The sequence below is a fragment of the Lithobates pipiens genome, unplaced genomic scaffold (genome assembly GCF_037356315.1).
Source record: "Lithobates pipiens isolate NorthernLeopardFrog02 unplaced genomic scaffold, aLitPip1_a1.2 Scaffold_8, whole genome shotgun sequence".
Taxonomy (NCBI): domain Eukaryota; kingdom Metazoa; phylum Chordata; class Amphibia; order Anura; family Ranidae; genus Lithobates; species Lithobates pipiens.
In genome coordinates this window covers 157,934,599-158,066,817 of record NW_027507903.1, presented here as the reverse complement: position 1 = coordinate 158,066,817, position 132,219 = coordinate 157,934,599, and the positions used below count along the sequence as shown (strand labels likewise).

The window sequence follows — 132,219 nt, the reverse complement described above, 5'->3', positions numbered from 1 at the left end:
CCTTTAACTTAGAGAAGTCATCTCTGATTCTGTCACATTGCTTGGAAATACCTTTAGGCCTTAAAGCGGTGTTCCAGCATGTAAAAAAAAAAAAAAAAAATGTAAAAGTCAGCAGCTACAAATACTGTAGCTGCTGACTTTTAATATAAGGAAACTTACCTGTCTAAGTATCCTGCGATGTCGGCACCCCTAGCCGATTCACCCATCGGCTGTAGGTGCAGGCACCAGCATCTTCACTTAGGGAAACGGAAGTAAAGCCTTGCAGCTTCACATCCTGTTTCCTACTGCAAATGCATGAGTCACGCTTTTCTAAATGGCCCTGCTGTCTTCTGGGTCCTCTGTCTCCCAGAAGGCAGCAGGGGGGAAGGACGAGGGGCTGGAAACTGCTAAATCAGGTTCTGCAACTTCATTCCTGACATTGATCATGCCAGTTCTGGAATTGATGGCATTCACCTTCCAAGCATTTTCATTCACTTAAAGGCCAATTCTGGGCAACATTTATTTATTTATTATGCAGTGGGGCAGGAGTGAGGAGAAAGCTCATACTCACTTGATCTGCTGATCCTCTGGAAAACCACGCTCCATTACAGTCCTGTGGTGGACTGTTCCTGCTTATGGAGTGTGCTGACATCAGGGGCAGTCCATTTTGACTGGGGGGGGGGGGGGGCAGAGCCGAAGTAACCAATCTTGTGCGGGAGGATCAGCAGGTCAGGTAAATATATCTCTGTTGTCCTCTCCCCTAGAACAAAGTGAGTAGGTAAGTGGTCCAGTGCAGGCACAACCCCACTGCACAGCCCAAACAAATTTTGACTGGAGTTCTACTTCAGAGCTTTGCAACAGAACATTCTTATGGTGTTGGTCAGACCTAGTCTTTCCATGGTTACAAAGCGTGACATGTTAGGTATCTATTTACTTGGCATAACATCATCTTTTATATTTTACCAAAAAATTGGGTATTATATTGTTTTTGTGTGCACTAAAATGCATTGCATTTGATAAATTGCTGCACAAATATCAACCAACATAAAAAATTGCAATGACAACCATTTTATTCTCCTGGGCCTGCTTAAAAAAATATATAAAGTTTGGGGGTTCGAAGTAATTTTCTAGCAAAAAAAGTTTTTTACACGTAGGAGAGAAATGTTAGAAGTGGCCCAGGCTGGAGGTGGATAAAGGCTTGTTTACATCACTATCCCCGTGATCAGTGTGTGTGTGTTTACATGCATTTGTAATGTGTTTGTGGTGATTTTATTCCGGTAATATTTACTTATGACTGGAAAACTCCCAGCATGTTGCAAAGAGAAGCCTGTCACTGGTCACCTTCACCATCACAGGAGTGAGCTCTTTCTCGCATTCAATCCCCCTAACATGGATTTTAGGCGCTTTCTCTCTCCTGATGCGGTAGCTCTGAGCTCAGCTTTTGAGCGCTTGATCCTGTGATGGTGAAGAATATCAGCTAGATATTTCTTAGAAACGTCCTAGAAGTTTTCCAGTCAGGCTTCCTGAGGTACATAAATGGCCTACACCTGTAAACAAGCATCTCCCCATTCTGCCTAGTGACAGTGTCACTGATCTCTTCTCGCTGTTGTCAGTTAAAGCGACACAGTGCGGAATCGAAAAAAGTGCTCTGGTCTTTGGCCTGCAAAATAGTCCGGGGCTGAAGTGGTTAACCACTTCAGCCCCGGACCATTTTGCTGGTCAATGACCAGAGGACTTTTTACAATTTGGCACTGCGCTGTTTTAACTAGTAATTGCGCGGTCATGCAATGTTGTACCCAAACAAAATTTGCGTCCTTTTTTCCCACAAATAGAGCTTTCTTTTAAAGGTATTTGATTGACTCTGCGATTTTTATTTTTTGCGATATAAACGTAAATAAAAGCCCGAAAATTTTTAAAAAAAATTATATTCTCAAATTTTTGTTATTAGAAAAATCCAATAAATTCCAATTTAGTCATACATTTAGGCCAAAATGTATTCAGTCACATGTCTTTGGTAAAAAAAAAAGTCAATAAGTGTATATTTATTGGTTTGCGCAAAAGTTGTCACATCTACAAACTAAGGTACATTTTCTGGAATTTACGCAGCTTTTAGTTTATGACTGCCTATCTCATTTCTTGAGGTGCTAAAATGGCAGGGCATTACAAACCCCCCCCCCAAATTACCCCATTTTGGAAAGTAGACACCCCAAGCTATTTTCTGAGAGGCATGTTGAGTCCATGGAATATTTTATATTTTATATTTATGGAAAATGACTTTTTTTTTATTTTTTTGCCCAAAGTTGTCACTAAATGATATATTGCTCACACATTCCATGGGCATATGTGGAATTACACCCCAAAATAAATTCTGCTGCTTCTCCTGAGTACGGGGATACCACATGTGTGGGACTTTTGGGAGCTTAGCTGCGTACGGGGCCCCCGAAATCCCAGCACCACCTTCAGGATTTCTAAGGGTTTAAATTTTTGATTTCACGCCTCACTACCTATCGCAGTTTTGAAGGCCATAAAATGCCAAGATGGCACAAACCCTCCCCCCAAATGACCCCATTTTGGAAAGTAGACACCCCAACCTATTTGCCGAGAGGCATGGTGAGTATTTTGCAGCTCTCATTTGTTTTTGAAAATGAAGAAAAAAATGAAAAATTTATATATTTTTTATTTTTTTAAATTTTTAAAACTTTGTGACAAAAATCAAGGTCTGCAACATACTCACCATACCTCTCGGCAAATAGCTTGGGGTGTCTCCTTTCCGAAATGGGGTCACTTGGGGGGATTTTGTGCTATCTGGGCATTCCATGACCTCTGAAACTGTGATAGGCAGTGAGGAATGAAATCAAAAATTTACACCCTTAGAAAGCCTGAAGGTGGTGCTTGGATTTTGGGGTACCGTACGCGGCTAGGCTCCCAAAAGGTCTCACACTTGTGATATCCCCGTACTCAGGAGAAGCAACAGAATGTATTTTGGGGTGTAATTTTACATATAACCATGGCATGTTTGAGTAATATATCATTTAATGACAACTTTGTAACTCAAAATATAAAATATTCCATGGACTCAACATGCCTCTCAGCAAATAGCTTGGGGTATCTACTTTCTAAAATGGGGTAATTTGAGGGGGTTTTGAACTGTCTTGGCATTTTATGCACAACATTTTGAAGCTTATGTCACATATCACCCACTCTTTAACGACTTGAAGACAAAGCCCTTTCTGACACTTTTTGTTTACATGAAAAAATATTTTTTTTGCAAGAAAATTACTTTGAACCCCCAAACATTAAGTATTTTTTTAAAGCAAAGACCCTACATATTAAAATGGTGGGTGTTTATTTTATTTTTTTCACACAGTATTTGCGCAGCGATTTTTCAAACGCATTTTTTTGGGAAAAAAACACACTTTTTTTAAATTTTAATGCACTAAAAATGACTATATTGCCCAAATGTTTGATGAAATAAAAAATATGATCTTAGGCCGAGTACATGGATACCAAACACAACATGCTTTAAAATTGCGCACAAACTACATACATTTTTAAAAGCCTTTAAATGCCTTTACAGGTGACCACTTTAGATTTATGGAGGAGGTCTACTGCTAAAATTAGTACCCTCAATCTGACCTTCGCGGTGATACCTCACATGCATGGTGCAATTGCTGTTTACATATGACGCCAGACCGACGCTTGCTTTCGACGTTGCGCCTTAGCAGGGGGGGACAGGGGTGTGTTTTCTTTTATTATTATTTATTTTGCTTTTTTATTTTATTTTTAAACTGTTCCTTTCATTTATATATATTATTTTTATTGTTATCTCAGGGAATGTAAATATCCCCTATGATTGCAATAGGTAGTGAGAGGTACTCTTTTTTTTAAATAATTAGGGTCTATCAGACCCTAGATCTCTCCTCTGCCCTCAAAGCATCTAAACCACACCAAGATCGGTGTGATGAAATGCTTTCCCAATTTCCCAATGGCGCTGTTTACATCCCGCGAAATCTAAGTCATGATTTGTGAAATAACCTCCGACAGTGCTGGAGTCACGGCTTTATGTATCGTTGGAGCAAACGCTGTTGCTGTCAAGATAAATAAATCCACGCTGCAGCTGAATGGCGTACCTGAAAACTGAAAAATGGTTAACAATAAAACATTGCAGAATAGAATACAGTACAAAGGAGCAGAACAATAGAGAGAGAATAGAGAGAGAACAATAAAACGACAACTATTTTGGGGTTTTTTATTTTATTTTTTTGTTTTTATTTTTTTTACTTTTTTTATTTTATTATTTTTTTACACTTTTTTATGTAACTGTAAAGCCCCATACACACTATCAGATTTTCTGCTGGTTTTTGTCTTCAGATTTACCCAAACCATGTAGTGCAAGGGCCTGCCTGATTGCATACAAACTGAAACGCCTCAGGTTTGACCTCATATTATATGGATTTGGTAAATCGGAAGGAAAGAATCAGTAGAAAATCTGATAGTGTGTATGGGGCTTTACAGTTCTGTTGTAACGGTTCCAGCGGTTTGGGTCTCTCAAGAGGCGACGGCATCTTGGGAGACCCTGTGAATGTGTGCCTAGTCTGTGCAATGCTGTACCCTACTCTAAAAATCAACTAGCGTTCAAAACATTCACCAATGCAAAGACCAGGATTGTCAGGACAGAGGGGACAATAATGACGGGTGTCACGCCTATATCCGCGCTTTCTGCAGACATGACATTTTCTTTGGGGGGCTCGTTGGGTAGGGGTACGCAGGAGGACATAAGGATAATACCTCTCATGCAGCCGGCTTACTGCATTTGGTTGGGGAAGGTGAGGTGGAGCACCACCTGGATACAGAAGGGCTCTGACGATATCCTCCTGGAATTTAAGGAAGGACCCAGTCCGTCCTGAAGCTCTGTGTAGCACATAAGCATTCAGCATAGCCAATTGGAATAAATAAACAGACACTTATTTGTACCAGCGTCTGGCCTTAAGGACAACGAGGTATAGCGCCAACAACTGGTCATTGAGGTCCACCCCTCCCATATTTTGGTTATATTTGTGGACACAGAGGGGTTTCTCCACAATACCAGTCGCCGTATGAATTTGGACTGTCGTATCTGCATGAAGGGAGGTAAGAACGAAAACATTCTTATTATCCCTCCACTTCATAGCGAGCAAATTATTACACTGCAAGCAGGCTCTCTCCCCCAGCCTAAGACGAGAATCTACAAGTCGCTGGGGAAAGCCCCGGCGATTAGGTCGCACAGTGCCACATGCTCCAATCTGCTGATCAAACAAATAACTAAACATTGGCACGCTTGTGTAATAATTGTCCACATACAAATGGTACCCCTTTCCGAATAAGGGTGACACCAAGTCCCACACAATCTTGCCAGCGCTTCCTATGTTGTCAGGGCAGTTCTCCGGCTCTACGTGACTATCTTTGCCCTCATAAACCATAAAACTACGTGTATAGCCTGTGGCCCTGTCACAGAGCTTATACATCTTGACCCTGTATCTGGAACACTTGTTGGGAATGTACTGTTTGAATGACAAGCGGCCAGAAAACGTAATCAGAGACTCATCAACGCAGACAACTTGATGGGGAGTAAACAAGTCTGCAAAACTTTGGTTTAAGTGGTTTATGAGGGGCCGAATTATGTAGAGCCGATCGTATGCAGGGTCTCCACGAGGATGACAGAGTTCATTGTTGTTGAAGTGCATGAACCGCAAAATCTGCTCGTATCGTGCCCTGGACATGGAAGCAGAAAACATGCGCATATTGTGAATTGGGTCAGTGGACCAATATGACCGCAACTCAATCTTTTTGTTTATGCCCATGTTGAGAAAAAGGCCCAGAAAGATCTTAAATTCGGAAACCGTAATTGGTTTCCATTGTCTGGCAAGGGAGGACTGGGGAATAGTGGCGATGTACAAATTGCTTTGGTCCACAATAGATCTGTAGAGATCTTCGTTGAAAAACAGTGAGTAAAAATCAAGTGGCATAAAATCAACTGTTTCCACGTTAATGCCGGGTTGGCTAGTGAATGGGGGAAGTACAGGTTCTGCAGAAGTGGTGGGCACCCAATCAGGATTGGCGAATTCTGCAGGAAGGGCACTATGGGCACGACGGGCCTGTCTTTGTCTTCTTCTTGGTGGCAGCGAGACACTACTTGTGCTTGCCACCTCGCCAGCTTGAACTGCACTTATGGGACTCGCCACGTCACCACGTGCTACTACAGTGCTGGATGTACAAACAGGGTGTACTAGGCCACTGGTGCTTGCCAGTTCACCAGAAGGAATAGCGGCACTAGTACTTCTCTGCTCCATACGAGGGACCTGCGGATCTTGCACATCAACAACAGAAGAAGTTCGGGATCTGGTACGCCTGACCTTAACAAGGACCACATCTTCGTCGTCAGAGCTATCTGTCATGGAGCCGCTGTCCTCTACAGGATCGTATTCTGAGCCTGAATCTGACAGATGAGTGACTTCCTCTTCACTATCTGTCATGCTCAGAAACGTGTAGGCCTCTTCACTATTGCACCTTCGCTTTGCCATTTTGGTCTCTAAATTTAGTGGTACACTAGTGAGACTCACAGGTAAAAAAGCACCTAGGCTGTCAGTGACTGTATCAAAACGCTACAAAAAAAACTGTTAGCGATCGCAGGGATCAAGCCTGACTCTGCGAACGCTGCAGTTATGTGTGTTGTGTTTTGTAAGTGACAGTGATCGATCGATACTGCACTTGGGTGGGCTGGGCTGGGCTGGGCAGGGCAGAGGGGCTAAACGCAGGTGCTAGCAGGTATCTGGGCTGATCCCGCTAACAATGCGTTTTTGGGAAACCTAAACTGCTGGGGACGCTAGTATAGATCTGATCAGATCAGATATTGATCTGTTCAGATACTATACTACTAAGGGAGGTGTATGCTTTGTGCGTGGGTGTTAGCGGTACTGGCACTAACCTGATGCTGCCTGGGGCGACGCAGACCCTATCTGACCCTAAACCCTAACTTATATCACCTGCCGGGTGATCAAGGGGTTAAACCTTTATTGGGTAATAATTGGCGGGTGCCCTGAAACTATAAAAAAATAACTAACTAACCAGCGTCACCCGTAACAGTTATATGGTGATCACTGGTGAAAGGGTTAACTAGGGGGCAATCTGGGGGTTAAAACCTTTATGCGGTAGTATATGGGGGTCCCTGACGCTATAAAAAAGCTGCGGCAAACCTAAATACCTACCTGCCTAACTAGCGTCACCTGTGACACTAATACAGCGATCAGAAAAACGATCGCTTAGTGACACTGGCGACGGGGGGTGATCACAAGGTTAAACCTTTATTGGGGGGTTAGGGGGTACCCTAGACCTAAAGGGGGCTAACCCTAACTGCCCTAACAGTTATTGCAGTCACAAATGACACCAATGCAGTAATAAAAAATAAACTGCAATTGGTGTCACTGTGATTGGGGGGTGCAGGGGGTGATCGGGGGGTGATGGGGGGTGAAAAGTGTGCCTGGTGTGTTCTACTGTTAGTGTAGTGTGTTTGTGCAACTTACTGATCCTCTCTCCTCGGTGTCGGAACGAAAAAGACCGACACAAGGAGAGATTACATCACTTCCTCTGCCTGTGTTTACATTACAGGAGAGGAAGTGATGTAGGGGAAGCATTTCATTCGTCAGGAGCGATCGCGAGGGGGTGGCCATGATTGAATGGCCGCCCCCCCCTTCCCGGATCGCTCCTGAACTGAATCCGACCGCCACAGGCACCGGGGGGGGGGCGATCGGGAAGGCATGGATGTACCTGTACGCCAATATGCCTGCCCGTGACATTCTGCCCACGTACATCGGCGTGCAGTGGTCGGCAACTGGTTAAGGAACGGGCCTATTTTTCAGACTTGGTGTTTAGAAGTTAAAATATTTTTTTTAAAAATTGCTAGAAAATTACTTAGTACCCCCAAACATTATATATATATATATATATATATATATATATATATATATATATATATATATATTTTTTTTTTTTTTCAGACACCCTAGAGAATAAAATGGCGGTCGTTGCAATACTTTATGTCACACCACATTTGCTCAGCGGTCTTACAAATGCAATTTTTTGGGAAAAAATACACTTTTTTGAATATAAGACAACAGTAATGTTAGCCAATTTTCTTTTAATATTGTGAACCAATTCACCCGCCGCAGTTTTATGCCAGCTGTTTGAAGGAGGATATCGTTGTTATGACAGCAGCTAGCTGCCATAGCTCCAGTAGCCTCTTTTTCAGCAGACGGTCTGCTACAAGATAAAAGTGGTCTCTGCTGCGGATTTCGGCGCAAGATCACTTTTATCAGCGGCGGGAGAGGGCCCCCCTCCCACCAAAATCCAGTGCCCTCTGCCGCTTACCGGATCCGATGCCCTCCGCCCCTTACTGGAGCCATCTGCAGCGGCTGTGGCGATCGCGTCTTGTCCCGTTAGGTATGTAGATGAGTGAGGGGACGATAGCCCCCATCCATCTCTATACAATTGCTGGGCGGAAGCAACGTCAAAACGTTACTTACGTCCACAGCTCTTAAAGGGCCATTTTTTTAAAGGATTTTTTTAACCAGTTGCCGACCGCCGCACGACGATGTACGTCGACAGAATGGCATGGGCAGGCATATGGGCGTACCTGTACGTCCCTGCCTTCCCGCGGGTGGGGGGCCCGACAGGGCCCCCCCCCGGTGCCAGCGGCGGTCGGAATCCGTTCAGGAGAGATCCGGGATGAGGGGGTGGCCATTCGTTCATGGCCACCCCCTCGCGATCGCTCCTGAGGAGTGGAAGTGCAGCGTGACATCACTTCCTCTCCTGTAATGTAAACACAGGCAGAGGAAGTGATGTAATCTCTCCACCGTGTCGGTATTTTTCGTTCCGGCACCGAGGAGAGAGGATCGGTGAGCACCAACACTACACAATACAGTAGAACATGCCAGGCACACTCTCACTCCCCCTTCACCCCCCGATCACCCCCCCAATCACCCCTGCACCCCCAGTCACAGTGACACCAATTGCATTTTTTTTTTTGTGCATTGGTGTCATTTGTGACTGTAATAACTGTTAGGGCAGTTAGGGTTAGCCCCCTTTAGTTCTAGGGTACCCCCCTAACCCCCCCAATAAAGGTTTAACCCCGTGATTACCCCCCGTCGCCAGTGTCACTAAGGCTGGGTTCACATTGCAGCGGTTTATGAGAACGGATGTGATTCGCACCGCACTGCAGTGCAAATCACATCCGATCTCTGTGCGATTCGAGTTCAGCCATACAGATAGTATGGCTGAATTCGCATCGCACCCGCCGCACCCGCCGCAAACTCGCACGGGACCCTTTTTTTGGTCCGCAGCAGAATCGGATCGCATGGGTGTTCACACCATGCGATCCGATTCCTGTCCGAGTTTGCAGATCGCACTGCGATATGCGAACTGATCTGGGGGTGTCATTAACATTTCACTGACACTCCCAGCAGTTCGCATAGGGCAGTGTGATGCGGGAACCCGCCGCGAATTTGTGGCGTTCCCGCATCGCTCCAGTGTGAACCCAGCCTAATAAGCGATCGTTTTCTGATCGCTGTATTAGTGTCACAGGTGACGCTAGTTAGGCAGGTAGGTATTTAGGTTCGCCGCAGCTTTTTATAGCACCAGGGACCCCCATATACTACCGCATAAAGCCCCCTGATTGCCCCCTAGTTAACCCTTTCACCAGTGATCACCATATAACTGTTACAGGTGACGCTGGTTGGTTAGTTATTTTTTTAAAGTTTCAGGGCACCCACTATTTATTACCTAATAAAGGTTTAACCCCCTGATCACCCGGCGGGTGATATAAGTTTGAGGGTCAGATAAGGTCTGCGTCGCCCCAGGCAGCGTCAGGTTAGTGCCAGTACCGCTAACACCCACGCGCAAAGCATACACCTCCCTTAGTAATATAGTATCTGATCAGATCTATATTAGCGTCGCCAGCAAATTAGGTTTCCCAAAACGCATTGTTAGCGGGATCAGCCCAGATACCTGCTAGCACCTGCGTTTAGCCCCCCCGCCAAGCCCAGCCCAGCCCACCCAAGTGCAGTATCGATCGATCGATCACTGTCACTTACAAAACACAACACACATAACTGCAGCGTTCGCAGAGTCAGGCCTGATCCCTGCGATCGCTAACAGTTTTTTTGTAGCGTTTTATAACAAGCGCTGACAGCCTAGGTGCTTTATTACCTGTGAGTCTCACTAGTGTACCCCTAAATTTAGGGGTGTCTACTTTCCAAAATAGGGTCATTCGGGGGGGGGGGGGGGGGGGGGGGGGTTCGTGCCATCTTGGCATTTTATGGTCTTCAAAACTGCGATAGGTAGTGAGGAGTAAAATCAAAAATTTACACCCTTAGAAATCCTGAAGGCAGTGCTTGGTTTTTCGGGGCCCCGTACGCGGCTAGGCTCCCAAAAAATCCCACACATGTGGTATCCACGTACTCAGGAGAAGTAGCAGAATTTATTTTGGGGTGTCATTTCACATATGCCCATGGCATGTGTGAGCAATATATCATTTAGGCTGGGTTCACACCACAGCGATGCGGGAACGCCGCGAATCCGCGGCGTTTTCCCGCATCGCATTACTCCCGCCGGCAGTTCACACTGCCCTATGCGAATGGCTGGGAGTGTCAATGATATGTTAATGACACCCCCAGATCCTTCCGCATATCGCAGTGCGATCTGCCGACTCGCACAGGAATCGGATCGCATGGTGTGAACACCCATGCGATCCGATTCTGTTGCGGACCAAAAAAAGGGTCCCGTGCGAGTTTGCTGCGGGAGCGATGCGAATTCAGCCATACTATCTGTATGGCTGAACTCGCATCGCTACGGAGATCGGATGTGATTTGCACTGCAGTGCGGTGCGAATCACATCCGGATCTCCCCCCGCAGCAGTGTGAACCCGGCCTAAGTGACAACTTTGTGAAAAAAAAAAAAGTTTGTAATATTCCCGCAACTTGTGGCAAAATATAAAATATTCCATGGACTCAACATGCCTCTCAGCAAATAGCTTGGGGTGTCTACTTTCTAAAATGGGGTCATTTGTGGGGGTTTTGTGCCATCTTGGCATTTTATGGCCTTCAAAACTGTAATAGGTAGTGAGGAGTGAAGTCAAAAATTTACGCCCTTAGAAAGCCTGAAGGCGGTGCTTGGTTTTCGGGGCCCTGTACGCGGCTAGGCTCCCAAAAAGTCCCACATATGTGGTATCCCCATACTCAGGAGAAGCAGCAGAATTTATTTTGGGGTGTCATTTCACATATGCCCATAGCATGTGTGAGCAATATATCATTTAGTGACAACTTTGTGAAAAAAATAAATAAATAAATAAAAGTTTGTAATTTTCCCGCAACTTGTGGCAAAATATAAAATATTCCATGGACTCAACATGCCTCTCAGCAAATAGCTTGGGGTGTCTACTTTCTAAAATTCATCTGTGGGTGTTTTGTGCCATCTTGGCATTTTATGGCCTTCAAAACTGTGATAGGTAGTGAGGAGTGAAATTACAAATGTATGCCCTTAGAAATCCTGAAGGCGGTGCTTGGTTTTCGGGGCCCCGTACGTGGCTAGGCTTCCAAAAAGTCGACCACATGTGGTATCCCCGTACTCAGGATAAGCAGCAGAATGTATTTTGGGGTACAATTCCACATATAACCATGGCATGTGTGAGCAATATATCATTTAGTGACAACTTTGTGTCATTATTCAATCGCTTGAGGCAAAAAAATAAAATATTCAATGGGCTCAACATGCCTCTTTTCAATTTCCTTAGGGTGTCTACTTTCCAAAATGGGGTCATTTGGGGGGGTTTTGTACTGCCCTGCCATTTTAGCACCTCAAGAAATGAGATAGGCAGTCATAAACTAAAAGCTGCGTAAATTCCAGAAAACGTACCTTAGTTTGTAGATGTGACAACTTTTGCGCAAACCAATAAATATACAGTTATTGACTTTTTTTTACCAAAGACATGTGGCTGAATATATTTTGGCCTAAATGTATGACTAAAATTGAGTTTATTGGATTTTTCTAATAACAAAAAGTAAAAAATATCATTTTTTTTTCAAAATTTGCGGTCTTTTTTGTTTATATCGCAAAAAATAAAAATCGCAGAGTCAGTCAAATACCTTTAAAAGAAAGCTCTATTTGTGGGAAAAAAAGGACGCAAATTTTGTTTGGGTACAACATTGCATGACCGCGCAATTACCAGTTAAAGCAGCGCAGTGCCAAATTGTAAAAAGGCCTCTGGTCATTGACCAGCAAAATGGTCCGGTCTGAAAGTGGTTAAATTATATATATATTTTTTTTTTATTGCATTTTAGTGTATATATGAGATCTGAGGTCTTTTTGACCCCAGATCACATATTTAAGAGGTCCTGTCATGCTTGTTAACATTCCTTGTAATATGAATAAAAGTGACTTTTTTTTTAAAACAGTGTAAAAATAAAGGTAAAATAAATAAGAAAAAACTATTTTTTTTTTAAACGCACCCGGTCCCGAGGAGCTTGCATGAACGCAAACACGAGTAGCGCCTTGTGAGGGGTTAGCTCGGCAGCGGGTGTGTGTGACCCCCCTGGATGGGTTCACAACACAAAATCAGGCACAGCAGACAGCGTTGTAGGTGCAAAAAAACAAAAGATGCGGTTTATTTCTGCTACATGCAGTGGTACATATAACAGCCAAACAAAATAAAACATGAAAATAAATCCTGGTCAGCTTGACCTCTAACTACACACTTAGATTTCCCTGTCTAACAACTGAGAGCAGCCTTGTGCTGCCCCAGTCCCTGTCATAGAGGTTTGCCACACAGGCGTTAACTCACCGCACAGAACAGGTGTCACACTCCCCAGTCTATACAACACAAAAACTGGTTCCAGGATGGAGCATCTCCCTAAGCATGCTGGGGTTTTTTGTAGAGGTCTTAATGAGCCCACTTACTTCAGCTGGGCTCATTAACTCTTCCCCTATAATTGTAAAGGTCTGCATAAATCCTGAATCTAGGGCACACATATTTCCCATCCTGGATACAACCAGGTGATTTTACCTGCCTGCTGCCACAGCCTGCATATGAAAACAGTGTTCAAACCACACATGTGAGGTATCACTGCGATCGGTAGAGTGAGAGCAATAATTCTCGCCCTAGACCTGCTCTGTAACTCAAAACATGCAACCTATACAATTTTTTAAACGTCGCCTATGGAGATTTTTAAGGGTAAAAGTTTGTCGCCATTCCACGAGCGGACGTAACTTTGAAGCATGACATTTTGGGTATCGATTTACTCGGCGTAACATTATTATTATTATTATTATTCAGGATTTATATAGCGCCAGCAATTTATGCAGTGCTTTACAATATAAAAAGGAGACAATACAGTTACAATACAATAAAATGCAAGAGGATTAAAAGGGCCCTGCTCAGAAGAGCTTACAATCTAATAGGGTGGGTCAGGTGGTACAAAAGGTTATAACTGTCGGGAATGAGCAGATGGAAGTGGTAGGAGATTAGTTTGAGACGTGATAGGCTTCCCTGAATAGATGAGTTTTTAGGGATCGCCTGAAGGTAGCAATAGTAGGGGATAGCCGGACCAGTGGAGGTAGCGAGTTCTAGATTATCTTTCACACTATAAAAAAAATTGGGCTAAGTTTAATGTTGTCTTATTTTTTTATTCAAAAAAGTGTATTTTTTCCAAAAAAAAGTGCGCTTGTAAGACCACTGTGCAAATACGGAGTGACAGAAAGTATTTCCAGCGACTGCCATTTTATTCTCTAGGGCTTTAGAAAAAAATGTATAATGTTTGGGGGTTCTAAGTAATTTTCTAGCAAAAAAAAAACTGTTTTTAACTTGTCTCAGAAAGAGGCTCAGTCCTTAAGTGGTTAAAAAAAATCTTATTTATTTTACCTTTTATTTTTCCACTGTCCTTTTAAAAAAATAAAACATTTGTATCACTTTTATTCCTATTGCAGGGAATGTAAACATCCCTTGTAATAGAAAAAAAAAAAGCATGACAGGCTATCTTAAAGCGGGAGTCCACCGGGACTCCGCGTTTTTTTTTTTTTTTAAAAGCCAGCAGCTACAAATACTGCAGCTGCTGACTTTTAAATAGTGACACTTACCTGTCCAGCGCGCCCGCGATGTCGGCACCCGAAGCCGATAGCTCGCTCGTCTGGCGGGTCCTGCCGCCGCCATCTTGGGTATGGGAATCAGGAAATGGAGCCTTTCCGCTTCATTTCCCGGTTCCCTACTGCGCATGCGCGAGGCGCGCGGCGCAATCCGGACGGTCCCCGCTGCCTCTGGGAGCTGTGTGTTTCCCAGCAGGCAGCGGGGCACTTGCTGAAGGGGGCGGGCGCTTGCGGAAAGGGGCGTAACGTACGCCCCTTTCCACAGAGAGCTAGCCCGGAAGTGGGTGCAGTTACCTGGATTATCCAGGTAACTGCACCCCCCTCCCCCCTGAAAGGTGCCGATTGTGGCGCCGGAGGGGGGGGGGATTCCGATGAGCGGAGGTCCATTTTAGGGTGGACCTCCGCTTTAAATGTGAAATCTGGAGTCAAAAAGACCTCAGAGCTCACATTTACATTGGCCGGAAGCGATGTTTAATGTTGCTTCTGCCCAGAACCAGATTAAGAGTATTATGGGCCTGGTGCTGAGGATTTTGGTGGGCCTTAAGGGCTGTGGGTTGGCGTGTGCCCTGAGGTGAAAGGCTGCAGTGGCACAGGGCCAATGCTATGGAAGTCCCATAAAAGCCCTGCATTGCCGTGCGTGGCGCACCCTGAGGTAAGGTTGAATGGCGCAGCTGTGCAGACCTAACACAACACTACAGAAGCTGAATACCAGGCTTCCATTAGGACTGTCCGCGGTGCCAATTATTAATCCTACTGCCCAGCCCAAGTGGCACATGCAGAATGCAGGACCAGTCAGGCCAGGAGAGAGTTCTCCCTGTGGGCCAATTGCTTTCCGATGCACTGCCTGTTCTTTTTTGGGCGGTTGGGGCCAGGGCTTGTCTTCTCAGAGAACAGGTGCAGGAACCCCTTCTGTGGGAGAGGAGCGCCACGCCATATGGTGGGTGTGGCTACATTGTACAGTGTGACGGTCTTAAAGGGACATTGGTCAATAAAAACCGGAATGGATAACACAGTGTTCAGAAGAGCGTAATACACAGAGCACCAGGTTCAGGAAAGTGTAATAAATGGAGTGCTGGGTTCAGGAGAGTGTAATACACAGAGTGCTGGATTCAGAAGAGTGTAATACACAGAGTGCTGGATTCAGGAGAGCATAAAAACACAGAGTGCTGGGTTCAGGAGAGTGTAATACACAGAGTGCTGGGATCAGGAGAGTGTAATACACAGAGTGCAGGGTTCAGGAGAGTGTAATACACAGAGTGCTGGGTTCAGGAGAGTGTAATACACAGAGTGTTGGGTTCAGGAGAGTGTAATACACAGAGTGCTGGGATCAGGAGAGTGTAATACACAGAGTGCTGGGTTCAGGAGAGTGTAATACACAGAGTGCTGGGTTCAGGAGAGTGTAATACACGGAGTGCTGGGTTCAGGAGAGTGTAATACACAGAGTGCTGGGATCAGGAGAGTGTAATACACAGAGTGCAGGGTTCAGGAGAGTGTAATACACAGAGTGCTGGGTTCAGGAGAGTGTAATACACAGAGTGTTGGGTTCAGGAGAGTGTAATACACAGAGTGCTGGGATCAGGAGAGTGTAATACACAGAGTGCTGGGTTCAGGAGAGTGTAATACACAGAGTGCTGGGATCAGGAGAGTGTAATACACAGAGTGCTGGGTTCAGGAGAGTGTAATACACAGAGTGCTGGGATCAGGAGAGTGTAATACACGGAGTGCTGGGTTCAGGAGAGTGTAATACACAGAGTGCTGGGATCAGGAGAGTGTAATACACAGAGTGCTGGGTTCAGGAGAGTGTAATACACAGAGTGCTGGGTTCAGAAGAGTGTAATACACAGAGTGCTGGGTTCGGGAGAGTGTAATGCACAGAGTGCTGGGTTCAGGATAGGGTTGCCACCTTTTCTTCACGTCAAACCCGAAAGGTTTTGTGGCGCACAGCAATTTTTTTTTTTATAGTATAAACTATACATATATAATTTGCTACTAAATAACATTTCTAATCATATGAAGTTAATAACAATAGTCCCCCTTTACATCAGAGTTCACAGAGATCCCCTTTTACATCTGAACTTGCAGAGTTCTCTTTCACTGTAAGGGGGGACTCTGATGTAAGGGAGAACTCTGGGGACTCTGACATAAGGGAGGCTCTGGAAACCCTGATTTATGGGGGAACACTGAGAACTCTAATGTACAGAGAGGGCTCTGCTGTAAGGGGAAACACTGTGGCCTCTGGTGTAAAGGGTAACTCTGATGTAAGGGGTGCTCTGAGAACCCTGATTTGCCTTAGTGTACTCACTCAGAGGCAGGAGAGGGAAGGAGGAGACTTCAGTCAGAGATAGGGATGGATGGTGAGCTCACTCACCCCTTGGCAGTCAGCACCTCTCATTCAGATGGATCTGAGGCTTCAAATTTCCGGCCCCACTTTCCTTTTCTGAGGGACAGCGCCAGGGATTGGAGTGTGGGCAGACACAGAGGGGTAGGGATGAGGGAAAGAGGTGCAGATCAGGCCCTCTCTCCTCTCCCGTCTGTATGTATTTTGGGGGGCGGAGGGGAGGGTATGCTTTGTTAGTGTTGGCTTTGGGCAGTGTGAAAGAGAGTGTAACAGACACTCTCAGCTGCGACAACTGCAGCCAGTAACCCTGCTGAGAAGCCATAGTCCAGTCTAAATAATGTGTCCGGGTTTCAGACAGTCCGAAACCTGGACACATGATTTCATACCCGAACTGTCCGGGTGACTCATGGACAGGTGGCAACCCTAGTTCAGGAGAGTGTAATGCACAGAGTGCTGGGTTCAGGAGAGTGTAATACACGGAGTGCTGGGTTCAGGAGAGTGTAATACACAGAGTGCTGAGTTTAGGAGAGTGTAATACACAGAGTGCTGAGATCAGGAGAGTGTAATACACAGAGTGCTGGGTTCAGGAGAGTGTAATACACAGAGTTCTGGGTTCAGGAGAGTGTAATACACAGAGTGCTGGGTTCAGGAGAGTGTAATACACAGAGTGCTGGGTTCAGGACAGTGTAATACACAGAGTGCTGGGTTCAGGAGAGTGTAATACACAGAGTTCTGGGTTCAGGAGAGTGTAATACACAGAGTGCTGGGTTCAGGAGAGTGTAATACATAGAGTGCTGAGTTCAGGAGAGTGTAATACATAGAGTGCTGAGTTCAGGAGAGTGTAATACATAGAGTGATGGGTTCAGGAGAGCTAAATACACAGTGTTGGGTTCAGAAAAGCGTAATACACAGAGTGTTGGGTTCAGAAGAGCGTAATACACAGAGCACTGGATTCAGAAGACCACAATACACAGAGCGCTGTGTTCAGAAAAGAGTAATATACAGAACGCTGGGAAAAAAAAAGTTCCCCATGGGGTTTTTAGGCAGCAATGAGGATGCAAAAGATTCATAAAAATGTACTTGGTTTTATTGGTCAAAAAACTAGTCATACCATATACAATACATGCAGGAATTAAAATGTGAGCTCTGGTGTACAGCAGACAAGAGATCCTACTGTGGTAAAGATACAAGGTACAGAGTACAAATATGATGCATACATTCATTCTAAAAGAGTAGAAAAAGTATTCAAATCAATATCCATTTTGTAATTTCAATAACCATCTGGCATGCTTGATACCCCAATGCATTTCAGCCTTGGACGATTTATGGCCTTCTTCAGGGGGGATTTTTTCTCTTATCTCCGCATTTCTGCAGGCATATCAAGATGACAATTATTTAACATTGAGCTATTGCACTGTTCTATATTCATGTACATGAAGTTTCTCTTTCTTTTTAAAGACATTTTGTGTTTCAAATTGTTGGAAATTTTTTCACTAAGTGCACATTACTAGTTTACCTATATTATTTGTAGCGGTTTAATGACCTTTCATTTGTTAGCGCTGCACTTTTTTACCTTTATGGCAGCTATATGCTGCCATAACAACAATATTCCACATTTCAAACAGCGGACGTACAATGACGGCAGGCAGTCCGGAAGTAGTTCATCAATCCTAATGTGCTTATGACCAATCTCATTTTTTCAGGCTCTATCATGTCCCAAAATGACCCCTTTTTGGAATGTAGACAATCCAAGGTATTTAGTGAGAGCTTTTTGAAGTTTCAATTTTTTGTCACAATATTTTGAAAAATGAAGAAATTTAATAAAAAAATAAAAAAATGTTCACAATTTTTTTTTTACATACCAGAGCAGTACAGCGTCCCCATATGATCATGGACACTGATTGGTGACAGTATGTTTTAATAATTTTTTTTTTCTTTTTTTTACAATGTTTTTTTACATACTGTGACTAGAGCAGTATATGGTCACCATAGTGACACTATAATGCTCTGAGAATCTGTTCTCGATTATGTTTTTTACACTATGATTGCTTATTATAGTGTTGATCACTGTTTTAAGTAATCATTTTTATTAATGGCATCTATTCATTCATAGCCATTCCTTCCTCCCTCCTGAACGCTGATGCAAGCTCTGCAGATCGTTTCACTGCTCTTCTCTGCTGCTGCTGCTGCCGACACAGCTTCTTCACTCTGCACTTGGGTAACTGCCTGGGGACTACAGGCATGGCTAGTAACTGACACAGAACGCCTCAGGGTGGTGAGTCTGGCACTAGAAGCCCCCCCAGCCAGCGGCAGCAGGAGGGTGGGACCTTCACTGTCCTAAGTTCCCTTTCAGGTGGCAGACAGGGTAGGGTCAGCATGGCTTCAGAAACTGGTGTTTCTTCCCCTGAAATCCAGGCTATTGCAACCGGGTCACCTGTGGATGGCGCTGTGCCCATGGACACCCTGACGGTGGTCCTTAACTTATTTGTTGCTAAAATAGAGGCGGTGCGTGGAAGTAAAGGTGCGCTAAAAGGGCCCCTGCCCCCCCCCCCCGTCCTCTGGGGAGAGCTCTGATGCAGAGGCGGGCCCTGCTGAGGCTGGTGACCTCATCAGATGAGGCTGACCAGGACCGGTTGGACAGTGAGGATGATTCCTGTCCGGGCGCGTCAAAGCGCTGGTTGAAGCACTTATTACAGCTGTGCGTGATACCCTGAAGATCCAGGAGCCAGCAGATCCCTCTGCTGATGTATCGGTCCCCTTTGGGTCCCGCAAGCCAGCACGTTCACCTAAGGTGTTCCCGTATTTGACTTATTTTGACAAGTTCATCTACAGGGAATGGGGTCGGCTGCAAAGGACCTTTTCGGTCCCCAAGAACATGGCAGTGCGTTACCCCTTTGAGGAAAGCCTTCTCAAAAAGTGGTCAGCTCTTCCGGTCGTGGACCCCGCAGTATCCAGGTTAAATAAAGTAACCACAATCCCGGTTGAGGGGACTCCTGCATTCAAGGATCCCACGGACAGGAAGGCCGAGGCGGTGGCTCGTTCCTTGTTTACAGTTGTGGGGTCAGCCGTGCGACCTGTACTGGCATCCGCATCGGTGTCGCAGACACTGACTGAGTGGGCAAAACTTTTGCACAGCGAATTGGGAGAGCAACAGGCCTCCCCTGTCTGCGTGGAACTAACAGACCAACTAGTGCAAGGCCTTAAGTATGTCTGTGACCCGGCCCTGGATACTCTCCCTCTGTTATCCAGGGCTTTAGTGTCAGCAGTGGCGCTGAGGCGCCTGATTTGGCTAAAATGCTGGTCTGCTGACCAGGCATCTAAGAAAGCCCTGACAGATCTTCCCTTCCTTGGCGACCGGCTCTTTGGAGCCTCATTTGATGACATTATAAAAAATGCCACCGGTGGTAAGAGTACCCTACTTCCGCAAGCCAGGAAGCCTAAGGAGCCACGCCGTAGCCAAGGGCCCTTTTTTTCCTCTCACAAACGGCTTTTGCGTCCGACCAGGGCTTCGGCGAAGCATCCCCAACCCGACAGGACAGCCACGGAGGGACAAAAGCGTCCCTGGCATCGCAAGCCTGCGACAAAAAGTGCTACCGAATGAAGGTTTGCCCCCACCCATGTCTCGGGTGGGGGGTTGCCTTCGGGAGTTTGCAGCCCAGTGGTCCTCCCGCTATCCGACCAATGGGTCTGCGATCTGATTTCCACAGGCTACAAAATAGAGTTTTTCTCTTGGCCGCCAAACAGATTCTTCCCCTCCAGCATACCCGTGTCCCCGGTTCGCCGGGAGGCCCTGTTGGGGGCGGTAAGGGACTTGCTGAGTCGAGGGGTGGTTGTACCAGGGATTCTACTCAAATCTGTTTCTGGTTCCCAAGAAGGAAGGGGTACGTCCAATCTTGGACTTAAAAGCCCTCAATCACTTTGTAAAAATGCAGAGGATCAGGATGGAATCACTTCGCTCAGTAGTCGCTGCACTCCATCAAGGGGACTCCCTGGCGTCCTTGGACATCCAGGATGCGTACCTGCACATACCCATATGTCTGCAGCATTAAAAGTTTCTGCAATTTGCAGTTGGGGAAGCCCACTATCAGTTTGTGGCTCTACCATTTGGCCTGGCATCAGCCCCCGAGTCTTTACCAAGGTATTGCCTCCAGTTTTGGCGTTGCTGCGACAACGCGGGATCGTGATCGTGGGATATCTAGATGATCTCCTCCTGAGAGCATCTTCCGCCTCAGAGTTGGAGGAGGATGTTGCGATCTCCATGCAGACTTTGCAAGAATTTGGGTGGCTGTTGAACCTAAAGAAGTCGGTGATGGTACCGACCCAGCATTTGGAGTACCTAGGCTTGTTGCTGTACTCCAAAGAAGCGAGAGTCTTTCTCCCTTCAGACAAGGTGCAGACCCTCAGAGCCGCGATAAAACTACTGTGGAATCGCAAGTGGTCGTCACTTCGCTTTGGCATGCGAGTCCTGGGACTCATGGTGGCCACCTTCGAGGCCATGCCGTATGCCCAGTTCCACACCAGGGTCTTGCAGAAAGAGATTTTGTCGAAATGGGACAAATCTCCATTGTCCCTGGATCGCTCGATCCAGGTGAGCCAGTCCGTCAGAGACTCCCTGCTATAGTGGCTGAGATCCCCGGTGATTCGGTCAGGAAAGTCGTTCCTACCTCTCCAATGGACAATGATCACAACGGACGCCAGCCTAGCCGGCTGGGGTGGAGTGATGGGGATTCAGTCGGCTCACGGCCTCTGGTTGACGGAAGAATCCAAGTTGCCGATCAATCTGCTCAAATTGAGAGTGATCAGGCTGTGCCTCTGCACATGGTCGTTGAGTCTTCAAGGGCGTCCAATAAGGATACAGTCGGAGAACGCCACGGCTGTTGCGTACATAAATCACCAAGGGGAAACAAGGAGCTCAGCTGCTGCTCGGGAGGTCGCTCATATACTTCGGTGGGCAGAGCGTCCCTGTCGGACATTTACATCCCGGGGGTGGAAAATTGGCAGGCGGACTATCTGAGTCGACAGATGCTGGACCCAGGAGAATGGGCATTGCATCCGGAGATATTCAGGCTGCTGTGCCTGAAGTGGTGCACGCCAGATGTGGATCTATTGGCCTCCCATCTCAATCGAAAGGTGCCAAGATTCCTGTCCAGGACAACAGATCCGTGGGCAGACGTGTCAGCGCTGGTGGCTCCGTGGGATCAGTACCAGCTGATCTACGCCTTTCCTCCACTGAAACTGTTGCCACGTCTGCTTCGCAGAGTGGAAGCCGAGGGGATTCCAGTAATCCTGGTTGCCCAAGATTGGCCTCAGTGGCCCTGGTACGCCTGGTGGCAGACGCTCCCTGGCGACTGCCGCTGCGAGAGGACCTCCTATCTCAAGGCCCAATCTTTCACCCTGCTTTACCATGGCTGGCTTTAACAGCATGGCTATTGAGAGCCAGGTGCTGAGGAACTGGGGTCTGTCGGACTCGGTGATTCCAACTATGTTGAGGGCGCGGAAATCTTCTTCACGGAAGATATACCATCGTACCTGGAAGGCTTACATTTCCATGTGTGAGGAGAAAGGGTGGCATCCGTGCTCCTTTTCTATATCCAGGATCCTGCTGTTTCTTCAGCAAGTAGACCAGAAGTTGGCGTTAAGCACCATTAAGGGGCAAATTTCAGCCTTGGCGTCTCACTCATTAGTGAGTACCTTTGTTCAGGGGGGACATGTAGTCCCTCCGTTGCGTCCACCGTTACCCCCATGGGTTATTTATTTATTATTGTAAAAAATATTGTTTTTTTTTTTTCAAAACCGTCGCTCTTTTTTTGTTTCTAGCGTAAAAAAATAAAAACCACAGAGGTGATCAAATACCACCGAAAAAAAAGCTCTAGTTGTGGAAAAAAAAATAAAGACATGAATTTTATTTGGGGACAGCGTCACACGACCGCGCAATTGTCAGTTAAAGTGACGCAGTGCCGTATTGCATAAAATGGCCTGGTCAGGAAGGTGGTAAAGGGGTTAAACCTTGTAAAAGTGTATTTTTTTTTTATTGCATTTGAAAAATCTCTGCACAACATAAAAAAATTGAACGACCGCCTTTTTATTCTCTAGGGTTTCTGATAATATATATATATATATATATATATATATATATATATATATATATATATAGTTTGGGGGTTCTGAGTCATTTTCTAGTAACAACCAAAAAAAATTATTTTTATATGTAGGAGAAAAAAAAAGTCCGGATTAGCCTGGGTGGGAAGTGGTTAAATGCGCACACCTCTACTTGTACTACACAACACAAACTTGGAGGAGCAACACATGGAAGAGACAGGGAGGTGCAATGGTAGTCACAACACTGTCTGCTCTCCATAGGGGGCGGAGGCTCTGCAGACAAGCCTTAGTCACGTGGGTGGTATAGGACTTTGCACGGAGGAGGTGTTTCTATGGGGTTATACATACGGAGCTCGGACTGTGTCTCCGCTTTAGAGCTCCTCCACCACCGCTAGTGACATGCAGGCCCGAAGCCTCAACTTCCCGGCCGGGAGCGGCCGCCTCTCCGTCCTCCAGCGGCACCTCGTATCCTTTGTGAGATGGTAGTGCGGTCTATTTCAGGGGAGAATATTCCACAGAGCTCGGTGTGTTCTGTTCTGTATGCCCGGGCTGGCCCTCCATTCCATTGAAAGGAGAGACGTCTCCCCACACCGGAAGTCCCCTTAGCTCTATATACAGCACAGCTCCAGTCATGATGGGGCTCTTCCGCGCAACTGTACTCTGCTGTCACCTGACTTTCATCTCTAGGTGTCTTCCAGGCAGGGAAATGTCACCAGTACATATCTCCCCCCTGGTAGCCATAGAGCCAGTTCACACCACATGCAGCCCAGTGCATTTTTTTTCTGCATGAAAAACGCATGGAAGGTAGGTTATATGGTTTCCAATAGCAGAGTTCACACCAGTGAGATCAGTTCCAGAAAACTTTTTTCTACACCGTACTGGAGCGCAGTAAAACGCACATGTCCTTATTAAGGGCCAGTTCACACCATTTAAAACACTGTCTAGATGCTTTTCTGCTAGTTTTTGATGCGTTCCAATGCGTTTTTGATGCAGTCCAGTGTATTTTTTTTATTTATCTTCCTAGGCTTTAGAGCTGGTTCACACCATGAAAAACGCACTCCAGATCCGTTCCTGATGCATGCCCGTTTTTAACGTTTTTCTGATGCAGCCCAGATGCTATTTTATTTATTTTTTATTTTTTTTCCACTATACTAGGGTCTGGTGCATTTTTGATGCGTTTTACTGCATTCCAGTGCAGGAAAAATGCAGCGTTTTTATTTTTTTCCTGGCACTGTGTGCACTGTTGTTTAATTTAAGTCATTGAAAACCGTATAACCTACTTTCCATGCATTTTCGATGTATAAAAAAATACACTGGACTGCATGTGGTGTTAGGGCCAGGTCACACCACATGCAGTTCCGTTTTTTTTTTTTTTTTTTTCCCGCGCCAGAAACTGACTGCACGGTGTCAACTAGAGCCATTGGAAAACACTGCATGCATTTTTAGTGCAGAAAAAAGCGCATGGAACTGCGTCTGATGTGAACTAGCACTGAATAAGGACTTCTTCCTTCCCCCTTTTTTTTCTGGAACTGCAAGCTCTGGTGTGATCTATGCCATTAAAAACCATATAACCATCTGTTCACACTGTAGAAATGCAATCCAGATGCTGGAAAATGTGGGGAAAAAGAAACAATATTTTTTTTAATTTCTGCTATAAAACATTTGTAAAAATCGAATTTCTTCATGATTTTAGGCTTGATTTACACTTATTCAATTTTGGTGCTTTTTATTTTTTGCAAAAACGCACTACAGTCCTTTTAACGTTTCCTATGGGACACGCTCACATCTATGCTTTTTTTCAGCCATGGCATTTTTGGAAAGGGTCCGTGACCTTTTTTTTTTTTTTTTTTTTTTTTTTTTTTTTTCATGCAAAACTGCTTTTTTTTTATTTTTTGGTTCCATAAACTTCACTGGAGAAGCTGTAGAAAAGTATGTAGTGTGTTTCTACCTTGATTGGTGTTTTTTTTTTTTTTTTTTTGCCAGTTTGATTAAAAAACGCAAATCACGATATAAACGCACTACATTCTTTTCTGCAGTTTTTCCATTGAAGTCTAAGGAACCAAAAAGCACTGTTTTGCACGTATAAGTCTCAGTTCACACTGGGGCAATGCGAGAACCAGCGTGTTTCCATATCTGCAAAAAACACATAAGTGTGAATCGGTCATTATGCCAAAATGTATTCTGCTACATGTCTTTGGTGGAAAATAAATAAATATCACAATAAATGTATATTGATACGTTTGCGTGATGGCTATAGAGCTTGGTAAAGATACTGGAATTTTTATTTTATACTGGAAATGATCGGTGACTTATAGTGGGACTATGATAGTGTGGTGGGCAATCTGACACCAGCTGACATCAATAGTGACACTAATACAGTGATCAGTGCTAATACTATACACTGTCACTGTACTAATAACACTGGCAGGGAAGGGGTTAACATTGAGGGGCAATTAAGGGGTTAAATGTGTGCCTGACAATGTTTACTGCGTGTGTTATGTGCTGCTTTTACTAACTAATCTTGATGTGTGGTTTTATTTTTTTTCCCTTCCTGCTTTTGGAGGGAGCAAAAAGGGCAAGGTCACCTATCGGTGTACAGAGCTCTTGTTAAAAACACAGAGCTCCCTCCTTTATTTTTATTTTTTTTATTTATTTTGAATAATGTAGCCAATCGTTGGCCAGCACCTGCTGTGCTTGTGCTATAACATATTTCTCATACCCAGAGGTGCTGTTTATGTATCGGATACATGATCCAGCACAAAGCATCCACCCTCCCGCAGTATGTATGCATGGGGGGGGGGGGGGTCAGCAAATGTTTAAAAAGCATGCTGACCCAACCCTAATGATGATGCATTTTTGGTGCATTTTTGATGCTTCAAGCTTTTGTGGGCGAAAACTCCTACATGTATTTTACATGTGTTCTTGGTGCATTTCCATTAAAGTCTATGGGGCAAAAAAAAAAGCACTTCACAAGAAGCTCCAGCACCTTTAAAAAAAAAAAAAAGTGTTTGTATTGATGTGAGCAGGAACCATAGAGAATGTTTTTTCCATTTGTGTGCAGCACAACAGCTAACACAGGAGAAAACGCACTAGTAAATGGGGGTTTAAAGCGGTAGTAAGCCTGCTAACTTTTTTTTTTTCCTACACCTGTAAGGCAAAAGGCATAATGAGCTAGTATGCAACTCATACTAGCTCATTATGAAATACATTAGATCGAGGCGTTGGTATCTCACCCGGTCCACGCCAAGGGAGCTGACATTTTGCCTCGGTGTGTCAAGGTTTTGCGGCTCCGGCGCTGTGAGTGGCCGGAGCCACGATGTCGTCACTCCCACGCATGCGCATTGGAGACTTCTTTCCGGCAAGGTCCGGCGTCTGCCAGACTTTTAGCCAAGGATCCATAGAGCGCATGCGCCGCTGAAGTCAGCAGCTCATTGCAAGGGGAATAAATATCTCCTAAACCGTACAGGTTTAGGAGATATTCTTTTTACTTACAGGTTAGGCTTACCTGTAGGTAAAAGTAAAAAAAAAATGACTATACAACCACTTTACGCTAGGGTCACACTTTTTCTAGGCACATTTGTACAAGTGTTTTCAGGTTAGAGCGTTTTTTGTTTTAGCCAATGGAAAGCTAGTTACTCGGAGAAGGAGAGGCAAGAAACTGCAAAAATACACACTTTTCAGGCGTTAATCATTGAAATCCTTGGGGACCAAAAACACAACTCTGCTTCAAGGAATCTCATGTACTACAACAAGCTTCCAGCAACGTGACACTCAGATGTAAGGGGGCACCATAGGATACAATGGATATCCTCAAGATAAGCGTTGAAGGACTTCAAATCCCTCAGGTGTAGACTGAGCCTATGGAAGATTGCCCCGATGGTTTTTCCTAAAACGTTGGTGAGAAGGTGAGAGGAAATCTGTCCACAGAAACACCATTACATTGTTTTAAAAAACATAGGCGTTCCGTTGAATTGTCAAACAAAACTTTTACGGCACTTGTTGGTAGTTGTTGTTCGGGATTTATATAGCGCCAGCAGTTTGCGCAGCGCTTTACAATATAAAGGCATACAGTTCAATACAAGAGTTGAGGGCCCTTGCTCCTGGGAACTTACAATCTAATAGGGAGGGGCTAGTGGAACAAAAGGATGAAAAATATTGTCTGGCTGAAGAAAACCGCAGATTTAGGCGACTGAGCATTTAACGGTTTATCAGTGTCGCAGTGCTGACCTAAAACATATATGAACTTCAGTCACTCACTTGCACTTTGTACAGAAATACCTTTACATTCCTCACTGGACAGTACTTGATTAAGATAAGATATATTATGTTTGTTAACTGGCAACATTTTAGTTGTCCTTTTTTTACTTTCAGCCTTTTGTGTAAAAAAGTCACATCAAAACGAAATAAAATAGTTTTTTAATGGACTAATATTCAAGGCACTCTTAAGAAAACCTTTACTATTTGGTTATGTTTATATAGTGTTTTTATAAAGAAAAACCCAAGGCAAGAGCATGTTTTACATTCCAAAGCTATACAATTCCCTTGGGGTTGAGTCAATAAAAGTACATTAATTCTGTTTATTGTATTCCAGTTGCTTCCAGCTAAAGTGGTTACATTTGGGGAGCTTCAAACTGAGCAGAGTGGTAAAATGAATCTGCTAGCCTCCTGCTTACATATAGTTCTATAAGAAACCTATGATTTGGGGGGGGGGGGGGGGGTAGCGTAGACTGTTGCAGACCTCTTGTGTTTTTGGTTAGTAACTCAAAGTATTATTAAATTGGTTGTAAACCCTTACAACCAACTTTGACCTATAGGTAAGCCTTGATTAAGGCTTACCTGTAGGTCCAAGAAATGTCTCCTAAACCGTATAGGTTTAGAAGATATTTACCCGTAGACAGTGGCACGCAGGCGCACTGGGCAGGCCGCGGCGATATGCCGCGAGTGTCGGCTCCCGTGTGCATGCGCGGGAGTGACAAGCTTAGACCTAGTGCTGAACTTTCTCATTAGACAATCCAGCAAAACATTGCACACCCTGAGGCTGGGTCCACACTGGTGCACTGTGCGAGATCGCACAAGTGTGAACCGGGACTTCCGGGTCTCGCTGCTCTGGCTCTGCGATTCGCCGGAGCAGCGAGACCCGGAAGTTACTCTGGGATCCATGTCAGTGGTGGACATGAAGACGGAGGACCGCTTCGGGGGCTTCATTCTCAGGTAAGTTATTCATAATGAGCTAGTATGCTATGCATACTAGCTCATTATGCCTTTGCCTTACAGGGTGTGTTTTGTTTTTTTGTTTTTTTAGCCTTTACTTCCTCTTTAAAGCCAGGGGATCCGTATATAATGGCCAAGCAACTAGTAGAGGTCAGCTATGGCGTCCATGGATTTCTCTCCAGACAGGGTTCCCATAAAAAAGATGATTTACTAGGAAGATAATGAACTTTAGAGGAAAGTTTTTTTTTTTTTTTTTTTTTTAACCATCATTATCTGGTTGTGTGATGGTGTTATTGTGAAGGAAAAAAAAAAAAACAGGTTATGGAAGATGGGAAAAAATTCAAATACTTTTTTTGCATACAAAATGAATGCATTTGGAATCCGTATGTTATTTTTATACAATGTGTTTTTTACAAATGAACATTTTAAATTTAGTAGAGGGCATTTTCATGTTTCAGTCCCGGTTCACACTTGTGCGATCTCGCACAGTGCACCAGTGTGGACCCAGCCTCAGGGTGTGCAATGTTTTGCTGGATTGTCTAATGAGAAAGTTCAGCACTAGGTCTAAGCTTGTTGACTACTTCTGCAGATTGAAGATTTAAAGCGGTTTTATACTCAAATGTTACACTTTTACCTACAAGTAAGCCTATAATAAAGCTTAACTGTAGGTAAAATTAATATCTCCTAAACCTATGCATGCAGCCGCCGACGTCGGCGGCACATGCGCTCTGAATGCCCCAGCTGAAGGTCCGGCAGCCTTGTTGGGGGAAAAAAACTGTGCGTGGGAGTGACGTCATCAGGGCTCTGGCCACTCACAGCGCCGGAGCCACGAACCTGGAAGACATGCTGAGGGCAAGATGTCAGCTCCCTTGGCGTGGACCGGGCACCGATACGGGGGCTTTGTTCTGAGGTAAGTATTTGATAATGAGCTAGTATGCGCTGCATATTAGCTCATTTATACCTTTTTGCCTTGCAGGGTTTATTCTCCCCTGTAGGGGCGATATTATGAACCTCACTGCAAGATCCCTGTGAATGCAATATTTAAATTCTTATGAGAAGGTGCTCTTACATTGTGCCTGAACTTCTTTCTTCTTTTCCCCTCCCTTCTTTTCCCCTCCCTTCTTTTCCCCTCCCTTCTTTTCCCCTCCCTTCTTTTCCCCTCCCTTCTTTTCCCCTCCCTTCTTTTCCCCTCCCTTCTTTTCCCCTCCCTTCTTTTCCCCTCCCTTCTTTTCCCCTCCCTTCTTTTCCCCTCCCTTCTTTTCCCCTCAAAACAAATTCACATCAGAACATACAAATTTTGCAGAATGACCTGAATACAGTAATAGAGTGGGCAGGCAAATGAGGTTTAATGTGGAGAAATGTAAAGTAATGCACTTGGGAACAAAAAACATAAATGCAAACTGTTCACTAGGTGGAGAACCTCTGGGGGGTCCTAATAGATGACGAATTGAGTAATGGCATGCAATGTCAAGCTTCAGCTACCAAAGCAGGCAGAATATTGGCATGCATAAAGACTATACTCCAGGGATAAAACTATAATTCTGTCACTTTATAAAACCCTGGTTAGACCTCATCTGGAGTATTCTGTCCAGTTCTGGTCACCGGTCCTCAGAAGGAAGGTGCTGGAACTGGAGAGAGTCCAAAGAAGGACAACGAAATTGGTAAGAGTACTGGAGGACCTCCATTATACCATAGCTATATACGATGGGAAATTATTATAGACACTGACACGTGTACACCTACACAGGTGTTTTTTTTTATTTATTTATTTTTAATCTCCAATTGCTGGGACCTTCTCTGTGTACTGTAATGCAGCTGTGGTTAACCAGAGCTGGATTGCCGTGTACTGGGACAGTCCTGGCTGCAGGGCAGAAGGGCTGGACGTTCTACACACCCTGTGTACAATGATGATTTTATCATGTGTAAAACGCAACAGGTTAAGCAAGTATTATTACTGCAGGATTTTTTTTTACTTTAAAGGATAGGTTCACCTTTTTAACAGAAAATAATACATGCACATTTTTGTTTTGTCTTTTTATTTTTATTTATTGTTTTGTTTTGTTTCTGGAGCCTGTAAAGCATTGCACCAGCAGATCGGTGGTGCCATGCAGGTCTCCTGCAGACCTGTCAGTGTATCTGTGTGCCCTTATCCTTTTGATACAACAATTTATTATGGGGGAGGGGATTCTTAGGCCAGTGGTTCTCAACTCCTGCCCTCAAGACCCACTAACAGGCCAGGTTTGTAAGATAACTGAAATATGTCGCAGGTGATATCCTTTGTGATTGCAGTATTCTAGCCTGCATCTCCCCAAGGTAATACTTAATCTGGTCTGTTAGTGGGTCCCGAGGACAGGCGTTGAGAACCACTGGACAGAGAGGAGGAGACATGAGCTCCGGTAGGCCACTGAGCAGGTAAGTATAGACATGATGATTTTTTATTTTTATTTTTTTTATTCGTTTTACAATCGCTTTAATAGGTAAGCTGAACCATTTAAAAACAAGGTATTAATGCCAGAAACTGGTGTAAAACTATAGCAGTTTTATTATATTTGTTGCAGCATCACCAAAAATGACTACTTATTGACCACAATATGTACCTTTTTTTTTTTTTTTTTTTTTTCCTCAATATATGCTTACATCTTGGATTTTATGTACAAACCTTAGTGTATCTAAACTCAAGAATATATTGCAGCTTACATCACTGCTGCATTTGTTTTTGTCCTTTGTAGTGATCCTGCCAATAACACACTTCCTTAAAACAATAAATTCCAAACATTATATCATCTTCCTAAATCTTGCCTGCCTTTTTATTTTTTATCTATGCCATATAATGTTCCCGCTGGTAAAAAGAAAAAAGTATTGGCAGCACATACTAGCTCATTATGAAATGCTTGCCTCAGACCGAAGCCCCTATAACAGAGCCCGGTCCACTCCAAGGGAGCTGACATCTTGCCCTCAGCATGTCTTCCAGGTTTGCGGCTTCGATGTCGTTCGTGGCCGGAGCCACGATGACGTCACTCCTGCGCATGTGTGCAGGAGTTTTCTTCCTGGCAAGGTCCGGCAGCATCTGCCAGGCATTCAGAGCGCATGTGCCGCTGTCAGCTGCTGCATGCAAATCGAAATCGTACAGGTTTAGGAGATATTAATTTTACCTATAGGTAAGCCGCCTTATAGGCTTACCTGTAGGTAAAAATGTTAAATTTGGGTATACAGCCACTTTAAGATCCCCCACACATTTACTTCCTTGCATTCTATGACATGTATTCACTATGCCCTGTGGATAGGCACTGCTGTGTCGCAGAATTCCCAAAGCCTGCCTTCTGGATTATAAAGCATTTCAGGAGGCGTAGGCGTCGGTACAGGAAACGCTGCTTACCAGCAGCAAGGTACCATGGGGTAGGTAGTCCTTGGAAATTTCTAAGTAAACAGCAAAGGAGAGGCTGCAAAGTGTAAAGGGATCCCAGAAAGTGATGGGGAATGATGCCCATGAGACAAGCAGCAGTTACAACATAAGAAGAGGATATTTTTTCATAGCTTATATTGGATTGTCAAAAATAACTATTGTTATAACAACGCTGATGTTATAAAACTGAAGTGTATGCGGTGACCATAGAATTCTATTAATAAATTGCTGTTGACTATTTTTAGCCACAACCAACAATAAAACATTACAGGGATTAAAAAAAATAAAACTCTTCTGTAAGCTCATTGTATTACACAGCGCCTGGCCTCCTACTGCTTTAAGAGTCCTCTCAAACTGTTAGCTCCCGAAAAACGCTGGTAAAGCGCCACTTTAACGGCGCTTTAACAGCATTTTTCGAGCACTAGCAGGGCGTTTTTAACCCCCGCTAGAGGCCAAATAAAGGGTTAAAAGCGCTCACAAAGCGCGGCTGCCACAATCGCTTTGCAGGCACTTCCCATTGATTTCAGTGGGAAGGGGCGATTTAGGAGCGGTGTATTCACCGCTCCAAAAGCGCTGCAAAGAAGCCAGAGCAGCACAGCGCCTCAGTGTGAGAGTACTTGGGCTTTCACATTGGGATTGCAGATGCCTTCTTTCAGGCGCTTTTTTTTTTTATTTATTTTTTACAGCTAATGTGCCTGAAAAATGCCCCAGTGTGAAAGGGGTCTTGCTTTTTTTTTTTTTTTTTTTTTTTTTCAGGAGCAGTTGCCTATAGTTTGCTTCTTATAATAAGACTGCATCTCACAGTTCATATGGTGCAATTAAGAAATGCTGTAATTTAAACAAATACAGAGGCTACCATGGCTGAAAAAAAAGGAAAAAATGCAAGCTGCCTGCTTTCTTTGGCTTCAGATTTAAACTTTGAGCCACTTATCTATCAATAACTAGTATACAGGAAAATTAGACTGATGTCAGAGCACCTTATCTGCACGGTTAATCAAGGTCAATGACTAAGAAAGCACTAAAGTTGAATTTGCATGGTTGACAGGAAACTTAATTTTAAAGTGTATGTATAGCCAGCGCTTGACAAATTTTGTTTTTAATCTAGGAGCCAGACACCTAGAGAATAAAATGGTGGCAGTTCCAATTTTTTATGTCACAAAATATTATAACAAAGGCCTAGGAAACACAAAATTTCAGTAAAAAAACAAAACATATTGTTGGTTCATTTTAACCACTTCCCGACCGGTGCACGCCAATGTATGTCGGCAGAATGGCACGGACAGGCAAATGGGCGTACAAGTATGTCCCTTTTTAAATTTGTGGTCGGGACCTCCGTGAGTCCGGTCCCATGGACTCTATCGCCACGGGGATGCCCACGATCTTCTCACGCAGAGAAAGAACGGGGAGATGCTAAAGTAAACAAGCATCTCCCTGTTCTGCTTAGTAACAGAGACACGGAGACTCTGATCTCTGCTCCCTGTGATTGGAGCAAAGATCAGTGATGTGTAAAACACAGCCACGCCCCCACAGTTAGTAACACGCCCCTAGGACACACTTAATCCCTACACTGCCATCTAGTGGTTAACCCCTTCACTGCCAGTGTCATTTACACAGGAATCTGTGCATTTGTATTGCATCATTTAGGATCATGGTTCCAAAAATCTTTTAAAAATGTGATGTGTCTGCCACAATGTCGCAGTCACAATAAAAAAAAAGTTAACGGCCGGGGAAACTGAACAGGGACCCGTAAATTACATGCAACAACAACTAAAAGGGGGAGAAGTGCGGACCCAGGCCCACAGATGCGCAGGCCGAGATAAATGTGGGGGGGTCAAATGGGCTGTGGGAAGAATTCGGGTAGCACCCTAGGCACCAGCACCAAACTTCTGGTTGCCATGTCGACCTGGAGTTTGTTGAGCCCCATGCATAGCTATTTTTTAGGTGTTGTATAGGAGGAAGAAGGATTGGAACGCCTCTTTTGGTTGCCTTCACGCTTTCAATTTGTCCTGGTGATCATTCTCACCTAGACAGAAAGTGATGGGAAATCCAAAATTTCAGTTGTCATCAGAATAAGATTTGAGAACGAAACCATAAAATGACAGGGGTTTTAAACCTTCCTTACTTTTATCAGCTTATGCATTAAAACATGACTACAGGAAAAAAAATGTGCTTACACTGCTTATATATTTTCAACTCGTGCCACTAGCATGAGTGCTCTTCCCCAGAGATATCATCTAGGCATACCATGCATTCAGGTGGTATCTGCATAGCTGGAAGGCCAGTGAGTGTCGCCTTCCTCTCATTATACCAACACAAAATTTACACTGGACAATGGCACTTGTTTTAATTCAAGTCCAGTACTAAAAAATAAATGGTAAACTTGGGTATAGTTTATAAAATTGCTCAGTTAACAGGTATTTAGTGTGTGTGTATGTATGTGTGTGTGTGTGTATATATATATATATATATATATATATATATATATATATATATATATATATATAATAAAATTTTATGTAAATTTCAGGATTGGTTGAAAACAAATTACTGATGACTAGCTTGAATCTGAATATTAAAACATTTATTATCGGATTGATACAGTATATGACAGCATGATGAATAATTATTTGCATGGATAAGGTTATGTTCATACATCGCTGTACATATATTTGACTTTTTTCCTTAAATCTAGAATCTTCATAGCTCTTTGTACCAACCTGTGATCTCTGAATAATACAGCTGTTTTCATGCTATAATTACCACTGATATCTCAAGATATTTGGCACATGGCTTTGGAGGTGTTTATAACAACTTGTATTCTGTTGTACAGTAAGCATTTACATGCATGTAATATATGGGCTTTGCTCTGTTAGATGTGAAGACCCGATATGCACAATTTACATTTTCAATAGAGGTATCCCTGGATCCGGTCTTATTTTTCATTTAACAGTAACTATGCCAGGCATTGTTTGCAAGCAAATTGTATTGCCCATCTGTGTTTTTTGTTAAGTTTTATGCCTTACATAACATTTCAGACCGCTGTACCTGTATCAGGACAGGTTTCAACTGTCAGTCATCCAACAAGCTTTCAGTAAGTATGTTTGCTGCCTTTAAATGTGAATCCAAAAAGGAATTGTTTATCTTCAAGAGATCCATGGTGTGCTTATTTTTTATGTAAACATGTTTTTTTTTGGTTTGGGTATTAACAGTTCTTTTGAAAGGAGACCTACTATTCACGAAAATGTATTTGAGTGACAATCGTACAAATTGCAATATATAAACTAGCAGTAATGTATAAAATAAATCCCATAGAGCAAAACGTATGTATTTTTATAAATGGGCAATCCTGACACCCATATGCACTCCTCAGTATCAACTATATGTGTATAGAAGTTAGAAAATGCAGAGTAATGAGCAATTTAGGCATGTTTCAACTAAAAATGGCAAGGCATAAATGAATAGCCCACTAAAGTAGGGCCATAGCTCTTTTGGTCCTACTTTTCCTGTGAGTCACAGGAGTGCACTTTGTTCTGCACTTCGTTCTGCACTCCTGTGGCACATATTTAGCCAACAGTGGGCTAAAGCAACGTCACTCAGCTCGTCCAGATTCTGAAGAGATCCCCAGGGATACACACAGATGCCTGAACGGGGTGCTTGTTCAGCCTCTTGGCCTGTCACTGAGAGCCAGCTGTTCCCACCCCTGCACAGCCCAGCACTGCATTGAGTGCTGGAGGAGCAGAGAGCCAGTGACTGACAGTCACTGGCTCTCTGCTTACTGAAGACTGAGAACCAAGCAATCGGCAGTGAAGCTCTGCTCTCAGATCTTTGAGGTGGCAGGTAACAGATGCAGCCCTGATCCACCTTGGCTCGCATGTATAGGGCAGCCCACTCGTTTCAATGTGCTTTCCTTACCCAGGGAAACGCAAGGGAAAGAAGTCCCTGATTCTTTTGTAAAATTGTGATGCACCACGTGGTTTGGCGCAGGTGAAAAACAAGCGGTCGCCAATGCATGGGCGTGCCATTAAGAATTAATGGCACCTCTGTGCATCTGTTAAAGGGCAGCAAGTTTCTGTATGTGTTATACAAGTGCACAGGTTTTTTTATTTTTTATTATTTATTTATTTTTTGTTTCGAATTTAGCTGATACGTACAAAACAACTTTATATGATTGAAAGCCATTATCAAGCATATTCAGCCAACAGTATGATTCAAAATAGTAGAATATTTTCTCGACTTGTCGGGTTATTTTCCAAAATTGCTAGTCTGGGGATAAAAAAAGCATCACATCCAAGAAGGATGGGAATTTACAGAAAGGAAGAAATTTATGTAGAGTATTCTGTGCAATGGAAAAGCTCAATGCCAAGGTTCCATGAATGCTTTCAAACTCTAGGTGTTTACTGAATGCTAGGTGATCCAGGGTTCCCATATCTCTTCAAACTGGGGCATTTTATCAATGAGGATGACTAAAGCCCCATACACGCTATTAATGTTTCTGCTGAGGTTTTTCCTTCAGGTTTACCAAAACCATGTAGTGCAAGGGCCTGCCTGATTACATACAAATTGAAACTCCTAACATTTGACCTCATTATATGGTTTTGGTAAATCTGAAGGAAAAACTGAGAGTTTGGTCTTAAGCATATACAATGATGATATGGGAGATTTCCATTTTTTATTTATTTTTACCCTTTTCCTGACATGCATAGATGTGAACCAAGCCTAAAAAAGGAAATGGGCATCCGACAGGGGCACAGACCTTAATAACGGATGAGTGTGGGTGTTTTTTTGTTTTTTGTTTTTAATGCAGAATGGGGAAATGTTAAAATTTATCAGTGTTAATGTTGCCTTTTTTTTTTTTTTTTTTTTTTTTTCTTTTGTTGGAGATTCTCTTAAATTTTGTGTGGTACCGGGGCAGGATGTGATATCTCCCCAACAGGGACACAGATAGAAATAAAAATGACATACTGTATGGTATAACCTATTCCCACTTTAACCAGACCCAAACAACATTGTTGGGCTTTAATGTGTGCCCAATATAGTGCTTTCAAGTGACTTTAATTTTATATTTTAACTATAGTTGAAAGCTCCCAGAAGCATCACAATGTAAATAAGAGAATCCCATACCATTCAAAGCTCTCTGGCTGTTATTGTTCTGCCATGCCAACATGGGGATTGGTGAACTGCCTAATCCCCACCATGCTCCTTCCTCCAATCCTACACATTTCACCCAAAGTATGGTCTTAATCCTAGATGATTAAGGTATCGGAGGGGGAAGAAAGACTGGTGAGGATCACCATCAGTTTAAAAGTAAACATGGAAAACACCAAACGGCAGTGCTCGGCTTACTTTTGTTGATTGATTGTGCCTGAAAAATAAAATGCTAAAAATTATTGTATAGGATTTCCCCGCTCTTAACCATGTGACTTGTGCATTAGCATAGGTCATTGTTTTGCATACTGAGCACAACATTTTGGGATATCTGGAAACATTAAAGGGAAAAGGGGGGGAAATATAAGGGACATTATACCCAAAATAAGCACAAATATATAATAGTTAAATAACTTATATATTTGTGCCTATTTTGGGTATACTGTTGTTACTTATTTTACTATGTTATATTACTTATTATGTTATGATGGAATAATCATGTTTTATGTGCATCGTATCAAATTATTGAGCCAATTAAATTTTTATCAATTACTGTAATATGCCCATTATTGCCACCTATTTAATAATATATACAATATTTATTGTATGTCTCATCCTACCTGAGTGGTGTGCTTCATATAAAGTCCCAATGTCCCTTATATTTCCGCCCTTTTTCCCTTTTAATGTTTCCATATAAATAGGGATGGAGACCTGTGTACCAGATGGTCATGGCCTCATAAAGTCCCAACTTCTTCTCTCCTTTTTTTATTTATTTATTTATTTATTTTTTTTATTGCATTTTGGGATATCTTTTATAGATGCTGCCTAGTTTCTTGGCAGCATAAATTTTATGAAGCCTTCACCAGTGAGAAAAGCTGCACGTTTACATTAGGAGTTGGCAAGTCTTTCTGGGAGGACAGTTTGACCCTTGTCCGTGTGCTCCACAATTTCCGGACATGGAAGCCTTGTGAACATCTAAGGTCGTACAACAGCCAGCATTTCATACTGATTGCTAGGGAGCTAATGCAGAGGACATGCTAACCTTAAATTAAGTTGTTGGTACTACCTTACTTAGACAATTTTTCAGTTGTGTTTTACTTTCCCGATAGGAATTGTATACAAGTAAACTGGAATAAAGGACTTTTTTCTTTTTTTTTTTTCTTTTTTCCTTATGTCAACTACAATCCTGATGAAGCAACCTGTATAAATAGTACTTTAGTTTTGGCAACACAGAAGCTGAATTAAGATTTTATTGAGCTTTTTTCTGTTTAACACTGAGTGCTTTCTATTTCTGTAGAGTAGATTTTCATCTTTGCCATTTTTACTGTTGATTATAACAGATAATTGTTCACTTGTGTATTGCATTACTGTCTGCATCCTGAAAGAATGACGAGGTTTGTTTCTTCTGTACTTTGTCAACAGATATACTTTGGATAATAACTTGCTGACTACAGAACAGAGACATTTCTATGAGGAAAATGGCTTTCTTGTTGTGAAAAATCTAGTGTCACATGAGGACATTGATGACTTCAGGTATAAAGAGTTTTCAGTGCATTTAAATCAATTTAATTTTTATTCTATAATCGAGTATATCTAAAAACATTGGCGAAAAGTATTATGATGTATAATATTATAGAGTAGGATAAGGCATGTTTGCATGTACATGCAGGATCCAACTGCACTCAAGTTAGAAGCTCTACAATGCACTGCAAAATGCTTCATAAGCTTGTATGCTTGGCCTTGATGGAGAGAAGGAAGAGGGAGCGTGCTGCAAACCTAGAGCTGCACGATTAATCGTTAAAGAATCATGATCTCGATTAAACACCCGTACAAGTTAAAATCCTGTATTTTTTGCTAGAAAGTTACTTGGAACATATATAATTTAGTAGAGACCCTAGAGAATAAAATGGCGGTTGTTATTTTTGTCACACTGTATTTCCGCAGAGGTCTTCCAAACGCAGTACTTTTGGAAAAGAATACACTTTTTTAATGAATTTTAAAGGAAAGTCAATTATCACAATGGTTATCAGCCAACTGTTTTTGGCCACTCCTAGATGTGGGTTTCGCATCTACCTGACTGTCATCCCATGTCTGCAGTTAAACACAGACCTTGAGATGGAACTACACTGCATCTGCGCATCACAAATAAAAAACGCTATTTTGATTCATTTTTGATATTCAAAGCAAACTCGCCCACCATCCATGTCACTATGCTTTATTTTGCTTAGAAATCACATTGAAAACCACTCCATAGCATTTCTGGCAGTGGCCATCTTAAGTAAGGGCAGATGAATCGTGTAGCATTTACTTCCTGGAATCCATCTGCCATTGGCTTAGGCAGGCAGGAAGGTGTGCTTAGCTGAGAAAACCTTCTCCCCTCTTGACTACTCCTGGGATGTATGACATAATTTGCCTAGGTGTGGAAACCTGGAAGTAGCTGAATAAAAGAAAAAAAAAAGTTTAAACCAAGTAAATTAATTCTAGCAGCATAAGGATTAAAAATAGTCCATGTTGGCTGAGAGAGTGAAGTTCCACAGAAGTAAAGTCTGCAAAAAAAAAATGCAGAGTATATTATGGCAGACTTACCTGTCATATGGTGTCCTTCAATGCAGCACTGGGACCAATCCAGGCGGGCCCAGCGCTTCCATCTTCACCCCGTATTCCTTCTGGGTCCTGTACCTTCAGCCATTTGCTAAGCCACACTTCATACTAGCCGCAGGAGTGTGCCCACATGACCGTGTCATTCATTCGCACAGCTCTGTGTGTGAATGAACTGCAAGCCCAGACATCCTTTGTGGCTTTCAGTTTGTAGTTCTCAATGAACGCTGGAGGCTGCAGAGCAGAGAACTGATGACAGAGCGCCTTGGTAGTTCCTTGATTTTTTTTATTTTTTATTTTTTATTTTTTTTCCCCCTGTCTGATTGTATCTACTTTCCCATACAGGGTGTACAGGTACACAGATACACTGGCAGATCTGCTGGAGACCTGCATGGCACCATTTATCTGCTGATAACTGATGCAATGCTTTACAGGCGCCAAATAAATGCACATTTTTTACCTGCAAAAAAAGTGCATTTATTTAAAAAGTGAACGTTTCCTTTAAAAGATTTGGTTGCAACAAGCCATGTAGGTTCTTTTAGGGTGGCAAAGGTTTACAACAATCTTTATGGTCAGTTCAATAGTTCAGTGCCTGATAGTTAATAAAAGCCTCTGTTATGAATTTCTGAGCTCTATAAACTTTAATATTGTGTACATGATTAAGTCCATTGGTTATTTACATGAATGTGGTTTTCAGTATGATCGCTCAACCACCATTTCATTTGCATCTTCTGTAGGAAGATATAGAGCCTGGATTAGTTTTTATTTTGTTTCAGGCTTGCCTTTTATTATTTTTTTTATTTTTTTTACCACGCAACCCTGTAAATAATGCACTTCTGTCCCTTTTTAGGTGGGCTACTCTTACTCCTCCACTGTATCAGTGGAAGTAGCTGTGGTTGCTTCATAGGCTGGACTTCAAACATTTCTGCCTTTCTTACATGTGGGATTAGTAATTTACTAAGAAAGATTGATTTTTCTTCCAGACACTGCCTTTCTGTCAAGAGAAAGCATTTGTATTTGCTAAAACTGTTCTTACCATGAAAAATAAAAACCAATGCAGCCACCATATCTAAGAACTGAGCTTCAATATTTTTGTTCTTTAGTTCAGGTATACTTTAAGTTCACCGCAACAGTCAGTAAATATGGGGTCTAAATGCATTCTCTGAAATATAGTTACTGTAACTACCGTTTATAAAATACAATCAAATGGCAAGCACACAAAATCGTCAATTTACAGGCTGGTATCTGTCAAAACAACCCAGGATATTTACATAAATGCATAATAGTTTTCATATTAAGCTAAGCAATGGATTGGAGCTTGATATAGCAGCAGATCCAGTTGTTGAAGACAGTTTTAAGGGATGTCTATTTTTAAGTAGCAGTTTACCCAAAACATTTTTACCTATGAACAGATTAGGATTGAACACAGATTAATACCTTTAAAAAATCAGATTAGGGTCTACAACCCCAATTCTGAAAAGGTTGGAACCCTGTATGAAATATGCAAAGTTGAGCAGTTACAATACTATATCGGGCAAGAATGGGACAACCTTCCTCTCCCAAAACGCCATCAGTTCCCATATCTTTACATGTTAAGCGGGGATGCTACATGGCCCTGTCCCAACTTTTTTGATGTGTTGATGCCATCAATTTCAAAATGACTTTTGCCATTTTAAGAAAAAATAAATTCCTTAGTTCAACCGCTTCAATATGGGACACTTGCACCCCCTTCCTGCCCAGGCCAATTTTCAGCTTTTAGCGCTATCGCACTTTCACAATTGCGCAGTCATGCAACCCTGTACCCAAATTAAATTTTTTACCATTTTCTTCCCACAGAGCTTTCTTTTGGTGGTATTTAATCACTGCTGGGTTTTATTTTTTGCTTAAAAAAAACTTGATAGGCGGCACTGAAGGGCTCTGATGGGATTGCACTGATGAGAAAGCACTTATATGCAGCGCTGGGCACTGCTTGGCACTGATGGACAGGCACTGATTGATTGACATCAATGATGGTCATAGATTAGTGTTACCGGGTTGGCATCACAGATGGGCACAGAGTGGCATCACCGGGGCTGCACTGTAATTGGGACACTGTCGGTCAGTGCTCCTGATTACATATATATGTCTCCAGTGTGAGGAGATGCTGCTGATCAGCTCTACCCTCCACACACTCGGCCAGTGTGAGATGAGTAGAGCCGATAAACGGAATCTCCTTGTTTACATGTGATCAGCTGTGATTGGACACAGCTGATCACATGGGTAAGGAGCCGCAATTTTTTTTACCGAGATCAGGGTCACATCACATCATGTCCCAGAGACACATCGCGCCCGTGATTGCTGCGCTCTGAGAATGGGTGACGTCATATGACGTCAGCCCAGAATGAGAGCTGCCCCGCTCTGCCATCATTTTACAATACGGTGGCGGGAGGAGGTTAATAAACATTTGTTATGTTTTCTGTTGTCTGCAAATTGTTGCCTTATTTTTGTGTAAATGTTATGGTGTGTTCCAACTTGGAATTGGGGGGGGGGGGGGGGGTATAGTTTAACCACTTCAGCCCAGGAATTGCTTTAACTGACAACTGCGCGGTCATGCGTGGTGGCTCCCAAACAAAATTGACGACCTTATTTTTTATTTTTTTTCCCCACAAATAGAGCCTTCTTTTGGTGGTATTTTATCACCCCTGCGGTTTTTATTTTTAAATAAACAAAAAAGCAACTTAAAGGGCAGCGTATAGGTACGTGATTCTGCTTGTACGAGCCCTTCTGCCGACGTGAGGCTGTCTGCAAGCCGTTAAGGAAAATAATTATAAAGAGCTTGTAAAGTTAAATGGCATTAGATACAAATTCTTCATAACCACTGTTGTTTAATTTATGACCATATATAGGGCGGTGTTTGAGAAGGTGTGCAAGAAAGAGCTGACTGCACCCGGATTGGTTGTCATGCGAGACGTAGCCATTGCTAAATCGGAATTTGTTCCAGACCAGAAAGCTGTTACTAAGATTCAGGAATTTCAGGAGCTTCCTGAACTCTTCAGATACTGCTGTCTTCCACAGGTAACCCTTTTAGATATCTGACGTTAACGGATGTACAGCTTATGCTTTGTTTACAATTTGGTGCCCTCACCCCTGCTGAACTATTAGATGTAAATTCACAGGTTTTTAACCACTACAATACAGGGCACTTTCACCCCCTTCCTTCCCAGCCCAATTTTCAGCTTTCAGCGCTCTAGCGCTCTAGCGCTTTCAGTGACAATTGCGCGGTCATGCTACACTGTACCCAAATGAAATTGTTATCATTTTGTTCGCACAAATAGAGCTTTATTTTGGTGTTATTTATTCACGACTCCGTTTTTTTTTTTTTTTGCGATATAAGCGCAAAAATAGCGGAAATTTGGAAAAAAAACAATATTTTCTTTTTTCTATTTGAAAAGAAATCCAATAAAATCAAATTTTGTCATAAATTTAAGCCAAAATGTATTCTGCTACATGTTTTTGGTAAAAAAAAATGTATAATAATTGGTTTGTGTGATCACGGACATATGTACGCAAATGATCATGTACATATGTGTGCAGATAATCATTGGGACATGTGATTTTAGTGGGACATATGTGGGGGACATGTTTTTATTATTTGGGGACATGTATGTTTTGGGGACATGTGTGTTTTGGGGACATATGTGGGGACTGTGTTTGTACTGTGTGGTGTGTTGTGTGTTTACACTACACTGATGATCAGTGAGTAAAAAGCTGTAAAAAGCAGCCCATACTCACTGATCATCAGCCGGCTGCAGCGTTCTGCTCTCCTCTCCTCAGCGGTGACTTCCGTGTGAGGAGAGCCGATTGCCTAGCAACCGGCTGTTTGTTTACATCACATGACGGCCGTGATTGGACACGGCCGTCATGTGATCAGGAGGGCCAATCACAGAGCCCTCCTGCCGATCCGAGATGTGCCGTGTCCGGGTGACACGAGCACATCGGGATCGCGCCGCTGCGCGAGCGCGCGATCCCGCTACTCCTGAAGGACGTTCCTGAACGGCCTATCGGGAGTAGACGGCTCCCACCCGGCCGTATATATGCATTGGCCGGGTGGGAAGTGGTTAAAGACTACCAACACTAATACTAAATCTGAAAAATAGCAGGCATTCTGTATATTTTAAATTTAATATAAAATGCTTACACCATTAGTATGTTATCCCAGAGCCAGTTTTAGTATTTATATTCACATTTTTTTTTTTTCTTAAGAATCGTCACATGTAGTTCATTATAAAACCTGTAACTTGTAAGTGTGTTAATCCTACACATTTTACCAACATCATATCATCAGTCCAGTAGCTTGTACCTAAACACTGTGTGCACTGTGCATAGATGTAGAATATGAGACTGGAATAGGCAATTCTAACAACTAAGAACAGTGGTATCCAGCAAAGGGCATTACATCAAAATATAGGCTAATAGTGTAAATAATATTAAACAGTAAGTGGTCTTTATTACCAACCAGTCATTGCCCACAATTTAAGTTTTAATTACTCCCCATTTAATTCACTGGACCAGAGGGAAAGTTGTTGGCCAATTCAATATTTCTTGACTCGTATTAAGTTGAAATTTGCAAAAAAAAAAGTCCCTTTCACACTGCTGCTCTGTGGGTTCCCTGCAGTGCAGGTGCAGAGCAGTGTACCTGTGGTTTTCATGCAGGTTACTAGCTCTTTGCCATAGACTTCCATTAGATTGGGCGTTTCAGTGCATTTTCGGAAAGTGCAGTAAAGATGCAACACGCAGGACATTTGGTGTGCTTTCAGTAAATGCACCAAAAATGCCCCATCTAATGGAAGTCTATGGCAAAGTGTGGGTAACCCACATGAGAACTGCAGAGGCACTGTGGAAACTGTAGTAGAGCAGTGTGAAAGGGGACTAAAGATGTTAAAAGAAAAGAGAACACAAAGAAGTTTATTTACTAAAGGCAAGTGCATTTGGAAGTGCAGTCACTGTAAATCCAAGGGGGACATGCAAGGGAAATAAACTTATTTCAGATCTTCCGCTCAGTTTTAGGACGACTGCACTTCCAAGTGCACAGTGGATTTGTCTTTTGTAAATGACCCCCAAAGTCTCTTATCCAAGCTGTATTGTATTCAGGGTTGCCACATTAGTTTGAATTCAATTTAAGCATTGTTCAGGGTATTAATTTGTTTGATAATGATCCAGTTGAACTTATGTTTGACTAGTTTGATGGAGATTGTATGCTTTCTCCAAGTAATGGCAATCCTAGCTGCTAGGAAAATATATGCTACAAGTCTGCCAATACCTTTTGGGCATATAAGAGAAATCAAAATGTAATAGTAACTTTTATGGCCTCCTGAACACAGGGTGTGTGTTTTAGTTCCTCTGCCTTTTCTACTGGCAGGAGAAACCCTGCTTAACCACTTAAGGATCGGAAGGGTTTACCCCCTTAATGAATCTAATTTCTTCACCAATTTAGGCCAATATGTATTCTGGTACATATTTTTGTAAAAACAAACACCCAATAAGCGTATATTGGGCTGTGCAAAAGTTATAGTGTTTACAAAATGGGGGATAGACTTATGGCTTTTTTTTTGGAACCAGTGACATTATAACAGTGATCAGTGCTAAAAATATGCACTGGGTGTTTGTAAAAACTGTATGAGGGATGGGCTGAATAGCAGAAAGACAAGATCAGTGTAATCCCCAGTCAGAACGGAGATCTGGCTTGTTTGCTTCAGCAGATGCCCGTTCTGTCTCTGCAGGGAACTATTGAGTGGGCTCCCCCCGCCCACAAAGGGCCTTGCATGAACCAATGTACACCTACGACGATTTGCGCAGCTGAACCACGTTGCTGCAGTGTAACTGTGGCGAGTGGTCACCAAGCGGTTAAAGAGGAGCTCCGGTCTGGGGGGAAAAAAAGTCAGTAGCTACAAATACTGTAGCGGTTGACTTTTTAATAATTTTATTATTATAATACAGGAGTTATATAGCACCAACAGTTTGTGCAGCGCTTTACAACATGGGGGAAGACAGTAAATTTACAATACAAGAGGGATCGGAGGGCCCTGCTCGTTAAAGCTTACAATCTAGAAGGGAAATATAAGGACACTTGCCTGTCCAGGGATTCCACACTGTCGCAGGCGCTGGCTTTGTAAGTAAGGAAAACCAGCAGTGAACCCTTCAGGCTTCACAGCCAGTTTCCTTCTGCGCATGTGTGAGTCTTGTTGCGCTTTCTGAATGGCTCTGTGTGTCCTAGAAGGCAGTGGATTGAAGGAGGAGGGGCTGAAAATGTCATAGATCAGTGATCTTACCTGGAAGTGGGAGGGGGGGTACCTGTCAAAAACCCAGGTACCTGCTCCCCCCCCCCCCCCCAATAAGAAAGTGCCTGATGTGGGGGGGGGGGGGGAGTGAGGATGCAAACAAGTGTTGCTTCTTTTGGGTGGAGCTCCGCTTTAAAAAAAATGCACCTAAGGCCTCTTATTGCACACGATTTTTGGCACGTCAAGCGTTTAAGCATTAGTGGATTTCATTGGCAAGAATTATTTATTCTGGCCATTTGGAATGCATTAAAACTCAGAAGCACCTAGACTTGTCTGTCTAGTTTAGGCAGGCCTAACTTTTATTTATTTATTTTTAATTTTTTCTGCTCTTTTTAGATCCTCTCCTGAACACACTTTTTTTTTTTTTTTTTTTTTGGGGGGGGGGGGTTTCAGTTGGTAAATGCTCCTGTTCAAATATGCCTGTGCAGGAACACATAGGCTAACATATGGCTGCTTTTAAAGGCTTAAAAAAAATTACAAATGGCTTATTTTTTATTTATTTATTTTTGCCCAGTGTGATCTTTTAAGGTTAATAAAAATCCAGATGTTAATCAGGGGAAAAAAACACGAATCCAAAGTTTTTGTACTTTTTGGGTAGGAGCGCTAAATATGCATTATAGATCCTTATTTTGAACAGCACTGAAAAGAAGCTAGTAGAGCAAACCGAATTCCATCATAACATCACCTTGTAATTGTCTTCTACGAAAGATGCAGTATATTTAAAGAGGTTTTGATGTGAACAAGTAACTTATCAGCATCGAGGATGCCCTGATAAATTTGACAGGGTATGGGGAGGTTGGCTTGATGTACCAGGGTTGGCCCCAGGAGATTTAGTTATGGATAGAATATTGGGGTAGGATGTTTTAGAGATTCTCTAGTGTTGATTTTGAATATCGGTTTCTTGAGTGTCATAATTTTGCAACTCTACTGTAATTTACATTTTTGGCCATTAGGTGGGGCTGTTGTGTTCATTTTAGATGGCTAATGCTTGAAAGTAGATTTGCAATGCTGGATTTGTTTGTATGTACATCTCAGTTCTGTACTGCAGTATGTGCATTTCTGGCATATGTATGCTTGAATTTGTTAAATTAATGTTATTCCTGATTAAAAATTAAATTTTGGAGCCCAGCGTCATTTATCACATTTCAGCAATAGACAATGTGATTAGCTGTAATGGACATGGTGAAGCTAAGTTTTCATTAACCTTATGATAACCAAAATTAGTTCTTCCATCTGGAAACTAATATAACGTTCAACTGCTCAGTAAACTTTTTTTATTTTGCAAATTGTTCTTTTTATAGATGTACCAAAACTTTCGAAAGTCATTAGACGTTTTAAAAAAAAAAAAATCTAAGAACAAAATAGATAAAAAAAAATGTTTACACAATACCAATGAATGAAGGGGAAAACAATCGGCAAAAAAAGCCCCCAGAGCCATACCAGGCCACATGCCCTCAACATGGGGGCAGGGGGTGCGTACTGCCCCTCCACCCCATAGCACTTTGTCCCCATGTTGATGGGGACAAGGGCCTCATCCCCACAACCGTGGCTGTGGGGGTCTGCGGGCGGGGGGGGCTTATTGAAATCTGGAAGCCTGGTTTTTGTGTGGGGGTTTTTTTTTTTTTTTTTCCCTCCCAGGTGCGGCGGGTGGCATCATGATGATGGATTTAGATCGTGGGACGCATGGTGTGTTTTTATTTTATTTTTAATAAATTGTCAAACTCCTTTTATTACTTTGACACTTTTTTTTGGTGAATGGGTAGGGTACCCCATACTCATTCACATGGGGGGGATCTGGGGGCCTCCTTGTTAAAGGGGGGGTTTCATATTTCCATAAGCCCCCTACCCACAGGCCCCAGTTGTGGGCATGAGGTCCTTGTTCCCATCAACATAAGGACAAGGGGCTTTGGGGTGGGGAAGGCAGAACCCTGCCCCAAAGCACCCACCCCCCTCCATGTCGAGGGCATATGTGGCCTGATATGGTTCAAGGAGGGGATGCTCGCTTGTCATCCAGACCCCCCCCCTTTTTCCTAGTCTGTCAGGCTGCATGCCCCGATAAGGGTCTGATATGCATAGGATTTCGCGTGGGATCCCCACGCCAAGTTATTTTTTATTTTATTTTTTTCTCCCCCCTTTTATTCAGCTGTCAGTGCCCCCCACTGACAGCTGAATGAAAAAGGGGGGGAAAATAAAAAACTTGGCATGGGGGTCCCACCCAAAATCCTATGCATATCGGACCCTTATCCATTGAAAGCTAATGACTCATTGGTTGTTAAGGACGCCACGGCTGTCTTCCTGGCCTAGGGTGCTTATACTGCACCTCAATTGAACCCTGATTGAAAATGAAAACCCACCGACCACCCTGCAAATTTAGATGTTGGATGATAGGGCCGAACATCCAATGTTTGGCCCGAACTCATGCTAGGCCCAAACCGTTTGCCAGCACTATTCATCAGAACCTTTTATAGTTTGTGCTACTAACGTACTATGGATATTGGTCACAAATGCCATGCTCATTTATAGTGCACACAAACCCTAGAAATTACATCTTTTATGAAGTCAGTCTTTTACATTTTGATTGGTTTAACTAGATATATGTAATTGTTACTTAGATTCTGAATTATGTGGAATGCTTCCTTGGTCCGAACATTATGTCCATGCACACAATGCTAATAAATAAGCCACCTGATGCAGGTAAGTAGCCGCCCAGGCAAGTCGGTACCTAAGCTTATTATAAAATATATTTAAAGGCAAACTATTAATATAATTTAACTGATATGACTGTCTTTGGTCATTCTTGCAATCTAATTGCAAAATAATCTCTGCTTTCCCTTGATGCACAGTACATTCTAATTTACTAATGTTCCTGACTGAACAATTTCTATATACCTGGGGTAGAATTCAGTGAGGTTGAGCCAGTTAATCTTTTATTCCAGTGGCATGGGAGTGATTGCAGGAGTCTCTGCAGTCGCTACTTAAAAACCTTTTCCCCGTAATTTTAGGCAAAAGCACAGGAAAATAGAGTATTTTAGTGACAACTGAGTCTGTTGGGGCTGCTAACCTTTTATCCAAAATGGCGGTGCCCTGTAGCATTTTTAGGGCTTTTGAATTTATACACAGAGAAGATTTTTACAGGTAAACATGCATAGGGAAAATATGAAATGCACATATAAGCCTATGGGAATGTTTTTGTTTGGCAACATGTTCTCTAACCCTGCTGCCAGAGACTCTCAAGCACTGACCATTATAGTTGCTATGATTCCTCCCTTGTCTTACACTATTCATGGAAACAAGGGGCTATCTAGTGTGTTTTTTGTTTTGTTTTTTTTTGTTTTTTTATTTCTGTACTTCTTCTTTCAGGTCTGATTTTTATGGCAAGATGTAGCTTTAGCTTTGGTTTAATATGCAGTAAAGCTGGCCATAGATGGTTCAGCAGGGTTGAACGACAGAAAATGAATCTATTTCCTCTATCCACACACTTGATGTGGATGGAGGCGTCCCTCCCTCCGAGCCTTTGTATTGGCAGCAGGGAGATTTAAAAATATACTCATCAGCACCACCAGCTATAGCCACAGGCACTGATCTAGAGAAGTCAAGAAGTCAATCGGCTTGTGTACAACCAGCCTTGCCCAATCATTAGAGGTGCACATCTTCACTGGCCTCACGATTCGATTACGATTATCAGGTCAACGATTCGATTCCGCGATGCATCCCGATGCATCCCGATTACTGCGTGCGGTTTTCATTAAAAAAAAATTCAAGCAGAACTTCATTTTTTTTTTAAGAACATATAAAATAAGACAACACTCCCTGCATGCAGCAAAGTCTAAATCCAGCAGACAACAAAGAAAATACTAGAGGAGATGGTCATAGGCTGCAGACATGGTACAGGAGATGGTCATAGGCTGCAGACATGGTACAGGAGATGGCCAGAGACTGCAGACTTGATGCGCAAAGTAGCCAGCATTGGGTTCTAATGCGCTGCTACTGCCATGGGTACCGAGACCAGCACTGTCAAGGACAGGACAGCAAGCCTGGTTGTTCGCCCACTGGTCCACTGTCGGAGGATTCCCCCATCCACCTGGAATGTGTAGATGGGGGAATTGGATCAATTTTTTTTTTTTTTTTTTTTGCAGTGTAGTGACCAAACAAAAAAAAAGCAATCAATATATGGGCTGCGTAAGTGCCTTAGTGCTTACTGGATCTTGAAAGAACAGAGCAGGGGAGGGAGACAGATAGGGAGAGAAAGGGACAGTTCAGTTATCAATGTTTAATGCAAAATGCAGTTCTTACTCATTCAGGGATGAGGCTGGAAGTTCACACAGCTTGGAATGTGTATCTGCTGACTGTTCTTCATATCTCCCGCGCACACCCCCCTCCTCCTCTCTCCTTCACAGCTGATAGCTCGGGATAGGAGAGTGGACAGCCGGGCAGACACAGGGAGAGGGAGGAGGAGGGGCAGCTGTAATCAATGCATGGTTCATCTCCGTTGCTGGGAGGGGGAGTGAACTTCTCTGGGCTGTGTGTGACAGGTGTCAGAGACACTCTGTACATTTAGGGGCTGGTGGCTGCAGCTGAGCAGACTGATTCTCCTGTCCTACTGATGGAAGAAATCAGTCTGTTTTCTCAAACTGTCACTGCATGGCTCCCCCACAGTGCAGGATCTCCAGGGCTCAGTCTCCGGTTAGACTTCGGCAAAACCTGATTGTTCCGCCACTGCAATCCCACGGATGTGATGACAGCTTGTGATCTGTCTCACAGCTCCGTGCGGCTCTGCGCCCGCCCATCGGGGAGATTAGAGGGGTGTCCCGTGTCCACAGCTACGAATCCTGAGGAGGGGGAGAGCCTGGGTGGGGGCAGCATGCTAAGGTTAAATCATCCATTAGCCGGTAAACAGAGCCAGGCTGCAGCCGATCGGTGCAAAGACACTGCTATGGGGGGGGGGGGGAGCCAGCCAGCCAGCCAGCCAAAATGACGTCATGCATAATCTATTTGCTCTGGCTCCCCACATCATTGCCGAATCGGGAAGGGCAGAATCGCGATGCATCGATTCGGCGATCGTTTTCAACACCCCTACCAATCATAGATTGAAATTAGGCAGGTCCCTGCTAAACCAGCCGTATCTCGATCCATGTATGACCAGCTTTACTGAGACTTTACCCGATTGTCCTGGTCATTGGCTTACATCAGCTCAGAGACTTTTGCTATTCTTTGCGTTGAAAGGGCCTTGTGTATTTACTCTATTCAAAATAATGTTTACACAAAGTGGGACTTCTTTGCCCAATCTCTATGCTTTATAACCTTCTGTTATTGTATGTGTCTCCTGTGCCCCCATTACATGGCTCAATGGGAAATGTAATTGGGGCTGACCTCTCAGGAGAAGATGTCTCTAAGTCCTTTTATCTTGGCTCCTAAACTCTCTTGGCCACCTGTATACAGGCTGCCCCTGTAGACTACACAACATTTTTCTCACAAATCCTTGACACACATTGAAGGAAAACAATGTTGTGTATTTGATTGGCATGTTCACACTTCCCTTTGTTCTGATCTACTTGATATTTTATGACCACCTGAGGCCCACTGAAGGACATGGTACTCTGCAACTTGCTCTTCTCTCCATCTTCTCTGACAAAATGGCTTCCAACAGGAAAAGCCTTAAAGTCCATAAGGGAATGGATAGACAAGATGCAATATCAGAGATGCGTGGAGGAACTAATGGTGAATCTGTACTAAAATACAGAATACTCAAGCACTGGTGCGGAAAAAATCCTCAATTCCCCAAAATTTATAAAAATTCTGTAAGAAAATTAAAAACAGCTGCACCAAAAAACTGTGATCCCTCACTTGTGCAAATATAAACAAACGATTTAAATAATTGGTGCGCTAATATCAATACTCAATGATACTAATACCATAAAAACCAATAAGTGAATAAATAACAATATTATTTATTTACGCAATTATTTATTAATTGTTATTCACGTATCATTGGTTTTTATGGTATTGTTGAGTATTAATATTAGCGCACCAATAATTTTAATAGTTTGTTTATAATGGTGAATCTGTATAACTATAATATGCTATTTTACATTTGGAGCTCCTGGATATACTTTTGTACTAAATCATGGTTTTGGGAGTTGATGGTCCCCATATATACTTTTTTGTGGCTCAGACCATAATAGATCCATCTTCATAGGCGAGTGTGGTCTCTTCTGCCTTTCTATGCTCCCCTTCCTTGCATTGTTTGTTTGTCTTTTGTACTTTACTGTTATCTTCTATGTTACGTACAAGACCAGGATTTAGTCACAGCATCTAATGATGGAATATAGCTAAGATCCAGCTGTCAGGCTGATTTCTCCCGCTGTTTACACAAGTGGATGGGGTGGTCTTTCTTTGCTTCAATGTGCATTTCATTTTAATTTTGATTTGGCGACTGTTCTGTACTCTGTAATCCCTTTCCATTTACACTTTAGAGTAAAGATTTTAATAAATATCTTTTTTATAGTTCAGTATTTCTTTTAAGATTATATTTAAGTAGCAGTGCTTTTGCTTCCCATTCTTTTTGCATACAAGATTTTGTTCTTCCCTGCAAGGTAAAAAGACCTCTCGTCATCCAATGCATCAAGATCTGCATTATTTCCCATTCAGACCAGCAGAACGTGTTGTTTGTGCCTGGACAGCAATGGAACATATTGACCGTAGCAATGGATGTCTTGTGGTTGTTCCAGGAACACACAAAGGTGAACTAAAGCAACATGACTATCCAGAATGGGAGGTAGGCTACCTTTTTATGCTTTATTTTTTTTTATTTTTTTATTGATTTAATTTGATTTATCGCTTCTAAGTCTTTTGGCTCAGATTAAATATAGTATCTGTTCTCATCAGTATCCAGTAGGGGCGCTCAACAGTTTGTCCAGTCTTTATAGATAAGATGGCTGTTCTGTAGTTCTCCTGTTGGTATGATGGGGGTCCAGAGGGACCTTCCTCATGGGTGTGGGTCGGGAGTACTTCCCTGGTGTGGAGGGTTCCAAGGAGCCCAGTGCATCCTGATTTGAACGATGCTACCTGCTGTGGCCATGGGCTGTGAAAGCACGTGAGCCGTAGTGTCATGCACTCCCTCGGAATGGCACCCTGCGGTTGATCTTAGTATCACTATTGGTTTGGGACCTTACTGTGAGAATGAGCACTAGGCCATGACACCCTTGCTGTTTTCCTTCTGGCCTAGACCGAGGCAATCCTCTTATTTTTATTTTTTTCTTAACTAGGCCGCAAGGCGTAGCCAATGCACTTGCACTGACACTTTTTTGTTTTTGAATTTTGCATATTTATTACTCTACGTGCGTTTGTCACTGCATTTTTATTTTTTTTGTATTCCATTTTTCACTCAGTATGGAGGGTATGGGGGGGGGGGGGGGTCCTTGGGCCTGCCCTGAAGTCTAGGGGAAGGATATGTGGCCATCACGTTCTTTTCTCCTCTGCCTTAGGGAGTCTCTCTTCAGGAGAGCTCCTCGTCTAGTACTCTGTGATTAACTTTGGCTGATCATAATGAGCAGGGTCTGCCAGGCCTTTTGATTAGGCACACACAGAAGTAAAATATTTCTTCATTTATTTTGGATTCTTAAAGCCAAACTTCAGACAAAGGGTTATATAAAAAAAAACATTAAAATATAATGAAGTAAATGCATAAGTAGCGGTTACTTTCAGTGAAAGCTGCATGTCAAAATGCTCAGTAGATTCAGAGATATGGCCAGTGATATAGACATATCTTTGCATTTTCTGTCAAATTTAAGCTTGAGCCCTCACTCCTGCATTCCAAGCTTCTATTGCTCACCCCAGTGATGAGCAATTGTATATGACTGCCAATACTTTTGGATCTACTGCTTGCTTTACTATGATTTACTATGTAGCTTTCAGTAAAGGTAACCTCTGCTTATGCATTTTTTCACAATATGCTCTGAATTTTCACCAAGAGGGTGGTGAACAAAAAGGGTACAAGTAAATTGTACATGGCAACCCCACAATCCTATACTGTCTCTTGGGGCACCAGTTGTGTGGTAGAGTATGATGTTAGCATAGATCAGTGTTTCTCAACCTTTTTTCAGTCAAGGCACCTTTTTAAAATTATAGACAATCTCAAGGCTCTTTAAAATTATGGAAAGTCTTGAGGCAACCCATTCTAAAATGTAAAAAAAATATTCTAATGGCTACACAATGCAGCAACATCTATACGTAGGACACTAGATGTTGGAGGTGATTTATTCTTCCAAATACACTTTAGCACACTGGTACTGACTAGTATTCCAGTGTTTTCTCTTCTCCCTCAATTTTCTCTCCATCAGTCAGCTGTCACCCCAGTGCTGAGGGAGAGGGGCACAGCAGGGACAAACAAAGATACTGTAGAGACAACAGTCATACTCCTGATTTGTCATTGGTTTTCAGGATGCCAGTCTCTAGAAAGTTACGGTGCCTAATGAAAACCCGTGGCTTTGTGTAACTAAAAGGCAGGCTGTATCCACCTGCTGGCTTGTATACAATTTTTTTGATACGTTTTTGGGCAGTTTGCCAATGCACCTCTGGTTGAAAAAAGGCTGGCATAGATGATGTAACATAGTCCCCAGCACCCAGCTCTATTTTTTGACATGCCGATAACAAGCTGGGGTATATACTGCACAGTGTATTCTAACAGAAAAATTGCTAGGATAATGGAAGTTGCATGTCTTCTACCAAAAAACGTAACTCCTAGCAATTTTGCTGTCCCAAGTTCTGCTTTAAAACATGTCCTTCAAGGGTAACTCCACTATTGTTGATAAAAGGGAAAACAATCCTCACTGGGTGATCAATTTACATTGCAGGGATTTTAACAAAGTTTGTTGCAGATTCCTACCTACATGTTCTGAAGAAATAGTTGTTTGTTTCCATGTTCTGAGTGAATCTGTATGGGGGTGGTTTTATAATGATCAATTGGCTGTTGATCCTGCAGGGCTTCAATGAAGAAATTTGCAGGGTCTGCATCCCTTTTATTATTAATTTAATGTAATTTTCCCTTTTTGAGAGTATCTCACAAAAATACGTTTTTGTTGAGGGGGTTACTCGAAAAAAATTGACTTGACACTTAGTGCAGACTTCTGTGAAAATCAGTAAGCCGGTCGCACAAGGAGGAATTTGCATATCTGGGGGGCACTCCGTACACCATATCTGTACAGAACGCCTCCAGGTAGCCATATTGCATCACATTTTACAGAGAATTACAGGGCTGCAGATTGAAAAGGAGTTAATTTTTAATAACATTCAGTTACAATATGACTGGCGTCAAAATTGTATATGCTGTATTGGTTTTTTTGGGGTTTTTTTTTTCCCATGAAAGTGGAGTTGCCCATTAATTACCAGTGGCTTGATGAATTAGAATTTGGTAATCTAAACCAGGGGTCTCCAAACTTCCTAAACAAAGAGCCTGGTTCCTGCCTTTCAGATGTTCACAAGTGCCAGACTATGGCTAATGGGAGTAGAAAATGATCCAGCATTGATGGGAGTCCATAATTTAAATGATTTTAAAGTAAATTTTGTATGAGCTTTTCTGTTCTAGTTTGGCATTTCCCATGTGTGGCCATTTTTGTCTTTTATTACAGAGATCGCTGTGCATTGCTTTTTAAAATTTCTGTGTACTGTTTGATGTGTATTTTACATTCCAGAATCTGCATTAATAAGTACAATATTTGTTTCTAGGGAGGCGTTAACAAGATGTACCATGGGGTGCGTGATTTTGATCCAAACAGTCCCAGAGTTCATTTGGTAATGGAAAAGGGGGACACTGTATTTTTCCACCCAACACTTATCCATGGATCTGGAATGAACAAAACTGCAGGCTTCAGAAAGGTAAATGAGAGCATGAAATAATAAACCCTGGGGAGTAGTGAAATGTGGTATATGCAAATATATAAATTTTGCTTAGGAATGATTAGTAAAGAACAGATTATGTTGCTGTTCTCTGCTGCCGTGAGATTTTAAGTCTAATGCAGCCATAATAAAAAAAACTGAAAAATAAGCTCGAAGGGCATAACTTACAGTCAGTAGTATGTTTCCTTATACAGATGCCTCTTTTAGGTGAACTTGTCCTGTGCTCATGCCCCCACCCCTTCTATAAATTAATCATCTGGGCGGAAAGGGCGGGCTCACTTGATGAAAGCCTGTGACAGCCCCTTAGTTCTGTTAGCCCCTGCAACACTGAAAGATTATGGCAACGGGTGGAGAAGGATTTTACCTAAAAGAGGCATTGATCGATACAATTCATGGTGAGATCTCCAGCATGCTGCCTTCTCCTCCAACCAATAAGCCAGGTCCAACACCACACTCAATACTTTCCTCTTTTTGACCCTGTTACCACTGAGGAAATTGCCAAAATCCTTTCTGAGGCTCATCACCTGTCCCCTCACAACTGCTGCGGCCCCCTTCTTGCTTAAAGTTACATTGTCCAACCCATATCTTCAATCTCTCCCCTGCCACCAGCACCTTTCCCTTACCTCTCAAACATACACTGGTTATCCCCATCCTGGACTCCATCTGTTTGAACAAATGAATACCCATCTCTCTCTTCTCCTGTTGGCCTCCAAGCCTCTTGAATGCCTTGTCAACAACCTGTATGAGTTGTTAACAATCTTTTCGATCCCTTACAGTCTGGCTTCCGCCTGCAACATTCCTCTGAAGCTGTCCTACTAAAACTCACTAATGACTTACTAACTGCTGAAACAAATGGTCATTACTCCATACATCCTGTATACTCTTAGACCTTTCTGCTGCTTTGACACAGTCGAACACCCACTTCTCCTCAATAAACTCCACTCCCTCCCTCTGACTGCTCTTTCCTGGTTCGCCTCCTATCTTAGCACACCTTCAGTGTCGCCTACACCTCTATCGCCTTCTCTTCCGCTTTCCTCTGTCCTTGGGTCTCCCTCTCTCCAGCTCTTCCCTGGGCCATTTGATAACAGTTTCCAATACCACCTCCTATGCTGATGAAGCCCAGATATCTCTCTAATCCCCAGTAACCCCCTCAATCTCTTCACATATCACAAATTTTTTGAGGAAAAAGTATGGATGTCGCACCCTGTCCTCAAACTTGGTCTGTCTAAAGCTAAGCTTGTAATAATTCCTCTTCCCCAATCCCCCCTCCATCTTGACATTTACCATTCTGTCAATCGCACAATTATTGGTCCCTACACACACATACCCCCCCACCAGTGTGCTAGGTGTAATCCTAGACTCTGATCTGTCTTTCACACCCCACATACAATCACTGGCTAAATCTTGCACACCGTAACCGCCGCAACATTTCCAGAATTTGCCCCTTTTTAACTAACACCACCACAGACCAACTCATTCACTCACTGGTTATCTCATGCCTTGAATACTACAACTCCTTCCTTACTGGCCTACCTTTTACATAAGCTATCTCCCCCCCAGTCTGTCATGAATGCTGCTTCTAGACTTCTATACCTTACTAACTGATCCATGGCTGTTGGCCTTCTCTGCCATTCCATTCACTGGCTTCCACTAGCCCAGTGTATAAAATTCAAAATGCTAACCACAACATACAAAGCCATACATCGCCAACCTCATCTGCAGATATTGCCCAAATCGTCCTCTCTGCTGCTCACAAACCATCTTGCTTTCGTTCCCTTTTTACCTCTTTCCATGCTTGCCTCCAGGACTTTTCCAGAAACTCTCCTGTCCTCTTGAACTCCCTACCCCAGTATATCCATTTAGCTCCTTCCTTGTCCACCTTTTAAGTGATCCTTGGAAACTCATTTATTTAGGGAAGCTTACCCCACCTCCACCTAAAAACTGTACTTCACCCACCTACATCAGATCGCCCCCGCAGCTATTACCTTTTGTACCACCTCCCCCTGCTTTTTAGATTGTATGCTTCATGAGCAGGACCATCCTATTGCTTCTGTTTGGGACTGTATTGTAGTCATATTGTCTCTTTATGTTGTAAAGTGCTGTGCAAACGGTTGGCACCATATAAATCCTGTATAATAAGCACAAGGGACACATCCTTCTGACTTTGTTCATTGTGGTGATTTTTCTGTTTTTCATTTTGTCTGAACTTGGGCATTAAAGGGCACCACTATGCTATGTAGAAAGTGTTTGTCTGTGAGACTTAGTTCAGAAACTTTGTTTTGGAATTGTAGGCAATTTCCTGCCATTATGCCAGCTCCGATTGCTACTATATAGATGTGAAGGGTACGTCACAGGAGAACATTGAGAAGGAAGTTTCTGAAATGGCTCAAAAGCGCTATGGATTGGATGATGGGCTCTCTCTAAAGGTGAATGAATTTATCTGCTGTTTACTACCTACTTTACTTAAGCCTGCTTGCTAGCTTAATGTATGTTACGTGTCAATCTTGTATCATTCTTTCGTTAATCAATTGAGGGACAAAGGAATTAAACAATTTTAGTTTTACTGCTGCCCACAGGAGTTTGGCACATAAGCAAAGGAAATGCTAAAGGCAGCCCCCGTATGACCCCCATCTCGAATTGTCATGCCTTGGGTTTTTGCTAGTGCCCTAGGAAGTTGGACACCTTTTTTTTTTTTTGTTTGTTTTTTTTTGTTTTGTTTTTTGGGTTTTTTTTTTCTTCAGCTCTGCTGATAAACAGCAACTATAAACTATCAGCCTCCTTATTCCTATTTCTTTCTGTTTACTTTAATATATACAGTGTGAGTACTGAGTATTTTTTTGTTTGACTATAATCAAGACTTCCAATTCTCTGTGGCTATGCAGATCAGTGTACCCTCAGCAACAGCCTTGGGAGCTGTACCCAGATCCAGCTCGACTGGAAGAATGGGTGGCTGGGATCTGTATTGTGACGCTTTCCAGACCTTTTGAGTACTGCATAAGTTGGCTGTAGAATGCTGTCCAGAGCTGTGGCACAGCCTCTGGTGTGACCCGGTCTGAGGATTAACTTTGTAAGGTTAGTCAGGCTGCAGCACCAGGAGGTACCCCACTGTGGTACAGTTGCAGTGTTTAATATGTACCTTTTTTACTGCTTGTTTCACCATGGCGAGGATTAAGGCTTTCTGTAAAAATGGATATGGCTGAAGGATTTGAGCACTTGCATGATCAATTAGGTGACTTGTATCTATCGATCAATCGATCACTCTTGCTTCTAACGCTCACCATGGATTATCTGGTCTTTTTCCAATGCCTGCCTACAGTGACTTTATCTGTGGCCATCAGCACCAGCTACTTGGTTCTGTGAGTATGTGAGACCTTGCCATAGTTTGGCCCTAGTTTCCAATTAGGTACAATATGTATTTTCAAGGATGCACAGGGTAGAGCTGCACGATTGTCAAGAATCATTATCACATAGCAGCAACAAATATAAGCCTCTGGAGCTTTTCTCTTTTTGCTTATATGCTTCAGCCTTGGGTGGCAAGTCCCATCATGAAAACGAGATGCAAAAAGCCAACGCATTTTGGGAGTCATGCCCCCTTAATCGGAGCTCTGGGGAGCTGCATATGAGTTACAAGCTTGTTGATCTTTTATGCTTGTTGGTATCCATTTGTTTGGAATGAAATAAATTATATGATGGTAATGCACAAGGAGTAAACACCCTCGTGTTTGTTTGTTTTTTGCAATACCTGTGATATGCCTATGTGCTGCAAAGGGAGCATCACGCTCATATTAATCATATACATGCCTGCCAAATAAGAAAAAACCCTGCCTTCTAAAATTAAAATGCTCCAGTTGTTGCTTGTTGGTAGATATTTTAATGGTAATTTTGTGGATAGGACAATTTTTCAGACCAGAATCTTAGAAGCATCTAAGCTCATGTCATGCATTGGGATGCTGTCTCTTCATATGCATAGAGCACTTTGGCTTTGTGTCTGGGATGCCAAGGAACATCTGTCTCCAGTTTCCTTTCAATGGAAGCATCCTATTCTGGCCTGCTTTTGACACTATCATTTGCATTGCCATTTTTGAGCAGATCATGCTTCTACCAAAATACAGAAGGTCTGTGGATATGGCAGTGGACTCCCACCCCTCTTCAACTATTACAATGTTAGTACCTCTTTGGCTGTCAGAGCAGAGCCTGCCACCCACTTTAAATTGCAGATCTTGAATCTATCCCCTCTAATCAACAGTCTGCATAAAGGTGTACCCCCCCCCCCCACTTCTGCAAGTGGAGGGTTGTTTGTTTATCCTGCTGGATCCTCTGAGAATTTACTTGGCTTATGCACATGTGTCTGCCCTGTAACCTCCAATTTAGACCTTTGAGTCGGGCACTTCCTTCCTCACCATTTGGGTTTTACTACACCCCCATTGTGCACCTTCCCAGGTTTGTTTTGGTTCCCTGCACCCCATGACCTTTGATCAGATCTTATGTTTGGGGTTAATATCACACTTAGGGCCGGTTCACACTGCGACGCGAGGCGAGGCGACACGGCTCGCCTCGCCTCGCTCCCGCAAGTCGCCCCCATTCAGTGCTATGGAACCGTTCTGAGAGGAGCGACTCGAGTCGCTCCGACTCAGAAAAAAGGTTCCTGTACTACTTCGGGGCGACTTCGGGGGGCGACTTGCATTGACTTCTATGCAGAAGTCCTCTGCAAGTCGCCGCTGAGGTCCGTGCAGGTTGCGGCGAGGCAAGTCGGAGACGCCTCGCCGCGCATCGCTGTGTGAACCGGCCCTTAAGCTTTTACTCCTTCCTAAATATGTCCTTTTCCTTCTCAAGAGCTTGCAGTGCTTGACTCTCCTCAGTCATATACCTCTTGAGCTAAAAGGTCAACAGAGATCAGTCCCTACTGATCGATTCCATAGGACTTGACTTCTCAGTGTCTTCTAACATTTCCAGACCTGGCTAACAGCACTAATCCTAGTACCTTTTTTCTGGCATTCCTATTGTGGAATATTCGGGAGACCTTCCCAGAAGAGTAAATACTGAAGGTTCCATCATCTGAAAACCTTGCCTAGAGGTGTTTTTTCCAGGTATCCTTTGGGTCATCATTGAGTGAGTGGAGCTATTCAGCTCAATTCTTCACTCACTCTACAACCTGTGAACCCTTTCCTTTAAATGTAGCAGACTTTTCCCCTTCTCTGCTCCCCTTGTTTTGGGTGTTCTGCGGTTGTTGGGGGACTTAATTTTTAGTATGGTCTCCCCTCCCTTAAGAGGGATATTGTAAAGTCTGGACAACTTTTGTGATATCTAGTCACTCAGAGATAGATCCTTTAACTGATGAAGTGTTGTCCTTTTGGGAAAGTCTTCTTATGCCGCGTACACACGATCAAACAATATCGGGTGGAAAAGTCCGGCAAACTCAAGTCCGCCAGACAATCCCCCCGTGTGTTCCCTCCAGCTGACTTTTTTTTACCCGAATGTACGGCGGACTTAGAAAGTATTTTTTCACTCCAATCTTCCCACCGGACTTGCATTTCGGCGGACAATCCGGCCATTGGTATGCCAGTCCGCCGTACTTTTGAAATGAGCAGACTTTTCCCACGCGGAGGAAAGTCCGCTCATTTTGAGCGCGTCTCCAGGTAGGCGGGGCCCGCGAAGGAGACGTCGCTGGCCCCACCACCTGGTATGGACTTAAAGGGGAACCCCAACGCGGAAAAAAATCAGCGTGGGGGTCCCCCCCAGGTCCACATCAGACCCTTGTCTGAGCACGCTACCCTACCGGCCAGGAAAGGGAGGGGGGGCGAGCGAGCGTCAGTCCCAGAGGATGCTGGGACTGTGACATCATAATAGGCGGGACATCATCCAGCGATGTCCCTATACAAGTCGCCGCACGTCGCGTCCGTGCCACTGTGAGCGGAGGATGCGACGAGGCAACATCTGAAGAGAAGAACGGAAGAAGAGAAGAAAAGAACAGAAGGCGGCGACAGAAGACCTGTAAAAGAGCTAGAAGAAGGCACGGTGGCCCGGCAAGAAGAACCGAAGAGGGGGACAAGACCCCCGAAGTCGGAAGAAGAGGGCGGCGGCGAGGAAGAAAGCCGGGCTCCTCTGCTAGTAAAAGAGCTCGAAGAAGATAGCGGAGGAGTCCGGAGCTGTGCAATAAACAATTTTAACCCTTGTGTGTTGTGGTGTTTTTTTTTTATTTTTTTATTTTTTACAGATGTAGGGGTACATTGTACCCCATACTCATTCACATAGGGTGGGGGCCCAGTATCCGGGGGCCCCCTTATTAAGGGGGGGTTCCCGGATTCCGATAAGCCCCCCACCCGCAGACTCCCACAACCAACGGCCAGGGTTGTCGGGAAGAGGCCCTTGTCGTCCGCAACATGATGACAAGGTGCTTTGGGGTGGGGGCACCCCCCCATGTTGAGGGCACGTGGCCTGGTACAGCTCAGGAGGGGGGAGCGCTCACTCGTTCCCTCCCCCCCCCTTTCCTGGCCGGCCGGGTAGCGTGCTCGGACAAGGGTCTGATGTGGACCTGGGGAACCCCCACGCCAAATTTTTTTTTTTGGTGTTCCCCTTAAGTCCATACCAGGTGGCGGGGCCAGCGACGTCTCCTTATGGCTTTCTTTTTTGCCACTCTTCCATAAAGGGAAGATTTGTGGAGTGCACGACTAATCGTTGTCCTGTGGACAGAGTCTCCCACCTGGATCTCTGCAGCTCCTCCAGAGTTACCATGGGCCTCTTGGCTGCTTCTCTGATTAATGCTCTCCTTGCCCGACCTGTCAGTTTAGGTGCTCTGTGAGATGTTCGAAGCGTAGGATAATTTTTTTATTTTTTTTTTGTTTTTTTTTTTTTTTTGTTTTTATTTAAGACCCTGCTTTAAAGGTCTCCACAACTTTATCCCTGACCTGTCTAGTATGTTCCTTGGCCTTCATGTTTGCTGTTTGTTCGCTAAGGTTCTCTAACAAACCTCTGAGGCCTTCACAGAACAGCTGCATTTATAATGCAATTAAATGACACACAGGTGGATTCTATATTTACTAATTAGGTGACTTCTGAAGGCAATTGGTTCCACTAGATTTTAGTTAGGGGTATCATGGTAAAGGGGGCTGAATACAAATGCACGCCACACTTTTTAGATATTTATTTGTAAAAAAAATGTTAACCATTTATCATTTTCCTTCCACTTCACAATTAGTGGCACATGGGAATGGTTCCATGTTCTCTGAAAAGCACTGAAGCATGCAATTGGTAAATATAAATGGTCCAAAGATACCTATATCGTTAGTCTAATTTGCAATTTTATATTTTTTAAATCTGTTTCTTTTCCCCTTTTCTGTTAGTACATTTTATTTAAAAAATCTGTTACTGTTTTTTATTTTTCAGGAAGCATGGATGGCAAAAGCACGTTGTGTGCATGGAGAAAGACAAAATCTGTAATGTTATCCATGAGGAGGAGGAAATCCCCCTTGATTTAAAAATCTCTGGTTTCCATTTGGAAAAGTATAAAATTCTGTTTAAGATCTTTTAGGAAATCTTGATGGAAAATGTAGACCTGATAAAATTTTGCCTCTACATTGAATGCTTTCCTGGATTAATCTGCCTCCTTTTTAAATGTGGTTTATGACCCAAGCTACTAATCTACCTGGGAAAATGTAAATGTGTAATTTTACGGAACAATGGTTGGTAATTCAATCATCACAGCACCGCAATTGATATGGATAATTGAAGCGCATTATTTCTATTATTGCTTTGTAATATAAGTTTATATAGTTCAACTCCCCCATAATGCAGAATCAGTGGGAGCTGGAGCGTGCCACTTGCCACTGTCGCCTGCCATCATATGTGGCTTGTTGCCTGCCACCACATGCGGATTGTCCCCTGCCATGTCACCTGCTACCATATGCAGCAAATGTGCATTGACTGTGTCCCAGAGAGGGCGAGCAGTGAGAGATGATGTAATCCAGGGATGCCCAACCAGTGGCCTGGGGGGCCACATGTGGCCCGCGGTGCCCTCTGATGTGGCCCACGACATCCTGCTCTGGGATGGTGGGTTGGCAAGTCCAGATTGTGGGTTTCTGACCCACCATCCCAAAGCAAGAGTGTTGTGAATGAAGCCGGTGGTAGAGGAAGCAAGTGGTTGTGGAGCAAAGCCACATGAGCTGACCTGAATGGAACACTGTTGTTAAAGGTAAGTTTATTACTAAAATCAGTGTGTATATGGGCAAGTCTGGGCCACTTTCAAACTGATCTGTAGGTGCAGCTCAAAACACCTGCAGGTTACCTGCACTGAGCCATAGACTTCTATTATATCCTGCACTTTCTGAAGTGCATCAAACCCGCAGGTAATAGCAGAAGTCTATGGCAAAGTACAGCTAAGCCACAATGCGCTGCACCCTCAGTGTGGGCAAACCACAGTGCTTCAGTGGGAAAGCAGCCTTAGGCTGCTTTTGACACAATCGGTTCCGAAACTTAAGAACCTCTGTTCACCTCTATTGAACCACAGATGTAAACGGACTTGTGGACATTTACACCCACCTACCTCCAATCCGATAAAAAAAAAAAAAAAAAAAAAAAACAGAAAGGGGGGCCTCCCCTTCCATCTGGGCAGATCTTATCTGAGGGCCCATAGAGTTGAACGGGCTGTGTCAGCTCTGCTCTGCACTTGGACCTGTCATCCACCCGCTCATTGTGGCCAGTGACTAGTTACCAAGTTGCTTAAGTGGCCCTCACTCTTCAAAAGGTTGGACACCCCTGATGTAATCTCTCTGCTGCTCGCAAATACACAGTGAGGGCAGAACAGCAGTGATACGGTGGTGAGAGTTATTCCTCTGCTCTCTCATCTGCCTGCCAGCTCTCCGATGCTGCCCTTCCGCCCAGCAGCTCTCTCGGGCTGCCCGCCGGACTGCCACACGAGAGGCCAAGGCCTGGTTGGGGATCCCTGGTTTATGTAGCTCAGTTAACATTCTGGCAGACCCACCATAGAATACCATATATCTTTGGGTCAACTGCATAGACGGGTGTATGATTTGCAATGCTTTTTTTTTGTTTAATAATAATCCCTTTCCTTCATAAATTGCATCTGTTTTGACAATGTTGAAATTTGGCATTTACGCTTAAAGATATGCGCTGTCTTTAGGCTTTGTCATTTGTTCTATTCCTAATTTTCACCTCTTCCCATGATTTAAAACACATCCCACTAGATGGCAAACAAGGTTGAATACTACTGTGACCTTTTAAATAAACCTTTGGATTGCATATTGCAAAGCTGTGATGAGGAAAAATAAATCTGCTAATTCAAATGTAATTTTTCTTTTGAATACACAATCGTGTTTTTAATGTACAGCATGTAAAAATGTAAATGTATCTAAAATTAAATTGTAATAAAGCATTCTGTTTGTAGACATACCTTTCTCCAGTTGTTCCATTCTCATACAGATATATAATGTTTGTTTTTATATCAACAGAAATTCTATTCATCGCGTGGCCTTTCAAACTTTTATTATGCCACGTACACACGACCAGACTTTCCGGCACAAAAGGTCAGACAAAATCATTCTGTCGGATATTACGATCGTGTGTGGGCTTCATCTGACTTTTTTCTTCAAAAATTCCAATGGACCTAGAAATGGAACGTGTTTCAAATCTGTCCGACTGAATCCATTTCTATTGGGAAAACTGTTCGTCTGTATGCTGGTCCGACGGACCAAATACGACGCAAGTGCATCTATTGACTACTGGCTATTAAACCTAATTTTCTGGTCCCATCGTACGGCATCACGTTCAAAACTAACTGACTTTTGTCCATTCGTGTGTGTGAGCAAGTCCGTTCGATCGGAACTCTGTTGGGAAGACCGGCTGACCTTTTCTGCCGTAAAGTCCGGTTGTGTGTACGCGGCATTACATTTCATTGTCTAAATTTTGTCCCCTTCATGTTTTCTACCTTAAAACATCTGTTCTTGGTATAAATTACTTCCTAGTAATAGGAGATGCAGTGCTAGTGTTCATTTTAATTCTTACTACTTTTGAAAATGTCAATACTTTAAACATGTTTATCAGTTTTTATTTATCGGTCAATCGTTAATAAGATGCTATTTATAATGGAGATGCTATAACAAACATATCAGGGCACAGGCAACTTATTCATACACCATGGGTTATATTTTTGTACCTTCCAGGCTTTTGAGGGCACGCCCCCTGAGGCACCCTTCCTAGAACCCCAACCTATGCTGTGAGTGTTAGCATCTGTGAATGGACTACTGCACAAGGTTGCAGGGCACTTGCAGAGCAGCCTTATTTACTTCATGCGTTTTCAGGTGCTACACCCACCAACCACGATGCAGTGTATAACTCTTGCTGCAACATGTACACCTCTGGCCACTGCAGATAAAGCAGGTGCGATTGGGGCAGGTATGGTAGAAACAAATCTATGGGGTTTTACCCCCCCCCCCCCCCCAACTACAAATGTAAACAAATTCTTACTGCGCTGTGCCATAGATTTCTATTATATCCTGCAGGTGTGGTGCACTTTCTGAAAGCGTGAGTAAACCACAGCACATCAGTGTGAAAGCAGCCTTATACTATTATGCCCAGTGTATTGCTTCACATTGTCCTGAAGATCTTTCCTGCTACCACTTTGGAGACCACTAGTAGGGATAAGAGGTGGAGTGCAGTTGGTATCACTCTGCATGGGATAGGAGCCAGCACTACAGAGGAGGCATCGGGTTATGTGGCTCTTGCTCCCTATTACAGCTCCAAATTTACAAGTAGTTTCTCTCTGCATTGCACTCCGTGCATCACTCCATGATGCTCTGGGATGGTGGGTTGGCAAACCTAGACCACAATCAACCAACTACCTGGCCACGATCTACTTGTTGCTGACTCCTGGATTACAGTCTTAATTCAGCAGTCCTTGTCCAGACCTCAAACTCCTTTCTCCGATTCTTGTTTCTCAACTTGAATCCGGACCCTTATATACTGGTTCTAGATGATGCTGACTTACAGGAGAAGGAAAAGGATGTAGAAGCACTGTTTCGAGGAAGCTTCAGATGAATTCTCTCCCCTACACTGTTACTATATTGAAGAAGGGGCTTCCTGAAATATGGTTGCTAATGTTGAAAAGCTCATTGCTTCTCTATGTAAAGCCTTGACATAATACAGATGGACTCTCTTTTTTTGGGCTCAAAGGAACATGCTAAGTTATGCAAAGCATTACCCTGTTCACAAACCTATAGAATGTGCAGTCTGTTACAACTGGGTCACTCCTAAAAGGATTTTCACTCCTCCAAAGATGTTTTCTGAAATCTATTCAGTTAAAAAATTGACTAAAAAGTTGGCTATTCCTGTGGTTGACCTTGCAGTTTCTGTTATAAACATTTCACTGTACCCACGGACGATGTCCCATCTTTTAACCACTTGCTGACCCTCTCACAGTAAATTTACTGCGAGTGGGTGGCAGGCACAGCGCCGTACATGTACGTTTCCGGGCTTGGAGTGCATGTGTGCGCCCCCTGCTGTGTTTCAGCTGAAATCGCCTGATGGCCTGTGTCCAATCACAGCGTTACAAACGCGCAGAATTCTGTGTATACAGAACAGCGATCTGGCGGTTTCTGCTCCCTGAGAAGCAGGGAGAAAAAAACTTCCAATCTGTGAGTAAAAACAGCACACATTACACTTGCTAGGCACACAGTTAACCAATTGATTGCCTCTTGATGTCAACCCCTTCCCAGCCAATGTCATTAGTACAGTATTATGTCTGATCACTGTATTAATGTCACTAGTGTCCATCCCAGTCAGCACTAGATTTCCTGCCACACTATCCCTCTAAGTCGCTAATCACCTCCATTACCAGTTTAGGGTCTATAGCTGTGTAAATTCGTGTGTGTGTGTGTGTGTGTGTGTGCGTATGTATACAGTATCTCACAAAAGTGAGTACAGCCCTTACATATTGTAAATATTCTTTTCATGTGACAATACTGAAGAAATTACACTTTGCTACAATGTAAAGTAGTGGGTGTACAGATTGTATAACAGTGTCAATTTGCTGTCCCCTCAAAATAACTCTGTCTAAAATCAAAATAATGTCTAAACTGCTGGCAACAAGAGTACACCCCTAAGTGAAAATGTCCAAATTGCTCCCACAGTGTCAACATTTTGTGTGGCCTTAACCCTCTTGGGCATGGAGTTCACCAGAGCTTCACAGGTTGCCACTGGAGTCCTCTTCCACTCCTCCATGACGACATCACGGAGCTGGTGGATGTTGGAGACCTTGTGTTCCCCCACTTTCCATTTAAGGATGCTCAATGGGTCTGGAGACATGCTTGGCCAGTTCATCACCTTTACCCTCAGCTTCTTTAACAAGTCAGTGGTGGTCTTGGAGGTGTGTTTGGGGTCGTTATGTTGGAATACTCCGAAGGGAGGGGATCATGCTCTGCTTAAGTATGTCACTGTACCTGTTGGCATTCATGGTTCTCTCAATGAACTGTAGCTTCCCAGTGCCGGCAGCACTCATGCAGCCTCAGACCATGACACTCCCACAACCATGCTTGACTGTAGGCAAGACACACTTGTCTTTATACGCCTCACTGGTTGCCGCCACACACGCTTGACATCATCCAATTCATATAAGTTTATCTTGGCCTCATCAGACCACAGGACACGGTTCCAGTAATCCATGTCCCTAGTCTGCTTGTCTTCAGCAAACTGTTTGTGGGCTTTCTTCTGGGACTATAGCCATGCAGCCCAATTTGCAGTGTGCTGCATATGATCTGAGCACTGACAGGCTATATGCTCTTATATTTTATTTATTTTTATTTTTTTCCCAAAGACAACCTCTGGAAATGACACTGAGCACATGCACGCAACTTCTTTGTTTGACCATGGGTGAGGCCTGTTCTGAGTGGAACATGTCCTGTCAAACTGCTGTATAGTCTTGGCCTCCGTGCTGCAGATCAGTTTCAGGGTCTTGGCAATCTTCTTCTAGCCTATGACTTATCTTTATGTAGAGCAACAATTCCTTTTTTTTTTTTTTTTTTTTTTTTTTTTTTTCAGATCTTTAGAGAGTTCTTTGCCAGGAGGTGCCTTGTTGAACTTCCAGTGACCAGGGTGAGAGTGATAACACCAATTTTAACACACCTGCTCCCCATTCACACCTGAGACCTTGTAAAACTAACACACATGATACCAGGGAGGGGAAATGGCTGATTGGGACCTATTTTAACTTAGGGGTGTGCTGACTTTTGTTGCCAGCGGTTTAGATATTAAAGGCTGTGTGTTGAGTTATTTTGAGGGGACAGAAAATTTACACTGTTAAGCTGTACACTCACTACTTTACATTGTAGCAAAGTGTAATTTCTTCAGTGTTGTCACATGAAAAGAATAAAATATTTACAAAAATGTAAGGGGTCTACTCACTTTTGTGAGAATACTGTGTGTGTGTGTGTGTGTGTGTGTGTGTGTGCGTGCGTGCACACTGAGCTGGGTAACGGGTACAAGGATAAGCAGTCTCTCTGGCACAGATCCAGTGAAGTAGTGGCAAAGCAGTGCAGTGTTTATTGGTGATCTATATACAGGTGTTGTACAGTGTCTCAGAAAACAAACAGGAACAAAAATAGCAAAACACTATCTGTGTCTCGGGACAAAGTATACAACATTTATCCTCGCTACCAGGCTGAGCAAGCTTACAGCTTGTTAGTTTCCACATATACAGCTCTATAGCTTTCACCAACCTCTTGCTCTCAAAGACAGGAGTTGTCTGATTTTTCCTAGCCAGAGAGCACTGGATGTCTCTCGGGTAAGTTTAAATTGGCCTGGGGAGATGACCAAGATCTGAACTGGTTTGGGGCTTAGAGATCCCTGAACGTGTATGAGAGGAGCCTGGGAGATGCATAAACCCCGAATGGAACTTTTCCCGATTCTCTGGGATGCTTTGCTACATATGCCCCTCCCCTTGTTTCAACCCCAGGGTTGGAACACCTTTGATCCAACAGGAGTTAAAACAGGACAGGGCATATACATTCCCCCATCTCAAAACCTTGCCTGTGTTTTACTGTGAATGAGTAATCCTGTAGGGCCAAAAACCAATGGTTCACCCATCTATTAGTCTCCTTCTTTTTAGCCCTCCATTTCAGGGGAGCGTGGTCCGTTATTAAATTAATATAACAAATAGTACCTTAGTGTGTCCAATGCCCACTATATGGCTAAACGATCCTTTTCAATGACTGCATATTTTTTTTTATCATGTTCATTCAGCTTTCTGCTCAGGTATACTACAGGGTGTTCTTCCCCATTGTGTACCTGTGACAACACTGCCCCGATACCTACAAAACCTAAAAATCCTTGGAGAAATTGGGGGGAGTACAGCACTGGCTGTGCACAAAGAGCCTTCTTCAGGACTTGGAAAGACTCCTGCTACTGGGGACCATTTCACCATTACTGAGCCTTTTCCTTTTGTAAGTTCCATCAGCGGGGCAACTATAATTGCAAAATTCGGGAAAAACCTATAATATCCCGCGATTCCAAGAAGGGCTCTGATTTCTTATTTGCAGGACATGGCCACTCTTGGATGGCATCTACTTTGTTCAACTGAAGTTTTATGACACCATGGCCAATAGTGTAGCCCAAATACCTGGCTTCCTCTAAACCAATGGCACATTTATTTTTTTGGGATTCGCCCTAAAACCTTGTTTAAAGAGGATATCAAGGACAGCCTGGACACAGGACAAGTGGGACTCCCAGTCAGTGCTATGTACCACTATATTGTCCATATAAACCTTACACTGGGGTGAACGGGCGCCGGTGACAAAGCAGAGTGGTTTTAAAAAGGGTTTGCAGCGCTGCTGTATTGTTTTCAATGGGAAGGGGCGCTTTAGGAGCAGTGAATACACCGTTCCTATAGCGCTGCAAAGATGTGGCTTGCAGGACTTTTTTTTGACTGTCCTGCAAGTGCACCACTCCAGTGTGAAAGCCCTCGGGCTTTCATATTGGATTGAATTGAGTGGCTCTTTCAGGGCGCTTTGCAGGCGCTATTTTTATTGCTATAGCGCCTGCAAAGCACCTCAGTGTGAAAGTAGCCTTACCTTGCCACTTGCTATTAACAGAACTAACACCAAGACACTGTCACCAGGTGAGAAAACAGTCGAGCTCCCTCTGTTGGGCTGCTTGGGCCTGCAGTAAGTGTTGTGCTTTTTTTAACCATAAGCATGATCGCTGCAATATTGTCTTGCATTTGAGCGATATGGTCAATGACACTTTTGTATGATGTCTGCTCCCCCTCCCAGGTTTCCTTGGCTATGTCTAAGAGATCACTGCACTGCACTGGTGGTCATTGCAAGTTAGCCCCCCATCCCTTTTGCACATGTGGTCATGGCAGTAAAAGTTAATCCCCTCCCTGCATTGTGGGGGGGGGGGGTCCTGTGTAAGTTCACCTTACAGATTTTTCACTTTAAGCGACTGCTCATTTGTAATTTATTTGCTTTAGTGCGGATGTCCTATATGATTTTCAATTAAAGTGGTTGTATACCCACTTTTTTAACTTTTACCTACAGGAAAGCCTATAATAAGGCTTACCTGTAGGTAAAAAAAATATCTCCTAAACCTGTACGGTTTAGGAGATATTCCCCTCGGTATGCGCCGCTGACTGCAGCGGCGCATGCGCACAAGGGGGTTCTCTCAGTGAAAATCCGGCAGCGCTCGTCCGGCCGGATTTAAATCTCCTGCGCGCACGCGCGGGAGTGACGATATCGCGGCTCCGGCCACTCACAGCGCCGGAGCAGCGATACCCGGAAGAGACGCCGAGGGAGCATGTCGGCTCCCTCGGCGTGGATCGGGCGAGATGTCGGGGCCTCGTTCTAAGGTAAGTATTTCATAATGAGCTAGTATGCGGTGCATACTAGCTCATTATGCCTTTTGCTTTGCAGGTTTAAAAAAAAAAATAAATAAATTGCGGGTTTACTACCGCTTTAAAATATACGTTTATTTGACATTCACATATTACATATTAATAAGAAAATGTGACATAGGCAAACTCCCCCACCGTCTAGGCCGCACTAAAACCCCCTCCCCTATGCCCCCTGAGATCCTACTCCACTCCCTATACCCACTAGAATCCTTGCGCCCCCTTGAGTGCATAAGGCCTAGTCTATACGGGATCTCTCAGGTTATAATAACCCTGTGCACAATGGACCCATATATTGCAAGGTAACTGTATATAAAATATGGATGTAACTGTCGGTCTCCTGGCAATGCTGCCTGTTAAGTCCAGCTAACTATGCAGAAGTGCTACACATATTTTGAAGTGGCTAGTGGACTAAAAAGACAGGTGGCCACATTATCCAGGAAGACCCTTGCAGTCAAATTGAACAAGGATATAATGGTGAGTGTCAAAACTGGTAACATTGATATACTGAGCTGCACATATTAGACAAATGGAATATCCATGGGTACACCATACCATCCTATATACAGGAAACTAACAAAACTCTGGCCAGCCGCACTCTGGATTAGGTGAAAAATGGAAATGCCTTTATTTCTTCCAGTGAAAAATCTCCACACGAAACATCACAGCAAAGGGAAAAAAAATATATATATATGCTGAGCTGCACATATTAGACAAATGGAATATCCATGGGTACACCATACCATCCTATAGCCGTAAAAACCTCCTGTCTCGGCTCAAACTTAGACACAAACTTAGTGGGTCCAGCCTGCCATGCAAATAGCATCTGTCGCCCAATACAGTGTAGGGACATTCACTTACTAAGATGGCCGCTGGTCCCAAAAATGGAAGCGCCAGCATGACATCAGCACGTATCCAACATTAAACACAACACACACGCTTGTTTAGCAGGCTATTTAAAGGATAGGTTAGGAAAGGGTGGGTCAGCACTCTAGTATCCCCTGAAGATGGGCATATGCATGACATGCGTTGGGAGGAACTATGTCCTGACATCATGCCAGCGCTTCCATTTTTGGGACTGGCTGCAATCTTAGTAAGTGAATGTCCCCACATGGTAAATTTACACTCTGCTATATCTGTACATTTTAATGTATGGATTTAATTGATGAGTAGAAGCTGATTTTACTAATAAAATACTACACTACAGTTGTGTTTAAAAGTTTGCATACCCTGGTAGAAATTGTGAAATGTTGGCATTTATATTGAAAATATGACTAGTATAGTATATTTAGTAATAGTATAATAGTATGTAAACTCTTGGAGGGGATGATAAGGGACTATATACAAGATTTTAGTAATGAGAATGGTATCATTAGCAGTAATCAGCATGGATTCATGAAGAATCATTCTTACCAAACCAGTCTATTAACCTTCTATGAGAAGGTGAGTTGCCATCTATTATTATTATTATTATTATTCAGGATTTATATAGCGCCAACAGTTTGCGCAGCGCTTTACATCTAGATAAAAGAAGGCCCGTAGACGTGGTGTATGTGGATTTTGCAAAAGCATTTGACATAGTTCCCTATAAATGTTTACTGTACAAAATAATAAAATGTCTGTTGGCATGGACCATAGTGTGAGTACATGGATTGAAAACGGGCTACAAGGGCGAGTACTCTGAACGGCCAGGTGGGTAGTGGGGTCCTCCTGGGTTCTGTGCTGGGACTAATCCTGTTTAATTTGTTCATAAATGACCTGGAGGATGGGGGTAAACAGTTCAAGCTCTGTATTTGCGGACGATGCTAAGCAGGGCAATAACTTCTCCGCAGGATGTGGAAACCTTGCAAAAAGATCTGAACAAATTAATGGGGTGGGCAACTACATGGGAAATTAGATTCAATGTAGAAAAATGTAAAATAATGCATTTGGGTGACAAGAATATGAATGCAATCTATACGTTGGGGGGAGAACCCCTGGGGGAATCTTGGAAAAGGACCTGGGCGTCCTAGTAGATGATAGGCTGAGCAATGGCATGCAATGCAAAGCTGCTGCTAACAAAGCAAACAGAATAATGGCATGCATTAAAAAAGGGGATTAATTCCAGAGATAAAACGATCATTCTCCCGCTCTACAAGACTCTGGTCTGGATGCACCTAGAGTATGCTGTCCAGTTCTGGGCACCAGTCCTCAGGAAGGATGTACTGGAAATGGAGCGAGTACAAAGAAGGGCAACAAAGCTAATAAAGGGTTTGGAGGATATTAGTTATGAGGAAAGGTTGTGAGCACTGAACGTATTCTCTCTGGAGAAGAGACACTTGAGAAGAGGAGAGCCAGATTAAGAGCACCATGGGCCTGGTGCTGAGGATTTTGTTGGGCCTTTTTTACGGAAACAAAATGAAAATGCTAACATTTTTTGCTAAAACAAATTAAATATACTCTCACCAGTAATATCAGCTGTGCAGCCATTGAGCAGCAGCAACACCCCCAATACCACCTGCTATGCGGTCTCTCAACAGCAGCAACATAGGGTGACCACATTTCCAAACTGCCATTCAGGGACATCCCCCCTTCCAAAAAAAAGATGAGAGGGGGGTGTAGTCTCGGGTTGATGGGGAAATAGATGGCGGGGGTGATTTTTCGGGCAAATGGCTGGTGTTAGCACTTAAAATCATCCTGACACTATGCTTGATATGGCGTCAGGATGATCAAATTCCATTATTTCTATTACTACATTGTAATATATAGTGAAATAGTTCAAATCACCATGATGCAGAATCAGTGGGAACCTGAGCTTGTCACTTGCCACCATTGCCTGCCGCCAGATGCAGCATGCCAGATGCCACCCGCAGCCTGCTACCAGATACAGTGTGCCACTTGCCACCAGCAGCATGCCACCATATACAGTGTGCCACTTGCCACCAGCAGTCTGCCACCAGATACAATGCGCCACTTGCCACCAGCAGTCTGCCAACAGATACAGCATGCCACTTGCCACGAGCAGTCTGCCACCAGATACAGTGTGCCACTTGCCACCAGATACAGTGTGCAACTTGCCACCAGCAGCCTGCCACCAGATACGGTGTGCCACTTGCCACCAGCAGCCTGCCACCAGATACAGTATGCCACTTGCCACCAGCAGCCTGCCACCACATACGGTGTGCTGCTTGCCACCACATACGGTGTGCTGCTTGCCCCCAAATACAGTGTGCCACTTGCCACTAGCAGCCTGCCACCTAATATGGTGTGCCACTTGCCAACAGCAGCCTGCCACCAGATACAGTGTGCCATTTGCCACAAGCAGCATGCCAGATACAGTGTGCCACTTGCCACCAGATACAGTGTGCCACTTGCCACCAGCAGCATGTCACCAGATACAGTGTGCAACTTGCCACAAGCAGCATGCCAGATACAGTGTGCCACTTGACACAAACAGCCTGTTACTAGATAGAGTGTGCCACTTGCCACCAGATACAGTGTGCCACGTGCCGCAAGCAGCATGCCAGATACAGTGTGCCACTTGCCACCACATACAGTGTTCTACGCGCCACCAGCGGCATGTCACCAGATACAGTGTGCCACTTGCCACAAGCAGCATGTCACCAGATACAGTGTGCCACTTGCCACCAGCAGTCTGCCACCAGATACAGTGTGCCACTTGTCACCAGCAGCATACCACCAGATACAGAGTGCCACTTGCCACCAGCAGCCTGCCACCAGATACAGTGTGCCACTTGCCACCAGATAGCGTGCCACTTGCCACCAGCATGCCACCAGATACATTGTGCCACTTGCCACCAGTAGCCTGCCACCAGATATGGTGTGCCACTTGCCAACAGCAGTCTGCCACCAGATACAATGTGCCACTTGCCACAAGCAGCCTGTCACCAGATACAGTGTGCCATTTGTCAACAGCAGCCTGCCATCAGATACAGTGTGCCACAAGCAGCATGCCAGACACAGTGTGCCACTTGCCACCAGCAGCATGTCACCAGATACAGTGTGCCACTTGCCACCAGCAGCATGTCACCAGATACAGTGTGCCACTTGCCAGCAGCCTGTCACCAGATACAGTGTGCCACTTGCCAGCAGCAGCCTTCCACCAGATACAGTGTGCTACTTGCCACCAGATACAATGTGCCACTTGCCACCAGCAGCATGTCACCAGATACAGTGTGCCACTTGCCACCAGCAGCATGTCACCAGATACAGTGTGCCACATGCCACCAGCAGCCTTCCACCAGATACAGTGTGCCACTTGCCGCCAGCAGCCTTACACCAGATACAGTGTGCCACTTGCCACCAGCAGCCTTCTACCAGATACAGTGTGCTACTTGCCACCACCAGCCTGCCACCAGATACAGTGTGCCACTTGCCATCAGCAGCATGCCACCATATACGGTGAGCCACTTGCCACCAGACACAGTGTGCCACTTGCCACCAGCAGTATGCAACCAGATACAGTGTGCCACTTGCCATCAGCAGCCTGTCACCAGATACAGTGTGCCACTCGCCACCAGCAGCCTGTCACCAGATACAGTGTGCCACTCGCCACTAGCAGCCTGTCACCAGATACGGTGTATCACTTGCCACCAGTAGCCTGTCACCAGATACGGTGTGTCACTCGCCACCAGCAGCTTGTCATCAGACACAGTGTGCCACTTGCCACCAACAGCCTGCTACTCCCTCCAGGACACTGCCCGGACGGATAGAAGAGACAGGGCCTGCATAGTCAATCAAATCCCTGGAGCCCCCACCCCTCCTGAGCTGGGATGGTATGGCTGTGTGTATGTATGCCAGGAGTATTGATCAGACCAAGTTGTACAGAGTCTTTGGGCTCACACTGGTGTGCTGCAGTCGGCCGCTCTGCTTATGTATCTGCAGTTTTAGCTTGCAGTCCTATTGATTTATATCAGGTTGAAGATTTTTGCTGCATTTTCTGACAGAGCGCCAAAGATGCAGCATGCAGGAATTTTGGTGCACTTACAGAAAATGCAGAAAAAAACAGCCTAATAGAAATCTATAGGACTGTGGGTAAAACACAGGAAAACTGTGGATACACCAGCAATGGGCCAAAACACGGCAAATTAGTGTGAACCACCTAAAAGCTCAAGGAACCAAGCACTACTATAGGCTGATGACACAATTCTAAACACTTTGGCTGCAGTTATAACAGCTACTGCTGGAGAAAAAAGTTAAAAACAAGAGGAAGGGAGATAAGAGAGCAGTCACTGAGCTCACATCTGAGCCCTGGGGGGGGGGGGGGGGGGGGGGGACTGTACACTGTGACATTGTAATAATCACAGTGAGCAAACCCAGATGCAGCCAGCTACCCCTACATTTACACACCCTTCTCCTGTCCCATAGAAGTTTATGGATAGGAGAAAATCGGGCTTCTACTGCTGGCTGGGTGGCCGATTTTAAGGCAAGGGCCTGGAGCTGCAGCTCCATCAGCGCCTATGTTAATCCGGCCCTGGGGAGGGGATATGATTTCAATTTACAAATACCATAGTGGTGACCCCCCACAATAGGGATAAAACTTTTTTGCGGAAAGGAGTTGAACAAAACTCGTGGCCACTCATTAGAATTAGAAGAAAAGAGGTTTAACCCTAAACTACGTAGTTGGTTCTTTACTGTAAGAGCAGCAAGGATGTGGAATTCCCTTCCACAGGCAGTGGACTCAGCAGGGAGCATCGATAGTTTAAAGAAACTATTAGATAAGCACCTGAACGAGCACGACATACAGGGATATACAAGGTAATACTGACATATAATCACACACATAGGTTGGACTTGATGGACTTTTTTCTACCTCACCTACTATATAACTATGTAACTATGACTAATCATGTCAAAAAACTGTCTTTTATTCAAGGATAGTGATCACATAAAGCCATTTATTATCACATAGTTTTTTGGCTCCTTATAAAATCATAATGATAATAGAAATCACCCAAATAGCCCTGATGAAAAGTTTACATACCCTGGAATCAGAGGCGGCTCTAGACTTTGTGAGGCCTTAGGCAAAACTTAGACATGAGGCCCAACTCACTCCCACAATGGGAAAAACAATTCAAGGGATGAAAATTACCTGTATTAGGATTGTACAGTATAGGGTAGTGGACAGTACAGGGGGTAGGTAAGTGGGCAACAGTGATGCAAGTAACTCAGTTAAAATAAACTTTAAAGTTACTTAACGCAGTTACTTTAGAGGGTAACGAGTGATCTAACTGATTACTCTTCCCCTCATGGTAACTAAGTTCACACTATGGAGTGTCAGATGTCAGCGCTGACATCCAATCTGCTCCGCTCCGCTCCACAAAATTCAGATGGATGGATGTCCTATTTTCCATCCATCTGGTGGATTGGATTGGATGAAAACGGACAGGGGGTCCATAATCATCTGATCCCCCCCCCCCATAGGGGAGAATGGTCTCTCTGACAGGTCCATCGATGCACAGAGTGCAGGGAAGGACTTGTCATCCGCTGGCTCAGCGGGGATCAACGGAGCAATCCCCGCTGGGCAAGCGCAGTAGTAAAAACAGACAGCCCCATGTGAAAGGGACCTAATACAACTTTATTAAGATGGAAAAGGATATAAAAATATACCCAAAGCCTTGAATATGCCAGTCAGTACTGTTTAATCCCTTATTAAGAAGTGGAAAATTCAGGGCTCTTCTGATACAAAGCCAAGGTCAGATAGACCAAGTAAGATTGCAGACACAACTGGCAGAAGAATTGCCTAGGATACAAAGAAAAACCCACAGGTAACCTCAGGAGAAATGCAGGCTCTCCCTTGTTTTTAAGGAGCACAATTCAATGATACTTGAACAAAAAAAAGCTGCATGGTTGGGCTGCCAAAAGGAAGCCTTTACTGCGCCAATGCCACAAAAAAGCCCAATGAGGCATGTCGAGGTGTTGTTGGGCGTATTGTAACCAGGCTTTTTTGTGGAACTTGTGCAGTAAGGGTTTTTGTTTGGCCCTTTATTTTTCTTTATTTTGCATCTTTTTTTGTTTGTTTAGCAAAAAATAAACCACCAAAAGAAAGCTCTATTTGTGGGAAACAAATGATAAAAATTTCATTTGGGTACAGTGTTGTATGACCGCGTAATTGTCATTCAAACTGCATCAGTGCTGAAAGCTGAAAATTGGTCTGGGCAGGAGGGGGGTTTAAGTGCCCAGTAAGCAAGTGGTTAAACATAAGGGCGTTAAACAGAAATTATATTGATCAGTAATGATTACAGTGTGAGAAGGTGGGCAGGCAGATAATATCTCACCAAAATAAATGAACATCCCTTTTTTCCTTCAAATAGAGCTTTCTTTCGGTGGTATTTGATCACCTCTGCGGGTTTTTAGTTTATGCGCTATAAACAAAAAACACAATGGGGGTTATTTACAAAAGTCAAATCCACTTTGCACTACAAGTGCACTTGGAAGTGCAGTCGCTGTAAATCCGAGGGGGACATGTAAGGAAAATAAAAAACAGTATTTTAGCTTTGACATGATTGGATGATAAAAATCAGCAGAGCTTCCCCATTTCAGATCTACCTGTCACACACCAGATAAGACCAGAACTGTGTGGACTGCAACAGAGGAAACCCAAACGTGTATAAGTGAAATATGAAGATTTATTAAGGGAAGTGAATAATATAAATACAATCACACAGTGCAATAAACCAACCAAACAGAGAACCCCAAATAACAACAGACAGATATGTACAATAAATGGGAAATACCAGGTTTCATAAATGATAGCCAGGCCAGGGTCATGCACAGAGGATCAGCAGATAAACAAAAGGCAGTTCCAGAATCAGAGATGCAAGCCAGGCCAAGGTCATACAGGGGGAGATCAGCAGATGGGGTAAGGAACACAGGACAGGGAGAGGATGGATGGATCAGACTGCAGGGCAGGGATGACGGTAACGGGTGGGACAGGATAGGGACCAGGACAGGGAATCAAGATCAGAAACACGGGTCACAGGTACAGGACACGGGCACAGGCACAGGCACAGGATCAGGATCAGGATCACACAGCAGCAGGTCAGGGCGCAAGGACAATACCAAGGCAAACATGTGAGTGTTTGCTGGGTATTTATATGCCTGTAATTGGTCTCAAGTGACACCTGATTGCAACAGGTGCTGACTGCTCCACATTGCCAGGATCCATCCGCTGGTGGACGCCAGTACTCCGGCCCAAAGATGACATAATACTATCAACAGGGAAAGTCTCTCCTGGCAGTTCCAGACTGCCAGTAAACACCTGCTGGTGGACCACAGTAATGCACGCCAAATATCAGGCAGTGTCACCAGTGGATGGAACCTTCCCTGACACTACCCCTCAGATTTACAGTGACTGCACTTCTAAGTGCACTTGTAGTACAAAGTGGATTTGCTTTTTGTAAATAACCCCCAATATCTTTTACTTTTTGATATAATAAATATCCCATAACTGTATATACCTTTTTCCGTGGCTCCGGAGTGGTGAGTGTTCCTCCTAGGTTTGAAACAACGGTGGTGCTGGCGGCCCCCTGTGCTAGTGGAAGATTACAATGCGGATGGCGAGTGTGCAAAGGTGGTGGTTTGGAGCAACATGTGGTGATGTATTTGGACTGTTGGATGAATGCTACACACTGACAACTGTTGGAGTTATTTGCCACTAAGTAGAGTCACGTGTTTGTGGGACTTTCTGGGTAAATTTGAAAGTCACTTTTTTGTTGGTTATTTTTGTCATAAGTATAATATTTACATTCTGTTTTTTGATTATATAATTGTTATATTCATTCTTGATCACTTAGACACTACACGTTTGGTTTCACACTTCATTTTGGGGTTTGTATACTTACCTTATTTGATAGCTGCCTAAGTATTGCACTAATCTGATTTTGGAAGCTAAGCAGGGTTGGACCTGGTGAGTACTTGAATAGGAGACCGCCTTGCCTTGATTGCTGCTGCATAAATGTTCTCTTTTTCCCTAGTGCTGACTATCCTTTTGTATTGGCCCAATGTGACTAATTCTTATGTATGCTGGTTGTCCCTTGAGACAGCCCACATGTATAGGCAGAAAAATGACAACGCTCCTGAATCCCTTTTACTCCCTCCTGGAAAAGAAAGCAAGTCTCGCCCACTTAATATTGCATGTATACAAATATCTCAAAGTTCAAAATTTACTTAATAGAAGCAGTGACAACTTAGCTCTCCTCTTTCTAGATTTCTCTCTGTATTACATAGTGTCAGAAAGCACATTCCAGTTCCACAGAAGAAATGTCAAAAGCCTGATCACACTGAATTTATTAGAATTTGTTTAGTCCCAGCTTTCTTATACTCAGGTTACTGGATCCTACTCCCCTCTACTGGCAGAGATTGGTTCCATAACCTGGAGCCCCTGCTACTTCTTACTGCTATAAGGCATTTCTCTCTGGCTGTCAGTCTTAAAGTGTTTGTGATCCTGTTCCTGCAGAGATCTCCAAACTACGGCCCTCCAGCTGTTGCAGAACTACACGCCCGATGAGGCATTGTAAAACTCTGACATTCACAGACATGACTAGGCATGATGGGAATTGTATTCCCGAACAACTACAGGACCTAACAGACTCCTACGTACCTGACCAGTGAGTCCGCTTGGGCAGAGGGTGGCCTCCCTTACGCAACAGGCAAGTCCGGTACAGGCCGGGTTCAGCAATGTTCAGGCAGAGAAGCACAAGGGAGCAGGCAGAAGCAAGGTCAAAACAGGCCGAAGGTCAGATGCAGGCAGAAATCCAGGAAGTCCAAAGGGCAAGCCGAGTCCATAGGTAATCAAGCCGAAATTCAGGTTCAGGAACAAGGTCATGGGAAGCTGTTGATCAGGCAGCACCGGTCAATGGGTACAGCCAGACTAAATAGGCCAGATGACGCCAAACAGCTCGCACATGTGTGCACCCACAGAAACACACGAGCCGGTGCCCACACGAACGCTTGCATCACCGCGAACCTGGGCGCACGTGCGTGCACCAGCACGCACATCAGGGTCAGCCGGCACACGCACACCCAATGCGCGCCGGCGAGCGCCAGAGAGGTCAACTATCCGTCCAGCCAGGTAACCGCTCTGACAGGGCCATAGTGTGGAGACCCAAAGCATGTGTTTGTGTTGTGTCATTTGGCCCCTTGTATCATATAAAATACCTGGCTGATCCTGCCTGGTTCTACCTTCCCCCCCTGTAAACTGACCACAGTTTATCATGGCTGCTAAACCCTGACACCATGGTCAGGTTACGTGCCTCCATCATCCGCAGCTCTGTGCTGTACTCCTCTCCCCTTCCCTCCCTTCCTGTCTGCTCCGACAGCTGCTATAATTTCTCAATCTTCATTCTACAATCCCCTCTGTTACATTAAACTATGTGCCCCAGTGTACTGTATGTGATTTTGTAAAAATAAGCTGCTGTATACTTTTTCCATATCTGGACAGAATGCTTGGGGAGGGAGTGATGTGTTCCTGCTGAGGAGATGTATGGTAGCTTGGGGGGTTGCAAACTCTGCAGGGCTCCAACACACACTCGCTGCTATTCCAACCCTTCACATATTTCCACATAAACTTCCCTCCTGCCATTAAACCAGGTATTGTGCTCAGCTTACCACCCCAAACTGATGTTCCTCCCTCAGCTCACCTCTCTCCCTGCATGTCCTGTGAGCAGAATAGCTGATCTACCCGTCAGCTAGACCTAAACCTGATCTACCCATCAGCTAGTACCTACTGGCAATGCCTGAATGGTCAGGTGTGCGGCACTTATTATTGCGAGCTGTGTCAGCAGCTGTTGGTGTAGCACCTGCCACACAGTTTGCATACTTCAAAGTCTTGCAGGACACAAAAAAGAAAAAGTACAGGAACGCCGTTCCCATGCGTTCCCGCAGGACTTGAGCCCTGTATATATATATATATATATATATATATATATATATATATATATATACATATACACATGCATATTACCAGTGGGGCCATATGAAACTGGACCAATTGGCCCGCGGGCCAGACCTTGGCCATGCCTGGCTTACAGCATAGCACTTAATACCCTTTGGGTCTTAGTTTACCTGAACCTATTCTGCCCTTTAGGTTGGGTTCTTAAAGTAGAACTTTACCCAGAACAACTTGATAAAAATAATGTTATTTAGAAAGGAACATACAATCCATATAAATAATTATGCTACCAAAATAAGTGCGTGCTGTAACTTGCCTCCAGCATTGCTCCTGTTTCTTCTTGTTGAAAGTTGCCATGTTGCTGAAGCCCAGAGCTCCTGAACAGCAGTAAATCATAAAGCGGAAATAAACCCATCGATTTACGGGTTTCAAAAAAACTGTTACATTCCTGGAATGACGGTGTCATGTCAAATAGTGTCCCCCGTCGGATAGTGTCCGCTGTGTCCTGCGCATGTGCAGTACGCAGGACAAGCAGAGTCCAAAAATATCCGAAGATGAACGACGCCTGCGCCGTGAGTCCAGGTTCAAGCCCCACCATCCAAGTTGACATAGAGTTAGAATAAAAAGAGCCGAGCGAAGCGAGGCCGTGCCCGAAGCGTGGTGAGCAAAGCGAGCCCGTGAGGGGCCCTCTTATATGTGCAGCCCTATGTTCACTTGGATGGTGGGGCTTGCACCTGGACTCACGGCGCAGGCGCCGTTCATCTTCTGATTTTCTGAATCTCCTTGTGCTCCGTACTTCGCAAGCGATGCGCCTGCGCAGTACACAGCGGACGCTTTTCGATAGGCGGACATTTTTGGCCAGAACAACAGAATTGCTAACTGTCACATTTGCTTGTGTCCTCAACCAAACCATCAGACCATCAAATAGCTGGTAGTTGCAGATCAAACCGAAGCAGCTTCCTTGACTGTAAATGATAGGAGGGTTTTATTCTGATTTAAGGCTGTCAGCAGATTGACCTCTACAAATTAATCAGTGCCTAAAAATGGAGAGCATGTGCAGAGCAGAGTGAGACAGTGTATAACTGCATTTTAACAGTATAGGCACTTATTTATAATGTTGTACATAGCTATACCTGCAAAAGGGGCCAGTCTGAAGTGATCTAGCAGGACTTTATTTTCTGCCACTTTAAGGCCTTTACGGCATCCATCCTTAAATCCTTGTGCTATGCCAACACCTGATTTTCTGTTCACATTTCTCCCAAGCTGTATGCCCGGAGTCTGAGACCCAGCTGTTGCTTACTACAGTTGCTGGATGCTTCAACTGTTAACTGTGTGTTTGGGTCCAGTGACCCATGGGCCTTGTTCACTCATGCGTACTTAGGGGTACACCCATGCGAGGGCTGTGTTTGTCTGCATGGGATGCACAGGTGTTCCATGTATCAGCGTGCATCAGCGTGCATCAGCCTGGAGGCTGTCCCATTCAATTCAATTGGGATACAGCAGCTGCAAAGATGAAGCCACTGCTACCAATTTGACATCCATGTGTATGGGTTCGTGCCCCTGAACTCACAATGTCTGCATACGCAGACACACACTCGTACCCAGGTGAATGATAAATTAGAAGCAGTGTCCATGAAGCTACTGTGTCCCAATTGACATGAATGGCACTGTCTGCACACAGACGCATTCAACACTTGTGCATCCCATGCAGGCAGACGTTAGCAAGGGAGTATGCTGGGAACGAATTTACAGACTTTATTATATCCAGTGTTGTGGAAAGAGTTGGTTGAGTCATTTGTTATTTAAGTTCTAACATCTTTGTTTACTGGAAAATTTTAGAGGGCGTGTGAAATATTAAATCTCTGTTGCATAAAATCTCCGAAGGTAAGGCACTTGAAATACACAGATGAATGATACATTCTTTAGCAGTAATAAGTGGAAGGTCCTGACACTGTGATAATACAGCCTTGGAGGATATAGCTGCTTTCAGATGGTTCAGTGACTCCACAGTCTCGTATTCAGTGTACATAGTCTGTGCCAGTGCTGCAAACACAGACCATACATTCACTGCTGCGAAAACCTCCCCTAGGAAGAGGGAAGCACACACAGATGAAGCATTAAGACTGTATAAATACGCTAATTTATATTCCATTACTTCAACTTCTCAAACAGAGCACAGCATGTTAACTGTATTTAGATCTATTAAAGATGTTACTTCATATAGCTATCTAATTATGGCTGGATTCACAACTATGCATTTTCTTTTAATGAAATCAGTGGGAACATATAAAAACACACATCAATGCATGTGTTACGACATACACTATATTACCAAAAGTATTGGGACGCTGCCTTTACACACACATGTACTTTAATGGCATCCCCGTCTTAGTCAGTAGGGTTCAATATTGAGTTGGCCCACCCTTTGCAGCTATAACAGCTTTAACTCTTCTGGGAAGGCTGTCCACAAGGTTGAAGTGTGTCTATATGAATGTTTGACTATTCTTCCAGAAGCGCATTTGTGAGGTCAAGCACTGATGTGGACCAGAAGGCCTGTCTCGAAGTCTCCTTTTTAATTCACCCCAAAGGTGTTCTATTGGGTTGAGGTCAAGAGTCTGTTCAGGCCAGTCAGGTTCCTCCACCCCAAACTCACTCATCCATGTCTTTATGGACCTTGCTTTGTGTGCTGGTCCACAGTCATGTTGGAACCGGAAGGGGCTATCTCCAAACTATTCCCATAAAGTTGAGAGCATGACATTTTCCAAAATGTCTTGGTATGCTGACACCTTAAGAGTTCCCTACACTGGGACTAAGGGCCCAAACCCAACCCCTGAAACCCCCTCCACCAAATAATTTGGACCAGTGCACAAAGCAAGGTCCATAGAGACATGGATGAGCAAGTTTTGGGTGGAGGAACTTGACTGGCCTGCACAGAGTCCAGACCTCTACTTGATAGTTACATACTTACATAGTTAGTCAGGTTGAAAAAAGACACAAGCCCATCCAGTTCAACCACAAAAAAAATAATATATATATATATATATATATATATATATATATATATATATACTCCTCCCGCCCGCCCTATAGCCGAATGACGGCCTTAGAGCGGGCGGGTTCCTTCGCCTGGCCGTCCCTGGACGGCCTGGTGTTTACTTCCGCAATGCGTGCTGCCGGGGGCGCGCATCGCGGAAGTTTAGTATTCGCCGTGTCTCCCGGAGACAGGCAAATACAGATCGCCGTGAACGGCCAATCAAAGCGGCCGTTCACAGAGCGATTGCAGCTACCAATGGGAGATGATCTCAAATGTAAACATATGAGATCATCTCCCATTGCCGTGTCTCTCCCTCCTCACACAGAGACAGCGTGTGAGGAGAGAGAGGATCTGTGTGTGAAACATTGTTTCAGTGTCAGCCCCAGTGCCAATTTGTCAGCCCCAGTGCCAATTGTCAGCCCCAGTGCCATCTGTCAGCCCCAGTGCCAGTGCCATCTGCCAGTAGTGCCAGTGCCGCCAGTGCCACCTGCCAGTGCCAGCGCCAGTGCCACCTGCCAGCGACAGTGCCATCCGTCAGCCCCAGTGCCGTCAGCCCCAGTGCCGTCAGCGCCAGTGCCGCCAGCGCCAGTGCCGCCAGTGCCAGTGCCACCTGCCAGCGCCAGTGCCAGCGCCAGTGCCACCTGCCAGCGCCAGTGCCACCTGCCAGTGCCATCCGTCAGCCCCAGTGCCGTCAGCTCCAGTGCCACGTGCCAGTGCCACCTGCCAGCGCCAGTGCCACCTGCCAGTGCCACCTGCCAGTGCCATCCTTCAGCCCCAGTGCCATCAGCCCCAGTGCCGCCAGTGCCAGTGCCACCTGCCAGTGCCAGTGCCACCTGCCAGTGCCACCTGCCAGCGCTAGTGCCACCTGCCAGCGCCATCTGCCAGCCGCAGTGCCATCTGCCAGCCCCATTTGCCAGAGCAAATAGCCAGCACCATCTGCCAGTGCCAGCCCCAGTGCCATCTGTCAGTGACATCTGCCAGCGACATCTGTCAGCGACATCTGTCAGCCCCATCTGTCTCCAGTGCCATCTGCCTCCAGTGCTATTTGTCAGTGCCACGTGTCGTCAGTGCCACGTGCCGTCAGTGCCACCTGCCACGTCAGTGTCACCTGTGATCAGCGTTACCTGTCAGTGTCACCTGCCACATCAGTGTCACCTGTCAGTGTCATCTGCCAAATCAGCGTCAGCTGTCAGTGTCATCTGCCAGATCAGCGTCACCTGTCAGTGCCATTTGTGATCAATAAAAATGTCACAAAGATTATATTCAGCTGAGGAGGCATATGATATCCTTGCAGCCGATGAGAGCAACGGGGAGGTTTCCGCTTCGGATTCCTCCTCATATTCAGATTCTGAGTCTGACGTGGACTACGAGCCTGTCCTCAGCAGCGGTACCATGACAGCCTCAGAGGAGGAAGATGATAGTCCGCCCGTCAGACGAAGGCGCACTGGTGAGGAGGCGGTACCATCCACCAGCACCGCAGAGCCATCCACCGGCAACCCAGTGCCATCCACCGGCACCACAGTACCTCGGCAAAGGCCACGTACAAGTGGGGTGTCAACTCGGCCCCAAAGGGTTAGGTCCCATGCCAGCCTTCCCTATTCCCTCCAGAACCCCTTGTGGCTTCCTCCTAACTCAGGAGAAGCCAACGTTCCCCCTTTCACTGCCAATCCAGGAGTCCAGGTGGACACACACAATTTTTCCCTGATGGACTTTTTCCACCTAATTTTTACAGAGGATATGCTTGAATCCATTGTGGTCCAGTCCAACCTATATGCCCAACAATTTATTGAAAGCAACCCAACGTCCTCTTATGCCCGTCCCTACAAGTGGAGAGCCCTAACAGTGGAGGAGTTTAAAAATTTTTTGGGCCTCACATTTTGTATGGGACTAAACAATAAAAATGAAATATGTGCATATTGGTCATCCCGCCCCATCTATCACATGCCCATCTTTTCCTCAATAATGTCCCGGACCAGATATCTAACGATAATGAGATTCCTACACTTTAACGACAATACCCAGTGCCTTCCCCGGAATGACCCAAATTTTGATAAACTTTACAAAATTTGGCCGCTAATAAATAATTTTTCTCAGTTGTTTACCCCAGACCAACACATATGTGTGGATGAGTCCCTGATCAAATTTTCTGGCAGGCTGGGCCTAAAGCAATTTATTCCCTCCAAAAGGGCCCGCTATGGGGTGAAATTGTATAAATTATGTGATCGAGCCACAGCGTATACATATTCCTTCATGGTATACGAAGGGAAGGACACCCAGCTACATCCCCCTAATTGCCCCGAATACATCAGATCGAGTGGAAAAGTTGTTTGGGAACTCATAAACCCACTCCTGGAGAAAGGCTACCATCTGTATGTGGACAATTTCTATACCAGTTTACCCCTGTTCCGCAACCTCCATAGAATGCAAACTCCAGCATGTGGCACCGTAAGAACGAACCGGAAGGGCTTTCCTCAAAGCCTCGTCAACAAAAGGCTAAGAAGAGGCGAAGCGGCGAGTTTACGGAACGAGGAAATTTTGGCTGTGAAGTGGAGGGACAGAAGGGATGTCTACATGCTTTCTTCGATCCACAACAACACTTTTGTTGAGATCACCAGGAGGGATGGCCCAATACAAAAACCCACTTGTATCCATGAGTACAACATGTTCATGGGGGGTGTCGACTTGAACGACCAGATGCTCGAACCCTATCTTGCCACGAGAAGAACATACAAGTGGTATAAAAAAATTTCAATTTATTTCTTTAATTTGGCCATATACAACACATATGTAATTTATCGTAAGTCCACAGAAAGACCCATACCCTTCCTTGGCTACCAGGAGGAAATCACCACTGCCCTTATATACCCCAACGGCCCACCACAAAACATTCGATCCGATGTAATTAGCAGACTCTCTGAATGCCACTTTCCTGATAAAATCCCTCCGAGACCAACAGGCCGAAGACATCAGAAAAAATTTCGGGTGTGCAGCAAACGAGGAGTGAGAAGAGACACCACTTATTACTGTGCCCAATGCCCTTCCCAACCAGGCCTCTGCATAGGTGACTGTTTCCGCCGTTACCATACTTCAGTGAATTATTAGTGAAGTATGGTAACCATAACCCTCACTTCCTGCCATTTACCTTCAAACCCCTTATGCCTCTGCTTGCTCTGTAACTGACCCTGGCTTGTTATTCGACCACGCTTCTGCCTACTGATTCTGTTTATACCTCTGCCTGATCTGGAACTGACCCTGGACTGTTATTCGACCACGCTTCTGCCTACCGATTCTGTACATACCTCTGCCTGATCTGGAACTGACCCTGGACTGTTATTCGACCACGCTTCTGCCTACTGATTCTGTACATACCTCTGCCTGATCTGGAACTGACCCTGGACTGTTTGACCATGCCTTTTGCCTGCCTCTTGGACTGATCTTCTACCCTCTGTGGACTAGTGGGATTCATAACAGGGGTCTCACATATGTGAGGGGCTCCAGAATAGTTTTTTTGGATGAAGAAGACAATTTCCTTTGTTTTCTCATTCCTAGATTAGGGTCTGGAGACTCGGAGGCTTCAAAGAGATTTGGGTGGGAGAAGCCTCTACCCCTATCCCCATTCTGTCCTGAACAAGGCCTTACTTCTGCCTGCTGCCTGTAGGACCTATACCATCATGCCTCTGCCTGTCGCATGAACTGACCACACCACATGGATGGACCATGTTCCTGCCTACTACCAGGACCAATATTTTGGCAATGCTGACGATCTCTGCCTGCACTGACCTTGGACTGTATATGGACGGTATCCCTGCCTGCTGCCAATATTGACTATGGACAGTATACCTGCCTGTTGCCTGGAAAATTGTGTTCACTTTTGCTGACCAAGTCCCTGCCTGCTGCCTGGACCAGTGCTATCATCCTGTGGACAACTGCGCTGCTAAAACCACAGGTAATCTTTTGTTTACTCTTTTCTCAGTAGAATGTATTTTGGGGTGTAATTCTTGGTATGTGCATGCTATGTGTCCCTGGAACACCTGATGGTGTTCCTTGCATGTTGGGCCTCTGTATGTGGCCAAGCTGTGTAAAAGTCTCACATATTTGGTATCGTTATACTCAGGAGGAGTAGTAGAACGTATTTTGGGGTGTCATTTTTGCTATGTACATGCTATGTGTTGGAAATATCTTATAAATGGACAACTTTACGTAAAAAAATGCGTTTTCATTTTTTTTCCACATTTTCCCAAAACTTCTGGAAAAAAAATGAACCATTCAAACGACTCAATAGGCCTCATAGATTATACGTTGGGGTGTTAGCTTTCCAAAATGGGGTCACTTTGTGGGCATTTCCATTGTCCTGGTGCTCCAGGGCCTTCAAAAATGTAATAGGTGGTTGAGAAATGAGATGTGTAATTTATGCCCCTAGAACGCCTAATGGTGCTATTTCAATATTGGGCCTCTGTATGTGGCCAGGCTGTGAAAAAAGTCTCACACTTTTGGTATCGTTATACTCAGGAGGAGTAGTAGAACGTATTTTGGGGTGTCATTTTTGCTATGTACATGCTATGTGTTGGAAATATCTTATAAATGGACAACTTTGCGTAAAAAAAATGGGTTTTCATTTTTTTTCCACATTTTCCCAAAACTTCTGGGAAAAAAATGAACCATTCAAACGACTCAATATGCCTCATAAATTATACGTTGGGGTGTTAGCTTTCCAAAATGGGGTCACTTTGTGGGCATTTCCATTGTCCTGGTGCTCCAGGGCCTTCAAAACTGTAATAGGTGGTTGAGAAATAAGATGTGTAATTTATGCTCCTAGAACGCCTGATGGTGCTATTTCAATATTGGGCCTCTGTATGTGGCCAGGCTGTGTAAAAGTCTCACACATTTGGTATCGTTATACTCAGGAGGAGTAGCAGAACGTATTTTGGGGTGTCATTTGTGGTATACACATGCCATGTGAGAGAAATAACCTATTACATTGAAAATTTTGTGAGAAAAAAATAAATAAAAAAAAATCTTCATTTTGCAAAGAATTGTGGAAAAAAGATGACAACATCAAAAACCTCACCATGCATCTTAGTAAATACCTTGGAATGTCTACTTTCAAAAAAGGGGTCATTTGGGGGGTATTTGTACTTTCCTGACTTGTTCGGGTCGCAAGAAATGAGATAGGCCACCAGTACATCAGGTGTGATCAATTTTTTATGATTCGCACCACAGCTTGTAGACTCTCTAACTTTCACAAAGACCAAATAATATCCACTAATTTGGGTTATTTTTACCAAAGATATGTAGCAGTATAAATTGTGGCCAAAATGTATGAAAAAAAAAATTATAATTTGCCAAATTTTATCACAGAAACAAAGAAATATGCGTTTTTTTTCAAAATTTTCGGTCTTTTTTCATTTATAGCGCAAAAAATAAAAACCCCAGAGGTGATCAAATACCACCAAAAGAAAGCTCTATTTGTGGGAAAAAAGGACACAAAATTCATTTGGGTACAGTGTTGCATGACTGAGTAATTGTCATTCAAAGTGTGAGAGCACCAAAAGCTGAAAATTGGTCTGGTCAGGAAGGGTGTTTAAGTGCCCAGTAAGCAAGTGGATATATATATATATATATCATACCAGCCCATATACCCAATTCTATACCCACAGTTGATCCAGAGGAAGGCAAAAATCCCCAGCAGAGCATGATCCAATTCGCTAAAGCAGGGGAAAAAAATCCTTCCTGATCCCCCGAGAGGCAATCGGATTTTCCCCGGATCAATGTCATTACCCAGTTATATTTTGTACACTTAGGAAATAATCCAGGCCTTTCTTAAAGCAATCCACTGAGCTGGCCATAACCACCTCTGCAGGGAGTCTATTCCACATTTTCACAGCTCTTACTGTGAAGAAACCTTTCCGTATTTGGAGATGAAATCTCTTTTCCTCTACACGTAAAGAGTGCCTCCTTATCCTCCTTGTTGACTGTAAAGTGAATAACTCAACACCAAGTTCACTATATGGACCCCTTATATATTTGTACATGTTGATCATATCCCCCCCTAATCTCCTCTTATCAAGAGTGAATAAATTCAGTTCCTCTAATCTTTCCTCATAGCTGAGCTTCTCCATGCCTCTTATCAGTTTGGTTGCCCTTCTCTGCACTTTCTCCAGTTCCCCGATATCCTTTTTGAGAACTGGTGCCCAAAACTGAACTGCATATTCAAGATGAGGTCTTACTAATGATTTGAACAGGGGAAAAATGATATCTCTCCCTCTGGAGTCCATACCTCTCTTAATACAGGAAAGGGCTTTACTCGCTTTGGAAACCGCAGCTTGGCATTGCATGCTATTATTGAGCTTATGATCTACCAAAACCCCCAGATCCTTCTCCACTATGGATTCCCCAGTTGTACTCCCCCTAGCATGTATGATGCATGCATATTCTTAGCCCCCAAGTGCATAACTTTACATTTATCAACATTAAACCTCATCTGCCACATGGTCGCCCAATTAGACAGAGCATTGAGGTCGGCTTGTAAATTGGAGACATCCTGTAAGGAGGTTATTCCACTGCATATCTTGGTGTCATCTGCAAAGACAGAAATGTTACACTTGATCCCAGACCCAATATCATTTATAAAGATTTTAAAAAGTAAGGGTCCCAGCACTGAACCTTGTGGTACACCACTGATAACCTTAGACCATTCAGAGTAAGAACCATTAACCACTACTCTCTGAATTCTGTCTTTTAGCCAGTTTTCTATCCATTTACAAATCGATATTTTCAAACCTGTAGACTTTACCTTACACATGAGCTGTGTGTGCGGAACTGTATCGAACGCTTTTGCAAAATCCAAGTATATCACATCCACCGCCACCCCTCTGTCCAAGGTTTTACTTACCACCTCATAAAAAGAAATCAGGTTTGTCTGACAACTTCTGTCTTTCATGAATCCATGCTGTCTGTTGCTTAAAATATTTTTTCCCTGCAAGAACTCATCTATGTGGTCTTTTATTAATCCCTCTAGTATCTTTCCAACTGTAGAAGTTAAACTAACGGGTCTATAGTTACTTGGTAAAGACTCTGTTCCCTTTTTAAATATAGGCACCACATTGGCCCTGCGCAATCCAGTGGTACTATTCCTGTCATTAATGAGTCCCTAAAAATTAGATACAATGGCTTTGAAATTACAGAGCTCAATTCTTTTAGGATACATGGGTGGATGCCATCAGGTCCAGGTGCTTTATCCACCTTTATTCTGTCCAAATATTTCTGGACCATATCACTTTTGAGCCATTGTGGATTTGGGGCTGCGTCACTACCACCCCCATTATAGACATGAGCTCCCCCATGCTCCTTTGTATACACAGAGCTGAAGAAAGTATTTAATAAGTTAGCCTTCTCTTTGGCCCCAGTCACCCATTCCAGATTATTTTGCAAAGGGCCTACATGCTAAGACTTAACCTTTTTACTATTAATATATTTGAAGAATTTTTGGGGGTTTGTCCTACTATCTTTTGCAATCTGTCTTTCATTTTGAATTTTTGAATCCTTGATTTCCTTTTTACATATTCTGTTATATTCCTTGTAACATTTAAATGACACTAGCGTTCCTTCATTTTTATATTTTTTAAAAGCTTTTTTTTATAGTTTATAGCTTTTTTAACTTTGGCCGTGATCCACATCGGTTTTATTTTTAGCCTTTTAAACTTATTGCCCATGGGAATATACTTTGCCGTGAGATCACAAACAGTCTTTTTGAAGAATTCCCATTTCTGTTCTGTACCCATTGATGCCAATATTCTCTCCCAGTCTAAGTCCTGGAGAGCAGCCCTCATCCTTGGAAAATGTGCTCTCTTGAAATGAAGTGTTTTTATCTTTCCCGTATGTGATTTTTGCTTACAGCTAACATCAAATGAAATCATGTTATGGTCACTGCTACCTAGATGTTCCTTTATCTGAACATTAGTAATACGTTCTGCATGGTATGAGATTACCAGGTCCAACAGAGCATCATTCCTAGTTGGGGCCTCAATAAACTGGACCATAAAATTGTCCTGTAATAGGTTTATAAATTTTTGCCCTTTAACTGTCCCAGCAGTGCCAATTTCTGGGTAGTTAAAATCCCCCATTATTATCACTGTCCCAGCCCTTGCAGCCCTTTCTATCTGTGCAAGGAGCTGAGTCTGCACCTCCTAATTAACATTGGATGGTCTATAACAAACTCCAATGATTAACTTTGAACTATGCACATCTGTATGCAGTTCTACCCATAATGCTTCGGACTCATCACACTCTCCGTCCACCAGGTCCTCTATCTCACTCGCTTTAAGATCACTTCTCACATACAGACAGACCCCTCCACCTTTCCTTTTTACTCTGTCTTTCCTGAAAGAGTGCATAGCCAGGAATATTAATAGCCCAGTCATGTGAGGAATAAAGCCAAGTTTCAGCAATACCGATTACATCATAGCTCTCCTGATGCACCAGAGCTTCCAACTCGCCTATTTTGCTTGGCAGACTTCTGGCATTGGTGAACAAACATTTTAATGTATTAATATATTTTGACCGGTCATATACTATCCTCTTGGGTGTTCCAAGATTACAACTAGGACTTGCTACTATATTTACCTTGGGTTTATGTGCTTTGGTTACCCTACCACTAATGCCCCTAATATTACCCTCTGGAATATGCTCCACGCTGACTATCTCCCCCCCCCCAAACTTTCCTCAGAATTCTCTCCCACCAACTAGAAAACAAGAGCAGATGAGCAGCCTAAACTCACATCATGTCTGTGCAGCTGCCGGTCTCTGGAGGAGCTTCCCCCTGTGTGGATGCCCCACCCCATCCCTCCTCTGCTCTCACAGAGATCAATGTGTGGAGCAGGGAGTGGTCTGAACGGCTGCACAGAGAGGAGCACTGTTACTTGTAAATACAGAAGCAGCGTTCCCCTCCCAGAGGACAGCAGCGAGTAGCCAGCGTGACTAGCACCGGATGTGACGGAACTCCAGTCCCCGGCGGGCGGCGGGCAGCAGCACGGGCTCAGGGCCCCCCAACAATGACAGGGCTCAGGGCAGCTCCCCCTTTTGCCCTGCGTTAAAGAGGGTCCTGATGCCAACATGTACTGTGACATACTGAAGCAGAGCATGAACCCCTCCCTTCAGAGAGTGGGCCACAGGGGCAGTATTCCAACATGATAACGACCCCAAACACACCTCCAAGACAATCACTTCCTTGCTAAAGAAGCTGAGGGTAAAGGTGATGGACTGGTCAAGCATGTCTCCAAACCTAAACCCTATTGAGCATCTGAGGAGCGCAAGGTTTCTAACATCCACCAGCTCCGTGATGTTGTCATGGAGGAGTGGAAGAGGACTTCGGTGGCAACCTGTGAAGCTCTGGTGAGCTCTATGTCCAACAGGGTTAAAGCAGTGCTGGAAAATAATGGTGGCCACACAAAATATTGACACTTTGGGCCCAATTTGGACATTTTTACTTAGGGGTGTACTCACTTTTTGTTGCTGGCGGTTTAGACATTAATGGCTGTGTGTTGAGTTATTTTGAGGGGACAGCAAATTTACACTGTTATACAAACTGTACACTCACTAAATTAATGTCTAAACCGCTGGCAACAAAAGAGAGTACACCCCTAAGTGAAAATGTCCAAACTGGGCCCAAAGTGTCAATATTTTGTGTGGCCACTATTAGTTTCCAGCACTGCCTTAACCCTCTTGGGCATAGAGTTCACCAGAGCTTCACAGATTGCCACTGGAGTTCACTTCCACTCCTCCATGACAACATCACAGAGCTGGTGGATGTTAGAAACCTTGCGCTCCTCAGATGCTCAATAGGTTTTAGGTCTGGAGACATGCTTGACCAGTCCATCACCTTTACCCTCAGCTTCTTTAGCAAGGCACTGGTCATCATGGATGTGTGTTTGGAGTCGTTATGTTGGAATACTGCCAATCTCTGAAGGGAAGGGATCATGCTCTGTTTCAACAAATGTCACAGTACATGTTGGCATTCATGGTTCCCTCAATGAACTCCCCAGTGCCAGCAGAACTCATGCAGCCCCAGACCATGACACTCCCACCACCATGCTTAACTGTAGGCAAGACACACTTGTCTTTGTACTCCTCACCTGGTTGCTGCCACACAGGCTTGGTTGAACTAAATAAGTTTATCTTGGTCTCATCAGACCACAGGACATGGTTAGAGTAATCCAGGTCTTTAGTCTGCTTGTCTTCAGCAAACTGTTTGTGGGCTTTCTTGTGCATCATCTTGAAAAGAGGCTTCCTTCCTGGACAACAGCCATGCAGATGCAGACCAATTTGATGCAGTGTGCAGAAAATGGTCTGAGCACTGACAGACTGACCCTCCATCCCTTCAACTCCTGCAGCAATGCTGGCAGCACTCATATGTCTATTTGCCAAAGACAACCTCTGGATATGACGCTGAGCATGTGCACTCAACTTCTTTGGTCGACCATGGCAAGGCTTGTTCTGAGTGGAACCTGTCCCGTTAAACCACTGTATGTTTTTGGTCACCATGCTGCAGCTCAGTTTCAGGGTCTTAGCAATCTTCTTATAGCCTAGGCCATCTTTATGTGGAACAACAATAATTTTTTCAGATCCTCAGAGAGTTCTCTGCCATGAGGTGCCATGTTGAACTTCCAGTGACCAGTATGGGAGACTGAGAGCGATAACACCAAATTTAACATACCTGCTTCCCATTCACACCTGAGACATTGTAACACTAACGAGTCACATGACATTGGGGAGTGAAAATGGCTAATTGAACCCAATTTGGACATTTTCACTTAGGGGTGTACTCACTTTTGTTGCCAGCAGTTTAGACATTAACGGCTGTTGAATTATGCAAGCTGCAGTGGCTACCCCCCTGACACCTCGTCCGCCCTCCCTATTCATGTGCCCAGCCCCTTTCAGGACCCCAGGCACATGAAATATTATGGTGGGGATAGGCGGGGGTGTGTATTTTGAAGCATGTGCTTAGAGCCAGAGGCTCTAATAGGCTTCAAAATAGGGTGGTCAATCCCACCCTGTTGTGTGGCATAGCGAATAAATTTTCGATATTTGCACACTAACATTCCTCCCTGCCATTCAGCAGGCAGGTCAGTGAGACCTGTCTCCCGATTGGCCAAAGCATTAGGCGATCCTATTGGATGCCTAACGCTTTGGCAGAAGAGGAGACACGGCAGAGGAAGCCTGAGGACACAGGAGCCGCAGCTGCCGCTTCCTGCCACTACAGAAGAGGAGGAGGAAGCCCCGTCACTCCAGGAGAGGAGCAAAGCCCCGCCACAAGAGCAGTAAGTGCCGCCGGACCGGCCGAGGGGGGGGGGGGGGTTTGTGAAGTGACAGCCGAGCCGGGGGACACGCCTGGCTGCATTTGATGGGCACAAGTGGCTGCATTTGATGGCCACAAGTGGCTGCATATACTGGGCACAAGTGGCTGTATTTGATGGGCACAAATAGCTGCATATGATGGGTACAAGTGGCTGCATTTGACTGGCACAAGTGGCTGCATATGATGGGCACAAGTGGCTGCATTTGATGGGCACAAGTTGCTGCATATACTGGGCACAAGTAGCTGCATATGATGGGCACAAGTGGCTGCATATGATGGACACAAGTGGCTGCATTTGGCAGGCACAAATTGCTTCATATGATGGGCACAAGTGGCTGCATTTTATTGGCACAAGTGGCTGCATATGATGGGCACAAATGGCTGCATTTGATGGGCACAAGTGGCTGCATTTGATGGGCACAAGTGGCTGCATATACTGATCTATTGCTCTATTGAAGGAAGGCATCCAGTAGTAGAGAGGATCATGCTTGGCAAGAATCATTGTAGACAAAGGAGAGTTTATCAAGGTGAGCTCGGTCATGAGAAGAGAGCTGCGCCATAATAAAAGGGTCCCATCTGTCGTGGAAGCGTTGTGAGGCTTTCTGGTGGTCCAGATTGGCGTTGATTTTGTCCCAAAAAAGGAGTTGCAGGAGATCTCTTTCAACCTGGGAGATGGAGGGTATGGATGTAGAGGTCCAGTTGGCCAGTATGGCCCTTCTTGCTAGCAGGAGACAGATCAAGGACCAGTCTTTCCCCGGTGGGCTGGGAGTGGTGGACCAAGGGAGCAGTGTGGGGTCCCAGTGCCCAAAGATAAGGAGGAGCGGGTTCTTGGGGAGCTTTAATAATGTAATCCGGAATATAAATGCCAGAACTTGATCCCAAAAAGCAGCAATATAGGTGCAAGTCCAGTATCGGTGCGCGAGAGAGGGCTTGGGTTGCTGGCACAGTGGGCACAGTGAGAGCGAGGTCGAGGCTGAAGATTGTTTAGAAGTTGGAAGAAAAGGAATATGGGCGCGGTGAGTGATTTTCAGCTGGGTTTCCCTCCAAGATTCATTAGGAACCAGGTTGTATACAGAATTGAGGCCTTGCAGGATCTTGTCCACTATGTCCTCTTCTGGAAAGTCTTTTGCCCAATTTAACACCGAGGATGAAGCTAGAGAGGGGGTTGTTTTCAATAGTAGAGGTTTGTAAATGTCGGAAATTTTGCAGGTGTCATTTTGTATGAGTGTTTCAAGGAACGATGACGCGAATCTTGTGGATTTGTTTCTGCAGGTTTTTTGAAGGAAGCTAACACATTGACCATAATGGAAAGCAGAAGCATCCGGGAGAGAGAATTTTGCGGCTAGGGATCTGAATGATGCTACCCGACCGGATTCAGGATCACACAGGGAGAAAAAAGCAACGAGGCCCTTTTGGCGCCACTCGTCATAGGGCTGGCGTTCCAGACCCGGAGAACAACTCGGGTTTCCTTGTATCGGGAGGAATTTGGAAATAAATGGAGAGAGACGGAGACTTTTCCTTACCTCCCTCCAGGCAATGGCGGTGTCTCTCAGCAAGAGATTATGTTGGTGCGGAGTTGGTAGAGATTTCCATTTGCAGTGAAGAAGGGCAGTGAGGGAATAGGGATGGACCATTGCTGTCTCCAGCTGATAGTTGGAACATTGGGATTTTTGGGTAATCCAGTCCAGGCCTACCCGCAAAAGACAGGCTAGATTATACAATCTAAGGTTTGGAAGACTAATACCACCTTCGGTCCTGGGAAGATGACGTTTTGAAAAAGCGATACGTGGTCTTTTGTTTCGCCAAAGAAATTTTGATATTGCAGAATTCAAAATTTGGATATCCTTGTGTCTGATAAGTAAAGGTATCGTTTGGAGAGGGTATAGCAGACGTGCGAAACTGACCATTTTTACCAAGTGACATCTTCCCAGGAGCGAGAGGGGCAGATCCATCCAGTTTTCCAGTTCCAGAGTGATCTTGGCAAAGAGGGTAGGGTAGTTCAGATGGTAGAGAGAGGAAGAGAGTTTCCCTATCTTGATACCTAGGTAGGTGATATGTGACTTTGCTATCGAGAAGATGGAATTTTGAGTCCAGGCCGGAGGTGGGAGGGGACCGAGGGGCAATATCTCGCTTTTGGAATAGTTTATGCGTAAACCGGAACATTTTCTGAATAGATCAAATGTGCTTTTTATTGTGGGCATGACTGCGGAAGGATTGGCGGAGAAGATGAGGATGTCGTCTGCAAAAAGAGACGTCTTCAATTGTTGCTCCCCTATGTTAATGCCGTGGATTGGGGCCACTGTTAGCAAATATCTAGAAAGTGGTTCCAGGGCCAAATTAAAGAGGAGAGGGGATAGAGGGCAGCCTTGTCTCGTGCCCTTATGTAGGCGAAATTCATTTGAAAGCAGGCCAGCTGCAACCAATCTGGCTGCCGGAGAGGTGTACATAGATTGTATGAGATGCAGAAAGGGGCCAGTGAATCCCATTTTGTTCAGAACCATAGACAGCCATTCGATACTAACGTTGTCAAAAGACTTTTCGGCATCAAGAGTAATAATGGCAAAGTCCCCATTCGGGTTACATCTGGCTTGTTCTAGTGCCATCATCACTTTTCTGATGTTGATTGTTGCCTTTCTGCCCTTCACAAAGCCTGACTGGGCAGGGTGAATCAGAGAAGGGATGATGTCAGCTAGTCTCGTGGTTACTATTTTGGAAAGGATCTTGACATCGAGATTCAGGAGTGAGATGGGCCTATATGAGCCCGGTTCTGTAGGCTCCTTCCCCTTTTTTTCCAGTAGTTTTACTATTGCCTGGTTGCCCGTGGGTAGGTAGGGGCCACCCAACCATATGTGTTGGTATACCTTTTCAAGTGTGGGTGCTAGGAGCGAGTTTAGGGATTTATAGAATTCGCCCGTTAGTCCATCTGGGCCAGACGCTTTCGAGGAGGCTAGAGTCCGGATCGTGCTGGTTATTTCTGCGAGAGATATGGGGGCATTAAGAGAGTCCAGTTGCGAGGGGGATATTTGGGTCAGAGTCACTCTGTCTATGAATTTGTGTGCCGTGTGCTCGTCGATAGGGTCGGCTGCGTATAACGCCGTATAATAACGCAGCATGGCCGAATTAATGCCTTTTTGCGACGTCGTGATGGAGCCATCCGGCTCCCGGATAGCAGGGATAATAGTTGGGCGGTAGGGACCCTTACATAGTCTTGCTAGCAGTTTACCGGCCTTATTCCCAAATTTGTGGAGAGTGGCATCAAAGTGAGCTCTTTTAATTGATTCCAGGGTGTCGGCCCAAGTGTCAAACGACTGTTTGGCTATTCGCCAAGCAGTCCGGTTCTCAGGTGTATCGTGGGTATAGAGTGTTCGTTGAGCCTGATGAAGTCTGGAACTGGCTGTGTTGTAGTTAAGGTGCACATTTTTTTTGAAGGAGGATGCATAAGAAATGATGTGTCCCCGAAGGAAAGCTTTCCCTGCATCCCATAACAGATTGGGGTTATCCGCATGGTCCGCATTCGTTTGTGTGTATAGTCGCCATTCTTTTGTAATGTAAGTGTGGAAATCCGCGTTGTGTTGGAGGAAGGAGGGGAAGCGCCACAGTTTGGGATTTGGATGGATATCAGGAGTCTCTAGAGACACAGAGATAGGGGCATGATCGGAGATAGCAATATTAATGAATCTCCGCGTCCGGGATTAAAGGGAGTAAATCATGTGAGCTGAATATGTAATCGATCCTGGTGAAAACGTTGTGTGGATGTGAGTAAAAGGAGAATTCCCTATCAGTCGGGTGGTGTAAGCGCCATAAGTCAAGGAGATGAAGGGATTCCATTGTGGCCGCTAGCAACGTGGCATTGGTTAGAGTCGAGGAAGAGTCAAGTCGTCGTTTCGGAGATTTGTCATCTAGCGGGTGGATCACGGAGTTAAAGTCCCCCCCTACGACTTGGGGAAGTAAAGGGTAGCACAGGAGCCAAGTGGTTAGCGTGTTGAAGAACTGTTTCGTGGGACTGTTAGGGGCATAAATGTTGGATATCACTATTTCTTTTGTCCCTATGAGGACACGAATAGAGAGCAATCTGCCCTGCGTATCCGTGTCCGTAGATAAGATGGTGCATAGGAGGTGTTTATGAATGAGGATAAGGACTCCTGCTTTACGGCCTATGGCTTCTGAGCCAGCCACCGTTCCCACCCAGAGTTTCTTCATCCGAACGAAGTCGGGTGAAGAAAGGTGTGTCTCCTGAAGTAAAGCTATATCTGCCTTGAGCCGTTTGAGATGTCGAAGAACCTTCATTCTCTTAGAGGGGGAACAAAGGCCCTTCACATTCCAGGAGATTATTCGCAGCATGGTGAGATTAGGACGGGGGTATGATGTACAAGTAGTAAAGCCATTAGGATGTGGGCAGTTGGGCGCAATAAGTAGTAGTAGTAGTCTACACTGGAGCATGTTTGTAAGGCCCTAAGAAGGGGGATGATGGACAAGTGTGTACTATTAGTAGGTGTAGTAGGGAGAAGGAGAGGAGAAGAGGGGGAGGAATAGATCTGGAGCAGTAACCAAAAATAGGGTAAGCAGAGGTAAACATAATTACTAACCAACTTCGCTTTTTTCCGCATGGGGATCACCGTGAAGACCAGTTCCCATAACCAGCCCTGTATCAAGTCAAGGGCTTCCGCCCCTCGGAGATGGGATATAAAGTAACAGCAGGGCAGGCGGGAGAACAGTGCATGTAGGCAGGTCTGCACAAAGATACCCAGGGGGAAGAGGGCATGAGCGTATGCATGAAAAGATACATTCATCTCAAGGTCATTGAACATAAAGTACCGTGTTAAGCAATATAACTATATAGCTACGAATCACTGAAGAAGAGCGAAAATATAAATAAAATAGAACATAACGAATAGATCAACAGAAAGTCAAGATCGGTATGTAGGCAAACGGAGCCTCATACCCGATTAAGTAGTAACGGATATTACCTGAGAGGTGTGGACAGTCCAGGAGGGAGAGTCCAAAGTCAGAGCACCTTACCCAGGTAGGGAGGATGGCCAAACATGGCCGTAAAGAAGAAACACTTGTGTGTGAAAGCAACGGAACCAACTTTGCCCCTCAGTGTATGGTCAAGCCATGTTGAGTTGGACCCGAGGCCCTGAAGCGCTTGGGAGAGTCTTTCCGCGGACTCCTTTGATCCAGGGCTCGGTTGATTGGTAGGGCCTTGGGTGTGGGGCTGAGGTGGGAGCCCGAGCGTGAAGTTTTCAAGTAGGATGACGCCTCATCAGGGTCTTGAAAGGACAGTTGTTCACCGGATGGCGTTTTGATCCGCAGAGTAGCCGGGAATGCCAGTGTGAACTTGATTTGCCGCTGGTGAAGTTCTGCGCAGATATGCTGGAAAGCCTTGCGTTTCTTGGAGACGTCCACCGAGTAGTCGGCAAAGATCAGAATTCGGACTCCGTCTATCTGCAGGGATCTGGATTGCCAGTATTGTTGCAGTATGGCGGCTTTGTCCGAATAGTTGAGATACTTGGCTATGATCGGGCGCGGCGATTTGCTTGAGTTGAAGGCTCCCACGCGGTGTGCACGCTCCACGGTGCATGGGCCTCCCAAACCCAGAGCTTCAGGGATGCGACGGGCACATAATTCTGTTAAAGCAGATTGGTGAAGCGATTCAGGTAGAGCTACAAATCGCAGGTTGCTCCTCCTGGACCTATTTTCGAGGTCGTCGAGTTTTTCCAGTATATATTTGTTAGTTCTGTCCTGGGCATGTTCCAGAGATTGCGTCTGGTAAAGTTCCTCCTCAATGGTTGATATGCGGTGTTCTGCTTCATTCAGTCTAGATTCATGTTCCCCCAGCTGGGCTTGAACCTTCTGCATGCCTGAGCTGACAGCTTTCTCCACTGATGCAGCAATCATAGGGGAGAGGAGAGCAGCTACAGCCTGTGCCAGGAGTTCTGTGTGATGATCCTCTGGTAGTGAAGGTATGTGAGGCTGCTGCATAAATGGGGCCGTTTCAGGGCTGGATGGAGGAGGGGGGGCCTGGAGCTGTGGAGGCAGTGTGTCTCTCAGGGTAGGCTGATGTGTGGGCCGCTCTCCTACCTCCATCGCTGGCGCCATCTCCTCAGGCTGGGCCGCACAAGCCGGATCCATGTAGGCCAAAGCCGGGGCCTCAGTTTGCGGCGGGGCCGGCCGCGCGGCGGCGGCCGTGTACGATCGCGGCCCGGTTTTCTCGACAAACCGGTCCATCTCGTGGCCGGGGTCGTGGGGAAGGCTGCTGAGGTGTTTGGAGCGGAAAACGCAGAGTTTATAGGCCGATGTGGAGGGCGGTTTGCGGGAGCTGTGAGGGGAGACAGCTACTCTATGCGGCGCCGGAACCGGAAGTATCAACTTCCCCTTTAGGGTGAAGAACCGCTTTAATCAGACTGCTTATCGCTATTATGCCACATTATAATATTTAGAATTCCACAGGTCCTATTAGTAAGGTTGTACTGTATCTAATTGTTATGAATAAAGATATACCTCTGCTCATATCAATAACTATTACTGTTGCTGTGCAGCACTATTTACAGCTGAATGTCTCTGCATGGGCTAGTCAGAGCCCAGACTTAAACCCGATTGAAAATCTGTGGCATGACTTGAAGACTGCAGTCCACAAACGGTCACCATCAAATTTAACTGAACTTGAGCAGTTTTGCAAAGAAGAGTGAGCAAATATTGTAAAGTCTAGATGTGCAAAGTTAGTAGAGACATATCCCATTCCCAACAGACTAAAGGCTGTAATTAAAGCAAGGTGGTTCAGCAAAATACTGACACAAGGGGTGATCCCTTTTTCAACTCATTTATTCTGTTTTTGAATTCTTTTACATTTTTTCTGAAATGTTGGTGTTGTATCTTTCACTTGGATGTTATAAGTTGCACTGTAAATACAGCTGGGAAAAAACAAAAGCTGTATCTGTCTTCATTTCAGGCTGCAAAGAATTTTTTTTTTTAAATTATTTTAAAGGGGGTGATTATTTTCTCAGCCCACTGTATCATACAAAGTAAAGCTGAATTGCTTTCCATTACCTTGAATCAAGTTTTTCACCTGTGTGTTTGTCTAGGCCCAAGCTATTTTTTGCATAGTGAATCCTGCAAGTCTTATTTCTGTAATGCAGTACCCTAGTACACAATCTAGATCCAGATTGGTGAAGTGCCAATTAACCTACCGGTAATTGGTATGCAATGGTCATACAAACTCCATGCAGTGTGTCTTTTAAGTATGTCACTGATACTTAGAAGAAGTGTCAGTGACACACTCAGTGGATTGTGGTAATTGTGTCAGAAAGCCAGCTGGCATTTGTCGTGGAAGCACCACATTTACCAAGGTCTATGGTCTGATTGGAGTGCACCTACCCCCTTCTTATAATCCTTGTAAAATTCAAACCCGGAGCGTCAAGGTAAAAGAATGCATGTGATGCCAATGCAGTAATAGTGCAAGCACACTTCAATGGCAGCACAGCCGTAAGTGATTAGCACTTCCTCCTAGCAGCGCTAGGATCGTTGGTTCAAATCCCAGCCATGGTACCACTTTCCTGGAGTTTGCATGTTCTCCATGTGCTTGTGCAGGTTTCCTCCAAAGACATGCTGGTAGGTTAATTGGCTCCTGTCTAAACTGGCGCTAGGATGTGTATGTATGAATGTGAGTGTGGACTTTAGATTGTAAGCTCCTAGATGGCAGGGATTGATGTGAATGTTCTATATATATGTAAAATGTTGGCACTTTAGAAGTACTTGTAATAAATTAAATATGTTTATTTTGAAAAAGCTCAAAATATACTGGACCCTTACTACTCCTGACATCATAAACTTTAACAACGAAGTTCAAAAATCAAATAAGTGTGTTTGAGAAAACATAAGCAGCTGGTTACGTTGTTTTTGTTTTCGGCTACAAGCCTAATGATCACTTCCTTATGTCCCCCCTCACTTATGATATTTGGGGCAAGTTCTGTGCCGAATATTTGGCTGGTCATGCCCCTCCTCCTCCCCTACATCCCAGCTGCCTGCCTCACCTTCCTATCTGACACATGAGGAATTTGCTACTTTTTCTCAGTGTTCTGCTGTGTATTGACAAGGCAAGAAATCTCAGCCAAAATGAACTGGAAACAAGTCCTGTTTCTGTCTTTTGCTGCAGCAGTCGTGCTTCTAGCAGGTAAGAAAAGTCTACCTTTATTTTGGAATAAACATGCAACTTGTTTCTTCTGATGCTAAATTTAGAGTGATCCTTGTGTGCTTTTTAAAAGGGATTTTTTTTTTTAATTGTAACTCATTATCACATACATTAAAATGCACCACTAACTATTTAAATATATGCTAAAGCATGACGTCTGTATTTTAAAACACAATTCCCTTGGTCCTGCAGTGATAGTGTACTAGAGCTCTCCATAGATGCCCAATCCAACAATTCTGGTCAGACTCGGAGATGATAGCATATTTTGATACCACCCAATTTGCCATATAAATCATTGCTAGGAAAGAATTGATTGCTTAGTTTAGAATTTCCTGGTTGATTGCTTTTCTTTTGAAGAAATAACATTAATGTTGGGGAGAGGATGGAGCCTTCACAATGCATGAAAATGTATGCTTGGATGAAAAAAAATCTGCATGTTTATAAACTGATATCTCATGTAAAAAATAATTTCCTGCATGAAGCGTCTCCTGCTTGCAGTACACATCGAAAAAAGAGATAACAATGCAAAAAAAAATATTTTTAATTATTCCCAGATATCCTGCACATACTGCAGTAATTTTTAATGACGTACAGTTATAGTCTATATACGTCCTTTGGAAAAATTATTTATTTTCCTTGATCAGTGTTAGAAATGTTGAAGGAGCCAACGCGAGCTGTAGACTTACTGCATTCAACTTCTTTATTTCTTGTTTCCAAATCCCTACATTGCTAAGTAGTAGAGCTCTGATTTGTTAATGCTGGTAAAATTTAGGATGTGGTGGTTGGCATGCTTGCAATTTAGGCTTACTGAAACAGTTGTAAACTCAAATGTTTAGAATTACTGGTAATAAACTGTTGAGCATTATCCTCAGTTGTTGTGCAATTGAGAATATTTTCTATATTAGCACCATATTCAGTAAGTGCGCCTTTCTCTCTAGTCTCTCAGGTGGCTGAAAGTGCTGCAGTGAGAAGCCGTGATGATGGGGCAGCTGACAAAAAAGAAAGTAAGTACATGAATTAAAGACACTAGAGTGTGTTAACACTTTACAATCGTTCTTTATAAAGGACAAAGATTCATTTGCATGATATTGTTACAGGGACAATAAACTTTGGTAAAATACAGCATTCTACAAACTGAACCTTATATAAATTTCACTCCAGGCTTGAACAAGATCTTCATGCAGGAATCTGACGCTTCCAACTTCTTCAAAAAACGTGGCAAGAGATCAACAAAATCCCAGGATGAAATCAATGGTGAGGGTGTTAGCTTTGTGGAAACTTTTGTTTGTTTTTCTGTCCCACAGTTTCCTTGAAATTGTCCAGGATTCCTGCTGTTACTGTAAGGATATATTACTAGACTGCATTCCTGCCTTGCCTTTGGTTACAAAGATGTTTCTAAATGAACCTAATGCCCTAGAAGGGTGCCAGAAGATTTCATTTTAATATAAGAATTAAGTGTATGACTTTTCTCTAAGTATACCATACAACAGACCCCCATGCCAAGTAATTTGTACCAGGTATTTACAGATTTTGTATTGACCATTACAGGATTCCCTGACTCAATCCAAAATATTCACAGGAACATACATGAATTACAGTAACATATATTTTCTTCACATACCTTGTAACGTCTCTATATAAGACACCCCCATTCCAGTTAAAACACACCTTTGCTGCTATCTCTGCTTCTCCATTTATTTGCCAGGGTCCTTAGAGATTATCTAGGTACTTCTGGGTATGATAGAGCATGTGACCTTCTCCCATTTTCCCACAGTGCAGTGCTCAGCACTTGGGCAACCAATTGACAGAACTGGGTACTGTCGTGTGTGTGTGTGTGTGTGTGTGTGTGTGTGTGTGTGTGTGTGTGTGTGTGCGTGTGTGTGTGTGCGTGTGTGTGTGTGTGTGTGCGTGTGTGTGTGTGCGTGTGTGTGTGTGCGTGTGTGTGTGTGCGTGTGTGTGTGTGTGTATGTGTGAGTGTGTGTGTGAATGTGGGGGGGGGGGAATAGACCCTGTGTAAGCTTCATCAAGGATCAGCTTTGACATTATCTTGACTCAGGCCTCTGCTGGGTGAACAAGGCAGTGGGGGAGCATGGAGATGACAAGAATCAGTTGGAGGGTGGTGGACTATACAGGGGATTCCTGAAAAAGCAAAGTGACAAATGCACTTTAAGCCCCTGTACACACGGTCGGAGATTTTGCCAACCAAATCCGTAGGATTTTGTCCGTTGGATTTAGTCCGACGGATTGTGTCCGAAACTGTTGCATACACACGGTCGGACCAAGTTGGCGAAAAATCCGATCTTTCAGAACGTGATGACGTAATTTCGTTATGATGGGACTACATTCAGGCTAGTAGCCAATAGCTTTGATGTAGGAATTTGATCAGAGCATGCGTGGCACTTGGTCCGATCAAAATTCTCTACACATGATCGGAATATGTCTGACCGGCCCAGTTGGTCGGGAAATATTTCCAACATGTTGGAAAATTGGATCCGACAGATATTCCGACGGAATCAGTCCGATGCGTACCACACACAGTCGGATTATCCGACGACACAGTCCGATAGGACACATTCCAACGGATTCTCCGACCGTGTGTACAAGGGCTAAGGTATTTGAAGAATAATACCTTAAGGGAGGAACTCAGATTCCCCTATGTTCCAGTGTTAGTGAATCATTTCAACAAATTATCTGATACCAGCAATAGACATTGTAGGCAATTGCAGTGAGTTTTAAGTATATAAAAACTGGAAGAAAGCAGAGCTGTAGATGTTGGCAACCACATTACAATCGTCTTTCCTCTAATGCAGTGGTCATCAACCCTATCCTCAGGGCCCACTAACAGGCCAGGTTTCCAAAATAACTGAAATACATCACAGGTGATATCATTTGCTGCTCAGTGATTGCAGTATTCTAGTCTGCATCTCCCCAAGGCAATACATAAAACCTGGCCTGTTAGTGGGCTCGGAGGACAGGGGTGATGTCCACTGCTCTAATGCATGAAATGAAAGCTACTACTTTGTACAACTATACATATATCCACAACATTTTTACCATCCCTTGTGATCTACTACTAATTAACACAATTTCAGAGGAGGATCTATTCTCTCCACTGTCCTACACAATTATAAAACCTTCAGAAATAAAAAAATCAATGTTAATTATATTTTGTCTGATGGATTTTGTTTCTTTGCCAACTATCCTGTTAAAGTGAGATGGAAGGGGAATGAAATAAACCTGTACTGTAGTATAGACAGTTTATTTAGACATATTGTGTATGGTCTGATAGCTACGGAAGCATTCCTGCTACCTCCAGGGCTGCCTGCATTACACTGTACAATGAAGGGCTCTTTCTCCTCCTAGAGCGTCTACTGGACTCAGAAGCAGAATATGTGTGCTGTGTGTAGGGCAGCTGCAGGAGGTGCAGGGCAGCATGGAGAAAAGAGGTTTAGTGCTCTCACCTTCAGCTCATGTTACAAAGCTCATAGGATCTGGGCAAGGACAACACAGCTATTTGCAAAAGACTCTCTTTCAGCTATAGCTGTCTTTAAAGCATAAGCGGAGCATTACTGCTAAATGCAAGGCTTTGTTTTTTTCATTACATCTTCATGGAACTTGTGTTTATAAAACTGGTATCGTTGAAGTTGTACAAGTTAACTTTTTTTTTGAAGTGTGAGTCCAGTAAAGCTTTCTGTCTAGGTCCTTCTTAATAATGCAATGTCTTGAAAGGATCAGTTGACTTCAATTAAGTTGTGGGTGGACTTTGCTCAAATATCCACATGCCCTTTGTATTAACATATCTGCATTAAGTGATTTAAGAGATCACCTTGGTGGATTTCCCAACTGTGCCTCAAATTTTGTTCTCCCTACTGTAGCCAGTAGCCTCTCTTTTCCAGTTGCAATATGCTTAATGTAAAAAAACAAAAACAAAACAATCACATAGCAAGATTGTGGCACCATCTGATATTAAATGAAAAAGTTTACTGTCAATTAATAGAAATTGATCCCGATATAGTTTTTATTTTTTCCAATTAAAAAAGCCTCTCAAGAGTTTACAGCCAACACCTTTAGGAATTATTACGCAAATTCCTCATCGTCATAGCTATAATACAACAAATAACAAAAGTTAGCAGCTCCGAAACACTGGCCAGTGCCCTATAGTAACCACTAGATCCAATCAATGTCCAATGTCCATTAAAACTGGAGTGCGACACCCTACCACTCAAATTCCAGAGTGCCCACTGTTATGGCCTTGTTGTGTGATCTGACCTGGAATTTCGAGTAAGGAGACCTTGCTGCTGAGTAAACTAAGACCCCCTCTATCTACCTAAACTGATATATCAGTTTTGGGTGAACACTGAAATATTATCAGTGTTCCAATATTATTATTATTATTATTATTATTAATAACAATTTATATAGCGCCAACAGTTTACTCAGCGCTTTACAATGTATAGGGGAGACAACACAATTACAGCACAATACAAAAGGTACAGGAGGGCCTTGCTCATAGAGCTTATATTCTAAATGGAGGGGGTGGTGGTACAAAAGGTAAAAGGTAATATTATCAATTGAGGCATATTTTTAAACATCACACAAGTGCTTTTTATGTGTATGGTCAATTTTTAAAAAAATCGAGCAGTCTGATCTGGGCTTGGGTGGCCAAATTATCTTATCAATGTCTATGATGTTCTGTCAATCAAAATATTGGTTACTCTTTAGTGCAGACAGTAAGTAGTGTTTAGAAAGATCCATATGTGACATTCTGTGAGAAACTACTGTGGAATAGATGACTTACTAAGTTGATTATTTGGAACACCCTTGGTGTTCACGTCTCATTTTGTTGCTGAGGTTTATAATCAAATGCAAAACAAATGTGTAGTTTTTACAAAAAATTTATTTTCTTTCAGCCGAGAACAGGCAGAGATTGTCCGCAGATGAGCGCAGGAGAGAGTACTACGAGGAGCAGAGGAATGAGTTTGAGAACTATGTGGAGGAAGAACAGGATGGTAAGGATTTGTTAATCACTGTGAACTGGCACATGCTACTATTACCATGCCCCTAAACTGTTTCTCGTGCTTAATTTCTTAAGCAGAAAGGACTAGCGAAAGGGAGAGAAACACATGTATTTGTCTCCTTATTTACAATAGTTTTCCATAAGCAGACAGCCCTGCAGAAAGAATCTGTGTCTGTCAGTTTAGTCTCCTTAGTACTCTTGCCCAGGTAATGTTAGGAAATATTGTATAACTGCATTGCTGTTATAAGTCTTCCATATTATTGGTGGAGAAGGGGCAATAGGGGCAATCTGCTATATACTTAGGGTGCAGCTAACATATTATTTGCGCTGAGCATGAATGACATAGATTGGATCACAATAAACTTTCAGCACAATCATGTTTTTACATGGTAATATATTAATTAGGTGTGGTTGAACTGAACTGTGCCGAGTTTGATTTTCCCCCTTATCCACTCCCTCCCCCCTCCACTGGTCTGCATTCACACTGTGCTATAAGGAGGTGCTCTCCGGTATGATTACATCATCACTTCTACCAGCTAGACCACAGAGATCCCTGTTCCTGTGCTCAGTAATCTAAGGAGTGTTCTGTGCTCAGGCACAAGTGAACCCCAAGGTTGCACTCACACTGACAGTTTTAACCGTGTCTGAGCGTTATTCCCGTACTTGGTCGGGTTTATGTAGTGTGAGTTCTCTGAACTGTGCCTGGGAATGGGTAAGCATACTATGCCTAGGTTCATTTGTAGTCTAAAATGGTTCCCTTTAGTGTGCTGACAAACTGGGTCTGAGCACAGAACTCTCCATAGATCACTGAGCACAGAAGCAGGGATCGCTGTGGTCTAGCTGGTAAAGGTGATGATGTCACTCGGGAACACTTCCCTATAGCACAGTGTGAGTGCAGACCAGCATAGGAGTGGTGAGGTGCCACAGTTCTGTTACCCCCACTACCATTTTGGAATCTTCTTACAAATCTGGCATCTTTTCTCTGCGGCTATTGGGCAGCCACTTATAATGTAACTGCACCTTTTACATGCAGAAATAACATTGTCTCTGCACCCTGCTCCATTCTTGGCATCTTACTGATGCTAAAATTTACACAGAGTGCACCATATATAAGGGGGTTGGCTTTAGGGTTACTTTTAGCAGTTAGAAATTTACGTGGAAGAAAAGCCTAACTATAACTATCCTTTAAAATAATGTCCATCACCCATCCTGCTACCTATCCTGCATACCCTGTATAACAAAGATCTGTATGGTGGTAAGGTTGGGGAGTCACCTGTTATTTATTATGTTATGTTATATGGACATTATTTGCATTTCGAATTGATGCATATTGTGATTTTATTTATATTGGCTAAGTAGCACTGGGTTATGTATATTTTGTTTTCATCATATTAAGGATGCCTTGTAGCAGCAGCAGATGAGTTAATATTTTTTTTAGGTAGTGCAAGTGTTATTTTCATTATATATTTAGTAGGGCTGAGAAGCGTTACCCTCTGGAGCCTTCACACAAACATTCTCTCAAAGGCAAAGCCTGGGAGGGAAGTACCGGACTCTCCTATACACACATCCTTACCAGGAAAAGCCTGGGAGGCAAGGACCTCTCTAGGAGGTTTCCCAAAATATTTATTCTCTTTTTAACTAGTATCACTCATATAAACCGCACAGTGGTTGACCAAGGTAGAATAAATATTTATAACCTACAACATTGTAACTTATCATTATATTTACTGGAGAACTCTCCCCAGAAGCAGGCAGAACCAAACAATGTACAGGGCTTAACAAACGATCAGTGCTCAGGCTGTCCACAGCCTAGGTGCCTACACTAAATTGAAACTAGGCGCACTCCAGCTTAACGCCTAACTCAAGAAAAACTATGACCTTAACAGTTGGTTTGGTGCAAGCTGACCCAAACAAACGATTTCCTTTACTAATGAATGCAATGGCTGTGAGCTCTGTATAAACTGTAGGTAGCATCAGCATCACACTGGTGGCATGTGGCTCTTGATAGATCAAAGAGGCGATCCACTACACAAACCCTTCCCTGGTGCTCAATAGGCCGCAATTCTCTCTCACTGCCAATACCTTCCACGATCCATGGCCTTACCTTACTGCGGTAGAGGTGCGGGGAGGAGGATGAGGTGGTGATGCTCTGCTGAATCCCGGGCTCCTAGAAGGGGCTGCTGCTGCTGCTGGGGCCATTGCTTCTTCTCACAGCCGAACAGGAGGCAGGTCCTGACACCTGTCGTGAGAGGAGAAGCAGGAAGACATTAGCAAATATTAATTTGCTAATGTCCCACAAGTGGATAGGCTCGGGGGCAGTGCTCTGCCCCCCTGAGCCCACCCTTTTTGAAGCCAATTAGAGCTCTAATTACGCGCTTAAAAAAAAAAAAAACCCTCATTTAAATCCATGCCTCCAGAATGGAGATTAGGGGCCAGGCACATGGATGGGCTGCCACTGCAGCTACATACAGTATACAGAAATGTGTTTCAGGGGCTGTATGGGGACTGCCCATTCCCAGAACAAAATTTTGTTGGGCTGAGTGCTGTGCAGATATTCTTAAGCCTCATACACACGATTGGACTTTGTACAAACTTTCCTGTGGATTTTTGTACAAAGGGCGTCGGCCGAGAACTTGTATTGCATACACACGGCAGGACTTTTTCAGCCAACTTTCACCAAATCATGTGCTTTTTCTGCTCTTTACCGCCACCTTTGGTCATCTTCTGATCTTTTGCATTGATTCTGAGCATGCGTGTTTGTACTTTGTACAAAAGTCCTATGGTTTTCTGTACATACGATCAGACTTCGCACAGCCAACAAAAGTCAGATGAAACCCAAAAAATTTTGTCCGATGGAGCATACACACAGTCGGATGTTGCTTCAAAACAGCTAATTTGAATGTTTGTTGTCAAACAGTCTGATCGTGTGTAAGGGCCTTTAGGAAGCCTTGTAATTTTCCAAATTAGTAAAAGGATTCCACTGATTGGCTGAAGTGGAGAGGCGATGAATGACATCACAATCTCCACCTAAGCCAAGGAAGAGACTACAGCACTGACAGCCACTGTATCAATTAGTAAAGAAAATAGTTTGTTTGGGCCATCTTGGCTCAAAAAAACTATTTCAAGTCATAGTATTCCTGGAGTTAGGCTTTAAAGCTGAAGTTTAGCTTCTTTTTTTTTTTGCTCTTGAAGGCAGGTCCCTACATTTGTATTTTTGTAATTGCATATTCAGTATAAACATTTGATAAATGCGTGCTGCTAGTTTTTCTTTCATTTGTGGCATTTACTTCTAAAGGCCCGTACACACGATCAGACTTTTTGACAACAAACATGCAAATTAGCTGTTTTGGAGCAACATCCGACCGTGTGTACGCTCCATCGGACAAACTTTTTCGGTTTTCATCTGACTTTTGTTTGCTGTGCGAACGGACAAACTTTCATGCAACAAAAGTCTGATGGAGCAAAGTCTGATCGTGTGTACAGAAAACCATGGGACTTTTGTACAAAGTACAAACACGCATGCTCAGAACCAATGCAAAAGATCAGACAACAATACAGAAGTTGACCAAAGGTGGCGGTAAAGAGCAGAAAAACCACATGTTTTGGTGAAAGTTGGCTGAAAAAGTCCTGCCTTGTGTATGCAATACAAGTTCTCGGCCGACGCCCTTTGTACAAAAATCCAAGGGAAAGTTTGTACAAAGTCTGTATGAAGCCTCATACACACATCGTGTTTATGGGCCTTGAGGCTTGTACAAAGTGTGTATGAGTCGTTATGTGTAAAGTTTGTTTATCCACCAAACCTTGTGGCCTGGATACATCATCTAGGATCATGAACTGGAGCCTGAGTCTTCATGTTCTCATGTTCTATCCCCATCATATAGTTTTGTATTTGTTTTTTATCAAAGCGTTTTTATTTTTATTTGTTGTTGCATAAAGTGACTGTACAGTTGCGCCTAGCTATAGTCATATCAGGTGTTCAAAACTATCTGTCAGCATATGGATTAAGCATCAATAAGTCATATAGATTAACATTTACACTGACATAACAATTAGTAGAAAACTAGCACTTGAAGCAACTTCTATATCGTCATTAGGAAGATTTTTTTCTTGTTTTAAAAAAAAAAAAACAACATCATAAACTAAGTACTTAACAAAACAAAGTTAGAACATACATTAGTATTCTCTTCTCTCCTTCAACATATCCCCACTTACGACTCCTAGTGGGCTAAAGTCTCAATAACCTATCCATCACTAACTGTGGTGGGGCAAGGCTAAGGTCATCTAACCAAGGCTGCCAGATAAGCTTAAATTTAGACACAACATTTCTATTGCGATAGGCCAGTTGTTCCCTAAGAAGGGAATTAACATAAGCAAACCATTGTTTCCCAGAAGGTCCTGTAGAAGCCATCCAGAAAGTATGGTAGAAGCCATCCAATAATGAGCTATGAGTTTTCTAGCCAGATACAGTAGTCTAGTAATCATAATATACATCCCTTCTTGTACATTTCCTCATCAATTACACCTAATAGGCACACTAATGGAGTTAGAGGTACCGGTACCTGGGCTAGACGAGATACACACTATATGATCTTGGTCCAATAGCGATTAGGTTTCAGGCATCTCCAGATCATATGTATGAAATTTCCTTTCTGAACTTTACACTTTGGGCATATAGGGGATTCTTTCAAACCCCAGGCGTAAAGTCTCTCAGGCGTCCGATAGGCTCTGTGCAATATAAATAGCTGCGATAACCTGTCAGACGCTGAGATAGAAAAGCCTGGAATTGATCCAAGGCCATATCCCAATGGTCTCTGTCAATATCTCCAATGTCTGTCCCCCATCGAGCTCTGCATTTTAGTGAGGCGTTATCCTGGATAGAAGACAATAGTACTGAGTATACTTTAGAGATTAAATTCCTCTTAACATCCGCCCAGAGGATCTGTAGCAACAGAGAAGAGGAAGACACCTCTCAAGGGAATGTTTGCCTTTGGGTATGCAGAGCGTGTCGAAGCTGAAGGTATTGGTAAAAGCATCTCTTGGGCAAAGAAAACTCTACACATAATTGTGTGTAGGACTTAGTACAGTCCCTGAATAAATCTGAGGGAACAACCATATCCCTTTTTGTCGCTATATAGAAAACCCCTGTAGTTTAATTAGTTCCAGGTACTTGGGATTGTTCCAAAGAGGGGTAAAGCCCAACGGGCCCTCCACAGATAAAGCTTCCTGGGTCGCCTTCCATACCCTTCTAAGGAGATCCGCCATCGGGGAGGACTGGGGTAGGCTAGGCAGATCCATCTCCATATGTGAGCCAGCTTTTAGTGTTGGGCAGGACCTGGTCACCAAATGTACTATGGTGTCATCATTATCATCCCGGCCCCATCCTGCTTATTGCTGCATTTGTGAAGAAAAAAAGTATAGTTTAGGGTGAGGAACAGCAAGTCCCCCCTTATTCTTTCCATATTGTAAAGTGTACAAACTGATTGTAGCCCTCCTCCATTTCCAAATGAGATCTTGCAATCTCCATCATATAGTTTACATAATTTATTCTGTTCCCCAGTGGCATATTCAAATCCACTTTAGTCCCAAATAAATTAAGAGGAAGTAACAAACAAACAGATGCCATGAAAGTCACATAGAGAGAATCAAATATCATTCTATATACAGTATCTCACAAAAATGAGTACACCCCTCACATTTTTGTAAATATTTTATTATATATATATATTTTTTATATTTTGATAACACTGAAGACATGACACTTTGCTACAATGTAAAGTAGTGAGTGTACAGTTTGTATAATAGTGTAAATTTGCTGTCCCCTCAAAATACCTCAACACACAGCCATTAATGTCTAAACCGCTGGCAACAAAAGTGAGTACACCCCTAAGTGAAAATGTCCAAATTGGGCAAAAAGTGTCAATATTTTGTGTGGCCACCATTATTTTCCAGCACTGCCTTAACCCTTTTGGGCATGGAGTTCACCAGAGTTTCACAGGTTGCTACTAGAGTCCTCTTCCACTCCTCCATGACGACATCACAAAGCTGGTGGATGTTAGAGACCTTGCGTTTTCCACCTTCCAATTGAGGATACCCCTAAGATGCTCAATAGGGTTTAGGTCTGGATACATGCTTAAACAGTCCATAACCTTTACCCTCAGCTTCTTTAGGAAGGCAGTGGTCGTCTTGAAGGTGTGATTGAGGTTGTTATGTTTGAATACGGCCCTGCAGCCCAGTCACCAAAGGGAGGGGATCATGCTCTGCTTCAGTATGTCACAGTACGTGTTGGCATTCGTGGTTCCCTCAATGAACTGTAACTTCGCAGTGCCGGCAGCACTCATGCAGCCCCAGATCATGACACCACCATGCTTGACTGTAGGCAAAACCCGCTTGTCTTTGTACTCCTCACCTGGTTACTGCCACATACGCTTGACACAATCTGAACCAAATAAGTTTATCTTGGTCTCATCAGACCACAGGACATGGTTCCAGTAATCCATGTCCTTAGTCTGCTTGTCTTCAGCAAACTGTTTGCAATCTTTCTTGTGCATCATCTATAGAAGAGGCTTCCTTCTGGAACAACAGCCATGCAGACCAATTTGATGCAGTTTGCGGCATATGGTCTGAGCACTGACAGGCTGACCCCACACCCCTTCAACCTCTGCAGCAATGCTGGCAGCACTCCTATGTATCTCCTCCAAATACAACCTCAGGATATAATGTTGAGCACGTGCACTCAACTTCTTTGGTCGACCATGGAGAGGCCTGTTCTGGGTGGAACTTGTCCTGTTAAACCGCTGTATGGTCTTGGCCACCGTACTGCAGCTCAGTTTCAGGGTCTTGGCAATCTTCTTCTAGCCAGGCCATCTTTATGTAGAGCAACAATTCTTTTTTTTTTCAGATCCTCAGAGAGTTCTTTGCCATGAGGTGCCATGTTGAACTTCCAGTGACCAGTATGAGAGAGTGAAAGCGATAACACCAAATTTAATGCACCTGCTCCCCTTTCACACCTGAGACCATGTAATCCTAATGAGTCACATGACATTGGGGAGGGAAAATAGCTAATTGGGCCCAATTTGTAAATTTTCACTTACGGGTGTACTCACTTTTGTTGCCCGTGGTTTAGACATTTAAGTGGTTGTAAACCCAAGAAAAAAAAACAAAGACAAAGGCATAACATACTAGCTCATTATGAATTACTTACCTGAGATCAAAGCCCCTGCAGCTGTCCTTTTACACCACTCCAGCGGCTGATATCGCTCCCGGAGTTACTTCTGGGTATCGCGGGCTCCGCATGCACACGGGAGCAGCCGGTAACGGTATACTCACTGAAGCAATGGCACGTACATGCCATTGCTTCAGTGCGCATGTGCTGATGACGTTGTCACATGCAAATACAGGGGATATCTCCTGAACCGTTCAGGTATTAAACCGTATTATAGGCTTACCTGTAGCAAAAAAATTTTACAACCACTTTAATGGCTGTGTGTTGAGTTATTATATAAAATATTACAAAAATGTGAGGGGGTGTACTTACTTCTGTAAGATCCTGTATGTCATAATACACTCTAGATCATGAGGATGGATCGTTTAGTATGACCTATTGCTTTGCATACCAGACAGAGGTTCAAAACAAGCATTTAAAGGTAAACACTATTGGTTACCCAGACAAACATAGTGCAGACACGCTCATATTAATGGTCTCTGAGTGGCAGATCCTCTTGATGGAACAGAGACTACTTCTTTAATTACAAACTGCCAACATATAGCTTATAAGGATTGGGAACAATTTAGTTAGCATGATAAAGGACCTAGATACTTTACATGAAATAAGCAAAAAGTGCATAACATACTCTTCCAGTAACCTATATGGTGTGCACCGTGCATTATGCACCACCCACAGCTGGGAAGAAATAAACACAGTTTGGTAAAAAAAAAAATCTTATATTCAGTGACCACCATATTGCACTTAATGTCACATATACAGCTTAACGTTTAATAACAAAACCTCAATGCCCTAAAACCTCGGGGAAATGCTCCAGAGCTCTGCAGTTAATCATCAAGGAGGTAGGGAAAACTGGAACCTAACATTTTGGTGGACCACGACTAGAAGGTAAACACACAAACCCAGCATTAAAAACCACCTCTCCCACTGTGATCGGTTAGACTGTATTTATAAGACATCTGACAGAATAATCACCTAAAAACCAGCAAAATATAAGAGTTCTTAGGGTAGGAGCTCTGGAGTGGAACTTTTTATTTTTATTGTAATCAGCACACCCTTCAGACCACTATATATATATATATATATATATATATATATTGGACTACAGAAATATGAAGTCTCTTATAGAAGAAATCCAGAGAATTACCGTTTCACAGCTGGATTCTCACAACCACCGGATAAACCTCCTCTCACTAGGCCTAGCAGCCTGTAGGGTGTTAAGTAAAACAAAGTCTCTGCCACAGACTTGGATGTAGAACACTTGAGAAAGAAAGTCTCTACCACAGACTTGGATGTAACTGAGGGATGTAGACAAATTTAGACAACTATCATACTGTACCAGTATCTCTCAGCCGGTCCGGCGATACCATATGAATATAGATCCACAAAGTGTCCTTCAACTGAGCCTCCAGTCTCCTTCAGAGAAGCCAGCCTTTGCGCATGGCCTTCTCCTGAAGAGTCCTCCCCTGGATGCTTCTCCAGTTGCTGGGCCTCTCCTTAGATGAGATGGCACCGGACCACCTTTGAATCATTATGGCCCCATATCCATTCAGGCCTGTCCCTGCAGTTGTTTCGCCCCGGGCTATCCAGCCCTAAAGCTTGGAATTGCATGGATCTGCACCCCAGGCCAGGAGGGCCATGAGGGCTGGTCAGGAGGACCAGGACCAAACAGACAGAAAATATCTTCTGGATCGGAACCCCGAAGCATGTGATCCCAGTACCTTAAATACCATCTCCCAGAATGCACAGCAGGAAAACACTCCCACTGGGCTGGCTCAGAGAGAAAGAATGGCATTCAATATGCCCAGCTCAACTGTGTTCTCATACTTGCCGGTGGTGACAGCGACACCTGTGGCCAAGGAGAACTCAGTGCAATCCAGCAAGACTGGCACTAAGACCATAATTTAGCAAAATTAGCCCTAAAACCCAACTGTGGGTTTAGGAATATTAATTTTCAAAAACAAATAGCACATGCTCATCGGGAGCCGGTGCTATATATATATATATATATATATATATATATATATATATATATATATATATATATATATATATATATATATATATATATATATATATATATATATATATATATATATATATATTTATGGTTGGAGCCCTCCGCTGTAAGAGATATGAAAGAACACATAAACACGTCACAAGACTAACAACATAAAATAGACCTGAATTGTGCCCTTGGTCTGCTGTAAGGTAAGCCCTGGTGAGCTGGGCGGTGAGCCCTGCTCTGCTGGGCGATATGCCAAGAGAAGGCCGCATACCTTAAGAAAGTAAATGGATGTTTCTGTAGAGAAACGTGTTTTAAGTGAAGTACTCTAAGAAGGGAAATGGGTGGGTGGGTACCTTGCACTGGAACCGACACAGACCGTTGTGGGTGGTCTGATTATATACCCTCCGGGCTCCTCCCATAATTACGGGCCACCATACTGGCCCTCTTATTTATGGTTGGAGCCCTCCGCTGTAAGAGATATGAAAGAACACATAAACACGTCACAAGACTAACAACATAAAATAGACCTGAATTGTGCCCTTGGTCTGCTGTAAGGTAAGCCCTGGTGAGCTGGGCGGTGAGCCCTGCTCTGCTGGGCGATATGCCAAGAGAAGGCCGCAAAAGATTTGGTGTAGGGAGGTAATTATTAATTTATGTACAGCAAGACACTACGGGGCAAAGTTTCTGAAGGCTCAGGACATTTCCACTTGTGGATTGGAGATGTATTGAGTAAAGCAGGTGGATTCCCGCCTGCCCATCTTTGATCGCGTGGACTGGGCCCCCGTTTCGTGAGGCTGCTGATGCTGCTCCAATGCGAAAGAATGTCCAAGAAAATGACCAAGGTCCTGGCCTAATGTGCTCAAAAGGAACCTGACGTGACTAATGAACTGGTGGCTGCCTGGGGTACTAATCGAGAACGGTAGTAATGGGCTGTCCTGCGAGGGATCAAACATATGGGCCAAAAATTGATCTAGGATGGACACGGGGCACCAGGCTTTGAGAGCTTGGAAAGGTTTTAGGTCAACCCCTGGACCGGACTATTGTGTTTTGGACACGCTGAGGAGCAAGATGAAGTCTGATGGCGTGTGAGGTGGTGTCTATGTAACACTTTACAACTGGGATGGTGACAGTATTCACTGGGGCGTAAGAAGCTGTAGAAAGCCAGGTAGATGGCTGCTTGAAGGACCAGGCTGAATTTAGCCAAAAGGGGAATGTGACAGGATGAAAGACATGTCTCGGAATATGGCGCTGGTGACGGGTAGCCGTTTGATACTGATTTGGGGGTCATTGCCTGTGAATACCACACAACATGGTCTTGACCGTATGGGCGGCGAACAAGACGGTTTGTTAGGATCTCATAAGGGGATGAAATACTGGATGTCAGCTGAGTGGGATCTAAGGTATTGTGTGACAATGCCAACTGTGTGCGGTGGCATAATATGAAGACCGGGATGTGATGGAGAACTCTTGGTATTGCTCTGGGGTTTGAGGCTAGTAACCTGACATAGAACCTCTAGGCTGCCCGGTAGGCCTTCAGGGTGTTGTGAGATAGTGAAAGATTAATAAGGCAGGTAGCGTCGTGAAAGTGTTGTTTGAATCCGAGGTTAGCTACGACCAGTGTGGGATAAGAGACATGGTCGGATCGGTTCCAGGTTCCTACAAAAAATAACGAAGCAAAGTTAACGGGTAGTGCGTCGGCCAGATTATTGCATTTGTCTGGGATGTGGACGCATAGGACGTTAGATTGGTGCTGTGGGGATAGTGGCACCAGCCTGCACAGGAAGGCCACGATGGCCAGCTACTAGGACCTCCTTTATTGGTTTATTGGCTTGGTTGTCTGTGGCGAACGCCACTGTTTGTCCTGCCCAGTTGTTGCACCAGACTTGAGCTGCTGCGACAATGGGGTAGAGGTCGAACAAAGAGGAGGACTAACTGAACCCATGAATCAAGAGGATTTCTGACGGCCATGGCCCTATAAACCCAATTTGACCAAAATTGAGGCGAGGACCTGTGGAGGCTGTGGTGACCATGACTACCTGAGATGAAGAGAGAGATGCTGAAGGAATACACATTGGCATGCCATTCCAATTTGTGAGAAATTCGACTCTCATGGGCAGATCTGCTATAGCTGGCACATCTTAATTTAAGGATTTAGTCAGGGTCTTTGCCTGGAAGAGAAACACTAAAAGATGGGAGGTAAAAGATCCCCTTGAGTCTGGCTGCTGCCTTGGCTGAAAATGAGCAGTGATAGTCAAAGGATGGGCACCCTGCGTACTTGTGACCTGCTGCGTGCAGATACGGGTCCAATTCTACCCTCCTGTTGGGGTTGCTCTGCCTAGCATGTCTCTGACTGTCCCCAAGGCCCGCACAAACTCTGTGACAGCGAGCTTGCGATTAAGTAAAGGGTCTCTGGTCTTCAGGATGACGGAGACATCTCCCTGCGAATATGATTTGTTCTAGGCCAAGTTGTGTGCTGCTATGAGGAGGGATGCTAAGTTAACGTCGTTGTCATCCAAGATGTCCTCCTAGATGCCCTGCTAGGACAAGGTGTGCAGGGAAGACGATGGTGCATCTGTAAGTGAAGGTACGGGAATGACGGTGGTGACTGGAGCTGGTAGGGGCATGGCTGGGCGTACCTCCAGGGCTGTCACTCTGCTTGGACTTCAGGGACTGCTGCTGACAGTGTGGTTACCCAGGAGTGCAGCTGAGTAGTCGCAAAGAAGATAGACTGAAGTGGTGCCTGGAAGGGCTGCCACTGGTGGTGGAAACAGTAGCCTAAAGGCTTGGTTTCCTGGCTGCAGCAGGGTAGGATTTACTCCTGCGACACCGTTCTGTTATGAGTTTATATATTTTTTTTTTTTTTTGTTTTTGTTTTTTTTTGTTTTGTTTATTTGTTTTTTATTGGTCCAAGCTCTTGTGAGACTAAACCGCCGCTTGCTGAGCCCGTAAAGGGTGATGGCAGGGCTGAGGCAAAGTCCTCACTGTCTGCCTGCGACATGGCGTCAACTAAAAGCAAGGGGGGGTATGTTTGAGGTAAGTTGCAAAGGTAGGAGCGGATAGTTGCGTTGGGTAGATAAGATGAAAGGCGGAAGGAAACAAGAAGAATAGGACAAGGAACGACAGCCATAGTGACAGTTGGTTTGCGCTCGAGCGCTGTTGAGTGTGACTTTAGAAAACTCAAAAGAATGCGTAACAACCGAGGTGAGCCAGGAGGTGACTGGCTAGGTAACCGATAGCTCGGGTGTCAGTCTGTGCTCGGCACAGACTAATGAACCAGAGCGCCCCAGGGCGGACTGGGGTGGGTAGCTGAAGTCTGGTATACTAAGTAGGAATGTTGCGATCTGTAGTTAATTGACGTGGGTTCGGTCTACTAATGCTTGCACTGCCAGCAAGTATGGAGATTAGGCGACCTTGTCTGCGTATTGAAGGCTTGTGCTTCGAAAACAGAGTGAAGTGCACAGAAGTATGTGACAGTTGCTAACGCCTCAGGAGCAGGACAAATTCTGTATGTGAAGTAAAAATATGTAGTGAAAGAGTGTTTAAGAGAAAGGGGGAATCCCATTGAACTACACACCTGACTTTATGCCCTAGTTGTGAAGTCGACTGGTTGGTGGTCGAGAACTGAGTTGACTGGGAGCCTGTAGTAAGGTGACATGAGAATTTCGTTTTGACGATGGGGATTGCAAAGAGCTGTTTGGGGCAAAGCTGGCCCCCTGGTGAAGATGCAAGCCCTCGACAATGTTTTTTTTTTTTTTTTGGGAGATACTGTCCAAACCTGGTGCAGGGTGGACTAACTGGTGTTCTAACTGGCCTAAAAGGGGAAAGCGACAGAGAAAACGATGAGCAGCCGTGTGGCTACTGGAGACGATGAGTGGCAGTTTGAGCCATTCGCTGAAATGCTTGCAGCGATTGCAAGGAAGCGGCCTTATTTGAATTATAAATTGAATTATGAGGTGAGAATGAATGAATGAATGAATGAGGTGAACAGCTGTGTTGCTACTGGAGACGATGAGTGGCCGTATTAAGCTATTGCAGAGATGCTTGCAGCGATTTGCAAGAAAGCAGCTTTATTTGAATCTATAAATTTAATTATAAGTGTGTAGGAATGAGGAGAGCAGCCGTTTTGCTACTAGAGATGAGATTTGAAAGGTGAAAGCAATGTTTTGCGGATTTATAAGTGTGTAGGTATGAGGTGAACAGCAGTGTTGCTACTGGAAACGATTGGCAGTTTTGAGCCAAATGCAGAAAAGACTTGCAGCGATTGCAAGAACGCAGCTTTGTTGAAAGGCGAAAGAAAGGTTATAGAGGAAATGTGATTATGTAGGAATGACCGTGCGCAATACTGAGCAAATTGGTGGAGAGAATTGTGTACGATCATGTATGGATAGACTGAGAAGGTCAAATGTAAGTACTGCTGAATTCGTACAGTCGATGTGACTAGTTTGAACTGGGCTATAGCTATGGAATAGTCTGCGAAAGATTTGACTCATTTGAGTCGGTGATGCAACAGGATTCGGCTTGGTTGTTAGAGTTGCGTTTGGCAAGGACTGGAATCGTTGCGCCGACGCTGCGACTAAACTCGAATCCTCCGTAGATGCGACTGAGAGGCTCGTATATGGGATCCGACCGTATCGCTGAGGATATGGCTGGGTTCGGATTGATTGAATTGTGATGGTGGTTGAAGGGGCTGGTGATTGTCAATGATCCGAAACATAGAAGCGAAGTTGCGACTAGATTCGAACCGGCCGTAGATGCGAGGTGACTACAGGGCTCGTATGACAGATCTGCCCGTGTTGCAGATGATATGGCTGGGTTTGAATCGACTAAATGGTGATGGCGGTTGAAGGGGCTTGTGACTGCCAAGGATCCGAAACATAGAAGCGAAGTTGCGACTAGATTTCAAATCGGCCGTAGATATGAGGTGACTACGGGGCTCGTATTAACAGATCTGACCGTATTGCCGATGATATGGCTGGGTTCGAATCAACTAAATGGTGATGACGGTTGAAGGGGCTTGTGATTGCCGAGGATCCGAAACATAGAAGCGAAGTTGCGACTAGATTTCGAATCGGCCGTAGATGCGAGGTGAGTAAGGGGCTTGAATGTCGGATTTGACCGCATCGACCGTGAAGTGATCGGCTCGAGTAAACCCGCGTTGGGTAGAAAGGATGAAATACATGAAAGATGACATAGACTTATGGGGGCATAAGTGCGACTTTGCAAAACGAACATGATAAGGTAACTATTGGAGTTTAGAAGAGCGGTAACAACAAAGTCCTACCTGCGACAGCGAGTGTGTAGCGGTCCGAGCGTGGGACAATCAATGAAGATATACGACTCCAACTGGATGGACTTGTGTCTTTTTTCAACCTGACTAACTATGTAACTATGTAACTATGTAACGACCGATCTCGAAGGTACAACTACGTGGACATGCAGTGAGTTGGCAGAGTCAGCCTCTGCAATGCATTTGACACGAATCAGCTCAAAAATGTATGAGATGAATCTGATATAAATTGGCAGTAAGGAGTATCTGATACGAATTGGTTGTAGAGTGTATGCCCTTCCTTACTGTGAAACCAAACACCTATCAACCACCCATCCCCCCAGGCTAGTCAAGTGCAGGTAAGACATCAGGTGGGTTTAATTACACCTCAATCAGCCACAGAAACCCATACAAACAATACCTGTTTATCTCAAAAAAGGATGAGAATAGTGAATTTTATAACCAGTGAAGCCTATGGCGAGTGATAACGAGGAACAACTGATAGCGACTCGGCTGTGCCGAACAACGTCGGGACATGAGTGTCAACAACTCAGAGGTAGGTTTTGCAAAAGGGGTGCAGGATAGTAAGCACGATAAGCCGCAAGTTTGCACATGATATGAAAAGATTCGGATACTACTTATCTGCGACCATGAGCGGGAACCGCCGACGAAGACCACGAATGAAGAAGCCGAAGTGCACCTACGATTGGACACACAGATAGACGACCGTGAGGGAGCTGAGAAGAGTCAGCCCCTTGATGTGCAGTACCTTGCACTGGAACCGACACAGACCGTTGTGGGTGGTCTGATTATATACCCTCCGGGCTCCTCCCATAATTACGGGCCACCATACTGGCCCTCTTATATATATATATAGTTTCATCATGATGCATGTTCATAACAAATAGATTAATAGATAATAGATAAATTAATATAGATTAATCAATACATTAGTTGATTGTAAATCTGAAATGATTTCTTAAAGTAAAATTCTACTTAGGGCAATATAAAAAAGATAATTTTTCCGCAAACTCCGGCAACATTTGGGACAGGTTTATTAAAATGGCAGCTTTGTTGCACAAAATGATGTTTCTGTTTCCACTACTCTTCATGCTTACCATGCGCAATGTGTTTTCCTACATGTCCCGTTCTTCATCATGTATTGCATTCCCCCAAGCCTGTACAGTAGAGTATAGTTTCTTTTTTTTTGTTTACAAATGGCTTTTATTGTAGAAAAGGTCATGGTGTAGCTATACATAGCACAAGAGAAATACAGGTGAAGGGTTGATCTTTGATTATACATGAATGTATGATATATCACGAGAGAAATAATAGCATCTATGACAGTAGTTAAATAATACAATTGTTAAGTACGGCTTCAGTTGAAATTGGAAGATAGTGTTTATTTAGTTATTCTGAAAAATGTCATAGAATTGGGCTTTAAACCAGAAGAGCTGTTTCCCATGGTGTCCATTTCTTTTTGTAAATATGCATGGTGTCGTACAGCGTATAGTGTATTCTTTCTGATAGTTTGATATTTACAATACAATTTAATACCTGGTCCCATGGGATGTTGGGTGGGCGCCAGTTGAATGCAATAGTCCAGTGGCTAGAGCTAAATAGAGTATCAGCTTTGAGCCAAATATTTTTAAGGTGAGAACAGTCCTAAAATGTATGCAATAGTGTGCCTTGCATGGTGCAGCCCCTGAAACAAAGGGGTGATGTTGAGGGATAGAATTAGTTAATTTTATCTGGTGTAAGATACCATCTATTCTATAGAGTAGTTTTGTGGCTGATTCCCTGATGTTTTGTAGAGTATGGTTTCTGGCCACATTTGGACAGCAAAACCTACACAATGTTAGTACAGGATCTCAGCTGTGTTCCAGAAAAGCTGGCAGTAATATGGAGGCAATATCATGCACATGTGTGCATAAGACCGCCATGTTGACGGCAGCCATTTGGGAGCATGGATGTATAAGCAACCCTTTTTGCTTGTCTGTTAAAGCCCCCCTCCCCACTCAGCAACCCCCTCCCTTCACCGCCACCACTTTCAAAACTCTACCTTCCCCAGCATACTCATCCAGTTGCCACCCACCAACTGACGCTTTCTCCTTCCCCGTCAACACTCTGCAGCCCCCTAATTCGACATTTTCAGCCCCAAACCATCATGTCTCCACTAATTTTCATAGCATAATTATTAATGTGGAATGTATGTGCTTTTCTTAATGAACATTAATTGTTATCAAGCCAATATGGTAAAATGGTAAAATTCTGCTTTTCGGAAAATTACTTTTTGTTGATATGCTTTAAAAACATTTTATTAGAAGCCAACTACTCTTATGTCGCAATCATTTCTTTACAAATCAATAAAGGATATTTACTAAATCATAGTCTGTAAACATCTCAACAGCTGTTTGGGATCCTGCATAAAGAAGTTCTCCTTATAATTGTTCATTACCTTATTGATGACAAGGTCTGTCATGATTGGAAGGATCTGGTTTTTAGTTAAATGTTTTTTAACCACTTCAATACAGGGCACTTAAACACCTTCCTGCCCAGACCAATTTTGAGTTTTCAGTGCTGTCGCATTTTGAATGACAATTACGCGGTCATGCTACACTGTACCCAAATGAAATTTTTATCATTTTTTTTCCACAAATAGAGCTTTCTTTTGGTGGTATTTGATCACCTCTACGGTTTTTATTTTTTGTGCTACAAATAAAAAAATACCGAAAATTTTGAAAAAAAAAATGTTTTTTTTTGTTTCAGTTTCAAAACTTTGTAAATAAGTATGTTTTCTCCTTCACTGATGGGCACTGATGGGGCTACACTGATGGGCACTGATAAGGCGGCACTGATGGGCACCAATGTGGCACCAATGAAGTGGCACTGATAGGCGGCACAGATGGGCGGCACTGATGGGCGACACGGATGGGCGACACGGATGGGCGACACGGATGGGCGACACGGACGGACACTGATAGGTGGCACAAATTGGCACTGATAGCTGGCATGGATGGGCGGCACGGATGGGCACGGATAGGCGGCACAGGTGGGCATGGATAGGCGGCACAGGTGGGCACTCATAGGTGGCACAGGTGGGCACTCATAGGCGGCACAGGTGGGCACTCATAGGCGGCACAGGTGGGCACTCATAGGCGGCATCGGTGTTATACTATAGTAATGGATACCAATCAGTGCCAAACAATAATGCATGCCAATCAGTGATGCCCATTGTGGGCACTGATTGGCATCCATTATGGGCACTGATTGGCACCCATTGTGCTGACTGGCATCCCTGGTGGTCTAGGGAGGATTATGACCTTTATTACCTTTTCCCTGGTGGTCTGGTGGCGTCCCTGGTGGTCCAGTGTGGGCATCCTCGGGGGGGCTGTGCTGATAATCGATCAGCACAGACCCCCCCTGTCAGAGGAGCAGCCGATCGGCTCTCCTCTACTCGCGTCTGACAGACGCGAGTGAGGGAAAGCCGATCACCGGCTCTTCCCATTTACACTGTGATCAGCCGTGATTGGACACGGCTGATCACATGGTAAAGAGTCTCCGTCGGAGACTCTTTACCGAGATCGTAGTTGCCGGGTGTCAGACTTACACCCCGCAACAACGATCGCCACGATGCGCGCCCCCAGGGGCGCGCAGCGGCTCATAATCCTGATCACGTCATATGACGTCCGGTCAGGATTATGAAACCACTTTGCCGCCGTCAATTGCCTATAGGGCGGGCGGCAAGTGGTTAAAGAAAATATCTACGAGATATAAGAAGGACACCGTTGCTTATCCCTATCTGTAAGAGATAGTTTGCTGTCTCTCTGGCCTCAATACATTCACTGTTCTGGAACAAGCATGCGTCTAGTAAAGTCTGGATTCCTGATCTGGGTTAGTGTCTCAGAAACAATTGAAGTTGCTTGATCAACATAACACCCAGTATTTTCAAAAGGAAAACTCAGCAATTGCAACCTACATATTTACTCAGTACAAGTTTCCTCTAAGCCACAAAGATAAAAAGTGAATTCTAAAGCTTCAGTCCACCTGAAAATTATATTTTTTATAGATGGAACCTGTTTGACTGAGTCAGACTCTGGCTTCCGACGTCTTGGGCAGATCCCCCTACTATAATTCCCAAGTGATCTTGTCCGATAGGATGATTGTGAAATAAGAAATGGTCAGGTGGTTTCACCTTCCAGCATCTATCCAAAACGACAATATCAGTTTTGGGTGGACTAGCTTTGCTGAGATTTATTTCTGAAAAAAAGATTTAATAAAGTGAATATAATTAATATATATTTTAAAGTGCAAGAAGATCTTGCTGATGGAGTATTCTTATAAAAAGCCAGCAGCACCTACAGTGGCTAGAGAAAAGAATCACACCCCTTTAAAATAATCACATTTTGTTGCTTTGCAGCCTGAAATTAAGTTTTTGTTTTATCCAGCTGTATTTACTTTAGTGCAACTTATGACATCCAAGTGAAAGATATAACACCAACATGTTGGAAAAAATAAAAATTTAAAAAATAACAGTAGCTGAGTTGGAAAAGGCATAACCTCCCTGTGTAAGTATTTTGTTGAACCACGTTTTGCTTTAATTAAAGCCTTTTTAGTCTGTTGGGATATGTCTCTACTAACTTTGCACATCTAGACTTTGCAATATTTGTACATTCTTCTTTACAGAACTGCTCAAGTTCAGTTAGATTTGATGGTGACTATTTGTGGACTGCAGTCTTCAAGTCATTCCACAGATTTTCAATGGATTTTAAGTCTGGTCTGATTAGGCCATGCAAGGTTATTCACCTTTTTCTTCTTAAACCACTGTGTGGTCATTTTTGCTGTGTGCTTTGGGTCATTGTCATGTCGTAAGGTAAGCCTTCTTCCCATTGACAACCTTCTGGCAGAGGGCAGCAAATTAGCCTCAAGAACTTGATGGTAATTTTTCCCCACTCATTTTCCTTCTATCCTGACAAGTGCTCCAGTCCCTGGTGCAGAGAAACTCCCCATAACATGGATATTACCACCTCCATGCTATACTGTAGGAATGCGTTATTTGGATGGTGAGCTGTATTGGATTTCCGCCAGACATATCATTTGGTGATGAGGCCAAATAATTCAATTTTAGTCTCATCTGACCATAACACCTTTTTTTTTTCTTCATGGATTCTGTTTTTTATTTATTTATTTTTTTTATTCTGACATATTGGTGTTATATCTTTCACTTGGATGTTATACGTTGCACTAGAGCCATATCTCAACAGACTAAAGGCTCTAATTAAAGCAAAAGATGGTTCAACAAAATGCTGACAAGAGGGTGGTCCTTTTTCCAACTCAGTGATTCTGTTTTTGATTTTTTTTTCCTGACATGTTGGTGTTATACCTTTCACTTGGATGTTATAAGTTGCAATGAGTAAATACAGCTGGATAAAACAAAAACTGCGTCTGTCTTTGTTTCACGCTGCAAATCAACAAAATGTGATTATTTTAAAGGAGGATGATTCTTTTCTATACCCACTGTATTTCATCACATTTTGGGTGGATTATTTATTTATTTTAAATCCTCCTCTTCTTTTTAACTTCCACCAAACACAACTTCCATGTGAATAAATGGTACTGAATCTAAAGCCAATGACTAGCCTTGGTCAAACATGTATAAATAATCTATTAATATTTGTTTCTCAAATCTGCCTACAGAACAAGAAGAACGCACTCGTAAACAAGTTGAACAGTGGCGCCAATGGCACTATGATGGACTTTCTCCTTCCTACATTTACCAGCGACAAAACATTTAAAAGGAATGTAGAATTAATGTACATAAGTTTTCAATCAAAAATAATTCTGCCGTAACAGAATCTTCAATTCAGAGCTATTCTAATATTCAATGAGCACAAGCTGTACTTTCCTTGCCAGGTTTCTATATTATGTGTAGGCTCTTTCTTCTTTCTGTTGTAAAATTTGTTCTCTATCTGAATCTTGCATGCAGGAAAAAAAAAAAATGTTTGACAGATAACAGCTTGCCAGTGCTTCTTGTAGTCAATAATACCTGCCCCACACACAGCGCAATTTGATTGCACAATCAACTTAGCTTAGACTGAATTGTATGAAGGAAGAGACATATCTGTATGATGGTAAACCTATGATCATATCGTATAGGAAGATAAGCGGAGTCGTAATAATTTGCATTCACCACAGTTGGATTGTAGTATGTGTGCTATTATAGTGTGATGTATTTAAAATGGCAGTCATTGGTTTTGATCAAACAGAATCTTTTATGTGTATAGAGAACTCTTCCAATCCTTATTGTTTCAGAAAAAAATGGATAATAACTAAAATGGTTGAATCATTTTGTTTGGCTGCCATTGCATAGTAAGCACAGTGTTACTTTTATTTGTTATTTTTTGTATGGATGGGATTGAAAAAGACAAAACAGAAAGCAGTGTTGTCATAAAAAAGCGATGTAATGAGATGAACAATTATAAATGACACCTGTTTAAGAAGCTGCTGGCACTGTGGAATTTTTAGTCATTTATATCAGTATAAATTAACACATGCAGTTAGGCCTCAAACACCAAAACAACGTTTTTAAACGCTACAGAAATGAATTTGCTACAAGTAAGGATGAGAGAAATTACAGTGCCTTGAAAAATTATACATATCCCTTGAAGTTTTCCACATTTTGTCATGTTACAACCAAAAACATAAATTACATTTATTGGGATTTGATGCGATAGACCAACACTAAGTGGCACATAATTGTCAAGTGGAAGGAAAATAATAAATGGTTTTCAAAATGGTTTACTAATAAATATCAGAAAAGTCTGGGGTGCATTTGTATTCAGACCCCCTGAGTCAATACTTTGTAGAACAACCTTTCGCTGCAATTACAGTTGAAAATCTTTTTTGGGGATGTCTCTACCAGCTTTGAACATCTAGAGAGTGACATTTTTGCTTATTCTCCTTTGCAAAATTGCTCAAGCTCGGTCAGATTAGATGGAGAGCATCTGTGAACAGCAATTTTCAAGTCTTGCCACCGATTCTCAATTGGATTTAGGTCTAGACTTTGACTGGGCCATTCTAACACATGAATATGCTTTGATCTAAACCAGGGATAAGCAATTAGTGGACCTCCAGCTGTTGCAAAACTACAAGTTCCATCATGCCTCTGCCTCTGGGTTTCATGCTTGTGGCTATCAGAGTTTTGCTATGCCTCATGGGACTTGTAGTTCTGCAACAGCTGGAGGTCCGCTAATTGCATATCTCTGATCTAAACCATTCCATTGTAGCTCTGGCTGTATGTTTAGGGTTGTTATCCTGCTAGAAGGTGAACCTCTGCCCCGTCACAAGTCTTTTGCAGACTCAAACAGGTTTTCTTATAAGATTGCCCTGTATTTGGCTCCATCCCTCTACCCATCAACTCTAACTAGCTTATCTGTCCCTGCTGAAGAAAAGGATTCAGACAACATGATTCGGCCGCCACCATGTTTCGTGGTGGGGATGATATGTTCAGGGTGATGTGCAATGTTAGTTTTCCGCCAAACATAGCGTTTTGCCTTTAGGTCAAAAAGCTAAATTTTGGTCTCATCTGACCAGAGCACCTTCTTCCACATGTTTGCAGTTTGCAAGAAGCCATGTGGGGGATACAGCAAACAGGACTTCTTATGGCTTTCTTTCAACAATGGCTTTCTTCTTACCACTCTTCCATAAAGGCTAGATTTGTAGAGTGCAGGACTAATGCCGCCTACACACGACCGTTTTTTCCGTCAGAACAAACTCTGACGGTCTTTCCGCTGAAACTGACTTGCCTACACACGATCACACCAAAGTCTGTTCATTTAGAACGTGATAACGTACGACGGGACTAGAAAAAGGAAGTTCAATAACCAGTAGCCAATAGCTTGCCTTGCATAGTTTTTGGTCTGTCGGAATAGCATACAGAAAAACGGTTTTCCCAATAGGAATTGATTCCGTCATGTTCAATTTCAAAACATGTTCAATTTCTAGGTCCGTCAGAATTTTTGAAAAAGAAGTCAGACGAAGCCCACACATGATCAGAATATCCAATGAAATGATTCTGTCTGACCTTTTCTGCCGGAAAGTCCAGTCGTGTGTACGCGGCATTATAGTTGTCTTGTGGACAGATTCTCCCACCAGAGCTGTGGATCTCAGCAGCTCCTCCAGAGTTACCATGGCTGCTT

At 43.8% G+C, this 132,219-nt stretch overlaps 2 protein-coding genes across 2 annotated transcripts; both read left to right on the top strand.

Moving 5' to 3' along the window:
* The first annotated feature begins 22,882 nt into the window (after positions 1–22,882).
* On the top strand, positions 22,883–64,553 carry PHYH (phytanoyl-CoA 2-hydroxylase). The gene is made up of 9 exons (XM_077473700.1): positions 22,883–23,047; positions 34,232–34,287; positions 37,764–37,874; positions 41,825–41,993; positions 47,869–47,950; positions 51,850–52,031; positions 54,980–55,129; positions 57,442–57,576; positions 62,534–64,553. Exons 1-9 carry the CDS (start codon positions 22,982–22,984, stop codon positions 62,585–62,587), a joined length of 1,005 nt encoding a protein of 334 aa, XP_077329826.1. The 5' UTR covers positions 22,883–22,981; the 3' UTR covers positions 62,588–64,553.
* A 39,780-nt stretch (positions 64,554–104,333) lies between these two features.
* Positions 104,334–130,521, top strand: UCMA (upper zone of growth plate and cartilage matrix associated). Its single transcript, XM_077472317.1, has 5 exons — positions 104,334–104,490; positions 105,447–105,512; positions 105,670–105,762; positions 109,419–109,517; positions 129,719–130,521. The coding sequence occupies exons 1-5, from the start codon at positions 104,433–104,435 to the stop codon at positions 129,814–129,816; spliced, it is 414 nt and encodes a 137-aa protein (XP_077328443.1). The 5' UTR covers positions 104,334–104,432; the 3' UTR covers positions 129,817–130,521.
* Positions 130,522–132,219: the final 1,698 nt, after the last annotated feature.

What these genes read in the sequence shown, in the direction of transcription:
- PHYH (XM_077473700.1), top strand. Translation starts at nt 22,982, where the DNA reads ATGCAGGCCCGAAGCCTCAACTTCCCGGCCGGGAGCGGCCGCCTCTCC. An exon ending in GAGGACATTGATGACTTCAG is followed by an intron (nt 37,875 to 41,824) that starts GTATAAAGAGTT and finishes GACCATATATAG; the next exon opens with GGCGGTGTTTGAGAAGGTGT. An exon ending in ATGACTATCCAGAATGGGAG is followed by an intron (nt 52,032 to 54,979) that starts GTAGGCTACCTT and finishes ATTTGTTTCTAG; the next exon opens with GGAGGCGTTAACAAGATGTA.
- UCMA (XM_077472317.1), top strand. Translation starts at nt 104,433, where the DNA reads ATGAACTGGAAACAAGTCCTGTTTCTGTCTTTTGCTGCAGCAGTCGTG. An exon ending in GGCAGCTGACAAAAAAGAAA is followed by an intron (nt 105,513 to 105,669) that starts GTAAGTACATGA and finishes ATTTCACTCCAG; the next exon opens with GCTTGAACAAGATCTTCATG. An exon ending in TGTGGAGGAAGAACAGGATG is followed by an intron (nt 109,518 to 129,718) that starts GTAAGGATTTGT and finishes ATCTGCCTACAG; the next exon opens with AACAAGAAGAACGCACTCGT.